Genomic DNA, 141,694 nt, shown 5'->3' with positions numbered 1-141,694 from the left:
ATATTCTAGATCAGAAGATTGTTGTAGATAAATAAGTACAATAATTTATACTTTCAGAAAGGATTTCAGAAAGGTCTCTCATGGATGACATGTCAGTACTGACAGTTCATAGGTGTTACATCCCAAGAGAATTTTAATTTACTTTCTGCCTTCTGAATTCCTTTGGATCAGGAAATTCAAAAGGGAAACAAGGAGAAGCAGATTCTGGTACCTTTCTAGCAAAAGGAGACAATTTTAGGATTATATTAATTCCTCACATCAAAGGGCATTAAAAAGAGGAAAAAAGAATGCCTATAATTTGTAGACTTCTTGGAACTAATACTTTTTGTGAAAGGAAAAAGATATAGAAAAATATCTTAAGCAGAATCAAGTGAAAGCCTTTTTAAGGATGAAGGAGAGAAAGATGGGATCAAGAGCATAAATGAAGGAGTTAATTTCAAGAAGTCTCACCTCTCTATAAAAAACTAGAGCAAAGGAAAAGAATATAAAGGATGTTGATGTTGAAAAAATTTGAGGTAGAACATTTAGAGTAAAATAGAGAATTCCTGATGGATTGCTTCAATTTTCTTTGTATGTTGGCAGGATAGCCTAACAAATCATGTGATTTCTGAGACATAGCTGCCGTCAAGAAACAGTTCAACCGAAAAAGATGTGAAAGATTTTAATGTACTAATAGTTAAATATGAGATAACAGTATGACAAAAAAGTGAAATGCAATCTGAGGCTACATTATGGGAAGTCAGGGATTGTCTCTAGTTATTTGTCCTGTTATTCTGTCCTAATGAAAAATTTTGCTATTTGATTTATGTTTCCTGGTTTGTGGGTAAATAATGCAAAAGATGGATACTCAAGGAGTATTTGCTTCTACTATAGAGAGCACAACTTTGATGGGCAATCCATGCTGTTCAACCAAAAGTACATTTGCCTAAAAAATTATTTTATGGAGAACTCACACAAGCCAAGCACTCACAAAGCAGGAAACACTATATAGACTATTCTTCAGCCCTTTCTGAAGCCACAGTGGCTCACAGTGGTAGATGACCTTCCTTCAGGTGAAGATCAGTCTATGAAGGAAGAATCTGGCAAGAATCTTGCCAGCAATGACAAAGAAAGAGACAGCCTCCTTCTCCCTGCCCTGCAACCTCTGATTATCACAAGACATTCCCTTTCCTTTAACTTTATTGAGATGCACAATGGAAGCACCCTTGAGCTCCTATTTTGACATATAACCCAGAAGATGTCAGTCAGCTTCTGTATGAACAATGAATCCCTTGTCTTGTATATCTCATTTAGAATAGAATCAGTACTAGGCACTTTGTCACTTAAGAGGAATCTAATGGCATTCAAAACCTCTTCATTAGTTAGAAATTTAAATAGAGAGGGATTGATTTCAACCTGAGTGGTTGAAATGGCTTCAGAACTGTTGATGACAGTCTGTTGAGAACATTATGGGAATGTTTAGCTCATTTCTCCAGAAGGATGGCCTATTCTACCCAGAAACTCTGCACAGCCCCTTTAACTCATCAATGGGCCTGAGAGTCCTAGGTTACCCCCAACCTGGGTTTAGCTTCTCTGCTGAAAGTTTACAGGATGTGGCTGCTCTGCAAGCTACAGCATCTTGGAGCCACAAGTGAGAGTTGGGTGGCAGATAAACATCAAAGGTAGAGAAATAGCTCTGAAAAGGAGCTGTCAGGCTATCACACCAGAGGGGCTAGTCTTTCCTGAATGTTCATGTACTTAGGCTTCCATCAATAGCTTTGATTGGTTCCATGATGGGAAGTGACATGAGTATTAGTCACTCTGGGCAGGAAGGAGCTCAGCCTGTGGATGGGCAGAGTTCTACCAGAATGGAATCTGGAACTCTAGCAGGATATAATAGAAAGAGCGAAGAATATAAAGATCCAAACATAAAGCCCTGATTTTAGATGTGTTATCTAGGTTTTTATTTGTTTGTTTTTTTCTTATCTTGTATAGACATCAATCTATGTCATTGTGTGTTAGTAATAAAATTACATTTTTATGGATATTAGAAATGTATTGGCTTAATATTTGTAACTGACCTATTTGGTCAAGTAATAATATGTAATAGTTTTTTCAAAAAGAGAGAACATCTAATTTTTTTAAAATGTATAATATCCCTAAAGTTTTGGCACTATATTTTGTGCCATTGAATTTCCAAAGTATACCTACCACTTAAGGGAGGAAGCAAATCTAGAGTGAGACTTCTGGCAGCAGAGAAAGGAGCTAGCTATGGACTCAAGAGGTAATCAACTTTAGCTATACAGAGTCAAGCTAAGAGCAGACCTAGGAATCCTAGCTGAGCCTAGAGACACAGCACCCAAGGTAAAACAAAAAAAGGAAATCAGAGCCTACATTTCCATACCTGTGAATATCTTGGCCACATATTTCCTACATGAGTGCTCCAAACATGGTGCTCATTCTTCTCAAGGACACTGTGTACATTGGTGGGACATATCCCAGTTTACAGAGGGAATATTTTATAGCTATCATTCTTATGTTGTTATTCATCCTTCATTTTCAATGAGAGCCAATGATATCAGGAAAGTGAAATCTTGGCTTTTGAGTGAATTGGATTTAAATGCATCAGAATGTGCAAGTTCATCAGCCTCACTCTTCCTTCATAGTCAACAAAGGCCACTGACCAGATAAAGGTCAAAATGACTGGCAATGACCAAGGAAGCAGTGGGTCTCAGTTTGTCTGAAGCCATACTATTCAGTGGCAGAGGACTAGATAAGAGTTGAAGCAAAACATGTGTTTGTTTATTGGCTGATTGTTAATGGGAAACACACCTAAGTAACCTCTAAGAACCTAAATTTGAGTTCCTGTATGAGGTAGAAGAGTACCCCAGAGGGGGCTGCTATACTACAGAATATATGCATTCAGAAGCAATACAACAGGATAACATAGACACAAATTTGGTCAGTCTCAGACTGGATGGCATCTAAGTTTTCCAACATTTTGTTTGAATCTGGATCTATGATCTAATTTGGTGAGTTGTCTGTAACTTTGTAGTTATAGATATCATTATGGATCATCAAACTAAAATATTCAAACATACAAAGAATAAAATAAAAGATTATATGTGAAGTTATAGATTTTCTATTGTTGTTTTTCAAAAGTGAATGTTGTTTTAGATATGGCCAATTAAGAAAACTTGTTTTCAAGATTTTGCAAGGGCCAATGTTGAAAAATTATCCATGAATATATTTTGAAAATGAAAAGCTTTAATAAAGTTAAAAAAAAAAAACTTGTTTTACTGATTAGGTATATTTGTTACAAGTATTTTGTTTTTCTTTCTTTTTCCATGAGGAAGGTGGGAGAGTTGGATTTTTGATAATTGAAAAGAAATTTTTAAAAATATATACATTAAAGCATGTGGCTCTTTTCAACAAGGAGGTGATTCAGGCCAATTCCAATAGAATTGTGATGGATAAAGCCATCTGCATCCAGAAAGAGGACTGTGGGGAATGAATATGGATCTCAGCATTTTCACCTTTTTTGTTGTTGTTTGCTTGCTTTTTGTTTTCTTTCTCATTTTTTTCTTTTTGATCTGATTTTTTTTTGTGCATGATAATTGTGGAAATATGTATAGAAAAATTGCACATGTTCAACATATAGAAAACAGAAAGCAGGGTTGGTCACAGAATAATGCCTTTCATAATAATATATGGTTTTAAGATATATAAGCAGGATGATTTTTCTAAATAAACAGATCTATTGAATTATTAGCAACTCCATCTCTTTATTTTCAATTGCCACTAGCCCATTTGTATTGTACTGGTCACAACAGTTTCTTTGCCCTTTTATCAATTTATTTTCTTCTGTATATTTTATGTTATGATGCCCTTTAAAGCTGAATTTGTCAAAAGCAGAACTTGAACCCAGTCTTTCCTAATCCCAAACCTGGCCTTTTAATCATCATATCCCACTCCACTGCTTTTCTTTTCAAATGTCATCCTTTGAAGTGCACCAAGTAGAACTTGGTCCATCCTGATCAGGTGGATAATATACATTTTTAACCCCTTCAGACTTCCGAAAAATAATGGCATCTGGGCTTTCAAAACTTCATTTGAATAGCATCTTCTTCTCCATTCATCATTAAAACGGAAAAGAAGGATCCCATTCATTTGAAAGGGATAGGGCAAGATAGTTTACAATCAAAAAGCATGTATCACTTAATAAACTGATGAAAGACTATTGGGAATAACAGGCTATGTCCATGAGACAGATCAGATTCCAATCTGATAACCAGTCAGTCAGCGAAACAAATACAAATGAATGAACAGTACTGTAGTTGGATCCAGAAGGAGACATAAGACTTAAAAAATAATAACAATAAAAACAAAAACTCTTGCTACATAGTCTAGAAATGATCTTCCCCCCCCAAAAATACATTAAAACATTTTTATGATTTTAAAAAATAAAAGATTTGGTTTATCCATTTCCAGCCTGTTGACCAGAGTTCATTGCTTCTATTCCCTCCAAGCTTTAGAAAATCATAACAAAAGCAAACCCTTAGAGAACTATTCTTTCCCACTCCAAACTCAGATCATAGAACATCACAGCTTAAAGAGATCCTAGAAATTATTTGATGCAACCACCTTATATTATAAACAAGGAAACTAAGGACCATCAAAAAAGAAATTTGGTCTTTATGAAAAGGGTTATTATCATTGGGAGGGTAGGAATAGGAGGGCAGATCAATACCTATATAAATATCCTTTTGAAGCTTTCCTAGCTATTAAGCTTCCCCTTGCAAGACCTTAAAGTCAAAATAGCATGTGGAGCTGGCCTGCAGGGTAAAATTTTTCCTGAATCTGCTGCAGTCTGAAGTCAAACTTGCAAGAGAAAGTTTTCCATCTGCTTTTTTTCATTCTCACTAAATGACCAATGCACCTCATTTTCAGTTTTACATTTCTTCAGTGATGGCTTTTATATTTTCCTTGGTTTGACTTTTGCATCAAGGAAAATACAATTCATGATCTAAGAAAAGTGTCTGTTTAATGTCACAGGATAATACTGTATTATTAGAGGAGAATAGTTATAATTAAATTCACAATAGAATATCTTTAGCCCAAAACTCCAGGCAGACTAAAACCCTTCCTTTGATATTCTCTAACTTTGAAGTCAGTACAAATAAATTCCTTCTTTTAACTTGGGCACTTTCACAGAAATGTGATCTAAGCCAATCAAGTTTATCTATCTTAGTAAATCTATCATGTACAAAGACACTATGTTAAGTGCTGAGAGTAGGATTTTTTTTTTTTTAATTAAGTAGTCCCTGCCCTAAAGGAACTTTTTGTTAGAGGATACAACATGTAAATGTATGAGTGTAAGAGGATGACTGATGTATTTTATTGCTCATATAGGTTATGTATGTCAATACAAATTTGTCTAGATGTGTATAGCAGAACAATGTGAATAGATCCCTAGAATCTCCTCTACCCTTTTTTCTCCAAGGGAGATTCCTGCCAGGAAAGGAAGAAGGAGATTGAGACCAAAGAAAGAGTATCAGGTTATTGTTTTATCTATCTACCCCCTAATATTGGTAATGCAAGAAAAATAATGTTTAGGTTCAAGCTGAGTTTCTGTTTGCAATGTTCCCTTTAACAGGGAAAGACTGTATAGTTTAGCAGATTATTTGACTGGTAATTTATTTTATTTTTTAAAAAAGAATAGGGGGAAAAAAAGGAATATAAAACAAAATAGAACATTGTCATGTGCCCAGCAAAACATCAGGGAGGAGTCAAAATACATAAAAATAAATGATCAGTTCAAGAAAGAATATATAATAGTAGAAGAAATTATATTCATGAGTGTCCATCTTTACTTCCTTGTAGGTTGTTCTTTTGTTCTCTGCTGCATACCTTTTTTTACTTTATTCTTTTTTTTCCCCTTTCATTTACTCCCATCCCACTTCTCCCAAGCAGGATTTAGTTAAGCAAGAAAATATACATATATAGATATCACACACATCTATTTTTTCTATCCCTGATAATTCTTTGCTTTAATTCTACTCCTTAACTTGCGTTTGTATTACTTCTCTCTTCACCCGTGGGTACCTCCCTTGCCTTTTCCCCAACCCGTTGCTTCCCCCTCCGCCTATCAGAACCCCCTTATTTTTTTTGGCATCTTTTGGAAGATGCTATACCTTTGATGGTTTATAGGTAGTGTTGCCTATATAACCCATTCCAGATGTTAGTAGGCTAATTAACAATTCTTGAAGATTATATATGTGTATATATATATATATATATTAATATGCATGTATATGTTTATATCTCTCCATCCATCCATCTATCTATTTATATCTGTCTGTCTGTCTACTAGACATTGAGCAAAATAATTGACCTCTCCCATTGAGAACAATATCTCAGCTGAACCAAGACAAATAGAGAACAGGGACACGATTGATGGGGTCACTCCTCTTCACATCAGGCTTTCTCTCCCAGAGGAACAGGACCTTTCCTTAAGCTCTCATCAGCTCTGTCCTTCAATCTCCATCAATAGTGCTTCCCTTGGCTATAGCATTAGAGAAGATGGCCCACCAACAAGAGAATGAACCCCAAAATTGATGTCCAGGACACCTGAATTTTGAGGAGACAATGCAGAGCTGAGATGTAATGAAACTACCTAGTTAGTGCTCCCCCCAAATATTTTATGTACTGATAAGGTTTAAGCTTCAACCATCTGGAAGAATATAACAATATTAAATTGAAAAGTCCTTTTTAAAATCTTTCTGTGAATTTGTGCTTGTGAGCATTTCATGTTAAGCATTTCTTTTGGGTATTAATCATATAAGTACCTGTCCAATATCTGATTGGTATTTTACATCTCTTTTTCCCACTTGGGGAAATATTAGACATGATCCAAAACTTAGCTCTTTTATTTTTCTTTAGTTTTCAAGATTTATAAGATTTTTATTTCCATTTTTTCTCCTTCTCTCCCTTCCCTCCTCTTCCCCCAAGACAGCAAGCAATCTAATGTAGGTTATACATGAGCAATCATATTAGATATTTTTACTTTAGTCATATTATGAAAGAAGAATCCAAACAAAAGGGAAAAACTATAGGAAAGAAAAAAAACAAAAAGATGGAAATGGTATTTTTTGATCTGCATTCAGACTCCATAATTCTTTCCCTGGATATGAATAGCATTATCCATCATGAGTCTTTTGGAATTGTCTTAGATCATTATATTGCTGAGAAGAGCTAAGACTATCAAAGCTTATCATCACACAATCCTTAAGCAATTTTTTTCCAGGATAGTAGGTTCAGGATTTATTGAACTTTACAGTGTGGGAGGAGAAAAAAAGGGCCTGATCCATTCAGGCTTCCTGCAGCACCACATCCAGCTGCTGTGCACGCCTGACGGGAGCAGACAGGCCCCTTGATAGAGAAGATATATTTGGGCTTGCCTTTTAGTTCTAGCAAGCAGTTGCTGATTATGAGAACAATTACTGACTATTTGGAGAAAGAGTGATTCTAAGAAATGGATATGAAGAAGGAGGACTTCTAGACATGAGAAATCTGTGCAAACAGAATTAGGAAATGTGTGAAAAACAATCAGAAAGCCAATTTGGCTGAGCTATACCCATATGTACTGAATATAGGGTAAAAGTCCACAATAAGGCTGGAAAGGGAAATTCGAATCAGGTTTCAAATGCCAAACAAGGACTTTATATTTGATCCAAGAAGCAGTAGGGTTTACTGAACAGAAGAGGGATAGGGTCAGATCTGATTTGAGGATTAATTACTTTGGCAGCTTTAGGGAGAATAGAATGGAAGCAGAGGTAAAGTGAGGAAACCATTTAAGAGGTTAGCAGAAGAGACTATGCAAGAAGTGACAAGGACCTCTGTGTGAACAAAGGGGACAGTGTTAATACTGATGCAATTGTTCCTACAACAGTATAGACTACAAACTGTCTTACATTCATGCAACTCTTACCACATCTTCCCATCAATCCTCCACAGGGCTTCCACACAAGATGCTAGGGACTTTCCATTAGATCTTTTGACATTGGATAGAAACAAATGGAGCACATAGGCAGTTTTCCAGTTTTCCCTGTCTTATTCACAGGCTCACTCCCTTTTCCAGTGACATCGTCCCAATAACATTTTCACATCAGTTCTCCTGTGTGATTTTTCATTCCTAATATGGTGCAATCTGCTCACCACACACTATGTGTCTCTCTATAATTCTCTGACCTTTTTTTTTATTATTATTAAAGCTTTTTATCTTTACAACATATACATAATTTGTAACATTCACTCTTGCAAAACCTTGTGTTCAAATTTTTCTTCTTCCCTCCTTTTTTCCTATTCCCTCCTTTACACAGCAAGTAATCTAATATATGTTAAACATGTGCAATTCCACAATTTTTTTCCACAATAATCATGCTGCACAAGAAACACTCAAAACTTATTCAGCCATTCCCCAACTGTTGAGCATCTACTCATTTTCCAATTCTTTGCCACCACAAAAAGAGAACAGCTCCTATTTCCATAGCATTTTAAAGTTTGCAAACCTGTCATGTGACTCATCTCACAATATTGTAAGGATTATAGCGTAGATCAAAAAGGAAAAAAACGAAAAAGAAAACAAAATGCAAGCAAACTACAACTAAAAAAAGCGAAAATACTATGTTGTGTTCCACACTCAGTTCCCACAGTCCTCTCTCTGGGTTCAGATGACTCTTTTCATCATAAGATCCTGGAACTGGCCTGAATTCTCTCCCTGTTGAAAAGAGCCACATCTGTCTGATCTTCATTTTTTATGAGGTTTATGGTACTCTATGATTACTAGGCCACAGAATCCATGGAAGAATATTGATACTTTAAAAAATTAACTTTTAAACGGGACCTCTCCAAATAAGAAGAAAATCAGATAAGTGTTCTTCCCTTCAGAATTCAGTTTTTGATGCCAAAAAAAAAAAATTTACTATTAGTAACTGAATACTCTTCTCAGTAAGGATTTTTATTACTTTCTTAGTTTCCTTCTTTGCATCTAAAACTATAGAGCTGAATTATTTCTGTAAAAAAGCTGTAAAAACTTGTAATTTACAAGAAACATCTTACTGTAAGAGACTTAGAGGAACTGATACTAAATGAAATGAGCAGAACCAAGAGATGATTGTATACAGTAACAGCAAGATTACATGACTGATGATCAACTGTGATAGACTTGGTTCTTTTCAACAATGAAGTGATTCAAGCCAATTCCAATAGATTTGTGATGGGAGAGCCATCTGCATCCAGAGAGAGGACTATGGGGAACGAATATGGATCACAACATGGTATTTTCATCTTTTTTGTTACTATTCTACGCTTGCTTGTTTTTTTCTTTCTCAATTTTTCCCCCTTTTGATCTGATTTTTCTTGTACAGCATGATAAATGTGAAAATATGTTTAGAAGAATTACACATGTTTAACCTATATTGGATTACTTACTGTCTTGGGGGGGAGGAGAAAAATTTGGAACACAAAATTTTGCAAAGGTAAATGTTAAAAACTATCTTTGCGTGTATTTTGAAAAATAAAAAGTTATTATTATTTTAAAAAAAGAAATGATAAGCAGGATGATATTTTTTTCAAAGAGAAATTAAGAAATTTATTCAAATGCGATTTATATGGAAATTATTTTGCATAACTTCACATGTAATTTCTTTTTTTTTTTTATTTAATAGCCTTTTATTTACAGGATATATGCATGGGTAACTTTACAGCATTAACAATTGCCAAACCTCTTGTTCCAATTTTTCACCTCTTACCCCCCCCCACCCCCTCCCCTAGATGGCAGGATGACCAGTAGATGTTAAATATATTAAAATATAAATTAGATACACAATAAGTATACCTGACCAAAACGTTATTTTGCTGTAGAAAAAGAATCAGACTCTGAAATATTGTACAATTAGCTTGTGAAGGAAATCAAAAATGCAGGTGAAGCAGGATGATATTAGAAAAATCTGGAAAGTCCTTAATGAGTTCATATAAAATGAAATGTACTATACACATAGTAATAGCAATGTTCTGGTATTATCAGCTGTGAATGACATTGTTATTCTTAACAATACAATGATCTAAGACTACTCTGAAGGACTTGTGATGAATAATGCTATCCATACCCAGAGAAAGAACTGATTTGTTTCTAAATACAAACTGAAGCATACTCCTTTTTCTCCTTTTTTAAAAATTTGTTTTTTTCTTGAGGATTTTTTTTGGAGGGGGAGATCTATGTTTTCTTTTGCAACATGACTTTTATGGAAATGTTTTGCACAACTTCACATGGTTGTTTTCAATGGGAGGCTAAGGAAAGGAAGGGGGAAAACCTGGAACTCAAAATTTTAAAATAATGTAAAAAATTTTACATGTAACTGGGAAAAATAATTTAAAAAAAAAAAAAAAGCCTTTTCCTTGGGGCAGCTAGGTGGTCCTGAAGTTAGGAGGACCTGAGTTCAAATTTGATCTCAGACACTGAACACTTCCTAGCTGTGTGACCCTGGGCAAGTCATTTAACCCCAATTGCCTCACATACACCCCCCCCCCAAAAAAAAAGCCTTTCCCTTACTCAACAGCAAGCTCAAGGCACTGTCCCATTATTCTCCTTTTCTTTACTGCTAGTCTTATATACTCTTAGTTTCTGTTTCCTCACTACTGACTGATTCCTTAAATCCTTCCAATCTGATTTGGTTCCTCAACACTTCCTGAAAAACAGCTGTCTCCAAAAATATTAATGACCTCTTTATAACTAAATACAATGTTGTATTTATGCATGTATATTATATATACATACATACATGCATATGTGTATCTCTGTGAGTGTATATATATATATATATATATATATATATATGTATGTATTTCATCTGCCTCTTTTCAATATAGATAGCTCTTGCTTTATTTGAGTGGACCTTTTCAGTAGACCTCTACTCTAAGTTTTACATAATATGAATTTGCTTGAATGCGTGGGGAAGGGATGGGAGAAAGGGGGCCAGGAAGGGGGCGAACCCCATGGAGGGAGGTGGCAAATGGTGTGATCTGGGCAAGGGAAGACAGAGGAGAAAGCAAGAGAAACACATAGGTCAGGACCAGTGAGTGTGGCCTGGCCAGGACCAAGAGGAAGAAGAGAAGAGATGTGAGAAGGACGCGGGATGTGGTATCCAAGCTCAGGAGGACAGAAAAGACCCACTGAGGGATAGGTACCCTAGGTGAATAGAGTGAGGTAAAGCTTCCTCTCTTGGAGCCTGAGGTCTCATACCAGGCCTGATTCTGAGGGAGCAGCACTGGAGACAGAAACAGAAGTACTTCCATTCTTCAGCTTTCGTTTAGAGGAAGGTTTTTGGGGGTAGGATGGGATGGGATGGGGTAGGAGGCCGAAAAGCACCAAACTAAGGGGCAGATACAGACAGACAGACAGACAGAGAGGGAAGAAGAGAAGGAAGAGAGAGACACACACACACACACACACACACACACAGATAAAGCTCATAGTATTATACAGTAAAGTTAACATAGGTGTTTATTTGGAATGCTGATGAATTCTCTCTATAAAATCAAACTTGCATAATGCAAATGTACATAAATTGAGAACTGCCTAAATACCCTCAGGGAACTCATCCATTCCCATGGCTTTATTTATCGCCTCCATGCAGATGATTTCTAAATCTGTATCTTCACTCCAACCTTTCTCTGTATCTGTATTAAATGCTGAATATTTCTAACTGAATGTCCCATTGGCCCCCAAAATTCATAGTGTTTCCAGTATTTTTATACCCATTCCCCAGCCCAAGCTCCTTGGCCCAGCGACACTGGCCTCCTGGCTGTTCTACAAACAAGATGCTCCATCTTTCTGTTCCAGGCAATTTCTCTGACTGTCCTGAATGCCTGGAATGCCTCCCTCCTCCACTCCCAACTAAAATCCTACCTCCTACAGGAAGCCTTCCCCAAATACTCTTAATTCTAGTGCTTTCCCACTATTAATTATTTCTTAGTTGTTCTCTATATAGCTTACTGGGTATATATTTGTTTGCATGTTGTTCCCCACCATTAGATTGTAAGCTTCTTGTGGCCAAGATATATTTTCCCTCCTTTTTTGGCTCCAATTTTTAGCACAGGGCCTGGTACATAGTGAGTGATTAACAAATATTTATTGAATAAAACTGTCTAAAATACCATTCTCACACTCATAACCTGAATCATTTTTTTTTCCTCCCTCAACTCCCACATCCCATTTTTTGATGAATTTTCTTTGTTCTAACCTTGATAACATTTTTAATCTCTCTGGACCTTTCCATTCATAGGACCAACACCTTAACTCAGGTCTTCATCATCCCTAACCTAGGCTATTGTAATAACTTCCTAACTGGTGTTTCTGCTACCAATTTATGCTCTCCCCTAAAACAAGGCTTCTTAAATTTTTTCCACACTTCATGCCTTTTTGCCAGAGAAATTTTTACATGACCCTAGGACATAGGTACATAGAAATAGGCATACAAATAAAATCTTTACTGATAATAAATCTTAATTTTGAGACCCCCTCATTTAGTTACAAGACCCTGTTTGGGATCATGATGCACAGTTTAAAAAGCTGGGCCCTAAAGATTCCTCTGTACCAAAAGTATCCCAACTGTAGTTCAACATGGATTAAAATGTAATTGGTACCCCAAAGAGATACTAAAAAAGGGAAAGGGACCTGTATGTACCAAAATATTTGTGGCAGCCCTGTTTGTAGTGGCTAGAAACTGGAAAATGAATGGATGCCCATCAACTGGAGAATGGTTGAGTAAATTGTGGTATATGAATGTTATGGAATATTATTGTTCTGTAAGAAATGACCAGCAGGACGAATACAGAGAGGATTGGCGAGACTTGCATGAACTGATGCTGAGCGAAATGAGCAGAGCCAGGAAATCATTATATACCTCAACAGCTATACTGTATGAGCATGTATTCTGATGGAAGTGGATTTCTTCAACAAAGACAAGATCCAACTGAGTTTCAATTGATCAAGGATGGACAGAAGCAGCTACACCCAAAGAAAGAACACTAGGAAATGAATGTAAACTGCTTGCATTTTTGTTCTTCTTCCCAGGTTGTTTATACCTTCTAAATCCAATTCTCCTTGAGCAACAAGAAAACTGTTCGGTTCTGCGCACATATATTATATCCAAGATCCACTGCAATCTATTTAACATGTATAGGACTGCTTGCCATTTTTGGGGAGAGGGCAGAGGGAGGGAGGGAAAAAATCGGAACAGAAGTGAGTGCAAGGGATAATGTTGTAAAAAATTACCCTGGCATGGGTTCTGTCAATAAAAAGTTATATAAAAAATAAATAAATAAATAAAAATATTGAAAAGGGAAAAAAAAAAAAGAAAGTTAAGACAAAAAAAAATAAAATATAATTGGTAAATATTTAATAAAATAAAAAGATAATATAACAAAGATAATATTACATTTTAAAACCAAGTCAATAAGCAAGTCACAGGAATCCTTATGTGTGGTTTGTGGCCTCTGTTCCTATTTGAGTTGGATGTGAATTTGATACCATTGCTCTATACCATTTCTCAATCTTTCTAATGCACAGCTCTGATCTCATTATGAAAAAAAATCTTCATTGGTTCAACATTGTCATCTAACTAAAGTATAAACTGCTTCTGACAGTTCATTCCCTTCCCAATCTAGTTCTAGCCTACATTTCCATTCTTATTTCAGCCAACTTTGATTACTCTGTCTTCCTTTTTAACTTACCTTTACAAGGTCAGGAACAGAAACCTGTATAATTCTCCCAAAGACTGTCTTCCTTCTCCCACCTGAACCAGCTCCATGGAACAAGATAAGCCCTACTCATGGGGCTAGCTTTTGTAATGACTTTTCCAGGAGAGGAAGGGGCTATTTTCACCATGTACCAAGCACTAAGGAAAAGGAAAGCAAAGATTCAACGATCTTATCCTCACAGAGATTATATTTACTTGAGGGAAAACGAGAAATGTATGTTTGTATGTATATGTGTGTGTATATGCACATATATATACACACACACATATACCTATGGCCCATGTACAGAGCTCTTAAGATACCATCTCCATCAGGAGGTCGGGGAGAATATTTCCAGGGAGATTAGTGTGGTAAAGAGACCTTGGAGCATTTATGGACAGATAGTCTTGCACTATGACATCTGCCTCCACGCTGATGTTCTCAGGATCAAGGAATGACTTTTAAAACACAGCCTTTGATGGCTGAAAGAAGGGCTCATCGCATATTGAGGAATCAATGTCATTAATTAATTAATTAATATTGTATGGGAATGGAGCTAAGAATGACCCTATTCTTCACAGAGTATCATATAAGTGGAGCGCTCCACTGAGGTATTGGTCGGAAAAATATTTTTGTTGTTTTATATTCAAAGTAGAGTTTCCTTTTTTTCAAAACTAATTAGGGTTAGGGTTAGGATCAAGGAATGACTTTTAAAACACAGCCTTTGATGGCTGAGAGAAGGGCTCATTGCATATTGATGAATCAATGTCATTAATTAATTAATTAATATTATACAGGAATGGAGCTAAGAATGACCCTATTCTTCACAGAGTATCATATAAGTGGAGCGCTCCCCTGAGGTATTGGTCGGAAAAATATTTTTGTTGTTTTATATTCAAAGTAGAGTTTCCTTTTGTTCAAAACTAATTAATGTTAAATGGTACTAGGATCCTAGTCAGTGACATAATAGAGAAGACATAACCAACGGGGGCTCAGGCCAGTAACATTGGAGAAGATAGTCAAAGCCCTCAGGACACCCCTAGAATCTTGAAGGGCAGATACCGCGAGCTTGGTTCTGGGAGAGTGAGCCAGAAAGTAAATTATCCCGTCAGCATAAAATCAGGGTGCGGCGGATAGAGGGCTAGTGTGCAATCAGGAAGACCTGAGTTCAAATGTGGTCTGGGACCCTTAAAAGCAATGTGATGCTGGGCAATACAATCACCTCCGCTTCCACAAGAATGAAATGACCTGGAGAAGGAACTGGCAATCCGCCCCAGCATCTCTGCCAGGAAAGCCCCAAACGGGGCACTGGGGACGCAAACATGACTCAACAACGACTGATCGGCAATCTGGACAGTGTGGTTTTCTGAGCCACTGTGAGCCCCACGGACACCCTACAAGTCACCTCGGGGCCTTTTCCCAATTTGAGCTGGACATCACCGATCTAGGCCCGTTTCCTCATTTTGCTGCAGGGGTTTCATCTGTGCAAACCGTGACATCCGGGAAGTGTCCTTGGCAAAGCTGCCGAGTGGTTTGTGTTTCCTTCCACAGTGATTATGGCAAACGTAGAGATTAAGTGCCTTGCAAGTGTCTGAGGCTGCATTTGAACTCGGGACTTCCTGACTGCAAGCCCAGCGCTCTAACCACTGGTTGCCTGGCTACGCTTTGCTTCATAGATGAGAAAACTGAGGTTCAGAGAAGAGAGGGACTCTTCCCGGGGCTGGGGTTTCAGTTGAGGTCCAGTGTTCTCGCAGGGCGAAACTGCTGGCAGTGGTGTCTGGGAGAAAGGGGCGCCGAGCCCTTGAGGCCCGCTCCCGGGTACCTCGAAACCCGGCGTCCTCAGTCCCCTCCCGCCCTTCCCCACAAGGAGCCGAAGCGGAGCCTCGGAGACCAGCCGGTTTATTGCCTCACCCCCCGCCCCGCCCGGCCCTGGACGTCGCGATCACTGCGGGGGCGTCCGGGCCTCGCCCCCCGCGGAGAGCTTGAGGGAGAAGTCCACCGCAGCGGCGGCCTGCGTCAGGGCCCCCAGGGAGATGACGTCCACGTGCGGCCCGCAGAAGTGCGCCAGGTTGGCCAGCGTGACGCCCCCGCTGGCCTCCACGCCGACGCCCGGGAACTTGGCCTTCACCGTGGCTGCGGCGGCGTGCAGCGCCTGTCGGAGAGACACGCGGTGAGAGCGGCCCGCCGGCCCTGCCTGGCCCTGCCTGGCCCTGCCTGGCCCTGCCTGGCCCTGCCCTGGCCCCTGGCTCGCCTCGGCCCTCGCCCGGCTCTGCCCGGCCCTGCCTGGCCCTGCCCGGCCCTGCCTGGCCCTGCCCGGCCCTGCCTGGCCCCGCCCGGCCCCGCCCCCCACCTCCGGGGAGAAGTTGTCCAGCAGGACCAGGTCCGCGCCCGCCTGGGCCGCCTTCAGCGCCTCCTGTAAGCTCCCGCACTCCACCTCCAGCTTCAGGGCAAAGTCTGCGGCCCGCCGAGCTCCTCGGACGGCCTGGGGCCCAGGGTGGGGCGGGGGGACAAGAGCGCCGAGAGGGGCTTAGTTAGCGCCGGGCGGGACTTGGGAGAAGCACACTCATTAATATAACTCTCAATTCTGTAGCAGGGCAAGTCTCAGAAGGCACCCAGCTCTCCCTTGCTGCCTCAGTTTCCCCTACTTGGATCCCATCCTTCTGACCGCGCCGGGGACTTCCGGGGGTACCTTCAGGAGCAAATTTAACTTCCTTGTTTGGCCTTAGATAGCCTCTTCCTACTTCCCCGTCTCCCTCCGTGTGCTCCGCAATCTGCACATCATCAAACGTGGGACAAACACTCCCCGCCTCTCCTCACTGCCGCCTCACCTCGGGAGGCCCTTCCAGGACCCCGACCTTCCGTCTATTCTCCGCATACATACCCCCCCCACTACTTACTGCTCCCCTCCAACACCCCCCCCCCCATCCGAAAGGATGCTCCTGAGCGCGGAGCATTTTCGCTCTTTTTATTGTTGTCTGCTTGCGGTTTGTTCTCTTTCCTTTTTCATCCGATTTTTCTTGTGCAGCGTTTATATGTTTGCATATACTGGATTTTAACATTTTAACATGTATAGTACATATTGGATTACTTGCCATTTAGGGGAGGGGGTGGGGGAAGAGGGGGACATTTTGAAACACAAGATTTTACAGGGGTCAATGTTGAAAAATTATCCATGCATATGTTTTTGAAAATAAAAAAAACTTTAATTAAAAATTAAATTAAAATTTAATTAAAAAAAAAAAGAAAAGAAAGTATGCTCCTTGAGGGAAAAGGCTGGTTTTGCCTATCTTTGTATGGATTGAGTTTAGTATTTTGTTTAGTCATGATCAATTTTTCTATGATCCCCGCGGACCATACTATCTGTGCGTTTTTCTTAGCAAAGACACATTTCCTTTTCCAACAGATTAAGGCAAACAGGTTAAGTAGTTTGGCCAGTTAGACCCTCACAGCTAGTGAAGGTCTAAGGAAGGATATGATCTCTAAGCAAAAACTGTATCCACTGAATCATCTAGCTGCCTTCTGGCACATAGTAATAACAATAACATAATAAATGTTAATTGGTGGGTTGATTAACTCCTATACTTATAATAATGTGCCATCCCATTGCACAGTCACAGTTTGGGGTGGAAAAGAGGCTTTGGAGATACTCCAATCTTTTTCATTTTAAAGAGAGGAACGAGATGCCAAAGTGCCCTACATAGCAAGTGCTTACTAAATGCTTGATGATTAAATGACTTTAGAATGTTATAAGGGGAAAGTAATGAGCATTTATATAGTGCCTATTAGGCGTCAAGCAAGCACTGTGCTAAGTGCTTTTACAAATATTATCTCATTTTATCCTCAAAACAACTCTGGCAGGCAGGACTATTATTATCTCCATTTTACAGTTAAGGAAACTTAAGCAAATACAGGTAACATTGGAACTAAATCCAGGCCCAGCACCCTATCCATTAAGCCACCAGTTTAAATATTGCCTCTAGTTTAAATATTATTATTTATTATTATATTAATATTATAAACATAAATATTATAAGCTGCCTCTAGTATTTAAATAGTATTACCTGAATTTTACAAACTTAATTAAGTTCATTCAATATTTATTAAGCGCTGGGTAGATAACCAGGCACTGTGTTAAGTGCTGGGGATACAAAAACAGGCAAAAGGCCCTCAAGAAACTTATACGTGAGAAAACAGTCTCATAGAAGTAAAATAACTTTCCCAGAATCACTCAGCTTGAAAATCTCAAAGCCTAAATTTGAAGCCATTTGGGATGTGATTATAGTTGTCATTGGGTTTCAGATTGAAATTAGTCTGGGATTTTCTCTTGAGTTAGCAGTTAGGGTTAGGGTTTGGATGGAGTCAGTCAGAGCAAGGCCTGACCCAGTTGGAGATGGATCAGGATAAGGTCTATACCTCTTCCACACCACCAGCCGCCAGGACGTGGTTGTCTTTCACCATCACGAGTCCCCCCAGGTCGTAGCGGTGTGCCACTGCCCCCCCCACCAGCAGCCCGTACTTCTCTGCCAGTCGGAAGCCAGGAGTGGTCTTCCTGGTCCCTGCCACGTGCCCGGTCCAGCCCGCGGCCCGGGCTGCTTTCACAGCAGCTGCAGCAGCACTGGCCACCCCGCTGCAGCGGGCCAGGGCGTTGAGGGCTACCCGCTCCCCCAGCAGCAGGCGGTGCGCAGGGCCCCGGACTTCAGCCACCCGGGCCACTGGTACCAGGTGGGAACCCTCAGGGAAGAACCAGGTCACCTGGCAGTCTAGCCGGGAAAAAACAGCATCAAAGAACGGCCTCCCCGCCAACACCCCAGGGGACTTGGCCCAGAGGACAGCTTGGGAAGGGGCGGCTTTGGCCACCAGGGCTGCATAGTCAAAGCCAGGGCAGTCTTCCTGCAACCAGGAGTCTGCCAGGGCCTCCAGGGTCCTGGGGGGCAGAAGCAGGGCAAGATCTAAGAGAGGGGAAGAGAAAATGGGAGAGAAAAAGCATTAGAACAGAGTTGTTGAGTTGATATAATATTGCCATCTGCTGGACAGAGAAAAGAATAAGAACACCAGTGAACCCCATTCCTAGCACAAACCTGGAAGGTTCTGAAGAGAACCACTGGCCCTCAAACATTTTGGTTGTGAGACTCCATTTGTTCTCTTAAAAATTCTTGAGGTCCTTCTCCCAAGAAGTTTTTGTTTAGGTGGATCCTATTTATCTTATTAAAAAATAAATTTTCTATATGCTAATTGGTTTGGCTGATTTTTTTTCCTTTACAGAAAATTATTTTGCCATAGCAGATGAGTCTCTCTAGGAGAGATAAAGATAATAGAGAAATTCTGGTAATAAAAAAAAAATCAATAAAATTTTATTTTAAAAATAAAATAAAAATGAGGAAAAAATTTATTTCATTCCTTTAAAAACAATAAATGTATTATACATTAATATAACATTTTAATTAAAATAAATGTTTTCTAAAACAAAAAATCTATTTTTATTATTAAAGCTCTTTATTTTCAAAACATATGCATGGATAATTTTCAATATTCACTCTTGAGAACACTCTTGTGTTCCACATTTCTTCCCATCCCTTCATCTAGACAGCAAGTAATCTATGTAAAACATGTGCAATTTTTCTATACCTATTTCTACAATTATCATGTAGAAAATCAAATCAGAAAGAAAATAAAAAGCAAGCAAACAACAACAAAAAGAGTAAAAATACTATGTTGTGATCCACACTCAGTCCTCTCTCTGGGTGCAGATGACTCTCTTCATCACAAGATTATTGGAACTGCCCTGAATCACCTCACTGTTGAAAAGAATCACATCCATCAGAATCAATCATCATAATCTTACTGTTGCCATGTACAATGATCTGCTCACTTCACTTAGCAACAGTTCATGTAAGTCTCTCCAGGCCTCTTTGAAATCATCCTGCTGAAAAATAACTGTATGGACACATATACATATATTGTATTTAATATACTTTAACATATTTAACATGTATTGATCTACCTGCCATCTGGGGAAGGGGATGGAGGAAGGAGGGGAAAAATTGGAACAAAAGGTTTTGCCATTGTCAATACTGAAAAATTACCCATGCATATATCTTGTAAATAAAAAGCCATAATAAAAAAAAAGAAATAAAAATAACAATAAAGAAATCATCCTGCTGATCATTTCTTATAGAACAATAATATTCCATAACATTCATATACCACAATTTATCCAACCATTCTCCAATTAATGGGCATCCACTCAGTTTCCAGTTTCTTGCCATTACAAATAGGGCTGCTACAAACACCTTTGCATATGTGGGTCCCTTACCCTCCTTTAAGATCTCTTTGGGATATAAGCCCAGTAGTAACACTGCTGGATCAAAAGGTATGCAGTTTGATAACTTTTTGAGCATAGTTCCAAATTGCTCTCCAGAATGGTTGGATCCGTTCACAATTCCACTAACAATGTAACAGTGACCCAGTTTTTCCACATCCCAACATTTATCATTATCTTTTCTTGTCATCTTAGCTAATCTGAGAGGTATGTGATAATACCTCAGAGGAGTCTTAATGTGCATTTCTCTGATCAATAGTGATTTAGAGCATTTTTTCATATATGACTAGAAATGGTTCCAATTTTTTCATCTGAAAATTGACTCTTCATATCCTTTGACCATTTATCAATTGAGGAATGGCTTGAATTCTTATAAATTTGAGTCTAGTCTCTATATATTTTACAAATGAGGCCTTTATCAGAACTCTTGAATGTAAAATTTTTTCCCAGTTTATTGCTTCCCTTCTAATCTTGTCTGCAATGATTTTGTAAAACAAAAAAAGTTGTTTTTCATGTTTTTGGAAATCTCTTTTTTTTGTCTGGTTTAATAGAAGACAGAAAAATTCTCAAATTCCTTTGGATTTGATCTGTTATATGTTGTTCTAGAAAAAGTCCATGGAGAAAATCTGGCCTCACAGAAATACAATTGGAAAGGGGAAGAGCATTTTAATGGAAAAAAAAAAATGTCTTAGTGATATTGTGGGGGCAGCTAGGTGGCAAAGTGGATAGCTAAAGTCAGGAGGAACTGAGTTCAAATATAGCCTTACACACTTAATACTTACTAGCTATGTGACCCTGGGCAAGTCACTTAATCCCAATTGCCTCACCAAAAATAAATAAAATCTAATATTTACTGTGAAAATAGTTTTAACCTCATGGACCTCCTTAAAAGATTCCTGAGGACCAGACTTTGAGAACCTTTCTATAGCAGGATCTTAAGGCCTCGCTGAAAAATTGGAACCTTTTGTATTTTCTGCTTGGAGAAAGAGTCCAGAGACCCAGAACATTGCTCTAAACCTAGCTCTTCCTAGTAGTTTCCCACCTTGATGAAATCCAAAATCACCTCCCACTCCCACCCCAACTCCCAGATCTCTTTCCAAGGAACCAAATATCTCTTCAGAACTGATAGGGCCCTTGGGAGATCATCTAATCCAACCATTTCCTTTTTACATATGGTACAAAAAAAAGGCAATATTAGGGTCCAAATTTGAACCCAGGTATTCTAATTCACAGACCAATTCTCTAGACCTCTGTCTTCAAACTCCTGGCATTTAAATCAACTAATTAATCCATCAATGTGCATTTATTAAGCACTACTGTTTATCAGGCACTGTGCTTAGAATACAAAAATAAAAAGCACCTACTATTGTACTGTGGTAGGAAATACAAAAAAAAATTTTTTAATTCTTCCCCTCCCCTCCACTTAATAGTATTTTTTTTCACTTAATAGTATTTTATTGTTTCCAATTACATATAAAGATAGTTTTCAACATTCACTTTTAGATTTTGAGTTCCAAATTTTTTTTCTCCCTTCCTCCTTCCCTCCCCTGTTCCCAAGACAGCACACAATCTGATATAGTATATACATGTACAAAGGGAGTATACATTCTATACAAGATGACAATATATACACATATAAATAAATACAAAATATGCACAGTGGGGCCAGAATTTGGGGGCTAGTTGAAGTAACAAGGTTTTAATATATTAATAAAGTACAAAGGCCTCCCACCCCAGTCTTCTCAATCCTTTGCAAGGTATAAAAAGATGCTAGAAGGGCAGGAATGGGAAGTTTTGTGGGCTGTGACCCCTGAACTTATACAAGATGATTGCAGGGATAGAGGAAGAGATTTTCTCTCCTCTCACGCTGATATTCCACAACAGATGATAATTGGCAGTACAGCTCCTTACCAAATAGGAGACATCCCATCTGGAAGGGAAAAATTCGGAATATCAAGCAGTTTGTGGGAGAGAATAGGGATACTTTCCAGAAAGATTCAGGGAGAAAAAGGCAGCATTTCAAAAAGACCAAGAGAACTGATTATGGATTCAGAAGATAATTAACAAATGGCTGAATAAGTTACAGTATATGAAAGTAACAGAATATTATTATTCTATTTAAAAAATTACAAACAAGCTGATTTTAGAAAGACCTGAAAGGATATACATAAACTGATACTGAGAGAAACAAACAGAACCAGGAATATAGTATATACAGTAACAGCAAGATTAAGCCATGATCAATTATGAAAGATTTGTTTCTTCTCAGAGTGTCAGTGACCCAAGGCAATCCCAATAAATTTTGGATAGAAAATGCCATCTGCATTTTCCAGAGAATTAATGTAAATCAACACATGCTATGTTCACTTTTTTTTTCCTTTTTCTTTGTTTTTTTTCCCCCCTTGTGATTTTTCTCTCCCAACATGATTCATAAAGACATATGTATTTTTAAAAATTAATGTAAAAAAATAAAAGAAAATACTGTAAAAAGAAAAAGAAAAAAAGATGATTTTACACGGCAGCTGAAGACTCAAGCTAAGGAGAAGGAAGATCCCAGGGAGTTCTCCTGAGTGAATAGCTCAGAGAAAATGCTATAGGGATTCTCCTGAAAAGGATGCTAGGACTGTACTATTCCAGAAGTGTGAGTTGCCTTGCACATATATTCACTAGATGAGTACCTCACTACAATTGTATTCTAAGTCTGAGTCCATTCTTCCTACCAATCCTATATATTCTTATGAGAGAGTGTGTCTCAAGTTTATGGAAATAATATTTTATAGTTACTGTTCTTTCTAAGCCCTTTTAGCCTTTATTTTGAGCTAATTGTGTCTACAAGCTGATAGTAAAGGTAATCTCACAGAGAAAAGGTTCATGAGTCATAGTTTTAGGAATGGGTGCCCACAAGATATACTTGGAACTCAAGGTAATAATCATTTCCATGGAAACCCAGTGCATCAGAATGAGGAAGTAAATTCAGATTAAGTGATATATTTTAAAATAAATATTAGGTAATTTGTCAGGGATGGGATGACATTTGTTATTAGGAAGAACTAGGAGGTATTAGCTAATAGGAATACACCCAAGCATGAGAGGCAATTTGTTCAAAAGCATATAGTTAAGTTTGACGAGTGCTGGGAAAGTCAGTATAGCTACACCATCATGTAAGAAGGGGAAGGATGTATAATAAACCTGGAAAGGGAGACTGAAACTGGATTGTAAAACTCTCAAGCAGGAGAGTCCTGGATTAGACAATGCAATCCTTTCTCCAACTGAACTGCCAACCTTCAAACTCTACTGCAGGGAGCTCCAACAGGGGCTGGCCTTGTTATCTGAATGCCAAATGAATATTTGCCTCAAAGAGTAAGCCCTCATGTGTCCCGAGGTCTGAAGAAGCAATACAAGAATATTTTCAAAATTTCTCTGAAGAACTTTGGGATGACACTGGCACAGGACTGTCAAAAATGATGTGCCCCCATAAAAAAGGACCCTATGAGCAAAGCAGAAATGCAGATGCTCAAATGAAACATAAGATGGACAAATTCAGAGACTCCTCCACATCAGATGTTCCCATGAACTGTTTGGGCCTGACCTGTTGTAGAACTTTCCAAGTTAGTCATGGTCTGCTCACCTGGAACAGACTATACCTTGACCCCGGTACAATGGTACTATTTGGACCCTTTCAAGAACAAAGGATGACAACCAACTAACCATTTGAGCCTCTCAAAGACTAGAGAGTCACTGAGGTTTATTGAGCAGGGGAGGGATATGTTCAGACCTGTGCTTTAGGAATTGCACTTTGACAGCTGTATGGAAGGTGGATGGGAGAGGAGAGAGATTAGAGACAAGAAGACCAAGTAGGAAACTGTGACAAAAGGAAAAAAAAGTGATGAAAGTCTGTACCAAAGTGATGGCCACATAAATGGAGGGAAGAGGATGGATCCTTAAAGCCCAAACTCCTTATTTTATACGTAAGGATGTATGACTTCCCCAAAGCCACACAAATAGCAGTAGCAGAACTAAGATTCAGTCAGGTACTTGGGCTCCAAATTTTCCACTGTGCTAGGGAAGGGACCCAAGAGATGCTTTAAGGTCAGAATAAAAACTTGTCAACTGATTAACTATTCAAAACCTCACTCTCACACTTCCTATCTAACCTCTCCCCCAAATCCCCAGTGCAAACCTACCCAGACTAGCCTCCTCATTCTCCCTGTGCCAACAAATAATAAAAAGAAAAAAAGATAAAGGGTGAAGGTAAAGGAAATGATGAAAGAAAGGGATGACTTTAGAAAAACCTGGGAAGACTTATATGAACAGATGCAGTGAAGTGAGCAGAACCAGGAGAACATTGTACATAGTATTAGCAAAGAAAAATGCTATTCCCATCCAGAGAGAGAACTGATTAGCTCTGAATGCAGATTGAAACTTTTTTCCTTATCTTATTTTTCTTCTTTTTTCCTTGCAAAATTACTAATATAGAAATAATTTTTATATGACTACATAAGAATACTGGTTTTATATTGCTTGTATTCTCAATGGGTTCTAGAGGGGCTTGAGGGAGAAAATTAGAACCCCCCAAAAGGATTAAAAGAATGTTAAAATAAACAATTTTTTTAAATATAAAGAAAAGCAACTTGATAAAACTAATAAACATATCAGCTGAATCAGACAGTATATACAATGCTCTGCATCCATAGTCTGTCCTTTCTGCAATATCCCCTTTTCTTAAATCTTCAAACTCTCCTCCATATAAATTCAATTCATTATTATACATTCACTAATATGAAGCATTATGCAAGGTACTAGAGATGAAAATACAAAAAAATATGAAATACTCCTCATCCTCAAGGAGTTTACATTTTACTGAAGGATATAATGTAGACAATAAAATTAATACAGAGAAATATATCTGCCCCTCCCATCAGCCTGTAAATATGCTCAGGCTCAATCCTTTAAAAGAAAAACAAAAACAAAAACTCATCCTCTGACCCTTCTGCTTAATCCTGCCATTTCCCCACTTCCCCACTGTCAAAACTGTAAATTATCTATTCTCACTGATTCAACTTCCCCATTACACCATGACGTCAAAGCTTTACACTCTGACTTGTGCCCACTCTGTCAAAGTTACTTCCTCTGATGACCACCCTCCAAACACCAATTCCAATTGTCTTTTCTTAACTTTCATGCTCCTTGACCTTTTGGCAGATTGTGACACTGTTAATCACACCCTTCTCTGCTTGAATCCTCTCTTTTCCCCCTGGTTGCAAAGACAAAACTCTTCTAGTTTTCCTTCCACCCCTGACCATTTCTTCTCCATCACTGATTTGGTATTCCCTTTCCAAGTGTTTAGGGTAACTATTCCTTAAGGTTCTAAGCTCAGTGCTCTTCTCTCAATAAATTCTTTTGTTTAACAATCTCATTCTATCTTCAATTTCAACAATGCAAATGATTTCCATATCTAACCTCTTTTCTGAGATCTTAACCTATATCTAGAGAGAAACCACATAGTAATCAATAAATCAGTAAGCATTTATTAGAGGGAAAACAAAAACAAAAATGATATCTCTGCTCTTGAGGTGCTTATAGGCTTATAGGAGAGAACAGTACATATATATATATATATATATATATGTATGTATATGTAACTCAGGTTTTCACATTTTGCACAAATTCTCCTAACTGAAGAGAATGATATCTGAGTGTGTATTGAGGTGATGGGATTAGTTCTCTGTTCTTTGTTCCTGCTTCAAGAAAGAAAGATAAACTAGGTTATAGATTCTCTTGGAGATCAACTCCAATATGTGGAAGGACAAAGAGAGAGAGAGAGAGAGAGAGAGAGAGAGAGAGACACTTTGGAAAGCAAAAACACTGCAGAAAGATGCTAACATATCCCTTATTTTCTTCCCTAGACACTGGGGAATTTCCGTTTGCATTTCCCATTTACAGAGTTCATCAGCCTACTCAAAAGCTGAAAATCCCACATGAGGATCTCTCTCTTGGTTGAACCAAGATATTTTACTCAGAAAAGAAAAAGGAACGGAGAAAGAAGAGTTCTAGATTTGAATTTTAAATTAGAGCTACAATTTGGCTGGAACATAAAATACATAATGGATATGTTGGGAATAATATGAAATAAGTATGGAAATGGTTTGCTAAATTAGGCAGGGCTTTACATACCAGGCAAAAGAGTTTGAATTATATTTGATGAGTGATAGAATAGGGAGCCACTGAAGTTTCTTGAGAAAAGACCTAAAGTAGTAAAATGAAAGAAAGATTGGAAATAGAAGAGCATGGAGGTAGGAATACCTTTTTAGGAGACTATCACAACAATCCAGGCAGATGACAATTTGACTCTATGTGAGAGTAGTGGCAAGGGTTATAGAGAGAGGAAGTTATCAGAGATAATGTGGATGCAGCATCAAAAAATAATATATCATATTGATGGGGTATAGCTTCTAGAAAAAAACAGCAGCAAGGAGGTCCCCTTAGGACTAAAGGTGAATTTGAATCTTTCTCTCCTTCACTCTGAGAGCTTAACTCCTGCTTCTAGTTCTCTAGCTCTGTCTCAGACTAAACCTGGCTGAGACTCCCAGCTTATATGCTCTACACTGACAATAAACCAATCATTATATCATTAGGAAACCATTATTTGTTATAAATTAAATCAATCTTACTGAACTAGAGAACTATTAATCACAGAAAACCATTGTCTCATCAATTCCACTTAGTTAGCACCTTGTAAGATCCTTGTTTCAGAGTTCTGGCCCATAACATAATCCCATACAACTTGAGGTGCAGTAATCAATCCTTTTAAATTCTGATTGTCCAGGCTTAATTATAACACCACAGAGAAGTCAGAACAAGATTTTTTTAATTTTTTTTTTGGAGGGGGTCTTTAGGTAGGGACCAAAGGTGGGGAGAAAAATATGATGATTTCAGTTTTGAACATGTTGAATTCACTCAACAAAAATTTGTGAACCCAAAACCTAGGGCAACACCTTGCACATGATGACAAGAAGGCATAAGTCACTATTTTAGGTGTTTGGGATCTAAAGACAAAAAATAAATAGGAACTTAAACTTGATTGAATTTGAAGTGCATACAGGACAATTAAGGGCCCTGGAACTTGAAAGAGATGATGGGCTATTGCTAGGTTTGGGAGCACTTAGAAATGTGATGGATTCACAATAGACATGGGCTATAATAAGCAACATATCACACATTCATATTTCATTATTATCATTGTATTTATATGATTGGGGAGGAATATAGGGCCAGGTAGGGCTTTCCCTATCAATTGATAAGAAGTGTGCCATAAAGCACTCAGTCATACAAATCAGAAGATAAGCAGAGCCAAAATCTTTACTGAGCACACAGATAGAAAAAATAATGTGGCCACAATCAGGAAGAAATACATTTGTTCAATCCAAAAATGGCAGCCTCACCTGAAGAGACTAGGCCTTTCCTGGATGTCACTCAAAAAACTTACCTTAATTTACTTTAATTAATTAATTATTGATTTAAGTAATTATTAATTAAAGATTAATGTTACTGATTTCTTAACATGTTGTAGAGAACAATTTAAAAAAAAAAAAAGATGTATAAGCAAGAGCACCTGGGTAGGATGAATAGAACTCAAATCTGGCTTCAGACATTTGCTAGCTACATGATCCTAAGCAAGTCATTTCGCCTCTCCTGCCTCAGTTTCCTTAACTGCAAAATGGGAATAATAATAGCACTTACCTCCTAGGGTTGATTGCCTCAAAAAAAAAAGTTTTATAAACAAAGAGCTCCACCTACATTAGTGCTTACAAAACCTAAGATTAGCAAAGGAAACATCAGGTTAATAAGGATGAATCTGTTATTTTAAGAAAAGAGATTGTGAGAAGAGATAAGAGCTCTATTTCCATCAGTGCTGCCAGTTAGTACTTTTGTCACCTTAGAAAATGTATATCCCCCACCCATTTTGAAGAGCAATTTGGAGCTCAGCCCAAAGGGCTATCAAACTATGCATACCCTTTGATCCAGTAGTGTTTCTAACTATGATCCCAGAGAGAACACAGAGGAGGGAAAGGGCCCCACATGTGCAAGAATGTTTGTGGCAGCCCTCTTTGTAGTGGCCAGAAACTGGAAACTGAGTGGATGCCCATCAATTGGAGAATGGCTGAATAAGTTAATTATATGATATGATATATGGTGTGTGTGTGTGTGTGTGTGTGTGTGTATATATATATGAATGTTATAGAATATTATTGTTCCATAAAAAATGATCAGCAGGATGATTTCAGAGAGGCCTGGAGAGACTTACATGAACTGATGCTAAGTGAAAGGAGTAGAACCGAGAGAACATTGTATACAGCAACAAAATTAAAGAATGATCAATTCTGATGGATGGGGCTCTTTTCAACAGCAAAGTGATTCAGGCCAGTTCCAATGGTCTTGTGATGGAGAGAGCCATCTGCACCCAGAGAGAAGACTGTGGGGATTAAGTGTAAATCAAACATATTATTTTCACCTTTTTTTGTTGTTTGCTTGCTTTTTGTTTTCTTTCTCATTTTTCCCCCTTTTTGACAATTTTTTTTTTTGGTGCATCATGATAAATGTGGAAATTTGTATAGAAGAATTGCTTATATTTAACATAAATTGGATTACTTGCTGTCTAGGGGAGGAAGAGCAATGAGGGAGAAAAAAATTGTAACACAAGGTTTTGCAAGGATAAATGTTGAAAACGATCTACCTATATTTTGAAAATAAAAAGTTGTTATTTAAAAAAAAAAAGAAAATGTATATCCCTTCTTTGAACCTCAGTTTCCTTCTCTAACATATGAGGAGGATTTGGATTAAAGGCTATTGCTCTCAACTTTAAAAAATATAAAAATTATGCCCTTCAATGCTGGCAAACTAGTTTCTATCTCTTAGAATCTCTAGTTTCTTTCCAAATTTAGCTAAAATGCCCCTCTCTGTGTGATCCTTTCTTGATTTCCCTAACTGCTTGGTCTCCTTGACAAGTAAAATAAAATAAATCTAGTTTCTACTTTTCAGTTAATGAGGACTGGTCAATAAGGTCAGTCCTTATGAACCTGCAACAGAGTTTCATCATCTTACTCAAAAGCTGAAAATCTCACATGAAAGAAGTTTGGGGGGAGGGGAAGGAGAGAGGGGGCAGGTCACTGCCTCCAGTAGGGCAGTGATAATGCATACTTGGACAGACTTTGGAATATTTGTAGACATTTTGTAACTAGTTCTAGACTGCTAAGTGCACGTTTCATGGTGGCCTCTTTGGTTACTGTTTTAGTCTCAGTCTCTCTTCTGGAGGGATTTGTTTTCTTGGTTTGATTCTTTTCCCGATGACATGCAGGAAGAGACAGCATTAGAAAGGAAGTGGCCCTCTTTCTTTCTTTCAGAATCCAACATGTGACCCCGAGAAAACAGGTTTCTGTCTTTCTCCCTCAGCATTTGTTTTTGTTTTTTTTTTTTTCCTTTTGGGTAGAAGAATTGGAGGCTTTCAAAAGATCAGGAAAATGAGCTTTCTATATACCCAGGAATTTGGAGAGCCTCAGGCTTTGGAAATCAGATCCATTCTGGATTTTATAACCAGCCCGGAATTGATGCCCTAAGTCTGCAGGGGTCCTCAAACTACAGCCCGCGGGACAGATGCAGCAGCTGAGGACAATTATCCTCCTCACCCAGGACTATGAAGTTTCTTTATTTAAAGGCCCACAAAACAAAGTTTTTGTTTTTACTATAGTTCTGCCTTCCAACAGTCTGAGGGACAGTGAACTGCCCCCTATTTAAAAAATTTGAGGACCCCTGAGAAGTAACCCACATTTAGGGCCCAGGCAGCAATAGTCCAAATGAAAATTATCCAGCATTGGTATTGCATTTGAACTTGGTAGGACCAAAATATAGAGAAATTTTGCTAAGTCCGAACCCATTCTATCCAGAGATTGAGGTAATATAGGAGAAAATAAAGGTTCTTGCTACATCTTTGAAATAAATATCCTTTGTAAAAGTTAAGTGATAATAACGGGTTAAACAGAACTGGGGGCCTAGTCACTGGCACCTACCAGGGAAAAAGCACAGCCAGTGGAGGCTTGAATGGCCAATGTTTAGGGAAGAAATACTCCAAACGCCATTGGTACTCCTAGATCCCTGAGGAGAAGATGTAGTCAGATTGACTCTGAGATAGTTAGTCAACAGATATGCTCACTAGACTTAAATCCATGCTGTTTCCCCTTGTTTTCCTTGAGAACAGCTATCACTTTTGTCTGTGTATCCAACATGGCCCGATGGATGGAGTTAATCTTTTTTTTTGGGGGGGGGGAACCCAACCTTTTTTATTTTCAGTCTCCTTACCTATAAAATGGGGAACAATGACAGTAATCACCTTACAGGACAATTGTGAGGATCAAATGAGGATAGAGTTAATCTTAAAGCCAAGAATACTTGAGCCCAAGTCTGGCTTCTGTCACATTCTGACTGTGACCCTGAACAAATCCTTTAATTTCCCCCTGTTCTGGGTAAATCTCTAAGACTAAATTGCAAGGATAGCAGTATTGACCTTCCTTATCTGGGAGTTTCCTATCTCAGTGGATCATGGGTCCTCTCTATTCCCAGAGCCTAGCACATAGCTGGCCCTTAATAAATGCTTGTTGATCACCTGAGGGTGTTTAAGGTCCCTTTCAGCTCTGAGATCTGATCTTTCCCCATCCTTTGTAAGAGCAATATAATATGTACCCGTCAAACGTTCAGAATGGCCAACCAAGTCATAGAAATTAGAACTAGAAGGGGTCTTAGAAATCACCTGCCCCAACCTTTTCATTTGACATAAGGAGAAACTGAGGCTTAGAGAGGAGACACATACAAAACATAGCCTATTCCTAGTTTTTGTTTCTAGGAAAAGTGCTCTTTCCACTTGCAGAAATGAAATGAGCTGTCCCCCTCCTACAGTGTCATATCTGTGCAAATATTATACCCAATCACGCTGACTTCCCACCTCAGGGGAAGACAGCAATCACCCAGTTAGACAGGATCCCTTCCCCCCCATTCCTATACAGCCTCATCAGAACTTTGCCCCTTCCCCTCTTGGGTTGATGGCTGGAAGGCAAAGTTCAGAGACAGCTCTGCAAATACCAGCTTTGTCCTCTTTCCTCACTCCCTTCCCAGGAAACAAACACCTTCCTTATTGCTTCCTCCTCCATTTCCTGGGGTCCCAGAGACTTTTTTCTCCTCTATACTTCCTTTTGGGAAGTAAGAAGAAGAAAAGGGAGGAGGCTGTAGATCCTTCAGAGAATCTTCCAGAGGGGAGAAAATATAACTGGTATTTGGGAAGAAGAGATGAAAGGTGAAAAGAAGTAAGATATTGGCAGTTATGGGTGAGAGGAATATTCTTTACCTTTCTTGTCCATGAGTTGACTGGGTTTCGTGCAGTTAGTTCCCTTCAGTCCGCAAAAACCAGGTGAAGACAAAAAAATGGGGGTGGTGAGTGGGATGGGGGAATGGTTAAGGACAGCCCCTAGTCTTCCCTTTCCTGGGATTCTCCTCCTTCCCTCCTCCCCCTTATTCCCCAATCCCCGCCCAGAATCCAGGCTCTTGGGCTCCCTGGGCGCTGGAGGAGAACCAGCTCCTGCTATACTGTCTGTGTCTCCTTTCTACCTCCAAATGAAGGCTCCAGGCCCTTCTTTCCTTAGCTTTTCCCTGGTCCATGTCTCCCTTCTCTCCACATAAGGGATTATGATAGTGCTTCAGTGTGTACATGAAAGGGCTCTGGGCAATTTTACGTGCGTGTCTTCCAAGTATGTATATGTCAGAAAATGAGTTCTCTTGTAAATTTTGAGCAGTATTTGTACTTGGAGTTGAATTATTCTGATTTTTGAAGTGAGGGGAAGCCATTATTTATAGGTCTATTGTCTCTCAGATGGAACCTAACAAGTCACCTAGCCCACTTGGATTAGATCTAAGCAGAAAACACCAGCATGTGGTTCACCCCATCCAAAAGCAGCTCATCCCATTTTTAAACAGTTTTAATTATTAAAAGTTTCTTCTTATTTTTTTGTGCAGTGTGATAAATGTAGAAATATGTATAGAAGAATTGCACATGTTTAACCCATATTGGAATACTTGCCTTCTAGGGGAGGGAGGTGGAGAGAAGAGAAGAAAGATTTGGAACACAAAGTTTTGCAAGGATGAATGTTGAAAATTTTCTTTGCATATATTTTGAAAATAAAAAGTTATTTAAAAAAAAGTTTCTTCTCATATCAAGATCAAATTCTACCCATTACTCCTTTTTTCTGCCCTCAGAAAGCAAAAAAAAAAAAAAAAAAATTATCTTCCTTCTACTTGACAACCTTCCAAAATATTTGAAGACAACCATCAAGCCCTGTCCTATTCCTTACCCCTAAGCCTTCTCTTCTCCAGATCAAGATATTTTTACTTATTTCAAAGATCCATAGAACCTTGTGTGACATTCTTTTTTTAATTAACCCAAGCCCTCCTTACTGATCTCCCCTTTTCTCTCTCTTCCTTCTACTTGACAACCTTTCAAAATACTTGAAGACAATCACCAAAGCCCTGTCCTGTGCCATACCCCGAAACCTTCTCTTCTCCAAATTAAAATATGTCTAGTTATTTCAAAAATCCATAGATCCATTTATTATTTTTTTTTGTTCAAAAACCTCCTTACTGTTCTCCCCCCTTTCTTTCTCTTCCTTCCCCACCAATTGAAAACAGAAAGAAAAACAAATACACATAATCAATTCTTGTGCTGACCATGTCCAATCCAAGTGCACTCCACTAGAGATTCCCCTTCAAATTGCATCCCCTTGATTGTGGAAAGGAAGGAGGGAAAAATGGGTTTTTTATTTTATTTATTTGTTTATTTGATCATGGACTCATTTGGCAGTCTGGTGAAAAATATAAACTCTTTGCAAAATATTTTTAAATACATAAAATAAAATACAAAAGATTACAAAAGAAACCAATATATCAAAAAAGTTATCGAGATTAAAAAAAAAACACCTAGACCAGGTTAAGGACCCTTGCTCTAGGGCAGACTCAGAAGTCACCTGTCAACTGCTCCCATTTTACAACTAAGAAAACTGGGTCCCAAGGAACAGGCAGTTTTCAAATTGGCTAAAAGTGAGCTTAGGATTGGAATGTAATCAGAGATTTAAAGTACATTTTTTAATGAAAGTCTCCTCATTGATGGAGATCGATTAACCATTGTTCAATCCTAAATATGAGGGTGAGAACTTACGAGGAAAAAAAGAGTGGAAAGAAGAGAGAAGAAAGAAGGAGGGGGTGGGAAAAGAGAGAGAGGAGAAATAGAGAGGTAGAGAAGAAGAAAGGAAGAATGGGGAGGGAAAGAGGGAGGAGAAAGAAACAGAGAGAGAGAGAGAGAGAGAGAGAGAGAGATTCTCATTGAATTCTCACTACTTATTGACTGAATGATCCCCTATGATGTTATTTTATTTTTAAAAAGTTAGAAAACAACAACTTAAGTGCACTGATATAGGGGGGAGAGAGACAGAGACAGAGACAGAGAGACACACATACAAAAGAGAGATAGAGAGAGACAGAGAGAGACAGAGAGAGAGACAGAGAGACAGAGACAGAGAGAAAGAGAGACAGAGACACACAGAGAGAAACATAGACAAATACAGAGACACAGAGACAGGGAGAGATTCAGCCACACAGAGAGACAGAGAGAGGGAAAGAGATACACACAGAAACAGAACTACACACAGATTCAGAGAGCGAAAGGGACAGAGAGACAAAGAGACAGAGAAAGGGAGGGAGGAAAATAAGAAAGAAACAGAGATAGACGGGGGGTGGGGGGGTGGGGAATAAGGGAGGGAAGAGGAATGAATTGGGGAAGGAAAAGAGGAGAAGAAGAGAGATTCATGCAAAGAATTTGAGAGTCTGATTACCAGAAGAACCAATCAATTAGAGAAAACCCAAATCAGAGAATCCCAAAATGGCTTAGAGAAAGCACTGAAACGATCCTTTCTGGGCCATGGAGGAACCAACAAGTTGGCATGAACCTGGAAATACTTGTGTGAACTGACACAAAGTGAAGTGAGTAGAGCTTAGAGAACAAATAATATAAGAACCATATTTTTGGACGTGGTTAACCTAGGGATTTATTACTTGACTATGCATGTATGTTATAAGAATTTTACTTTTCTTTTTTTTTAACACATGAGCGATAGGAGAAAGGAAGAAATAGTTCCCCCTCTCCTGCCAAAAAGAGAAATGAGCAGAAGACCAGAAGGATTCTCAGATAAGGAGGGCAACATTGTGAAATGCTATTGTGCTTATCAGTTGTGTCTGAGTCTCTTGTCAAGAGACCCTAGGGTCTCTTGGCAAAAATGTTGGAGTGGTTTGCCATCTGAGTGGCTTGTCCAGGATCACACAGCTAGGAAACATCTGAGATCACATTTGATCCTATTTCTAGACACAGCAATCTATCCACTGAATCACCTACTTGCCCCTTTTGAAAAGTTATACATTGAATTTATTACATATTTAAGTAAAGAAGCTCTACATAGTAGAAATTCAAAATTTCATGTATAATCTCCTGTTCTACATTTTATGTGTAAGTGCTCATTTTATTTGAAATTCAAATTCAAAATAAAAAATAAAGTGGAATTTTTTTTTTTTTAATCTGCTGTAGCTTCAGAAGGACAGTGGGAAAGAATAGAGAGTGGTAATTAGGGATAAAGTGCAATAGATCTTAGAAACCAGGGGTCAGGAGGGAACCAGGACGGTCAGTGCCTCAAGTTGATGTTCAATTGATGCAAACTGTGTCCCCTGGGAGGGCCCTGATATAAATTGTGTCCTCTTTAATCTTTGGGGGAAAGGTGCTCCTGACTCTCAAACCCTCCCAGCCTCTGGGAGGGGCTCACCCAGGAGGGGACCACCCAGAAGGGGACCACCCAGGAGGGGACCACCCATTCATGAGGGAAACTCCCAGATAAGTAATCTCATTCAATTGGAGATCTTGGCCAGGGACATAATCACCACCCTCTATTGGATTGAAGATTAATCTCCCAAACTACTCCCCAGCTCTGGGCCAGGACAAACCCGATAAAACCCAAGGCCTGTCAATCCATCTCCGCTAATTCCTAATCAGGAATGCCCACTGAGGAAGATATTTTCTTCTCAGAGTAAACCCATCTTTGCACTAGCCCTAACAGTATCTTGCCCGCTAAGAAAGCTGTTTTCTCCGTGTAAATAAACCCATTCTTGCCACAAACCTCAAGCCTGTATTCATTGGGGTTTGTGAATTCTTTTGCAAAAACTGTGACCGCCCAAGGGAGACCCAATTGCTGTCAGGGTATCTCTCAACCCTTAATTCTCACACCTCAACGTAATGATCAGTAAAGCTGTGAAGGTGCTGCAGACATTTGTCTTGGGTCTACTGGGAAAGGTCCTTAGCCTGATTCTGAATAGAGATAAGTGTGGATAGCCTGATTTCTTGAAACTCCTTCATTACTGAAGGGGTGGTTGTCTCAGTCATCCTGAAACCTGGTAAAGACCTTCACTTAAAAGAGACAAGATCTCCCACTGCATCCGGAGCCATCTCCAGTCGTCCTGATCTGTTTCTGGCCACCAGACCCAGATGGCTCTGGAGGGGGGAAAGGGAGACAGGGGACCTTGCCCAACCCTCCCTTACTCAAATCTCATTTGCAAGTCATTGTATAGCTTCCATGATGTCATGGCCATCTTTGAGAACAAAGGACAAACAACTTGATTTAGTTCAGGGGCTGAGTCTTTCAGTTATGTAAGCTAGAAAGCAAGTCTTTTTCTGCTTCTTCCTCCTCATCTAGACCCGATGTCCAATCGTTCTTCACAATCAGCACCCAAACCCGCCTCCCAGCAGACCAGAACCATTTTCTGGACAGGGATGGTTTACAGTGATTCTCAGTGTTTCCCTCCCCAATCTGATTTCATCCCCTACCCCCCCCCCCCCGCCCTCCATCATCGTAACTGTCCCTGCCTATTTCTCTTTCCTACAAGGTCACAGACCACACACACCGGCTCTGAGTCAATAGTTTCCTTTTCTTTACAAATTTCCTCTTTGCATGTCAACACTACCCCCAGACAGTTTCTTGTGTACACACCCATCACCACAGACTGAGCTGGGCTGGGTGAGCCTGGGCCCGAGTCTCTCAGGATGGGCTTTGCACTTTGGACTGAGCTGGATTGGACCGGACTGAGTTTAGCTAGGGTTAAAATGGGGAGACCAACCTAAAGGGCCAGAGCCCATTAAAAAAAAATGTATTATCTCCCTGCCAGTCGCCTGTGCCGAGGAAGGAAGTTCCAGGTTCCCCAAACCTAGTCCAACTTCCCTATTGTGGTTGTAGTTTACTCTCCTGGGCTAGGAGAGTCAGTCAGGAACACAGACATGCTTGACTATGAATAGGAGGCTCAGGGGAGACAGACTCATGGAGTACACAGTCCAAGTGGCTACTATAGGGTTTAGAGATGGGACCGGGTCATTAGGCAAGAAGGTCCAAAGCCTGCCTGCAGAACCTGCAAGTACCCAGAATGAGGTTGCGTTCTTTCAACCATCAGGCTCTTCCTGACCCCACCAGGGATTTGCAGAGATACTGGAGGGGTTTGCCATTCTCTTCTCCAGTTCATTTTATAGATGAGGGAACTGGGCAAACAGGGTTAAGTGACTTGCTTAGGCTCACACAACTAATGTGTGTTCTGTGAAACTCATGAGGATGAGTCTGGTTCCAAAGTCAGTGATCTCTCTACTGTGTCCCCTATGTCCTTCCAGATGGAATAGGGATCTGAAATAATAGAAATAAATTCCTCTGGAAAAGTGATCAAAGTAACTTCTGGAATGAAAAAATGTAACACACACGCCACACATTTTGCCTAATAAACTCTTGAATTCTTTATTGGATCACAAAGAAGAGATACCCATTCTTCTCTCTCCTCTCTACAGTTGTAAGAGGTAATGCTCACCTCATTCCTAATCCATTCCATCCAGATACTTTATAAACATTCTCCATGTACTACCCCACTTCACCATCTTCCCAGACTTGTTCTTGGTGCCCAATCCTGTCCTATTATATCCCTGGGAGCTCTTGGGAAGAAATCCTTCAGTCCAGAGACAGTATGATTTGGATTTCCACATCCCTGAATCCCTTAGGGAATACTCAGCAAGGCCCAAGGTCTCTTTATTGCCGTGGTTCCTATAAATATCAATTAAGCATTTTTTAAAAAATAGAGTAAGGGAGCAGCCAGGTTGTACAATGGGTAGAGCACCAGCCCTGAAGTCAGGAGGACCTGAGTTCAAATCTGACCTCAAACATGTAACACTTCCTAGCTGTGTGACTCTGGATAAGTCCCTTAACCCCAATTGCCTCAGGAAAAAAAAAAAAAAAAAGATTAAGGAACTACTGAGAGGCAGCAAAGTACAGCACATTTGAAAGACAGCTGCTCTCAGAGCCAGGAATATTTGGGTTTAAATCCTACCCATGACACATATACCTGTGTGATTCAGGCAAGTCATTCAACATCCAGGCAATTGTGTAAGGTAATACTTTGTAGAGAAAGTACTGACCTGCTTTGCAGAGGCAATAGCCTCTCTCAGAATTTCTGAACCAATGAAATCATTGGTCTGGTCAATATTCCCTTCTCTATCCCTACTATTTGTCTGGCCCAAAGGTTACACAGATAAAAATAAAATAGTTCCTGCTTTCAATGAGCTTGCATTCTAACGAAGGAGACAATGGATACACATGTGAGCAAATACAAAATATGTATACAAATACAAGGGGATTTGGCTCTAGTCAAGGAAGCACTGATAGCTTTGAGGATCAGAAAAAGCTTCACATAGGAAGTGGCATATGACTTAAGCCTTTCAAGAAACCATGGATTTGAAAAGTCAGTGTTGAAGAAGGCCATTACAGGCAGGAGGGACAAACGTGGAGATGAGGAACAAGGCAGTCAGTCTGGCTGACACAGAGAGCATGAAGTGTAGTAATATGAACTATCTGAAGAGGTAGGCTGGAACCTGGTTATGAAGCTTGGGCTAAACCCGGGGTCAGCCTCATTAGAAATAAAATCATCAATTAGGTCATTAATTAGGCTGTTGAATGAGTGAATAGAGAAGCTATGGAGGCATTCTATCAGAGATGTGTCGGTGCCCCCGTGGGAATGAGTGTCCTAAACTGAAGCACAGCCGGTGGCTCCTGTGGTAGAACTTGAATGAGTGGGGCAAATCCATGAAGTGAGCTTGTCAAAATATCTATTTCTTAAAAATGAGGCACTCCGGAAATTTCACTGCATCAGGATTTTACTGGCGAGACCACGTGTTTCCCAGGCAGTACTCAGTGACCATTATAAAGAGGAAGATGATGGCCATGGAGAAGACACAGGTAGAGGAGATGGAAATAATGATGAAAAAAAAAAAAAGATTAAGATGATTAAGAGTCTATGAAGAATGAGAAAGTTAAATTCCTTGAGGGAAGGTTCCATCTCATACTACCTGGAATGCCTTCAAAAATGCTCACTGATGGATGATCCTGGTCCTTTCATACATTGGTCACGGGGCTCGATGGCAAATTCCCATCTCCCACTACTGACTCATCAGCACTTAAGCCGTCAGCTTCAGGGGGCTTTACAGCCTCATCCACTTTTTCCACAAGGGGTTCGCTCTCGACTTTGAGGTCGCTGGTGGCTGCCCCGGCCTCCAGGTCCTCCAGCATCACAGAATCCTGTCTAGACTTCCGCTTGCCAAAGAAGGTGGTGAGTGTGGGCCTACGACCAGTCCCCTCACCTTCAGGGTTCATTGTGTCCCCTTCACCTGCTGCTGACCCAGATGCAGCCTGCTCTTCTACACCCTGAACTGGTCCAGCCCAAGCATCCCCAGCTCCTTTATGTTTCCCATTTCCCACAAGCATCAGAGCCCCTGTCCTCCTCCTCTGCCGCCGACGCCACAGAAAGAACAGGACTACGAAGAGAGTTGCCACCACAATCACCACAACCAGAATCACCAGCGCGGAGTTACTGCCATCCTGCAATTTTTTTGCAGGAGAGACACTGGTCAATGAGAGGGAAGATGTGGAAGTGGTCTGGGACCCTGGGTAACTTGTGGAGGTGGTCTTACCCGTTGAAATCTCATGGGAGGGGGTTGTTTCTTTAGTGACTAGGGTGGTATTCCCTTCCTGCCCTCCAGTGGCATTAAAGGGAGGGGGTATGGAGGGAGTCGTTACCGCAGCAACTACAGCCTTGACACTAGTAGACAGAATAGCCACATGTGTAGTCAGTTCCTGGGTGCTACTAAGGTCTTTCTTATCCACCGAGGTCAGCCCAGAATCAAAAGTGGTAGAGGATGCCACCTCAGCAGTAGGAGTGCTATCCCTGGCCTCTGTCATCAAGGACGTCAAAAGTGTGGCATCCAGGGCTGTAGAGGACATGAGGGTCGTATCTGAGTCTGAGCCTGGCAAGGATACAGCTTCCAGGGGCGGCTGAGAAGTCAAGGAGTGCTGATCCAAGAAAGAGCTTGACACAGTCACCATATCCGCGACCTGGGAGTCAGTAGTGGCTATTGAGATCCAGAAGCACTCAGAGAGGATGAGAAGCAACAAGAGAGACAGAGGGAACACCATCTCCATGACAACACGTAGGATCTCCCCCAGACCAAGAAAGGTTCAGGGGTGTCTGTGAGTCAAGACCTGTGAGGAGAGACAAAAGGAGGAGTCTACAGAGGCCGGAACATCCTCCCCATCCTGCCCACATCCCTACCAGCTGCCTGGCTGGGCTTGTGGTTCAACGGCTTTTTCCATCCTCAGAAATAATCAGGGTGGGGATGCCCAGAATGAATGCCCTTCTACTCACTGAGTATTTCTGGATCTGACTCTTCCTAGAAACCCCCTTTCCAATGACCAACCAAGCCCTCAACCCCCAATCCCCACCCTCCTATCACACTCTTGGATAGGAAATCTTCATCTACTTCTACTCCAATTTGCCCTGCTTCCTAGTCTTTTCTTAAAGGATGTTGTTCTTTAGCCTCACCCTTGCCATGGGCCGCCCCAGCTCTAGTCACAGCCCTGGCATATGTTCATTCTTACCTGCAATTATAGTTGGGAGATCCTGAGGGGAGCCTGTTTGTCTGTCTGAGTTCAGAACCCTTCTCAAACTAAAACAGGCGGGGACTTAGACTGAGGGCCCATAACAGGGAAGGAAGTGGCCCTAGCTCCACCCCCTTCTGTGAGGGGGCCACCATCTCTCCATTCTCAAATCCTACACTCTTAACCTGCCCATCTCTCAATAGTGAAAGTTTAAGGAACACAATGCCACAATATAATTTCTCCTTCCCATCTGCAAATATAGCTGAAGATGGGTATTCCTGGGTCCAAGATGACAAGATAGCTAGATATCAGCTAAGATTAGTGTGCCTAGGTCTGAACTGGTGGGAAGTCTAGTTCCATGCTGGGAAATGGGATTCGAACTGGAATACAAAATGTCTACTTCTGAGCCAAAGAACAGGATGCTCATTGGAGACAGGACAGGATCATTAATCTAGAATTGGAAGAGACCTCAGAGGCCATCCAGTCTAACATCCTTTTTTATAGATGGGGGGAACCAGAGCCCAATGAAGCTAAGTGACTTAATAGGATACACATGAAAGAAGCTCAGTGACCTACCAAGGATACACATGGAGCAGGACCCAAACCAGGTCCTCTAATGAGGGCAGTACTCTTTCCATTCTATCAGGGCATTCTGGATCTGAGCTGATGTGCCTCTGCTGAGGACTAGAGTGATGATTTCAGCATCTGCCTGCATGGGGGTCCAGGCCCACTCGGGTCCAACTGGGATACAGAGAGAACAGAAGCAGGGAGGGCCATTTCCTATGTTTATGGTCCTTGCCCTACTCCTTAAATCTCACTGTTGATGAGCCACATCCTGTACCAGAGCTTTGCTCAGCCCCTGACCCCAGATCATAAGAGAAAAGAGGGGATAAGTTAGCTCCTTCACCAGGACCCGTTCCTTTGAAAGAACAATCTGGGGTTGGGGTAGGGCTGGAGAGGAACACAAGCTGAATCCCAGGTACCCATGCACTCGAGTTGAGCTGGATTTGGATTCAAAGGTCTTGGGTTAAAGTCTTGATTCTGCCACATCATTTGTGTGCCATTGGGCAAGTCACTTAATCTTCAATCTCTTCATCTATAAAATAAGGGCATTGGCCTAGATGATCTTGGAAGGCACTTCTGGCTATATCCTGTGAGAGCAGGAGGAGCTAATGGATCCAGATGTGAGTCCTGCAATGAGTAGCCTGAGGCAACCAGGCCCCAGTTGGGAAGAGGTAACTGAAGGTGTAGCCCAACTTTATGCCTAACTTACTGTGTGACCCAAAGAAAAGTAATGACCCCTCTGAGCTTCAGTTTCCTATAAAAAGGAGGCGATAATACTTATACTACCTACCTCACAGAGAAACCAGTTTGCAAAATCTTAAAACTATATAAATATTATGGTCTGTTATCACTACTAACCTTCTCCATCTCCATATAGGATGAAACTGATTAATCAAAACTGCTTCAGATAAGTAGGAAGGAGACTAAAGAATCCATGTAGGTACACAGAGGGCAGATGGGTTGGTAGCATCCTAGTACATACAATCAAGGGACACAGTACAAACTGCTCAGGCCAGGCTGAGGCTGCTTTCTTTTGCAATTGTATCTGAGCAAACTTCATTCAATGTAATTCAAGAACCCCAGGATGTGATGTAGTTACTGCATTCCTTATGTTGGGAGTTCATGGACTAAGTGGAGACATGAGACATACGTCACCATCTGAAGAAAATATTCCTCAGTCCCTGAACATTAGAACGTCAGAACCAATCTCACCATATTTAAGTAAGGGGGAAAAGTGGGACCCAGAGAAGGGAAGGAATTTATCCAATATCATACATTGAAGTGAGTGAGAAGCAAACTGGGGAGTATTGTAGGACACTGGTCTCAACATGTGGACCTTTGGGAATGAAAAGGAGAAAGGGAAAGATCGATTACTGGTATCCATCTCACCAGATGACTCAGTATAACAAACTAAGCAGTTGATTAAATATATATTCTAATATTACTATTTTTTGAATCTATGCTGAGGTTATTGTAATAAAATACAATTTCATTTTAAAGCCTAGCTGAATTTAAAGCAGTATCTTTTGTCTTTATGTGTTCTCTCAATCAAGAAGTATTAATGGGGCAGATATTATCATCTGAGTGACTCTGGGAGGGTGGGCATATCCCAGAAATATTGATGTCAAAAACATGTCTCTATAACCATTTTCTTATGTTTAAAAGGTCAGGAAAATAACTGTAGAGATGCAGAACCAAAGATAAAAGCATAGTTTGTTCATGAGTTGATAGCCGTTTCTCAGCAAGGAAGTGTTAGATTATGATTAGGCAATAATGTGGGCAGAGCTCCTGACATCCATTAAGGAGGCTTCCTGATTGTCTGAGGCAAAGCCTAGAATTTTTAGTGTGAAGCAATTAGTTCAATTCCTAGAGCCTAAATGGGAGTCTTCTAGGATAGAAAATCACTATCTTAGGAGCCCATGGCCAAGAAAGCACAAACTAGAAATGGATACCTTATAATTACTCAATCTGAGATTGGGCAGATTTTTTCTTGTAATACCCAATGCCTTTGCTCTAGTGTACTATTTCTTAACTTCTGCTCTTCTTCCTTGTTAAGTAAATCCTTAAAAACCACTTCTTATAAGTAGTGTAAGAGTAAGAGGTGAAGGGAGAAAGAGCGAGCAGAAACTAGGCCATCCATTTTCAGTGGACAATCTCTGAATCCAGGGCCCAAGTCATTTCAGAAACTGGGAAGGTCTAAGGCACTCAAAGAGTTTACCTGGAAGGTAAGCTTCCCTGTTGTGTATGATTCAATATTACTATTTTTGAAAACCATTTTTATACAATGCAAATAAAGTGACTAAAATGTCCATGCCCTTTAACCCAGAGATTCTATTATTAGCTATACTTGAAGAACTTAATTGGATTAACTATTTATAAGAACTTTTTGTGAGAGCAAAGAACTGGAAACAAAGTAGATGCCTATTGAGAAAGGATTAAACAAATTGTGGTACATGACTGTAATGGAATATTACTATGCTATAAGAAATTATAAATTGTGAAAGGATGCAAATACCTACATGAATTGATGAAGAATGAAGTAAGCAGAGCCAAGACGCACATGACTATAACTAACTGGAAAGAAGAGCTACACACAAAAAAAGCATATACTACCTAAGAACAAACATGATTCAAAAGAAGAAATTTCAAAAGAAACTTTTGCAAAGGTAGGAGGTCCAGAAAAGTGTAATGCATATATTTTCTGATATGTACTAATTCGTTATGCTGATTCCCCCACACACACACCCTTTTTGTCTTTTTAAAAAATGTTATATAATATCCATAAGTTGTGGCATATGAATGTTATGGAATATTATTGTTCTGTAAGAAATGACCAACAGGATGAATACAGAGAGGCTTAGAGAGAATTACATGAACTGATGCTGAGTGAAATGAGCAGAACCAGATTATTAACAAGACTATATGATGATCAATTCTGATGGCCGTGGTTGTCTTCACAATGAGTTGATCCAAACTGGTTCCAATTGTTCAGTAATGAAGAGAGCCAACTACACCCAGAGAGAGGACTATGGGAACTGAGTGTGGACCACAACACAGCATTTTCACTCTATGTTGTTTGCTTGCATTTTTGTTTTCCTTCTCAAGTTTTTTTTTTTTTCTTTCTAGATCCGATTGTTCTTGTGCACAAGATAATTTGTATACATATATTGGATTTAACATATTTAACATGCATTGGACTAACTGCCATGGGGGGGGGGAGGAAGGGAAAATATGAAACAGGTTTTGCAAAGGTCAATGTTGAAAAATTAAAACTACTCATGAATATATTTCATAAATAAAAAGCTCTAATAACATTTTTAAAATTAATTTTACTTTCTTATTTTAAAAAAATGTTATATAACATAGCTTACTGAAAAGGAGAATACTTCATAAAATTATGGTGTTATAGAAAACAAAAGACATCGTTAAAAAAAACATTTTTTAAAGTTAACTTAGCAAGGATAGGCTTTTTTTTCTTGCAGGCAATTGGGGTTAAATGATTTGTCCAGGGTCTCACAGCTGGTGTTAAGTGTCTGAAGCCAATTTGAACTCAGGTCCTCCTGACTTCTGGGCTGGTGCTTTATCCACTAGGCCATCTAACTGCCCCAACTCATTTTTTAAAATCTTTGTATTTCTAATACTTAGCATAGGGTAGGCCTGTTGGTTACCTGAAGATTTCAATGTTGGGAAAATACAGCTATAAAAAATAGCAAAAACTCTGAAAGCACAATTCCAAAGGAGTTGTGAAAAGCTAAGGTTAGCTAGGTTTTTAACAGCCTCATACATCTTGCCCAATAAACAATATTTTGTTTAAATATTTTCTCTAGTGTACTATTAAATAAATAAAAACAATGCCTCCTCAACTCTTACCATTATCCCTATCCCAAACCTTCATTTTTTTTCCCCATCAGAACACTGTGTTTAAGTCCAAAGTCTGAACCTGAGGCCCTAAGGTACTTATTGTTGTTTGTCCTTCATTCTTGAAGATGATCATAAAATCAGGGAGATGCCATGACATGAAATGAACTGAATTTTTAAATGAGGGCTACACAAAATCACCAGCTTCATTTTTTCCTCCAGAGCCATTCTGAGTCTGGTGGCAAGATATAAATCAGGATAACTAGAAATGTCCCTGGATAGTGAGACACTCTGGTGTTTTTAAGTTAAAGTCTTTAACAGATTTCAGTTTGATTGAAGCAACACCTAATCAGTAATTACAATTAAATAAGAAAGACATAAAAAAAGAGAAAAGAAGGAAAAGAGCTGTACTGCCAATTGCCAGTGCCAGTTAGGTCATCAGTGGAGCCATTCCTACTCCTACTCACAAAGGTTTTTTTTGTCTTTAGTTCTTGAAGAGGACCATGGGAGTCCAATGGGAGCAGAACACTTATAACAACTTTATATATGGAGGTGAATGTGAGGAAATACTGCAAAGAGGTCCTTTAAAAAGTGGAATAAATGAAACAAAAATAAATAAAAAATAGAGGAAAGTACCAACAATGGTGAAATTTCAGGCATCATCAGAGATGATCAGAAACTTTTTTTTTGGAGGGGTAAATACAGAGTAGTGTTGATGATAACCTTTCCAGCTTATCAATCTTGGAATCATCATGTACCACTTGCCACTCACTCTCCACCCCAACATTCAATTGATTTTAAGGTTTTGTCAGCCTTTCCACATTGATCCATATTTCTAGCTCAGGCTTCCATGCCCTTTCACCTTTATAGAAATAGCCTCCAAATTGGTTTCCTTGCTTCCGGATCTCTCCCCTCACCAATTAACACCCTTCTACTCCCATAGAGCTATCAAAGTAATCTTCCTAAAGACATCGTAGATTATGTTTTTCATTCCTGTTTGTGATGCTACAATGGTTCTCTATTCTTTATTAGATAAAGCAAACCCCTCTATCCAACATTTTGGCCCCAGACTAACCTTCCATACTCACTATTCCTATTTGCCATTCCCCAAACATAATCCGTCTTACACTTGCACACCTAGGACATTCTCGTGCTTGCTTCTAACTTCTGGAACCCTACTGTTTATGGCTGAGCTCAGGTACCAACTCCTCATCCTTCCCAATTACACTGTATAGAAAGTGTATTTATTTGTGTAATGTTGTATCCCCCAGAAGAATGTAAGCTCTTTTAAGGCAAAGACTGCTTGCTTCACTTCATGTTAGCTGACTGAATGCAACCTACTGGGCTAGCTCAGGACTTCTTAAACTTTTTTCCATTCATAACTTGAGAAATTCATTTATTTGCCTCAGAAATTTTTATAAAACCCCAGGTATATAGGTATATAAAATAGACATACAAATTAAACATTTACTAATAATAAATTATAATTTCATGACTCCCACGTTCCATTAAACTACCCCATATGGGGTTTAAGAAGTTTTGGGCTAGCTGACCGGCGATATAATTGAGGCTTTATTACAGTTGGAGGTGAAAACGAAGAGGAGGCAGGAGTTTGCACCCCACCATTTTCAGAAAGCAGGAGGCCCTTAATCAGAAGGGGACCACCATTTTCTGGCCAAGGGAGGAGGAGGATGAGGTAGACTGACTGGAAGCATTAAGTCCAACTCTGGAAGACTTACAAGAATAACCCTCAGGCAAACCCTTTCCCTGCTCCGCATGCTTTTTTAAAAATTTATAAAAGGAGGAAACTGGACTGGTTTAGGTCATTGAAGTCTCTTTCAATCTAACATTCAATATCCTAAGGTTCTTCCCTCCCCGTTTTCCCCTTCCATCTGCCCCAATCTTCCATATCTGACCCAAATTAGAAAATGGAAAAAAAAAAATTTCCTTGACAAAGCATCTTAAAGTGTTACAATAAGTCACATTTCTCAAGCACTTTAAGGTTTACAAAGTGCATTCCTCACAACAACCCTGTGAGGTAGGTAGTATGATTATCCCCATTTTATGATTAAAAAAAAAAAAATGAGGCTCAGGGAAGAAACTTGATAGAATTAGGCAGATCTATAGCTGACAGTTTAAGATTCAAACCCCAAGTATCCTGACTCAAGCTCAGGACTCTCATGGGATCCTTTAACATGGTACTAAATCCAGGTTCACAATGTGGACACAGACCCAGAGAAGAGGAAGTTGTCATATACATATATATATATATATGCTCATGATCACACACTGGTCAGTAGCAAAGTCAGAATAGAAGTCCAGGGATTTTTCTGAATGGAGAGCCCTTGTAAGGATCATTCCTTTGATCTTATGGGAAGCCTGATCTGGGGTAGTAAGGAAGTGAGAAGGGAAAAGGGGAAGGAAGGCCTAGCACAGACCAGGATATTGTAATTTAGGAACAGAAGTCCATCCTGAACAATTTGAGGCAGCAATACCTCTCGAGGATGAAGAGCAAAGGGGAATCAGGCTCTTGGTGCAACTACGTCCACTCCCTTCCCTCCACATTGGACAGCCCTTTTACACAACTAGAGATTTTTATTGAGACAGGATATGGCCCCCCAACTCTGGTGCCATCCTCCCCACCCCATTTAAGGTCCATAGAATCTCCAGACTAAACCCAGGGCCTCCTCCTGAAGGCATAGCCTGGAAAATGCTTTCCCCAGCCCTCTTCCCCTACCCCAAAAATAAAAACAGGTTCAGAAATAAAGACCAAAATCTATACGTTTGGAGTTGTAGAATTGGCCTTCAGGGGGATCCAACTTCCGACAATAAACACCATCTGGAAAATAGCCTTCATCTGCCCAGGTCTAGGGAGAAAGGAAAGAAGAGAGCTGAGTAGGGATATTGGTGGTCAATATCTCTAATACAGGGAAGAGGAATTAGGGGGAGAGGTGGGTAAAGTCTGGGTGGGGAGAGAATTCTTACCTGCATCTGGGCACTGGTGAAGGGCCCATAGAGCTCTGCATCATTTGTGTTTTCCCATTTGTATTCCCACATCACATCAGCCAAGCCATCTCCCATGGCAGCTGCTTCTAGAAAGACAACCAGAGAAAGCCTTCTCAGGTACATTGCCCCGTTCCCTGAGCCCAAGTACATTCTACCCCACCTGTTTTCTCCCTACACATAATCTATCCCTGTCTCCCCTTATAATTCCCATCACACTTCATCCCCCCATACAAACTCAAATCCCATCTATCCACAGGTCCCACACTTTTTCCATTTAGCTCTGCCTCACACACCCCCACACACATGGTTCCCACATCATTAGAGTTTTCAGTCTTTTTCTGATATCTTGTCAGATTCTATAACCTTCCAACTCCATTTCCCTGAAAGCAATCTACAATTCCAAGTCTTCAACCCTCACCTCCTCCTTGGGCTGGGGTTGGGGTCTCTAGCTCCCCCTCCCCAACCTCTTCAGCAAACATGTCCAGAACAGGACGAGGTGCTGTGTCTGGAAGCCCGGGTGTGGGGCCCCCCAGCGCTTTCAGCCTCACAGCTAGCCGTTCCCTGGTTTCCTGGTACACTCCGTGGTTACCCCGGGCAACCATCTGGTCAGCCAACCCTGAGAGCCGGTCTAATCGTTGTGGGGAATTTGGCCGCTGGGGTCCATTACCACCCTTCCTGGCACCTAGCCGCCTGAGTGCCCCAGCAACTGTCTCCCCTGGCAACAACATCTCCAAGAGACCCTCTAAGAGGGCTTGAGGGCCCAGTGGTGTCTGGCCAGGACTGTCTTCCTCCGATTCTGAGGCAGGGGGCTGGCCTGGAGGGCGCTCCCGGATCTTCACCTAAGATAAGATAGGACAGGTCATTATACTGCTCCCTAGCCCCAGTCCCCACTCCAGGCACCCCCGTCTCTCTGTTGGTCCCTAACTCATTTCACAAATGAAGCATATATATATAGCACTCAGCCAGGACCTAAGTCTTCTGGCCTAGGGGCTCTAACCCAGTCTATGTTGTCCAGCCAGCTGTCCCGGATCTGGGCATCCCGGTGCAGAAAGTAGTTGCCATCTGAATCAAAGTGGCCCTCTTCCATTTCTTCCTGTAAGTTGAAGGGTGTGATGCGCACACCACCCTCACTTGGGAGTGTGGCCGCCTCCTGACCTGGATGAACAGATACCCAGAATTGGGCAAGAAAAAGGGAAGCAACACTTAGATCCTACTTAATATATTATCCTCCAGCCTTCCCCCACTACATCTTGACACAATACTAGGCACCGGCCAAAACTTAATAAATGTTTATTGAAAATATCCTCTGGGAAGACTCTACCTTGGGCTTTCAAGAGTCAAGCCTGAGGCTGAGAAGGATGTGAGGAGAAGAGTATAGAGCCCTTAGGCGCCATGGCCTCACCTTCCACATCTTCTGAAGCTAGGATGACATACTTGCTAGAACCATCCTCATCCTCATCTTCTTCATCACTGTCCAAAGAATGCTTGCCTTTAAACCGGCTCCCAGGACCCCCTGCTCCTGTCACAGGATCCACCAGCTACAGGCAGAAAACAGGGTTAGATGCAGCAGCCCCAAATGCAATTTAGTCCAGTGCAGTTCGGTCCCTTCCAAGCCCGCTCCCTTGGGAACTCGGGCATTGCAGCCCTGCCCCACCTTCTTTTTGGAGGGATCCTCTCCATCCTGTGTCCTGGAAACCCGCGCCTCTGACGCCCTCACCTTCTTTTTGGGGAGATCCTCTCCGTCCTCGTCAGCTCCCACATCCCGGAAGGTCACTCTCCGCTTGGGCATGGTGGGCCTTGCAGGGCAGGATCAGGTCCTTGCCAGGAGCTGACCAAAAAGGAGCCCCAGGGTCAGGGAGCCCTAAAACAGCGGGATGGGCTGAATGGGGCTGGGGAGCTCAGAATCCACTTTCCCACTTCCAGGGCACTATTCCTCAGACCCGGGGAGAGTTAGTCTCTGTGAGCAAATAAGGAAAGGGAGAGGAGGAGGTCAGAGCGCGCATCCGAGTGCTGGGAGCTAGCTGCCCTGGCTCTGGCGGGGGCGGGGAGAGGAAGGGGCCGGGACCGGAGCTCCTTTGACTTGGGAGATGGGGGAGGGGAGAGGGCGCCAGTAAGGCCCCACCGCCGCTGCTCGGCGGGGAGTCCCTGCCCCGACATCGGGGGCCCGCATCCTTCCCCAGAAGATGTGCGTCTTCTTCCGCTGGGGGCGACAGAGGGCAGCGGTCTCGAGCCGGCGAGCCCCCTAGGCCGCGCACACTCGCCACCCTGCCACCCCACTTCCAACCCGAGGGCCCTTCCAGGATTCGGGGCCCAGTGTCGGGAGCCCCGCTCCTCAATACACCTCTACCCCAAACCCGCCTCAACTCCCCGTCCATCCCGTACAAGCGCCCCCGCCCCTTCTTCCTCCCCTTAATATGGAAATGCGCAGGGAGTCGATGGAACCCCGCGGAATTCGGGGCTCACTCCGCGTGCGCGCCCTCACCTGGGGCTCCGGGGAGGGGAGAGGAGGTGAGGGGAGGAGGGGGCGGGGAGGGGGGAAAAGAACGCTATCGCCGAGGCTACATCCAGGGAGTCAACCGGAAGAGATTCAGAAACTACCCGGAAGTACTTCTCTCGCTTCGGAAGACTGTCGGGAAAGAGGGCGGAAATAAGCACCTAGAAACCATGTGGTTGACATCATTCTCCGTGGGCGAAGGGACAGACTGTAGTGAGGGCGGAAGTTGCGACAAACTGGTCGGAAGTAGCTTCTCTTCCTTCTAAATACATTGGGCTGGAGAAGGATTGAGGGCGGATATCTTGTGTGCCGCGAAGGGACGCAACAAAAGGAATGGGGCACAAATGGGAATGCCAGCGAGAAAAGCGCATACCCCATTGCCCTTGCCTAAGCTTGAATCAGAAAGCAAAGGGGTCTCAGGGTTCCGCTCTTCCTTCTGCAAAACCACCAGCCTCTCTCCCTTTCCAGCTTTCTTGTGAGGAAAGGAACATTTTTCAACTTTGTCACTTTAAGGAAAACCTAGGGGAAATCCCATTCTCTAACCACTTCCAGTTTCCCCTGAAAATCTAGCGCCCTCTAGGACCCAGGAGGAAGTCTTTTTGTACTTGGGCCTGGCCTGGGGCCGGTCCCCGGGAGGATTTCCTGGTTTCTGGGGTGGGGCGTGAGCCACCAAGAGATAGGGAAACGGCCGCCCCGCCCCTGCACCTGTTCCCACCGTCCCAGCCTGGAGGGATCCTCCAGCCCCCTGCTCTCAGGTAGGCCCAGACGTCCTAGGCCAGGTCGCACCGGCTTCCTTTGCAGCTGCATCCCATAACACTGCAGCCTCGGGTGCCCAGTGCTCCCCCGCCGAAGTGCCCTGCCAGGGCTCGGTTTTCCACTGACTACCTTGTTCCCTCACACCTCAAGCACTGGGGGTACCAAAAACAAGTCGGGACCTTCAGAGAGTTACTATGACGTTAAAACTAAACTGTCGTGTAATTGGGATATATTTCCATGAAGGCAGGGACAGCCTTCTTCCCCAGAGTAACCCCGGGCAGTACCGTACACAGCCGGCACTCAAATCTGTATCCCTGCTTCACCAACCCCACGATTCCTCCCTCCCCCCACACCTTCCTTGAACCCATGGTCCCTTCTCAGGTTTAGCTACCATGAAACTGCACCGGAAACCTGTGCTCAGCTACCTTCGGGGAACAGGGGACCGGGCCCCAGATCAGGAAGGAATTTTGCTGAAGAAGGGGACCCGCAATCCCAGCTACCAACGCCGCTGGTTTATCCTGCGTGGAAATCTCCTCTACTACCTGGAGCACCAAGGGGATCGGAGTCCCCTGGGCCTCATTTTGTTGGACAACTGCCGGGTGGAGCCCCGAGCCAGTACCAGTGGGCTCTACGCTTTTACCATCCTGGCCTCCGCAGAAGGTGGCCGGTGCTACAAACTGGCAGCAGAGACCAAGAAGGATTTCGATAATTGGCTTCAAGCCTTGGTTTGGGCAGGATGGAGCCAGCTGTGGGAGCTCCTGCAGCCCTTACAGGAGCAGTATCAAAGAGCGTGCCGAGAGGCTGGAGTGGAGCCCCGATCCCCACCACAGGAAGAGCTATTTCTGAGCCTCCCCTGCTCTCCAGCTCCCTCTGGCTTCCCGGAGTTGCACCAACGCTTTGGGGAAGAGATTCAGGCACTTGCCAGGTCCAGGGCCGCCAGGAGGCAAGTGGACCTCACAGAATTTGGGTGAAGGAGGAACCAGAATCCTGGGTTTGGGAGAGAGAATGATATGGCAGGTGTAGAGCTCTCTTAAGGGACATCTGGGACTGACAGTTGTTTTGGGACAAAACAAAGGGGGTTCACACAGCCTGGAAACACACTTCAATAAAAGTCCCAAAGCTAAGCACTTGTCTGATCAGTGTCTATTGTACACCCATCCCATTCCATCCTTGTGTCCCAATCTCCAAAAAAAAAAAAAAAAATAACCAAGCGAGAGTCAAGTATAGGGCAGGACAGTAGATTTGTTCTTTCCTGGTTCCACAAAGCTCTGTACAGTTGTGGGGGAAGGGGGACAATACAATAGGGAAAGTGAGGGGGCAGAAAGAGAATGTAAACATGAGGGCCCCCCCACCCCCTTAGAGAACAGAGAGGATGCCCAACCCAAAGGGGAGCAAGAGGTTCAAGGAACAAAAGAGGGGGAGAGAATGGGGAAGACTTGATCATGGAAAAAATTAGAAAGGGCCCGAGAAGGATGAGACAGGTGTGTGAGACTGGTAGATGTAGTGGAAAAGAGTACATGAGGAAAAGCAGCTAGAAATGGGACTGAAAGGCAAGCAGTCTAGCTGAGGGATCCTTCCTGCTGCAGGTCAACTCCCCTTAAATTAACCAACCAGTGAACAGAGCAAGAGAGGAAGTGGAGATAGAACCCCCCCAGGGTCCTGTGTACATAATTACAATGCAGAGACATCAGATATATATATTATATATATATTCATATATATATATAATATAGAGAGGCCCCTCCGCTTCCTAGTCTGGCACAGAGGGGAGATGTAGGGAGATGGTTAAGGCTTAAGGGAAGAGGAGAGGCTCACACAGCTTTCTCCTTGTGGAAGTGGGAAGCTGAACCACCAAAAGTGAAAATTTAAAAATAGCTAAGGCCCATCTTCAAAAATCCACTCATGCTGGAAGATATGAAGAGGTTAGTTCAGCAAGAGGGGGGAAAGGAGAAATCAATTGTTCCTGGGGAAAGAACAACTTTAGTTAGGTAAAGGAGAAACTTGTGGAGTCAGGAAAAGAAGAACACTGGTTGAGTAGAATAGGGAAAGGGGGAGAGGGACTTGGGGCTCACTCCACATTGTCTCATGAAATGCTGCTAATATTTGGGGTTTCAAGCCCACTAGAAAGGGCTGGCTTGGGGAAAGGGCCCAGCAACAGCTGAGGAAATTATCGGGCCAGCTCCAGTTCATGGAACAAGGCCCGCCGAGAGATCTGGGAAAACAGCACTAGCTCCTTCTGCTCCTGTTGAGATGTGGCCGCTTATAGCAAGATGGGGAGAAATACAGCCTTCTCTAGGAGAGAATATCACTGACCAAGTAGAATGAAAGGAGACTTATGGCTGGCTCCCTGGGTCTGAAAGGTCAAGGGAGTGAAGAGGGCAGGTAATGAAGTTCATCTCGGTGAAGGGAAGCCAGTACCCCTACCAGCCCCAGCATGGAAGGGAGAGAAGGTTAGAAGTAAGCGTCCTGTCGTGCCCCGGCTGCTGAGTTCCCATCTCCTCCATCTTGTGGGGGTGGAGAACCATCAGCCTTCCGTCGAAGGGACATCTTTCGTCCTTGAGCCTTCTTCTCTTGTTTCTGCCTCTCCTTTTCCCTTTCCTTTTCCTGTTTCTGTCTCTCCTTCTCCTGTTTCTGTCTCTCCTTTTCCTGCTTCTGAAGCTCCTTCTCCTGCTTCTGCCTCTCCTTCTCTTGTCGCTTGCTCTCCTTTATCGGTCCCAGAGGTGTGCTGTTTCCAGTTGGTGAGGGCAGAGAGGGATGAAGCCCTTCAGCTGTGACCACAGGGCCTGGGGCAGGGCCAGCACTGGCTCTTCGAACAGGAGGTGGTGGGGAGGAAGAAGCTCCACCCCTGGAGGCACGACTTTTGAGGCCTGGAAGGCTGAGGAGGCTAGATGATGGGCCAAGGGGGGGCTGCTGTCGTCTTCGCTCCTCGTGGATTGCCCTTGAGCCATGGAGTCTCCTGGATGGTCGGTACTGCAGCTCTCCCCGGGTCTCTCTCCACTTCTTTAGCTGAGCTGCATTTTCACGCTCTATCAGGGCTTCTGTCACAGGGAGGTTTGTTACCTAAAAGAAGAAGAGTAGGGCATGAGACACAAGAGTCTCAGGAAGAGTGGACTCAGGCAGCTGACTCCAGGAAATAAAGAGAGCGCTGGGAAAATAGAGCAAGAGATGCCCACCTCATGCACGAGGAATTCTTCCTGCATGCACTGCTGAGGCAAGTTCCTCAGTTGCTCCATGGTTTCATACATTCCCTGGCAGGATCGAAGCTTCTCTACAGAACCCAGCGTGTGCCGAAGAAGCACCAGAGCCACCCTGAAGATGATCTTGACTCCTGAGGAAAGATTAGATGTTGGAGGTTAGGAGAGGATAGAGGAGGCTGGTGAAGACCTAGCTGATTCAAAAGCTCTTACTCCTTTTAAAATAGCAAGGCCTAGGTGACACTCTCCAAATATGGGAAGATGATGGCCTTGTTAGCAATGGAAACTACTGTGCTCTGAAGGGAACTGTTCAACTTAACCCAGGGACAGTCTGTAGTTCTCTCAGTGGTAGCTGGGCCAAGGGCATCTATCAAATGATCAGGATTATGAAGGGAGTGGTACCAATATCAGCCAACTAACAGGAAGAGGAAACTAAGAGAAACCTATTCAATATGGAGGTGTACCCACTCTCAAGGTTCACCCTATCTTTTAGAGCTGGTATGCTATGATGAGATTAGAAAACTCTTGAAACCACTTTGATAAAAGGAATCAGTGATGACAGTACATGACATTAAGTAGCTGGCTCCTCTGTGAGAGAGTTTTGCCTTCTGACAGGAGCAGATGGAACAGTAATAAGACAGAAGTCCCAAAAAGGAAACTTGAGTAAGAATTATATGGCTAAAAGTGCTACCTTCACAGAAGAACATGTCCCAGACACGGAGAACTGAGGCCCAAGGCAAAGTACGAGCAAAGATACACATGAACCACTCAGTCATGTAAAGTACAGGATCAATGCGCTGGCGCCGAAGGTGTCGGTGAGCTAGAGGGGAAGCTCTCCGAAGAAGCGCAAAGAAGATCTCCCCATCCAGCTGGATGGCCTCCTAAATAGTGAGCAGAAACAGCAAAGTGAACATCCCTCTGACCTCTTCTCTCCTCACTTCTCCCTTCCAGCTGGCCTTGCTTCCACACCCTTTCTGAAGCCAAAATGTCACTTACCAGCCCAGCACTGTAGTAGCCAGGAAGGTATTTGTCACAAATCTGTACCAAGCACCAAAAGGCTTGCTGCAAAGGAAAACAGGAATGAATGTGTGAGTAATGAAGAGCACAACTGAACACTCCCCATTCCCATTTGATTGAGAGCCCTGTGGTCACTCCCATTCTTTCCACCCAGGGTTTCTGGAGAGGTCCAGTCAGCTCTCTGAACCCAAGCAAAGTATTATAGGAGACTGTAGCTCCCCCCATTGTCCAACCCTAGATCCCTTATCCCTGCTCTCTGACCTCAGCAGGCATATGCATAAGCAGCACAGCTGCCACAGGGGCCTGGGCTTGGCAGTAACCCTCATCAGGCCGATAGATGGTGTAGGCCTTCAAGATTCGATAGAGGTCTTGCTGCCTGCAGGCATGGGAAAGGGAAGAAGGTTACCATGGTAACTGGAATTCAATGGTTCTGGAGGACATCTGTTCAGACTGCCCCAAACCTCCTAAGAAATTGCCTACAGCACGTGCCACTCTAGCCCTTCTTCTCAGCTCAAATCTGTGCCACACATCCACAGCTACCAGATTAATCTTCTAACATGTAGCTATAATTGTGTCATTCCCACCCACCCACCTACTCAAAAACCTTCAATGACTTCTTCCCACTGCTCACAAAATAAAAAAAAAGTCCAAATTCCTCTGTCTGGTTCTCAAGCCACAACCTATCTTCCAGCTTTGTGTGCTTTCCCCCTCCTTCAGGTACTTCAACCAAACTAAACTTTGTACAACATATCAAAACGTCTAGTTTTTTCCTTTCTGCTCTTTGGCTTGAATTGTTCCTACTATAGATAAAAGGAATTTAAATTTATAAAAGAAACCAAATCCCTACTACAAGGAATGCCTTCCCCCTTCTCTACCAATCAGAATTCTGCCTATTTTTTGGCGCTCAACTCAAATGCTCTTCTAAGATTTTTTTTCTTAATTTTCTAGCCAGAAGTTCGTCAGCAGTCTGTATCTTTCTTGTGGCACTTAATCACACTCTAATCTTTAATTTGTTTGTCTTTCCTCCATACTAGACTATGTGCAGAAACCAATCATATTTTCCATCTTTGCCTTCTGCATAACACTGAACAAAAGAGCTCTTGAGCTATGTCATAATTTTTGCTGAATGTACTCTGTCCAAGATCTTTTTTGACTGTCATCCACCCCTAAATCTTACCCATGACCCCCTCGGGCAGCAAACATCTCATGAAAGGGGAATTGTCGATGCAAGTCCTTCTCAATGACATCCAGCCATTTAGGGTCTCCAGGGGCCCGCTCCAGCTCCTTCAATGAAATGGAAGAAGTTATATCTCTATGCAGCAATCCCCGCCACCCAACGCACATTCAAGGGAAAGCTCTCTATATTCTTCTTCCAACCCTTGGTAGTAGAAGAGTCTTGACTTGATCAGAACATTTCAAAATAAATATTCTCCTGACAACTAGCTGCCATCCATACCTCAAATTTACCAGGGTTCTGATCTAGGAGTTCCTTGCTGTTGGACAGGAACTGCCAGGCTTTGGCTCTAAGAGATGAGGGGATGCCCTTCCGGCATCGAAGCTTCACCTGGCAGAAAGGAGACATGGGTGGGAAAGATGACATACATGAGAACAGACTTTTATTCAGCCTAAATAAACCCAGATGCTCCATCATCAGATTGATCATCCCCTCAGGACTCATCAAAAAATCTAGTTTCCAGCTCTCAGCAGGGCTGGCCCTCAGGTTATCCCAATGTCAGGTAAAATAAAAGCATTTGTGCCTCAGGTTTATATATTTAAGATATGTCATTTTCATTCCCCCAACACACAGCACAATATATTATCCAATCTGCTAGGCTAATCCTATTCTTGTACATAATTTTCCCTCAAAGATTTCTAGATGTTTTTTATTTTCTCCCACCCTCCTTATTACTAGGAAGGTTTAAGGGCAGAGAAATGGGAAGGAATAGGAAGGTTGTAGGCCTATAGAGGAGAAGGGGGTATCAAACTTTGACCTTGCTCTCCCCATTTAAAGTACCTTCTGAAATCGACGAGATAACCACTTATCCCAGTTACTGAACATGTCCAGCCATTTTAGTTCCCGCTGACGGGCCACATCAACAGGGACAGAACTTTCCCTGGGGGAGAAAGGAAAAGGAGTTCAACTGATGTCACACCAACCATAAGTTTCTCCATCCTTTCTTCAGTAAACCCTCAAACTTCTCCCTTTCAAATCTCCTCAGATTCCACAACTTCCCATTTTTAAACCCTAATCTTTAGGTGTTAGACCATTATATCCATGATGACCTAGCCCAGGGGAATGGAGGCATCAGGGGTCATTCCATTATGTGGTAGGAAGGGGAACAAGGATGACCAGGATCCAGAGAGAGGGAAGGAAGGAGTCATAGCAGTCACACCCCACACCTTGGGAGGGAGTGACTCAGGCCATAAGAGGCAAGGGAACTAGGAAAAAGGGCAGGGCCTGGAGAGATGAGGAAATGGAGAGGCACTCTTACCCCTTTCTCCTGTGAAAACCTAGAAGTCCCTGCTCCCTCACTCAAAAAAGTTTCATTCAACGTTCACCTTCTCCTAAATCACATTCCATCCCTTTATACTTCTTATGCCATCCCACTTCAAGACAGGAAGGAAGTAAAGAACATGGAATTGGTTCCATCAAGCCTGGCCCCACCCTTCAGGTTAAAATCAGGAATCCCTGGTCACCTAAATTACACTAAAGGCATTGTGACTTCCTTGCCTGAATAAAAATAATCTCCATCACAGCTTGTAATCCAACTAAATTTCTAATACTAGTCTTAACTGGCTATTTAACCCTTGGACCAATAAGAACTGGTTCCCTACCTGTGGCCAGATTTCAATATTAGAGAATCATAGACTATCAGAACTGGAAGAGGCCTTAGAAACCTATTGCAATCCCTCTTTTTACAGATGAGACAAAACTCAAAGACTACTGAATGCCTTGTCAAGTTAGGAGCAGAAATGAAACTAGAATTCAGATGATCCAATTTGGAGACCCAGTACTTTCTACCCCACCATGCTTCACCACACACTACTGATCAATGATCAGTCTAATTGAACTAAACTTCCTTTTGAAGTTGTTTTGAATTAAACTTAATACTGTCTAAGACTGAATTCCAAATAGGCGGAACTATGGAAAGGACAGGATTTATAAATGTCATCTCTTCTGAAGGGCCCTTTCTCCCCATACCATACTCCCGCGGGGTCCCCAGTACTCACAGGCTTCCAGAGTACTGGCTGCCCCCCAGGAATCCGTATTTGTCTGTCTTGCGAAGGGCAAGCCCATTGATTTCCGAGTCTGAGCCCATGGAGCTCACATCATCTGCCAAGGACTCCAAGGTCCCTGACATGAGGCTCACAGAGTCCAGGTAGCTCAGGCTGTCTGGGGCCTGTCCCCGAGGTCCTTGAATTCCAGGACCTAAGCTAGACATGGAGCCCAGGTCCTGGGAACCTTCAGCTGGCTCAGGGGCTGGGGTCACAGTTACCATGGCGACTGGAGTCTCACAGACCGCAAGAGACTCTGTTCCTGTCCCCAGTGGCACCTCAGCGTCTGGGCCTGCCACTGCCACTGTTTCACCTGTTGCCACTGTCCCTGTAGCAGCTAGCCCATCTGTCGTCAGTCCTGCCGTTACAATAGTAGCTGGTCCAGTTGTTCCTGAAGCTACCACCACTCCTGGTTTGGGTGCAACAGGCGGTTTGGCCGTCACCGCACCAGAAGCTGCTACAACAGGCACAGGAGCTGCATCCTCTGCTGTCCCGGACACAGGTGCTCCTGAGAGGGCCGAGTCGGCTAATCCAGTGTCCTGGTCCAGTCTCGATGCTGCCAGCACTTCCGATGTAGTCACTCTCGCTGAGCTGGGGACCAGGGAGCCGCCTCCGAGGGCTGTCTGCGAGTGCGCCGAGGTTGCTGTTGCTGCCTCCCTCCCCATCTCGGGGGTCGCAGCACTGATGGGCAACGCTGTTCCTCCTGCCATCACCGTTCCTGGGGCCGCCGGCCTGCCATGAGGTTCAGAGGCTGCCCCCGGCCCAGGCTCTGTCCTTGGGATTCCAGTGGTGCTGGGGCCGTCTGTCCTCATCTCCCTGGTGGGTTTGGGGTCAGGATCCGGCCCCAAGGCCGGAGCTGCAGCCACAGCTTCCAGAGTCAGCACCACCACCGTGCTGCCACCGGTCCCTGGGCCACCAGCCGGCCCCGGTGACCCTGCAGGGGCTGGGGGAGGCGGCGGCCGGCTCCCGGGGATGCCAGGCGGGGGCCTGGGGCTGCCGGACACCCAGGCCGGCCGGGCCTCCCCGGGGGCCACCAGAGTGACTGGAGAGGAGGTGGCTGTGGTCACTGGGGGCCCCGGTGCCACCACCAGCACAGGCCCAGCCCGGGAGCCCCGAGGTGGTGGGGAGGGGGCCACTGAGGCGCCATGGCGGCGTGGGGGGGCCACCAAGGGCGCCGGGCCTGTCTCCATGGTGACGGCCCCGCTCCGAGGTGCTCCTCACATCCCCCTCCCCGGAGGCTGGGCCTGGGGGAGGAGCCACCCCACCCACCGGGAGGGAAAGAGGGAGGGAGGGAGGGAGGGAGGGGGCAGAGGGTGAAGGGCGCGGCCTAGCCAGATGGCGGGCGCCCGAGCAGGAGTGAGAGGGAGGGGGAGGGAGGGAGGGGAGGGGGAGGAGGGGGCCACACAGGGCTGGCGCCTCGCTGGGGTCCGGCTCGCGCCCGCTCACCCTTGCTCGCGCGCTCACTCTCTCCCCCCTTTAGGCTGGCGGCCGTCTTCACGCCTGCGCACAATATCGTGAGCTGGGCGGAGCGCTCTCCACCCCCCCCCAACTAGTGCTCCAGTCAAACTACTAGCGCCTGCGTGAAGTGTAATCCCGCCCACCTCACCTTCCCTAAGTCTGCCTTCAAGGGGATCCTAACCAATCCATTGAAGACGGAGAGTGTTACTTCTACCAATCAGGGGAAAGTAGGTGGGATCCCGGGGAAGAGGAAGAGGAGGCTGTGAAGCCAAAGCTTTAGAAACCAACCAAAATGGGAGACAAAGCGGAAGAAGGCGGGTTGAAGAAAGTAGCCAATTAAAAAAAAGGGTGTTGGCAACGGTTGGCCAATAAAAAAAGTTAGCGAGAGTTTGACCGCGGAAGGATAAAGGAAGGGGTGGAGTTTGAAGGGGAAAAGGTAGGTGCCAGAGTTTCCGAGCTATCAGGGAGAAAAGGAGCCGGGTGAACCAATGAGAAAGGAATAGTAGGACCGAAATTGACAGATGTGACGTCATGTGTGGGCGGTGACTGACGGCAAGTATAATCAATAGAAAGCTTTAAAGATACGAGGTCCTCCCGAGAAGCCGACCAGAGAATGACCGCTAGTGGGCGGGCTAAGTGTAGGAGGGATTTCCCTTTTTCAGCCAATGAATGCGTGCTCTGAAGCCAGGGGCAGAGGAGAGAAACTGACAACTGTGACAACCAATGGCTCTTTCCGGCAGGTCCCGCGGCCGCCAGCGGGAGTGGTGGCCGAGGGGGCGGGCGGTGACAGTCCGTGGCGGGTGGCGTGAGGCGTGAGGCGAGAGCGCCCGGCCGGTGACAGTCGGGGACGGCTCAGGAGAACGTCCCGCCGCCTCCTTTCGCCCTCCTCCCTTCCCTCGGCCATCCCTGCCTCCCTCTGCGCCCTTCGTCCCCTGGGAACGCTCTGCACACAGTGGGAGCTTCAAACGTGTCCCCTGAGGGAATGAATCTCTAGCCCGGAACATTCCCCCTCTAGAAATCCAAGTCCGTCCCTCCTGGCCGTGTGGGTCGTCTCCGGCGCTCAGCGCGGTTCCAGGCCGCTTAATAAGCGATCTTTGTCTCGATTTGATCCTCACCTCCCCCGGGCCCTTCTCCCTAATCGCAATCACTCTGCTTCGAGCCCCTTCTCCCTGAGTCCCGCTTATCCAAGGCGGTCGGCTTTCCAGTCCTCTCAGCATTTCTTACCTTCCCCACCCGACTTTCCCGGACCCCTCACACTTCCCCCCCCAGTAATCCCGTTCTCCCAGCCCTCAAACCCCATTCTGAGATCCTCCGGAGCGACTCAATGCCTTGAGCTTTCTCTAAAGTATCTCATTTTTTTATCCAGGACCCAGAGCATCAAGCGCCCCTAGATTTCAGGTCCTCCTGGAGTTCCTCCATGAGCACTCTGGGAGCCCGTTTTGCACCTAGAACGCCAGTGTCCGCAATTGGCACGCTACCCAGAACTCAAGCGTCCAGTTCCCTGTCTGTTCAGTCTCCTCGCCTTTCCTTGCAGTTCCCCCTAATCTCTCCCTGAGATGAGCTCCTTTTTTCTGGAACTCGCGTCCAACCTGGGAAATTCAATGTTCCTTTGATTTCTTTCTGAGTCTCCATTCTGCCAGAAGCCCGGAGCCCTGCTTTTTAGATACCATAAAGACAGAACTATAGACCCCAGGAATGATTTGTCTCTGCTCTCCCCACCCATGGGCTAAGTACCCTCTCCCCATCTCTCTGGGTCCCACTTGACCATATAAGGTTCTTCAGCAGTGGGGCCCTGGGGTCAGGGGATAGGGTGGGAGGGGAGGGTTAGTTAGGAGGCCAGCAGGGGGGCAGCTGGTGCTAAGTTTAGGTAGCTCCTTCCCCCCCTCCCATCAGAGACAACAGGTGGACTATCCCCAGTGCCCAGAAAGGAAAATGTCTTGGAGGCACTTGGCGTGGTACAGGGGGAGGGGCATTCTCAGAGGCAAGGAGCATTCCCCAGAATGGCAAGTTCTTGCAGAAGAGACAAGCTTTTTAGGGTCCCCTAAACTGCTGGGCCCTCATTATGTTCTCAGGTTCTGTGTCATCCCCCTAAATGTTCTCTTTCATTAGCCATTCATCTTTTTGGTCCTTGGCCACACAGTGTCTGATTTTTTTTCTTGGGGGTGGGAGTGGGGTCACTATATCCTTGCTTTCAGGTCTCCTTTCCCCTACCTAAGAGAGAACAACTTTTTCAAATTATTTGTCAGAACAGCTTTGAACATTCTCTTGCTCACAAACTTTCAGAAAATCCCTGTGACCCATAGGATCAAGTCTGAACCAGCCTATTACTCAAGGCCCTCTAGGCCTAACTTCCTTTCCTAGCCTAACTATTCACAATTTCCTGAAGAAAGGGAAGGGATTAAGCATTTATTAATTACCTACCATGTGTCAAATGCTTTACAAATGTCTTCCCATTTGTTCCTCAAAAAACACCCTGAGAGGTAGATAACTATTATTATCCCTACTTTACATATGAGGAAAACTGAAGTTCAGAGAGGTTAAGTGATTTGTCCTGAGTTACACAGCTAGTGTCCAAGGCCAAATTTGAACTCAGTTCTTCCTGCCCCCAAATCCCGGGACTATCCACTATGGCACTAGGAATCTTCACATGTTCAGATTTGGCATGTTTCCTAATATTGGTCTCCCAGTTTGCAATGCTTTTTCCTGACCCTTCTAATTTTTATCTATCTGTCAAAGCCCAGATTAAATCCCATTTCCTCTATGGAGAATTCTTAGATTACCCAGTCCTGCAATGATTTTTTTTCTTCCTTTATATTTCAACTTCGTTTATTGTTGGGAACACACATGTGGTACCTAGCATAACATCCTGGTATTGTTAGCTCATCCTTATTATGAAAATGTTTTACTTCCCGGTGGACTCCTTAAGAAAGGGACTGTATCTTATTCCTTTTCATATCTCCTTTACCTCCCAGGAAGCCAATGACCTCCCTGATTTCTCATTCCTTCCTCAGTCTAGTCCCCCAGAACCTTTATGCTTCTGGGGGAGAAAAAAACATCCCATCCTAACTTTATCTGCCACACCCCCTATTCTGCCTCTCCCCCCCCCCCACCCCTACAACTGGTACACTCGTCTTTCACGAAGACCCATGCCTGAGTTAGAACCAACCCTAAGATCTCCCTCCATCTCCAGTTGCTTCCCTCCCCCTCACTTCTCCAAGAAAGGAGAAGCCTGTGAGCTGGAGCTATTTCGGTATCTTGGGTAGCCATCTGTTCCCCCCCCCTTCATCCCTCCCCCACATTGGCCCCTGGCTCCTTTTCTATCCAGCCCCTCCCTTTCCCAACTCTAAGACTCGGCTAAGGTTACCCTGGTATGTTAAAGGCTCCCCAGGGTGGGGTATATAACCCCAGAGGAATTGTCCAAACCTTGTCACTCTGCTCCGATTCCTTCCAGCGTCCCACCAGAGCCGTCACCCAACCCCATAGAGAGAAGATATGGTAAGTGACATCTCTTACCCCTTCCCCACCCTAAGACCTCCAGACACAGCTCCCCAACTCTATTAAATTAAGGACAACTTCTCTGTGGAAGAACAGGAACATTTTTTGAAGAAGTGAGAGCTAAAAAGATGGTTCTGTGGAGATCAAGGGAGAAAAGTTTAACCTCCTAGAAAAAGATGTAACAAAGAGAGGAATGTCCCTAACATGATGAAGTATCAAACAGTTAAAGGTAGAAAAAACCTTTAAGATCACCTAATCCAACCCTTTCACTTTACTGATAGAGAAACTGATGCTCAGAGAGTCATAGTGTGACTTGCTTAAAGTTGAATAGTGAGTGAACAACAGAGCAGGCAATTAAAATTGATAAAACATCCCCTACTAATCTACTCCCACTTCCATCCTCACCCACCCCATCCAAAAAGACAAAGAAATCTACTCAAATAATATTACATTGAAAATATATTCTAGTAAAACTCTCAGTGTTCCCTCAAGAATAGATGTATTTAAAGGTATTCCAGTAACTGTCTTCGTAACATTTAGAAGAAATTCCTACCTCACTCCCCCCCTCTAATATTACCTTAAGATTGGAGGATCATAGAGCTATAAATAGCAGGATAGTGTTTGCTTTAAGACATCAGAATCTGCCAACTTGACCTGCCAACGTTGAGTCAGAGAAGTTGACCTCTTCCAAGTCTAACTTCTAAGATCAGAAAAAAACCCCATCAGCATTACTGCAAGATAGGGATACCAGATGTGATTGGCAATTCCCTCTCATCTCCACCTCCACCTTCACTTTTGTAAGAAAATCCAGTTCCTTCAGAGTTATTCTAGGAACAAAGACCTTAGTCAAACGTTACTCCAGGCGACTGTCATGAAATCTTCACTACACTTCCCCTACCCACAGACACACACACAAAACCAGAAGAATCCACAGCCTAGGTAGTGAAATAATAGGGTTTAAGGGATTCTAAATAGACCATCTAGTCTCAGTGTCTGTTATTTTCCCCAGGGAAAATAATTTGCTCGAGGTCATAAAGCTAGTGGAAGAGGTCCCTGAAGTACAGCTCTAATCCTATTCTCTTCCTCCTCTCAAATCTTCAGAATACAGTCTTGTATTAGAGCATACTGGAATGGCAGAAACATTCTTATGATACCTTGATAACAAAGAATTAGGCTAATAACCATGGTCTGAGTTTTTTGGAGATAACTGAGCCTTTCTCCCCATCATCTATCTTGATCTGGTCCTACACCAGCCAGATTCACAGAGTCAGCTTTTAGTCAAGAACAGATAATTGATCACTCTTTCTGTCCAACTAAAGGGAAAGAGTTCTGTCTCTATGAGAAAAGAAAAGTTAGAAAGAGAAAGGAACAAAAAAGAGACAAAGAAGAGAGAGAGAGAGAGAGAGAGAGAGAGAGAATGAGAGAGAGAGAGAGAAAGGGGGGAGGAGGGAGAGACAGAGACAGAGATAGAGAGAAGAGGAGAGTGAGGAAATTTGTCCCAGGCACAGGTTTGAGTAACCCTATTTTCCTGCCAGTAATATGTTCCTTACAGATCTCCTGGCCCCATCACCACCACCATCTTTACTACTATCACGCTATCACTTTGGGGGTACAATAGAGGCCATAAATAATCAAGGGGTGAGGCACTCAGTCATTCTGCTCAGATCCCCACAAGCTCACTCCTGCACCGAGGACTTTAGCTTTCTTCCCTTCCCTTCTACTCTATAGTCACTGATTCTCCAGTGATTTTTCACTAAGCTTGCTAGCCTGCAGGTCCCAGGCATCTAACCTTTTTGTCTTCCCATCTCCTCTCCCCTCAGGCACCCAAAAAGGCCAAGAGAAGGGCAGCAGAGGGTGGCAGCTCCAATGTCTTCTCCATGTTTGACCAAACACAAATCCAAGAGTTTAAGGAGGTAAGGAGGAGGGGAGTGGGCACTGAGAATAAGGGGGATGAGGGGAAGTGATAAAACAGTGAGACGGCCTGGTGGCAGGCTACCTCATGAAGCCAGGTGTCCTGGGCCCCCAGCTGTCAATCAACATGATTTCCTCCAACTCTGAGTTCTTCTCCCCCCTTTCTTCCCCCCCCCCCGCCCCTCCCTGGAATGTGCACCTGTCCCAGAATAGGGATAGAGATGAAGGAAAGGAAAGGGAGATGGAGAATTCCTTGGTCCCCAGGGGCTAACTTAGCAGGGGGACAGCTGGGCTGAGGTGGGGGGAGGAAGGGAACAGAGAATGAAGCGGGGAGCTGCTGAGTCCTAGGAATGAAGGAAAATGGTAGAACCCCCCAGATTCTCTTTTCCTCTTCTTCAACAATCTCCTTGCTTCCTAGGCCTTCACTGTCATTGACCAAAACCGAGATGGCATCATTGACAAGGAAGACCTAAGGGACACCTTTGCAGCTATGGGTAAGACTGCTTCTGTCCCTTGGTCCTTGAGTCCTGATCATATAAACACAAAAAAACCAAGCCTCTTAGCCTTCTCTATCTTAGTCTCTGGTAGCCACTGTTGTCTGTCAGACTTGACTTAGCTCCTCTGTCTCAGCTTCTCATAGAGTCCAAGTTAGTAGGAATATTAGTTAAAGTTGGAAGGAACATTATCACAGAGTCCAATCTCCCCATTTTCCAGAGAAGACAAAGGCGCAGAAAGGTGATTTGCCCAACATTACACAACCATTTCTTGGCAATGGTGGGACCCATGCCTGGGTCATTGTATTCATTCCTGGACCTTCCCAGAATCCTATTGTCTAGCTTATTTGTCCTACCAGCTTCCTCCCTACACACCCTATTAGCCAGCCTTTCTCAGGAGCACAATTTGAAAACCATCCCCTTCCCCATCTCCCCCATAGGCCGACTGAATGTGAAGAATGAGGAACTGGATGCCATGATGAAGGAGGCCAGTGGACCCATCAACTTCACTGTCTTTTTGACCATGTTTGGAGAGAAATTAAAAGGTGGGTTTAATTGTCTTGGGTAAACATACTACCCCTTTTACCTAATTCTCTTTGGGGCTCCAGGACTCTCCCCCGAGAAATACACTCTTGTCCCCAAAACATGGGAACTTAGCTTCCAGCTTTCCCTGTCTCCAGGTGCTGATCCAGAAGATGTGATCACTGGAGCCTTCAAAGTTCTGGACCCAGAGGGCAAGGGATCCATCAAGAAGCAGTTGTGAGTAGAGGCTTATTGGTCTGTTCATGGGCAGCTTTCTCCCTATCTCTAAGGTCCCATGCTCTCCTTCATTCCCTGCTCCATGTTTCTAGGCCCAGATTTTTCCATCTATAATTTTTTTTTATTTTTTGGGTAAGGAGATAGCCACTGTTATCCAAAATAAACTGATTTGTTCCCTATAACTTGTCTTTTCTCTCCAGTCTGGAAGAACTGCTCACCACCCAGTGTGACCGATTCTCTCAGGAGGAGGTAAGTTTTTTGGAAGAAGAAAATTGAGGAAAAGAAAGAGGGAAAGCTTTTCCATTTAGATGAGGAGAGAGAAGAAGGAGGTTCCTATGGAAGATGACTTCCTCAATCACTTGTTTTGTCCCTATCCCAGATCAAGAACATGTGGGCAGCCTTCCCCCCAGATGTAGGTGGCAACGTGGACTACAAGAATATCTGCTATGTCATCACTCATGGAGATGCCAAGGACCAGGAGTAGAGACCTCCAGAGCCTCAATCTCCCTTCTTTGGTCCCCTGGAATGGGGAGCATTGAGCTCCTCTGGATCTGAATCCTTTTATCCCCCAAATAAAGATAAACTTGTGTTTCTTATTAATGGCCCCCAATATATTTCTGTGTAGGGGGTTCAGGGGAAGAGAGGGAATCTTTGTTTTTACCTGAAATTAGGGAATCTGGTGAACAGGGGATTAGGACTGAAAAAGTTCCTCTGGAAAGCTGCTAATGCAGGAAAATCTGGGTAAAAAGTTTTTTGTGTGAAGCCTCTAGTTGGATTCCATGAGAGGGCAGATCTGGAACCTAGGGTGATAAGAAGGAGAACTCAAATCAAGTCAAAGACTCCTGACTCCTCTTCCATATTTTCATACCTTGGGGTACTTTTAATTTTGATCAAATGAAGAACATTTTGGAACAAAAAGGAATGCAAAGGGCAGTGAGTAGGAAAGGAGGGAAGATTTGCCGGCATTCATAAGATGATAAGATGGAAGGAACCTTAGAAATTTAAAAGTACAACCTCTCTCATTTAATAGGGAAACTGAGGCACAGAGAAGTTAATGACTTGCTCAGAGTCACAAACAAGTGTCCAGTTTCTGATTCACCATACAAAGCCACTACCAATGATTTAAGACCATACAAAGAAAGTCTCTTTCCATTTCTGGATCTCAATGGTTTCATTGCTAGAATGAGAGAGCTGGACTTGAGGACTTTTATTATATTGTCCTACTCTAAGATCCTACAACCTTATGAGCATATCTAAAAAGTTATATTTGTGGGAGAAGTATATGTATAGGGGCATTTTGCAGGGGAATGTGTATGGTGTATATCTTTCAAATATCTGGGAGGAGTCCATCTGCACACACACATACACACATGAGAGATGGAGAGTACAGAATGTGAGAAGGGGAGTGATATGTTTATGAGGAAGAAGGAGGGCATATTGATGGGAAGGATGGGTAGCATGGGGAGGGGGAGGATCTGCAGGATGTTGCATCAGGGACAATCTGCTGCTAGCGCAGGCTAACCCAGGGATGGATTGATACCAGGATTCAGTCTGGTTTGGGGGTGGGGCCCAGTACTGCCTTTCCCAGCTCCTCCCTCTCCAGCCTTTTAGTCTGATGGCTGCTGAAGACTGTAACTCCATCAGGCTCCTTAAGGGACCTGGCTAGTGTGTTTCCCCAGTCCCAGGCACTCCCTTTGTCCTCTCAGCCTGCCAGAGACAGGGTCTCCACCCCCTCCCTATTCCAGTCTGGCATGCAGCAGGGTTGGGCCCCTCTGGAACTAAAGGGAAGCATTTGGTCTGACTGTTCCTATTCTTTCCCAGCTCAAACATTAAGCAGGTATTTCCCAAGCCACAGATCACCTTCTTCTTCTCCTATCCCGCCCCAACACCAGACTATTTTCCCCACCCCTCTCAGCAATATGCAGAGCAAGGACCCTGAGGGAAATAAATTTTATTTCAAGGAATTGGGGTACATAGTAAGTGCTAAATAAATGTTTGTTATGAAGAACAAGATCAACTCCATCTTGGAGTAGCCTTGACAATTAGACAGCTGACTCAACAGGGAGCAGGGAAGCAAATGGAGAAGGGTGTTCCTGTTGCACAAGATCAGATGGAATGAAAGACGTCTGGGAATGAGAGATGGGGGATGAGGGGTTACAAGGAGGTCCGTAGGATTCCCAAATATCCATGGAGAAGGAGAGGAGTCTCAATGGGATGGGAGAAGCTAGGAGTTAAGAGTTCAGCCAGCTATGTTCCAGAGGGAGCCAAGGAGAAGAGGGCAGAGTGATTTGCCTGGGGGCTGAAGGAGCAGGGGACAAGGGGCAGGACTGGAGGCAGGTCCCCAGGGTGTAAAAAAGCAGTGAGTAAGAGGAAGACAGTAGTTTCACAGGACATCAGACTGCTCTCCCTGGCTCTGCTGCATCTGGGCCTGCATCTTCTGCAGCATCTCCTGCATCCGGCGCAGCTGCAGGAGGAAGATGTTGGGAGAAATTCAGCTGGATGTGAGGTGGGCCCCTCCCTAACAGCGGAGGGATGGGGTGGGATGCCCAGCTCCTCCCTGGGACTGGGGAGGCAGCCCAAGGAACTCACCTCCTCATCCTTTTCTCTGATAAGTTTCTCAGTCTCTGCCAGGGGCAGCATAGGGAGAGGGATTTCAGTGGCACTCTGTCGGGACAACTTGCTGGAAGCAGGGAGGAGAAAGAAAGAGATTTGGAAGGGTTCAGAACTGATCAGTAGATAATTCTCCTCTCACCCTCCCCCAGCCACTCAGATACCACCTTCCTTGGCCCCACCTAGGAGCCAGGATTGGGGAAGGGTTTGTGAGGCAGAGGGCCAATCTTCACCTTCGACTGGCCCGTTCCCGGGCCCCAGGACGAGCCAGGCTCTGAAGGCAACGGGCACGGTAGCCCTCATAGAGCAGGTCATGGGTCACCTCCTTCAGGTCCTGTAAATGGGTCTGTACCAGCATCCGTCGCAGGTTGACAAAGTCACAGTGATGAGGATTTTCCACTGGTAGGATATGAAGGAGAAGATGAAAGGGAGCAGAAACAGCAGGGAGGTCATGAAAACATTTGAGAATATGGGAATCAATAGAAAACTGTTTAGAATCATAGAATGTCAGAGGTGGAAGGGACCCGAGAGATCATTTGGCCAAACTCTGATCGTGTTCTATATAGGTGAAGAAAAATTCTATAATCAATTAAACATCTCTTTAATAATATGATTCCATTCTTTTCAATTTCTGTATCTGTGCTGCAAGAAACAAAAAATCTTACCAAGAACTCCACTGACTCACTGATGAAAGCAGGAAAGATTTATTTTACTTACATTCTTGCAAGAATGGGTGCTCAGCCAGTTCCAACGGCTTTATGATGGAGAGAGCCATCTGCACCCAGAGAGAGGACTATGGGGCCTGAGTATGAATCACAACATAGTATTTTCAATTTTTTGTTGTTGTTTGCTTGCATTTTGTTTTCTTTCTCATTTTTTCCTTTTTTGACCTGATTTTTCTTATGCAGCATGATAATTGTGGAAATGTGTACAGAATAATTACACATGTTTAACACACATACACATATTGGATTACTTTCCGTCTAGGAGAGGGAATGGGGGGAAGGAAGGGAAAAATAATTTGGAACACAAGGTTTTGCAAAGGTGAATGTTAAAAATTATGTATATGTTTTTAAAATAAACAGTTTTGAGTGAAATGAGCAGAATCGGGAGATCATTATATACTTCAACAACAATACTTATATGATGATCAATTCTGATGGACCTGGCCATCCTCAGCAATGAGATGAACCAAATCATTTCCAATGGAGTAGTAATGAACTGAACCAGCTACGCCCAGAGAAAGAACTCTGGGAGATGACTATGAACCACCACATAGAATTCCCAATCCCTCTGTTTTTGTCCGCCTGCATTTTTGATCTCCTTCACAGGCTAATTGTACATGATTTCAAAGTCCGATTCTTTTTGTACAGCAAAATAACTGTATGGACATGTATACATATATTGTATTTAACTTATACTTTAACAAATTTAACATGTATTGGTCAACCTGCCATCTGGGAGAAGGAATGGGGGAAAGGAGGGAAAAATTGGAACAAAAGGTTTTACAACTGTCAATGCTGAAAAATTACCCACACATATAACTTGTAAATAAAACGCTATAATAAAAAAAAGAGATGGTTAAGCTAAATAATTTCTGAAAAAAAAATATAAACAGCTTTAATCAAAACAAAAGAATGGGTGCTTAGGTTAGTAAACACACTTTTTAAACTGCAGAGGCAGAATTTTATTTCCTAACCAGAAGCACAAGCCCCTCCCCTGACTCCCTATTAATAAGATGTTATAGAAGTTATACAGTGTCAATCTCCACTCCTCCATACACAGCCAGTCCCAGTCCCCAAGGAGCTAACATTCTTAAGGGGGGGAGATAACCAAGGAGGGCTGAGGGGCAAAGAACAAAGGTTTCTTTTCAAATCTCAGACCAGCACTCCTGATTACAAAAAGCAGTTCCTGCCCCCAAGGAGCTTACCTTCTTATGCAGGGAAAATTCAGAGGGCTCAGTTCAAATCTAAAACCTCCACCCCTCCAAGTCTGGTGATTCTTTGATGTCTTGGTGGGTTTCAATTTTCTAATTTAAGTTTCACTTCTCCAATTTAATTTTCATAACTGTGGAAACCAACCGCCCATCCATTTCTCACAGTATCAATTATGACGGGCAAAGGGGACCACTTCCCTTACATATAGATAAGAAAGCTGAGGCTTAGGAAGATGAAGTGATGTCCAATGTCATAGCATATAAGTGTTAATAAATGCTTTTTCATTCTCCCAATGACGCATTCAGTCCATGAAGAATACGGGACTTGTCCCTGGAAGATTTTTGCTTTGGGCCATCCTCCCACCAGTGGAGGTTCTCCCTCTATTTGCCCTGCCTAAACCACAGGTTACCGGCCATGGTCAGTACTACTCCCCCACAGAGAGTGTACCGGGCCAGCCTAGAAAGCCCTCCCCTCCTCGGCCCCCTCAGCCTTTCCCTCCAGCCCCCTACCTACCTTCTGCTGTACCCCAGGGATAGAGTCGGCCCCTCACCGGCCGGGCACCATCCCTCACCACAGTAGTGGAACCAATCACAGCGAAGGGGATGCTGTCCTGAGGGAGGGCAAGGGTCAGATGGCTCATCCAGGACCCCCCAGCTCTCCGCTCCCCTTCTCCTCCCTCCTTCCTCTTCTCCACATCGGTCCTCTGACTCTTCGCCCCTCCCCCTCGGGGCCCTCACCTTCATCTCAGCATCCTGTTTCTTGAAGTCTTCGTCCTCATCTGAATCACAGTCTGGAAATTGGTAGATGTTGATCTCCTGTTCCTCCAGCTGCTCCCGGATCTGGCAGCGGAGAGGAGAGAGACTGAGGAAGGCCAGGAGAACGTCATCATAACAAAGCTTCCCTTTCTGCAGTGCTTTCCTCCTCCCCATCCAGGTTTTAGGTCCTAAATGTGTATTTGCCCCAAAAAACGCAGCCAAGTGCCAGGGGCAGACACCCAGACTCAGTCTAATGGTTTTCTTTATGGCTACCCTTCAGCCAGCTTGTAGAGGAATCACCCCAGAATGGGATGTTTTCAATTCTGTTTTTAAAACCTTCTGGGCAGAAAGAGCTCTGCCAGGTCCTTCGAGAAATCTTTTCAGAGTCTAAACACCTACCGGGAAATTCACTGTTAAGCAAAAGTACTTTCTTGAAAAAAAGAATATCAGTCCAAGTGAAGATGGAAGGCAGTATTAGAGTTTAAACTTTGGCTAAAGGAAAGCAGGCAGAGGTTAGCATGCCCTGGGCACACACCTCCCTCCCCAAATATACCTTCTGCTTGAGGATCTGGGTTTCCTTAGGAGTCAGGGCATCAGCTTTCCCAATGACGGGCACGATGTTGACCTTCTCATGCACAGCCCGGAGGAATGCTATATCTAAGGGACGGAGCCTGAGCAACATCGGCAGTTAGGGTCTACACTTCCACCCCTCTGAACCCCACCGAGGGCCTTATTCCCCTTCCCTTAGCTTTTCTACCCTATTCCCTCCCCAGGCAAAACAAAAACTTTCTCCTCTTCCATCCCTAAGGCACATCTCTGCCTAAGGGGAGAATCAGATCATAGTAACTTTTTTTCTTTTTATTTTTTATAGTAGCTTTTTTATTTTTTTACAGATATGCAAAGATGGTTTTCAATATTCACCTTTGCAAAATTTTGAGTTCCAAATTTTTCTCCTCCCTCTCCCCCTCTCCTTCCCCGCTAGACACCATATGCAATTCTTCTAAAGGTATTTCCACATGTGTCATGCTGCACAGAAAAATCACGTCAAAAGGGAAAAAAAGAGAAAGAAAAAAACAAGCACACAACAAAAACAATAAAAGGTGAAAATACTATATTGTAATCCACATTCAGTCCCCATAATCCTCTCTCTGCATGCAGTTGGCTCTCTCCATCACAAGTCTATTGGAATTGGTCTGAATAGATCATAGAAACTTAAAGGTGAGGAGAGATCTTAGAAGATGTCTAATCCACCATACCCAGTAGAGAAATTCCCTCAGTATCCCTGATTGAATGCCACTAAACTTCCTAGTTGAGTTGGAGTTAGGGTCAGATAAAGTCCAGCCTCCTCATTTTACATGGAAGGAAACTGAGTCCCAGAGAGGAGCCATGGCTTGACTAAGGTCATATAGCAAAATAATGACAGAATCAGAACAAAAACTCAATTCTCCTGTTTCCTAATGGGTTAAGTTAGAAGGTTAGACTAGGTGATCTCTAAGGTTCCACTCTAACATCCTATGTTCCTAAGTTCTTTCCACTATACTATATTGCCCAACATCCAGTGGTATGTAGGAGTCAGCTTGTTCCTCTGTTGTGAAATTTTCGGACAAATAAATTTGAGTATTTATATCTCAGAAATCAGCCACAGATATTTTATTGTTAGAGGTTGACTTCTTATTTTATTAATTTTTCAACTTTAGAAAATGATGGAGAAATATTAACACAAATTAAACCTAAAAGTATATCTCATTCCCTTTATTTTTTGGAGAGAGAGAGAAAGAGATTTTGAGACACAGAGAGACAGAAACAGAGACAGAGAGAGGGAAGAGAGGAAAAGGAAGGTGTGTGTGTGTGGGGGGTGAGATCAGTTATTAAACATTTACCAGCCTCCCTCCTTAGTCTGGGTGGGAAAACATTCTGGCCAGAAACTTCCTACACTTAGGGCTTACCCTCGACCAAAGGGAGAAATGAAGTAGAGACAGCAATGGACTCTGGAATCCTGTATATTCTTCCTGTTAAGTCCACTCTCATCTCTCAGATACTGTTCGAATTGCTCCTCGATGAATCGCACCACGGGCATCCAGCTAGAAAGGATTGATAGATAGGGGAGAAGAACCTCAGGTTCTGGAGCAGAGGTAAGGAAGAAGGGAATCTGGTGATCTCCCTCACCCCAAACTGAGCCTGCCAGACCTGCAAGGGACATCAAGCCCTGCACATACATGTCAAACTCAGGCCTGTGGTGGAGGGGAGAGGAGGCCGGAGGAAGAAAACTAGAAAATAGGGGAAACTCACAGCTCAGCTCAGGATCAGGATCCTGAAGATAACAGCTAGCTCATATTGGCTGCTTTAGGGTTTGCAAAGTGAGCTACCAAGATTATGTCATTTGATCCTCACAACAAGCCCCGGAGATTGGAGCTATTATCCCCATTCTATACATGAAGCAACTGAGCTGACAGAAGTTAAGTGACTTGCTCAGACATATAGTTAATAAGTATATGCAGCAGGATTCAAATTCATTCTTCTCTTTTTCTGTGGAGTTCTGAAAGAGTTAGGCAAAAATAGAAACAAGGTTTGCCAGCAGCCAGTATTTCTGACCCTAGAACAGGAGATGACCAGAACCTGTCACTGGAGAGCCTTGGAAATATAAACAAGGCCCCCAAAGTAAGGTCTGGACAGACTGAGTTTGTCTTTGATGTTCCTTTCAGTAAACTTTCAGCATTGGAAGTGATATGTGCACATGCATGTGTGAATGTGTGGATCAAAGGAACTGAGCTCACTCTGAGTCACTCAGCTTAACAGAGGACTGATCTCTAATCCCCTTCCCAACCACTCAACCAGGAGATCCAAAGTAATGACACAGCCCCTGGTGGTCTGGACCCAGGAGTCAGATTTCTTTCATAGTTGAACATGGGGGATCCTCTTCTGCCATCCCCATGTTCCCAAATCAGCTTGTACCCAGATTAGATCAACCAACTCCTGTTTGATAATTCTATCTTCCATTTAGGGATTCCAGGTCAGGAACCACCTAGGGGATTCAATGATAAAGGGAAAAAGCCTGATCCAAGCTCCCACATTTCCTCTCCATGGCTTTGGCCCAGCTCCAGGCTTACCTTCTTACCCTTCATTCTCCTTTTTGTCATGTTTCCCTGATCACCCTAAGTCTTAAACTTTTTTTGTGTGTCTCCTACACCCTTGACATTTTGGTGAAACTCATGAACCTCTTCTCAGAATAGCATTTTTAAATGAAAAAATAAAACATATATGCTTATAAGGGAAACCAATTATGTTAAAATGAAGATAAAGATAAAATGAAGAAATCAATTATATTAAAATGAAGATTTTCCCTCCCATCCAAGTTCATAGACCAACCTGTCAGGATCTGTGGTTAACAAGGACTGGAAAACTTACTTTTATTTAGCTTCCTCTTCCTTTGCAATATTTTCATTCCCTGACAACATTTACTTGAAGCCCATTCTCTTTCTCAGGCTGTCAAATCAAATTATCCTAATTGACTTAACTATTATTAATCACCTTCAATATTTATGGTATCTGCTAGGGGCCAGAGCCTTCTGCCCGTGACCCATGCAGTCTGTCCCTCAGCCTCACCAGTCTCCATTGTCCACTGCATCACCAAAACCTGGGGTGTCCACCAAGGTGAGTTTCACTTTGATTCCTTCCTCTTCGATCTCCACACCCCTGCGTTCAATGGTCAGGGTCTGGCTCAGGCGAGCTATACCAGAGCAAGACAAGGGTCAAAGGAATGTCCCAGAAAGGAGTGGGTGTCAGGAGAAAAAGGAGACAGCAGCAGGAAGATCTGAAGATAGGAAAGCGACAGGGACTTGGAAGGGTGAAAGATTCCCTAATCTAGGAGAGAAGAGGACTGGGGACTTCCAGTGCCTCCAGCCTGAAGGATGACTGGATTTCTCAGGACAGCCAGAGAGAAGGAGAGCTTGATAAGGCGGGCTGGAGGATCAAGGAAGGAACCAGTCTGAGAAGCCAGAGAGGAAGAATATCCCATCCCAGCCAGGGGCCCTTCACTCACCACTGGCATCAGGTATCAGTCGGTCCTTGTAGACTTCGGTGAGAAAGAGGCTGTTGATAAGTGTTGACTTCCCCAGGCCTGACTCCCCTAATGAGATCAACCAGGAGGAACAAAGACAGAGAAAAATGAACTGTCTCCCTAACCCATTCCCTTTGGACCTTACATTTATTTATTGATAATAGCTTTTTATTTTTCTAAATATATTGTGTATTGTGTTCTGTTAACATTATGTTCATATTTTTTCCCTCTTCCCTCCCCCAGACAGCAAGTAATCCAATGTGGGTTAAACAGGTGAGATTCTTCTAAAGATGTTTTCACAATTATCATGAGACACAAGAAAAATCAGATCAAAAATATGAGAGAAAAAAAAAAAAGCAAGAAAGCAAACAACAAAAAGGTGAAAATCCTATGTTGTGATCCACATTTCAGTCCCCATAGCCCTCTCTGTGTCTGCAGATGGCTCTCTCCATCACAAGTCTTTTGGAATTAGACCTTACATTTCTAAAGAGAGCAGTTTCTCATCCCCACACCCAGACTTCTCACCTGCCACCATGAGGGTGAAATCAAATCCTTTCTTCACCGACTTTCTGTGCAGCTGACTGGGCAGGGCTGCAAAGCCCACATATTCTTTGTCCTGCTGTGGGAAGAGGATATGGGAGGGAGGAGGCTAGGGTTTGAGGGGAAAGAGCGAGGACAGAGCAAAGCCTGGGTGGAGAGCACTTGTATCAGTAAGGGAGAAAAAAGTCTGTTGGGGAGACCTGGATTGGCAATGTTAGAAAGAGAGGCAAGTGGGAAGGTGGATGAAGGCTGGAGCCTGAGATTTGGGAGGGAGTCGTGTCATAGAACGTAAGGTATGGGGCTTGGATCCAAGCGGCCTGAGGAAGGATGCTCGGCTTCCCAAGAAGGGCTCACCATCGTCCTGGTGTCTTCTGGCTGCACCTGGTTCAGCTCCCCACTTCCTCTGCAAGGGAAGGAAGTTGACAGTGGCTTTAGCCAGGCTGCGCAGGAAGTGGTGTGCCTATGGGGGGGCTGGGGTGGAGAGGGGGTTGTGTATGTGTGTGGGGAGAAAGAGAGTAAGGGAAGAGTTCATATCTATTCTTGAGAAGAGGGTAAAGGGAAAGTGGACTGAGCCTCCTCAGGGACTCCTGAGGGCTCTCAGAGATCAAAGAGGGGACCCTGAGTCCCTCCCCTCAGGATTCAAGGACAAAAACGGGGAATTCACACCCTTTACAAACTTTCCTTGATTTTTATCCATTTTCTCTTCCCTTATATACTTAAATTTCTCCATCTTCCTCATTCCCATCACTTTTTGGGAATGTGATGAAGAGACACACTTCTTATGAAGTGGAAAAAGCAGAGAAAAGCTGGGGAAATCTATCCACTCTCTTGAGTGGAACCAAAGCTATCCATGGATAATAACTAAATGGAGCCTTCAGTGATAGATAGAATCAAGTACTAGAATTAGAACTAGGTGGACTCCGAAGAGCTTTTCTATTCTGAAACTATGAGTCTATGGGCATAAAACTGTAGTCCAGAGCTGGAAGGAGGAGGTGTGAATCCCTAGGACGCTCATTTTATGTTGACCCACTCACTAGCTTATCTGGAGTAAGGAGCAGGAAGTATGGCATCCTTTTACGGATATCCCTTGTGGATAAGTCACGGATATAGGCTGCAGCCTCTGAGAATAGTCATCATAGAGAGGTATAGGAAAAAAGCAAAAGGCTTGGAGTTCAGAGATATGGGCTGTAGTTCTGGGTTTCTTGCCTAACTCCCAGTATGGCTTCAGGCAACTAATTTACCTCTCCTATTTAAATCTCACTTTCTTCTCCATCAAGTGGGGATAGAAAAAACTCACTGGAGTCTTGTAAGAGTGAAAAGAGATAGTAGATTTGAAAGTGCTTTTCAATGCTAAAAAAACACCCTAGGAATATGGGAAATTGTTGTAACCCTTATGTCTGAGACCCTCAGAACATAAATGCTTGGATCTTGTTTTACTTTCTTATGGTTGCATTGTGTTACTACTGGGATTATATCCCAAAGAGATTATAAAGAAGGGAAAGGGACCTGTATGTGCACAAATGTTTGTGGCAGCTCTGTTTGTAGTGGCTAGAAACTGGAAACTGAATGGATGACCATCAGTTGGAGAATGGCTGAATAAATTGTGGTATATGAATACTATGGAATATTACTGTTCTGTAAGAAATGACCAACAGGATGATTTCAGAAAGGCCTGGAGAGACTTACTCGAACTGATGCTGAGTGAAATGAGCAGGGCCAGGAGATCATTATATACTTCAACAACAATATTATATGATGACCAGTTCTGATGGACCTGGCCATCCTCAGCAACGAGATCAACCAAATCATTTTCAGTGGAGCAGTAATGAACTGAACCAGCTACGCCCAGAGAAAGAACTCTGGGAGATGACTAAAAACCATTACATTGAATTCCCAATCCCTATATTTATGCCCACCTGCATTTTTGATTTCCTTCACAAGTTAATTGTACAATATTTCAGAGTCTGATTCTTTTTGTACAGCAAAATAACGGTTTGGTCATGTATACTTATTGTGTATCTAATTTATATTTTAATGTACTTAACATCTAAGGGTCATCCTGCCATCTGGGGGAGGGGATGGGGGGGTAAGAGGTGAAAAATTGGAACAAGAGGTTTGGCAATTGTTAATGATGTAAAGTTACCCATGCATATATCCTGTAAATAAAAGGCTATTAAATAAAATAAATAAATAAATAAAAAAGAAATGGTTGCATAGTACCCATCTCCACTTATTCCATATGCAGTAATAATGCCATAAAAGAGCATTGTTATTTTTATATTTTAAAAAAATTTTCCAATTAAATCTAAAAATAGACTTTAACATTCACTTTTTTTTTTTTTTTTAATTTTTAGTTCCTATGCCCAATGGGCTATCAAACTGTGCATAACCTTTGATCCAGCAGTGTCTCTACTGAGCTTACATCCCAAAGAGATCTTAAAGGAGGGAAAGGGGCCCACATGTGCAAAAATATTTGGGGCAGACCTTTTTGTAGTGGCAAAAAAAACTGGAAACTGGGTGGATGCCCATCAGTTGGAGAATGGCTGAATAATAATTATGGTATATGAATGTAATGGAATATTATTGTTATATAAGAAACATTCAGATTTCAGAGATACCTGGAGAAACTTACATGAACTGATGCTAAGTGAAATGAAGAACCAGAAAATCATTGTACACAACAGCAAGATTATACAATAATCAATTCTGATGGACATGGCTCTCATCAACAATGAGGTGATTCAGACCAATTCCAATGATCTTGCCATCTACATCCAGAGAAAGGACTGCGGAAACTGAGTGTGGATCACAACATAACATTTTTACTCTTTTTGTGGTTGTTTGCTTGCATTTTATTTTCTTATTTTTTCCTTTTTGGTCTGATTTTTCTTGCGCAGCAAGACAATTGTACAAATATGTATACATCTATTGGATTTAACACATATTTTTACCATGTTTAACATACTGGATTACTTACCATCAAGAGGAAGGGATGCAGGAAAGGAAGGGAAAATTAGAACATAAGGTTTTGTAAGGGCTAATGTTAAAAAATTATCCATATATATGTTTTGAAAATAAAAGTTTTAATAAAAAATAAATAAATAGAAAAAAATATATAATTTTGAATTCCAAATTCCCTCCTTCCCTTATTAAGAAGGCAAGCAATTAGATGTAGATTATACATGTATAGTCATGCAAAACACATTTCCATATTAGTCTTTTGTGGAAGAAAACACAAATCAAGAAAAATCTCCCCACTCCTCTTCCCCCCCAAAAAAATTAGTTTTTAAAAAATATACTTTGATCTTCATTCAGACTCTATCAATTCTTTTTCTAGAGGTAGATAACTTTTTCATAAGTCTTTCAGAAATGCAAATTAAGACAACTCTGAGGTACCACTTCACACCTCTCAGATTGGCTAAAATGACAGCAAAAGATTATGATAAATGTTGGAGGAGATGAGGGAAAACTGGGACACTAATACATAGTTGGTGGAGTTGTGAACTGATCTAACCATTGTGGAGAGCAATTTGGAATTATGCCCAAAGGGCTATTAAACCCTTTGTTCCAGCACTGTCTGTGTCTGTGTCTGTATTCCAAAGAGATCATAAAAAAGGGGAAAGGATACATCTGTGGAAAAATATTTATAGTAGCCCTTTTTGTAGTGGCAAGGAACTGAAAACTGAGTGGATGCCCATCAGCTGAAGAATGGTTGAATAAGTTATGGTATATAAATGTTATGGAATATTATTGTTCTGTAAGAAATAATCAGCATAATGATTTCAGAAAGGCCTGGAGAGACTTACAAGAATGAATGCTAAGTGAAGTGATTAGATCTAAGAGAACATTGTATGCAGCAACAAGATTATGTGATGATCAACTGTAATGGACTTTGCTCTTTTCAACAATGAGATGATAGAGACATTTGCATAAAGGGGGGACTATGGGGATGGAATGTGGACCACAACATAGTATTTTCACCTTTGTTGTTGTTAGTATGCTCGTTTTTTTTTTTTCTTCTTTTTTTTCCCTTTTTGATCTGATTTTTCTTGTGCAGCTTGATAAATGTGGAAATATGTTTAGAAGAATTGCACATGTTTAATCTGTATTAAATTACTTGCAGTCTAGGAGAGAGGAGAAGGAAGAAAAATCTAGAACACAAGGTTTTGCAAGGATGAACATTGGAAACTATCTTTGTATATATTTTGAAAAATAAAAAGTTGTTCTAAAAATGTCTTTCAGAACTTTTAGATCATTGTATTTAAGAAAGTAACTAAGTCATTCATAGTTGATCATCATACAATAGCGTTATTACTATGTACAATATTCTCCTGGTTCTGCTTATGTCAATTTGCATCAGTTCATGTAAGTCTTTCCAGGTTTTTCTGAAACCAATCTGCTACTCGTTTCTTATAACACAATTGTATTTCATAATAACCATATACCACAACTTGTTCAGTCATTTCCAATTGGAAGGCATCCCCTCAATTTCCATTTCTTTGGCACCACAAAAAAAAAAAAAAAAAAAGTTGCTATAAATATTTTTGTTTGGATAAGTCTTTTTACTTTTTAAAAATATCTTTGGAATATAGACCGAGTAGTGATATTGCTGTGTCAAGGAGAATGCCTAGTTTTATAGCCTTTTGGGCATGGTTCCAAATTGCCCTTCAGAATTCTTGGATCAATTCACAACACTGTGCCCTTGGTGTCCCAATTTTTCCACATCCTCTCCAACATTAGTCATTTTCCTTTTCTATCATAATGGTCCATTTTATAGCTATAAAGTGATACCTCAGAGTTATTTTCATTTATATTTCTCCAATCAATAGTGATCAATAGCATTTTTTTCATATGACTATAGAGAGCTTTAATTTCTTCATCTGAAAACTTCTTGTTTGTATTTTTTTACTATTTGTCAATCAGGGAATGAATTATATTCTTATAAACTTGACTCAGTTCTCTCTGTATTTGAGAAATAAGGCCTTTACCTGAAAATTAGCACCCCTACTCCCACCTTTCCATTCTCCTACCCCACAGTTTTTGGGTTTACTTCTAATCTTGACTTCATTGGCTTTGTATAAAAACTTTTTTAATATAAGGTAATCAAAATTTTTCATTTTACATTCTATAATGCTCTCTATTTCTTGTTTAGTCATAAATTCTTCCCTTATCCACAAGTAAACTATTCCATGCTTCCTTAATTTACTTATGCTATCATTCCTTATGTCTGAATCATGTACTTATTTTGACCTTATCTTAGTATACAGTGTGAGATGTTGGTTGTTTATATCTGGTTTTTGCCAAACTCCTGTTTTCCCAGCAGTTTTTGTCAGATAATGAGTTCTTGTCTCAAAAGCTCAGCTCTTTGAGCTTACCAAACATTTGATTACTATAGTCAATTAATATTATGTATTATGAAGCAAATCTATTCTACTGATCCATCACTCTATTTCTTAGTCAGCATCAGATAGTTTTGATTACTGCTTTATAATAAATAAAGTTTGAGATTAGATATGGGTAAACTCCTTTCCTTCTTTCACTTTTTTCCCCCATTGATTTCCTTGATATTTAAGTTGGCCACTTTTATAAAAGAAAGTCAATTAATTACTCTTATCATGTGCTAAGCACTGGGAATATGCAATATGTTCCCAAAATCTTAGTGCAGTTTTAAGTCTTAATAAATCAAAATATAAATGCTATAAACACAAAAGCTGAAAGGGTAAATAGGTAAAATTTTAAAATATTGATATATTTCTTATTAAAGTTCAAAATAACTAGTGTCTTGTGCTATACATTGTTCTACTCAATTTCAGAATTCTGTAAAAATTTTCATCTGTTGCTGTTCAGTGACTGAAAGGGTTTCATTTGAAATATTAACCTTTGGATAATATCAAAGAAAAAGTTTTGTAGTTTTGACTGTACTTTTATACATAACTCCAAGAAAAAAATCTAATAAAGGTTAAATTATTGAATTGGTTAGATTTGGTCAAGCAAGACAACCTCCTCTATTTTACCAGTCTGAGAAAGTATCATCCATAAACTGTTACACTCAAAAAACAGAATGACAGGAAACCCTAGTCAAAATTAAAATAAAAAGTGTTATAGTTCAATATTCATAAAACTAAGTAAGTTTAAGAGAGACTGAAATAATTAAATTTCCAAATGACATTTTTGTAAGTGTGTGGCATTTATACTGCAGAAGTTACTAAAAATTTAAATTGCACTAAGATTTTTGAGATAACCTATGTAAAAAAAAATGAAATGGTTCTTATGTTTAAATAATTTATATTCTAATGGGGGAGAAAATAAGACAGACTCTTAGAGAAGCAACTCTGAGTCCCAAAGATGTATGCAAATCCCAGAAATTGAGAAAAGTCCTATACATAAGGACTCCTCTAACAAACAACAGGCTCCAAGTGTTGAATTTTCCCATTGGTCTCTCTTTATGATTCTAAGCAGAAAAAGGAGGCAGAGCAGCTTCTCTCTGTCTTTCCTTTCCTCCCTTCCTCTCCCTCTCCCTTTTCCTCTTCCCCCTTTCCCTCTCCTTTTCCCTCTCCCCCTCTCTTTCTCTCTGTCCCTCTCCATCAACTCTCCCTCTTTTGAATAGGGATCCTGGCATCAATCAATCAATTGATGTCAACAACTATTTTGTTAGGCAGTGGAGAAACAAATACAAAATTAAATACATCCTGCCCTGAAGAATTTTAAATATGAGGAAAACAAGTATATTTATGTCTAGTAATAAGAGACCACTCAGCTGAGCCCACAGGGAACACTCTCTGATCTGTACCCAATTATTGTTAACCCTTACCCTGACATCACAGGGACAATGCTAACTATGGCTTACAAGTATAGGGGTTCATTATATGTACCCTTTGATCTATTACCCCAAAGATATGGAAGAAAGAGGAAAAGAACTGATAAGTACTTTTTCTTAATATAAGGTGTGGCAAAGAAATAGAAATTTAGAGGAATGGCTAAACAAATTATGGTATATGAACATAATAGGATATTATTTTGTTCTAAATGATGAAAGGAAAGTGTCAGAGAAACTGGGAAAAACTTCCACAATAACAACAGATTTTTGTTAATTGAAAACAAATTTAAAACCAAATCTAGAAATTTAAAGTAACAAAGACACTTATGTACAGTATGAATTTAGTATGATAGAGGTAATTAATTTCTACTCACAAAAATGAATGCTAAGCATACAAGAACAGTGCACAATAACAGAATGATTAAAACAGAATTCAGTAACTTATCTGATAGCTAGTTATAGGTAAGTCAATATTTTAAAATGCCTTATTGAGACATTAAACAATTTTGTAACACTACTAGCAAATTACATTTCAACTTGACTGATGAAAATTCAAACAGCTAAGCTTGGGTCAATCTTCTTTTTGGTGGGTATATTCTGATACAGAAGTTCCTCTTGGGACCAGCCCACTGACAAATCTTTAGATCTTTTGAATTCATAAAATCATCTCTTCAAGGAAAGGAAACACTAAAGAGGCAAGGACTTCCAAGGTCCTAGGTGTAAGTTATTTTAATTGCAGCCTTTAGCTGCCTGGTTGATAAAACACCATAACAGAGACCCTTTCTTTTCCTATCTCTCGTTGTAATTATACCTTGCCCACCTGAAGAGTCACAGCGAAAAACACCCAACCTGAACTGATTTTTTTCTTTTAATAGATCCACTCTGTCACTATGAGGTAGAGGAAAAATCAAAAGACTTTCCAAATTACTCTAAAATGCCAGCTTCATTCAGCAGTTAGTGGGTCACCACCACATGGACAGACACAGCCCCAAAATTTCAATATGGTTGTCCAGAAGTAAGCAAATAATATTTATGTATGTTCTGAACAATCACATTATATAATAAGCATATACAAAATATATACAAAGTGAAGGGATAGAAAGGAGGCACAGAAAAGTCTTACATAGAAGATGGTACAGCTTTGAAAGAAACTAGGAATTATACTTTATGAGAAAATTAGGTTTTTTTGTTGAGTGCGGTGGGAGGAGTAGTAGGAAACAGTACGGAAGAGGATTCTCCTGGCAGTTTTGAAATTGAAACCTCCTACAATACTTATTAAAAAAAAAAAAACAAACAATAATTAAACACCTATTAGGTTCAAAGCACTAAAGTAGGTACTTCTAGATAAAATCAAACACAGGGTCCTTTATGGGCAAATCTACTTTATGTAAAATGTGACTATTTAGTGCTCATATTTGCATTGATATCTTTTTTTTCCCCCCAGTGGCCAAAACCCAGGGGAAGAAAGGTGCTGAGAGGGAGGGCATTCTGGACAGGTAGGAAGATGGAGACATACTTAGAGCAGTTGAAGGGTAAATTCTCCATCCTAGAACACCCACCCCCCTCCCTCATCTCAGCCTCCTGGCTTCCTTTAAGACTCAGCTCAACTTCTTTTTTCTGTAGGAGGCCTTTCCTTGTCTTCTCCACCCAATCTCACTCCTCTGAGATTATCTTCCATTTATACTGCACATATTTTGTATGTACATAGTTATTTACATGTACACTTCTTGGGGACAGGAACTGGGGTTTTGTCTTTTTTTGATTAGCATAGTGCTTGGTATATGGTAAGCAATAGTAAGACCTAAATACTTGACTGACCTCCTATTACCTCTAAAAATCATCCCATTTATGAGTTTGTGTCTCTTACACACATAATTGGATACGTAGATCTAACTCCATTATTTCTTTCTCCCATTAGTACATATCAAAATTATTGCATGCCTTCTCATATGGTATGATTCTCTTTCTTGCATGTTTGTTTTTCTGGGATGCTCCAATTTACCTGTAGGCTCATTTCCTCTTTAGCAGATGTTCCCTGTCTTTCGGAAACTCTGAATAAAAGAACTTGTACTCCAAATCTATATTGCCTTTGATAGTCATGTCTCATTTTTAAAAATTTTTCAATTGTATGTTTTATCAAATATATGTAAAGATAGTTATCAACATTCATTTTTGTAAGACTTTTGTGTTCCAAAATTTTCTAACTCCTTCCCTTATTCCCTCCCCCCCAAGAAAGCAAATAATCTAATATAGGTTAAATATGTGCATTTCTTTTAAACATATTTCCATATTTTCCATGTATGTCTCTTCTTATCAAGGGGATCTAGGAATTAGTTGGACTTTCTTGGTTCTTCTGTTTCTTTATAGTAGTAACTTTTGCATCCAATAAACATTTTAAGAAACAGAACTAATCAAACTGTCTTTGCTTTTATCCATTCTCCATTTTTCAGAGTTGGAAGTTTATTTTTAAGACATGAGGTTAAATTCAATATAATTATATACACGATCTCTTCATCATTAACTTTCCATTTAATTTAATATTTTACTTTGTTCTAGCCAACTTGTGGTCTGACTGTAGAACGATTTCTGAAAAGATTCATGCACTCATAACCAATCATTTCCTTTCTGTTACGGTAGTCATTTTGATGAGGTATAAATGATGAGGTTAGTGGTAATGAAGAGGTGCAAGAACTGAGGTGGGGAATTCCACTGGTCTGTCTGGTCAGTGCAGGTCCAATGAGAAGGAATTCACAAACGGAATCTGTATGGCAAAAGAGGAATTTTATTGTTCATTAAGAAGGAAGTTTTCTTATCAAGCAAAACTCCTCATTAGAAATTTGGCAATGAGAAGTCAGCTTTGCTAGGAAGACAGACTTCTTAATTGCAAAGTCCTGTCAGGAAAGCAACAAAGGTTAACACTGAGAAGAGAATATCCCCACAGTGGACAAAAGTCCTGGCAGGCAGCTTTGTCAAGGCATCATCTTTGGCAAGCATAATCCTGTTTAGGACTTCTGCACATATTCGGGGTTCAGCATTGTCTCTTAGTTTATTGGGCTTCAATGCTCCAGGCCTAGATTTCCAGTTAAAAAGAGATTACTTATCTTGGAGTTTGGAGCCACTCAACAGGATTATCAGGCCCAGATCTCCAGCTGAATGAGACCACTTAACTTGGGGAGGGTGTTGTCTGGGAAAAACAGCTTGAGACCCCAAATTCTCCTTCTGCAGATTAAAGGGGACACAGTTTCAGGGTTCACCTCCATCAAATTCATTCAAGATGGTGTTATTCTGTGCTTGTCTGATTTTGTTTTTCAAAAAGTATTCCTATTATGAGGTTACATACTCAGCAATAAATAAATATTTGGTCTTTATCAGCACTAACCCAAATTTACCACCATATTTTACATTGTTCTCTTCTATGCTTTATTTTATATTGAGCTAATCAAGGTATCTGTTAACAGGCATATAAATATAATGAAAATGCTAAGAGTTTAGACAAGAATTTTCTTACTGTGGGAGTTGATGCAATGAAAAGGACTCTCAAATTTGTTTGCCAGTGTGGTATAGAAAGACAGGTATTGAAAGCTATCATTCAATAACTGGCTTTGTGTCCTCAAGCAGATCATTTGATCTCTCTGGGTCACCATTTATCCATCTTCAAAGTGGGAACAATAATACCCATACTATTATCCTGTGAGGTAGCTCAAAGATCAAATGAAATGTTTGAGAAGAAAATGAGATATTTCTAAAGCACTTTTCAAGCCTTAAAGTGCTATACAAATGGTATTGCTTTTAAGCTACTATTCAAATTCAAATATTAAAAATGCCTTCTATATGAACCTTTTGCTGATGCCTCCAGTTGCCAGTACTAGCTATTCAGTTCTTTCACTTTTTTCTGACCTGATTTTGAAGTTTTCTTGCTAAAAATAATAGTTTGCTACTTCCTTCTCAAGTTTATTTTAAGAAGAGATTGGGGTAAAAAGAATTAAGTGATTTACCCAGGGACACAGAGCTAGTGTCTGAGACCAGATTTGAACTCAGCAAGAAAAGATCTTCTAATCCCAAACCTAGTACTCAATCTATTGTGCTACCTAGAAGCCATACTGGATATCTCTGCAAAAACATTCCCTTATAATTATACTGTGATGTATGAGTTCAATTTCTGGGTAATCATTTTGTTAATCATGACTATAACAAATAATAAAGATGGCTATTTTGTAAACCAAAAATGTTATCATGGAAGTCTCTAGACAAGTTTATATGATTTAGGAAGAGTCGATGCTCCTGAGGGAGGCAGTCAACTCTTGATTAATTAACAATATTAAGAGAGGTAGACCTATTCTAAAGAGAGTTGGGGGATAGGAGGAGGTTGTGACTTTGATTACATCACTCTTACTCCTAGACAGCCAGGGAAATTTAGACAAAGGATCTACTCCCTCCCCCAATCCCACCCTGTCTAAGCCTGAATAGAACACAATGGGTCTGGAATTCAACTAGATTAAATTCTTTTTACTCCTTAATCAGAACTAATCTTCCCTGCTGTATGGGGTCTGAACTAGATCAGGAGAATGTTAAAATCCAGCCTCATCATCAGCCCCATTCTTCAGTCTAATTTGATCTAGTAGAGAATCCGGAAACGGGATAAGAAAATAATCTTCCCAATATTAATTGGTTATTAATGTGAAATACTCATTTTTTACACTTTTAAAATAGCTTTTAATTTTCAAAATATATGCAAAGATAGTTTTCAACATTCACCCTTACAAAACCTTGTGTTCCAAATTTTTCCTTTTCTCCCACCCCCTTCCCTAGACGGCAAGTAATCTAATATAGGTTAAACATGTGTAATTCTTCTATACATATTTCCACATTTATCATGCTGCACAAGAAAAATCAGATCAAAAAGGGAAAAAAGTGAAAAAAACAAGCAAACAACAAAAAAAGATGTATTTATTATGATCCCCTCACTTTACTTAGCATCAGTTCATGTAAGTCTCTCCAGGTTTCTCTGAAATCATCCCACTGATCATTTCTTACAGAACAACAATATTCCATAACATTCATATACCATAACTTATTCAGCCATTCTCCAATTGATGGGCAGCCACTCAGTTTCCAGTTCCCTGCCACCACAAAAAGCTGCTACACATATTTTTGTACATATGGATCCTTTTCCCTTTTTATGATCTTTTGGGAACACAGGCCCAATAGACTCACTGCTGGATCAAAGGGTATGCTGAGTCTGATAGCCTTTGGGGATAGTTCCAAAGTTCTCTCCGGAATGGTTGGATCAGTTCACAACTCCCCCAACATTGATTAGTGTCCCAGTTTTCTCACATCGCCTCCAATATTTACATATATCTTTTCCTGTCATTTTAATCAATCTGAGAGTTGTATAGTGGTACCTCAGATTTGTCTTAATTTGCATCTCTCTGATCAATAGTGATTTAGAGCATTTTTTCATATTTCTAGAAATGGTTTTAATTTCTTCAACTGAAAATTGTTCTTATCCGTAAGACCATTTATCACTTGGAGAATGGCATGGGAAATACTCATTTTTTCCCCAATATATTTGTAGCATATGCTATTGACCCCCACTTTAATTGACAGGTTGAGTTTCCTCAAAGCTTTATGGATAACCTTGAGGGATTCAGGGCAGCATGTCCCAGTGCTCAGTGTTTCCCACATTCTTTGCCTCAGCTTCTACCTAGCCTTAATCACTGAATGGATACAGTCTCTGTCAAATGGAGATCTGTTGAAGACCTTAACTTTAAAAAGGCCAAGGTCTCCCACTGCATCCAGGGCCAACTACAATCATTGATCTGTCCATTGGACCTTGATGGCTCTGATAAAGTGAGGCACAGACCTTTCCTCACTTAAATCCAATTCACTTGCACATCACAAAACCACTTCTCCAAAGTCTGACATTCTCCCACAAATACATTGGGAGTCCAAAAGGACTTCAGAACTCAGGCTAAGAGAACATATAAGAGGGTAACTCACACCTCCTAGAAGTCTTTTTGTTACAATCTTTAAGATGTTCCCTTTAGGTAGGCAAAACTTTTGCTGGTGTTCCTATAGAGCCTCAAAGATGCTTTTCCTCATCTTGGTCAGTTTGCTCAATCTTCCCAATGCAGACAATAAGCATTTAGGGCGCTGTCCTTGATTCCTCTCTCTCACACACACCTCACACTGTTCAATCTGTTCTTTTGGACACTTTTACCTATGTTGCTGGTATATGTCCTCTTCTCTCTACTACCACCTTGATCAGGTCCTCATCACCTAATGCCTGAACTATTACAATAAGACTGCTAGTTGGTTTCCTTTCCAGTCTCTCCCCACTTCACTTTATTCTCCTTGCAGCTGTCAAATTGAACTTCCTACAAAGTACAGGTCTGCCCATGTTACTCCCCTTTTCAATAATCTCAAGGGACTTTCTATTCCACGATTAAATACAAAATCTTTTATTTGGCTTTTAGAGCCTTCCATAATCTGATTCCTTCCTACCTTTGCAGTTTTTACATACTTTATTCCCTTTCATACAATTTGTGATCCCAGTTCACTGGGATTCTTGCAAAACTATTCTGTCTCCTGATTGTAAGCATTTTTTTTTTAATACCTGGAAAGCTCTATCTCATCTCTGTAGCTTGATTTCCCTGGATTCCTTCAAGTCTCTGTTAAAATCTCACCATTTCCAAGCCCAGTCATTCTCAATTTTAGTGTCTTACCACTGTTTCTAATTTATCCTCTACATATCTTTTTGCACATGGTTGATTGCATGTCTCATCCCTACCAGAACATGAGCTCCTTTAGAACAGGGACTGTCTTTTGCCTTTCTTTGGATTCCTATTACTTAGCACAATGTTTGGCACATAGTAAAAATGTAATAAATGCTTATCGACTAATTGCTTACTATGTGTCAAGCACTAAAGATGAAAATGAGAGCTGAGAACAGACCAAGACTGACAACCATGTCTAGAACCTCAACCTTCAACGTCTAGAATAAGTACAGTTTAGTGCTGTGGAAGTGACCAGATAGGAAGCAAAAAGTTGGAAGTGGAGCAGGATGTTCCCAAGTACTGATGATTGTCAAATAATTATGAATTTTGATGAAATGGCAAGCCAGGGGGCAGAAAAAAACTAGAATTTCTACCCAGGCTTCTCTGGCTTACTAGTTCAAACTCTTCAATGTTACCATAGCATTTCTATGTTACTGAGTGTTTAGGACCTTTTTTTAAGTACCCCAAAGACAGAAACCTAGTAAAGAGTTTGGAGAGGCAGTGGGTATTAGACTTCATATGGGGAACACAACCGTTTTCACTGTGCTTAAGAAACTATTTAACCACAACATGTTGGTTGCCTAAATCTAGTAATTATGGAATGACATTCGGCAGAGAGGAAAGCCTAGAAGTGTAGAGAGAACCAGAGTTTTTCTCCTATTTTTAAGAAGTATTTTATCATCCTCTCAGAGATTGTTAACTATTTGTACTGTGGGCTCCTTTTGGCAGTCTGGTGAAGCCTGTGCACCCATCATCAAAAAAAGTCTTTTCAAATAAATGAAGTGTTAAATTTAGTTGGTGAATGGAAATAAAATTGCAAACCCCCACTCCCATCCACATTCCTCTGACAGAAGTCAGATAGAAATCCATGGACATCCCCCTCCCAACTCAGGTTAAAAACCCTTGCTTCTCCTCTAAATTTAGAACTGGGACAGCTAATCTGAGCTCAGTGGCTCCTTCGTGCGCGAGAGCCTTGGAATCAACCATTTGGCTGTGGTTTGAATACAATGCCACCTGGTGTACAACTGAAACATTATGTCAGTTCACCGGACAAAATACAGAGGCACATAACCAACTTCTATGAAGCCAGCACTAGAACTGCTTGCAAGGATCTCTAGTATCATTCATGCAGCCCAATGTGACACACAGTCTATGTTAAGCCCCAAATAAAAGGTCCAGTGTTTCCACTAGGCAAGGAAAATCAGTGAGGGCTTCATGGAGGAGGAAACTGGACTTGAGTTGGTTCCTGAATGAGAGAATCCAAATGGGCAGAAAGGAGAAAGAAAGCCATTGTTGGGTGGTGGAGAGATGGGAACAGGGCAAGCAAACCTTGCTTGGGAAGCCAGGTGTCCTAATGCAGGAAAAGTTCCTGAACTACTGGCAGTCCAGGCTTTTCTTGCAAAAACTGTCTTGATTCCAGAGTTGGGCAGTGCTAATTTTTATACTTCCCCATTCCCTTCCAGTTCATATTTCCTTGTCTACATACTGTATCTCTCAGTAAAATGTATTCTCTTTGAAGACACATTGTTTTGCATTTGTCTTTGAATGCTTAGGCTTACCAATAAGGTTACCCACGCTAGGCACTTAAAATAAGTTTTTTGTTTTTTAAAATTGCCTTCACCCTAGACATTTTAAGGATTTGAAAACCATTTTAGCCTATCTGTATTGATCGAAGGAAATTTTACCCTCAATAATGGGGGCTGGTAAAAAGTAGGTTGAGGTTGGAAGTATGCCAGAGTCTCGATTTCTACAGGGTGCAAGGGATGGGGGGATGGCCATGTTAAAATGGCTACAAGATGAAAGCCCCCAAGTTCCCTGGGAAGGGGCCATGGAGAAACCGCCACTGAAGGTCTGGAGCAGCCTCAGGGGGAAAGAAAAGATTAGTTCCATCCTCTCTTACCCAGAACCTCATACTATCTACTCTGGCTCTAGCCTGGTGCATTATGGGCTGGTTCACACTGTTCTAGTATTACCAGCAGCCTCACCACCCTCCCCCACACATAACAACTTGTTCACCCAGAGAACAACCCTAACCATAAATATCAGGCACTGGAATACATCTCAAAACTTATTCTATCTTAAGTTCCTCCCATCTATTATCTCCTGTTCTTAATGATATTTGTCTCAAGCAGCCACCCACTACTCCCCCCCCCAAAAAAAAAAAATTAGACAAGGCAGGACTGACTGACGTTCCCGCTTCCCTCCCCCCTTAGTTTCAAGGAGCCAACTGCTCAGGGGACTAAAGCCAGTCTCCCCGGGCGTCCGTCTCCAGCACTTCCTTTGTCTCTTGGTTTCCTTCTCTGCCTCTTTTTCTGGGGATCCTTGTCTCTCTATCTGTGACTCAGTGTCTGCTTTCGGATTGGTTCCTTCTCAGTCCTCTCGTAGCCTTTCCCGGGCGCTATCTGTCTTCTTATCTCTTTTGTCTGCCGCGTCTCGGGGGCGGACAGTCTCCGTCTCGGTTTCCTGTCTCCCTTTGTCTCTCGTCTCTGCCCTCCCCTGCCAGTTTCTCTGTCTCTAGCTCTCATCTCCCTCGCCCTTTGTCTCTGTCTCTGAGCTCCACCCCCTTCCTCTTGCCCCATGTCTCGTCTCCCTTTCCCCGTCTCTGTCTCCTCCCTTTGTCTGTCTCTGCCCAGCCTCTCCTTCCCCTGGATCTCTAGTTCTCCCCACTACCTCTCGGCCTCCGTCTGGACCCTGCCTCATCCCTGCTAGGGTCCGTCCGTCCTTCTCCCTCAAAGCCCCTCCCCCTCCCTCTAGTCCCGGGTCTCCGGCTCCGTCTGGTCTCCTTTGTCTCTGCCTCCCTCCCCTTCCCCGGGATCTCCCGCGCCCCATCCTTATCTCCCTCGATTCTTCTCCTCCTTCCTCCCCCACACTGCCCATCTCTCCGCCTCCGTCTCCTTTTGTCTCTTTCCTCTCAGTTTCCCCCCTTGTCTCCCAGTCCGTCTCCCTCTCCCTTGGGCTCCCTCGCTCTTCCCTGTCTCTGCTTCTTTCCCTTTCTCTCTTTCTCTGGGTCAGGGTCTCTTGGCCCCGGCCTGCCTGCCTGCCGGTGCTCCTGGAGGGGCAGAGCCAGACGGAGAGACCTTAGGAGAGGTCCCTTCTCTACCCTACCCTACCCTACCCTACCCTACCCTACCCTACCCTACCCTACCCTACCCTACCCCTCACCCCTCCGAGGCCGGCCGAGGCTGAGCTCCTCCCCACCCCCTCCCCGTCCAGCTCCTCTTTCCGTGGCGCAGCTTCGAGAGTGAATCGGTTAATACCACCGAGTTCGGGCCACCACTCGGCGCCTAGAAGGGCCTCTCGACTGGCGGAAGGCCATTTCCGGACCCCTCCCTCCACTGGGCCTGAGCGCATCCTTAGCCACTCAACTCAGCTTCTGGCCGGGCTAACGCCATCGAGACAGCCCGCCTCGTCCTTCTAGAGCGGCCCCATCGCAGAGAGGAGGCCGCTTCCGCTTCCCGTCCCCGCCCCCACACCTGGCTCTCAGCCTCCCGGACGCCTGGGTCCCTAGTTCCGCCCGCTCCGTCCAGACCTCGGGGCCCCTGAGCCCAACAGGGCGGCCCGTTCTCCGACTCCTGCTAGCTCCCCGCCAAGCCGGGGGCGGGGACTCGAAGAAGGACAACCCCCGTGGGGGGGGCGGGGGGACCGAGGCGGCGGGATTGCCGGGGTCCGAGGGAGGACGCGAGGGAGCGCCCGAAGGCCAAGCCGAGGTGAGGGGGTCCTGGGGGCAGGGCTGGGGGGGGGGGGGCGCGGGGCGGGGCTGGGCGGGGCGCGCCTCGCGGACTCGCCGCCCTCCCCGGCCAATACAGGATAAGCTTTCTGAAGTCACTGGGAGGATCGCGGGAGGACCCCGCATCTCTGCCCTCGTGCGGGTGGCAGCCGACCGGCTACCTGCGGTTAAACAGGAAGCGGCCGAGGGTCGGAGGGGGCTCCGGACGAGCGACCGCCCCTGGGGCGGAACTTTGGGCGACGAGAGAGTGAGGGCTCGTCCTGGACCCTGTGCTCTGGCCCAGGGGGTGGGGGGGCACTAGAGCCCTGCACAATGTAGGCGCTCCCTGTGACTTGAGGTTAGACTAGACCCAGGACTGGTCGCCTTTTGTTTTTTTTTTTTGTTGCCAGCGTTTAGCGCTGCCTGGTATATAGTAGGTACTTAATAAATGCTTTTTATCAGACGAGATTAAACTAGATTCAGGGGCTCTTTATCTTTTTTTTTCCTTTTGTGTCACCGCTTATACAGTGCCTATTAGGTAGCAGTGCTTTAATAAATGCTTGTTGACTTGGAGTTGAAGGGGACCTGAAGGCTTTTAATCATTTTTTTTTTTAAAGGCGGGAGGGGTGCCGAAATAACACGGTGCCTGGCACATGTTTGGCCCTCAATAAATGTTTGTTGACTTGAGATTGGACTAGATCCAGGGTTTTTTGATCTTTTTCGTGTGTGTGCTGCCAGCACTTAACACAGTACTTGGCATACATAGGTAACTCCTGGCTTTTTTATTTTTTTGTTTCCAAATATAGAGAGCTAAGAAAAAAAAAAAAACTCACTTTTAATCTATTAAGCAAAATTGAAAACTGTTTAGTTTCTAAATTTGTATGCCAGAACTAGTCATTGAAATTCTTGATTGGTTAGGAGCTCGAGAAATGTCCAAGATATTATTTTATTAGTGGTCACTACTTCAGTCCGTATGAAGTCACTTTGTTTTATTACTACAAAATTTGAGAGAACTTTAAAAAAATTTAAGTTGGTGGTTTTTGAGGGGAATTTCTAATTCCAGAATTTACATTTTAAAATTTTGAGTGAACAGAATCTTGGCAATCTTTTAGTTCAACTTGTCTATTTTTTAAACAGTGAAATTGAAGATTACAGAACCAACAGCCAAGTCCAGATAGGAATAAAAATAACAGCTCACATTTCAAGAGAGCTTTCACGGGGTCTTTCCTCACAACTACTCTGAGCTTGATGTTATTATGAATTATTATGTAAGGATTCTGCATGAAACCCTTTCCATTCTTTATGGTTGATAGCTAATCTCTTAAGATTATATCCAAATTATTCTCTGTCTTGTTTGTATTTTGACCAGACTCCATCAGAGCTAGAGCTCCTTAAGGCCTGAAACTGTTTTTCTTTTCTTTGCATTCCCATCATTAACATGGTATCTGTCACACAGTAGGTGTTTAATAAATGTTTATTGACTCGTCTCCATTTCACAAATGAAGGCAGAGTGAGGCTCAGAGTTAAAAATGATTGTCCAAGGTCACACAGTAAAAGAGAATGATTTTAAATGCATAAAATAAAATGCATAGGATTTCAAAGAAAAATTTTAATGAGTTTTCAAAATATATATATTTTAAAGTTCACAGAACTTCTGGATTAGATCTTTTTTAACTCCAAATTCTCTCATCCTAAATAACTTAAACCCTCTGAGTCTCCATTTCTGATCTTTAAAATGTAGGTCAATAATATGTGTACAAACCACCTCATGCTACGGTTTCGAGGAAAATGCTTCATAATTCTTAAAGTACAATATAAAAATGAGTCAGGCATCTTAAAATACTTGGTAAACACAATTGTTACTGTGGAAGAAAAACTTGATGCCTAATCAGGGTAAAATTATTTGTTTAAATTTAATAGAAAGTAGCAGAAGAAATTAGTGGAGTTGTATGGCCCTTAAGGGGTGCTTTTTTTTTTCCCTTAACTTTCCAGGATATCCTCCCTGGGATGGAGCAAGGGGCTGAGCCATGGGATCCAGTTCTTCAAGGCTCAGAGGAGAGGGAGCTCCTCAGAAGCACCCAAACAGGTGAAGGTAACATGGCATCTAATGACTTTGTCAGACATTGAATTCAAAAAGATATATGATTAGGCCCCTCCCTTAAATAACTTACAGTCTACTTGAGAAGGTGGAATATACCGGAAAAAAAATTAACCCCTGACAATTTCTCATGCTGAAAATGTAATGTGATGCCTCATTATATCACAAGGGTTTTGGAAAACAATGCTGGTATAGCATCAGCTCTGACAGGTCCTTAGAAGCCAGAAATCTTTCACTAGCTATATGTAAGAGCTGCAAGGAAATTGTCTTAGAGATCTTAAGATCCTAAATATACCTATAATAATAGGTTAGTTGTATATTATAGACCTGGTGACATGGATAGCTGCTATCAGAAAATCATACAAGAAAAACTTGTCAGAGATTGACTACCAGATGATGGATTTTTTTCAGCTATTCCAACAGATGTTTAAGTGAAGGATAGAGAAGGAGATTGTGATCTGCCTTATTGGAGGGTGTGTGCGCATACACACAGACACACACACACACTCACACACATTTAGAATGTGTGCCAAGTGAACCAAGTGTTTAATGTCAAGTGAGTAGCTTTTAGCTCTGGCAGGTCAGAGAAAGGAAAGATCACTCATGTTTGTCTGGACAAGGAATCTTTCTAGAGGAGATGAATATATAGCAGAGAGGCTGGAGGCTAAGGGGCAGCGTCTGCAATTCCCCCTTTTTCTTGACAGGTATGGGAAATGAGAATGAAGATCACCCTCAGCACCATGGTCTGGATTTTGAGGATGACCCTCAACAGGTATCTGGCCTGGATTTCAAGGAAACTCGAGATGTGGCTTCAGGTCGGGATGCCGGAGATAGCACCATCAAATTAGAACCAGAAGAGACCTGGGAAGATATATGGGCAAGTGCAGACCAAGGGAAACCCCGTTCTCGAGTTCCCAGACCTCTTTCAGAAACACGGAGGGCACAAGTTGGGGAGAGGGCACCCGTGTGTGGTGAGTGTGGGAAAAGCTTTCGGCAAATGTCAGATCTGGTGAAACACCAGCGCACACATACTGGGGAGAAACCCTACAAGTGTGGGGTATGTGGTAAAGGTTTTGGGGACAGTTCAGCACGCATCAAGCACCAGCGAACACATAGTGGTGAGAAGCCATACCGGCCCCGACCACCAGCTCCTGGCCCCCCTCGGACTCCAAGACCTCGAATTCCTGCTGGTGAGCGCCCCACCATTTGTGGTGAATGTGGCAAGAGCTTTCGGCAGAGCTCGGACCTTGTGAAACATCAACGCACACATACAGGTGAGAAGCCATACAAATGTGCCGTCTGTGGCAAGGGCTTTGGGGACAGTTCAGCACGTATTAAGCATCAGCGGACGCATAGGGGTGAACGACCTCCACGCACAGTTGCATCCCGGCGAGTGGCCCGGGCTGCTTCCGCCATCCCCCAGGGTTCAGCAGCTGGACCCAGGGATAAACCCCACATGTGTCCAGAATGTGGGAAGCGCTTTGTGTTGAGCTGCAGCCTCCTGAGCCATCAACGCAGCCACTTGGGGCCAAAACCATTTGGATGTGATGTGTGTGGAAAGGAGTTTGCTCGTGGATCAGACCTTGTAAAGCATCTACGTGTGCACACGGGTGAAAAGCCCTACCTATGTCCAGAGTGTGGCAAGGGTTTTGCTGATAGCTCAGCCCGTGTCAAGCACCTTCGCACACACAGTGGAGAGCGGCCCCACGGATGCCCAGAGTGTGGCCGAACCTTTAGCCTTGGCTCTACGCTCTTGCGACATCGCCTCACCCATCTGGAACCACAGGCCTTTGGAGTTCATGGGTATCCTTTGGCTCCCCACAGCCCCAGCCCACCCCCCAGCTCAAGTCCTCCACTAGTTCCTCATGGCCCTAGTCCCCCACTTGTCCCACGTAGTCCTCCCCATCCTGGGGAGGGCCCCTTTGGCCTTCCTAGTCTGGAGCCAGAGCCAGAGGGCCCCCAGGTTGGAGAGCCACCCCCTCCAGCAGTTGACAAGCCCCACAAGTGTCCCGAGTGCGGGAAAGGATTTCGTCGAGGTTCAGACCTGGTAAAGCACCACCGTGTGCACACAGGTGAAAAACCATACCTGTGCCCTGAGTGTGGGAAAGGCTTTGCTGACAGCTCAGCCCGCGTTAAGCACCTGCGCACCCACCGAGGTGAGCGGGCCCGCCCAACTCCAACACCCCCAGCAGCCCTCCTTCGGCCCCACAACCCTCCTGGCACAGCAGCTCCCACTCCCCGGCCTCGGGGCAGGCCACCTGGCACAAGCAGGACTCATACCTGTGGGTACTGTGGGAAAGAATTCCCCCGAAGCTCAGACCTGGTGAAGCATCGGCGTACTCACACAGGGGAGAAACCCTACAAGTGTGCAGAATGTGGCAAGGGCTTTGGGGACAGCTCAGCCCGCATCAAGCACCAACGTGGGCACCTAGCACTACGGCCCTATGGAACAGGGCCCACCAGAGCTCGGCCCCCCAAGCCAGAGCTGGGGACTGGATTAGAGTGATGGAGCCAGAGAGAAGGATCTAAAGGGGGATGGGAGGGAATTTGCTGCCTGAGGTGGGGAGTAAGGGAAGTGATAATTACAGAGTGGAAAAGGAAAGTCAGGAGGCAGAGAGCCAGAGTTTGGGGGGGGGGGGAGGTTCAGGGAATGTGTGGGCCCCAGATGTAGGGGTTCTTAAACCCCAAGATTCCCCAGTTCCCTGCTGGGGACATCAGAGTTCCTATTATACTGCCAGTGTGTTTCTGTCTTCTATACCAAGTAGGGCTTTGACTTCTATTTCAGGGCTTTTCTCTGAACCAATTAGCTGGGGGTAGAATTAGAATAGTATTCCAGTGAAGCCAGACAAATTCTTGAGTGGGCCAGAATGTTTGGCTCGCCCACCCCAACCAGCCACTTTGCAACTTCTTGACCTTAGATGAAAGGGGATTTGCAAAATCTACCAAATGTGTCCTGCTGCTGCTGGGTCTGTGGAGCCATTTTCATGTACGTCATGGAGCAGAGCAGTGTTCAGTCCTCAGTTCCCCAGGACAGAAGAAAGGGCCAAGTGGTTATGGGTGGAGAAAGCATACTGACACCAAGGGAGAGGCTTAGCAATGTGAATGAACCTTAAAGGAGTATTCTTCCCCTCCCCCCCAAAAAGAGGCTAGGTAGGCAATAAGGGATTTATCTCTGGGATCTCTGCTGACACTGTCTATTTCCAATAAACTGTCTCTTGTCTTGAAACTGTGTGGGTTTTTGTGCTAGGATTGAAGGGGTGGAGGAAGAGACAGGAAATAGGCAACAGTATGAAGCATCTATGGCTTGTCATCTTTGGAATTGTAGGTGCAAAGACAGTGAATCTGTCCCTGGTCTCCAATAGCATCCATTCTTTAGGAGATGCATGTAGACAGTGCAAACACATTCAGGCCTCAAGGACATAAATGCTGGCTCTTTTCAAGATAAGGTGCAGGGGATTCAAAAACTATCTGAAAACCTTTGCCTTTGGAGACCATACATTCTACTGGAAGTTACATTTACCCAGACGAGTATGGAGGCAAGCTTGAATGTAGTGGACCAAAAAATGTTAAGACTTGGACTCAACTACTAACTCCATCATCCTAGCTATGGTTAGGGGTAAGTCACTTAGCTGCTCTGAGCTCCGATTATCTCCATAAAAAGCTAAGACTTGGGGAGATGAAGTTTCCCAGGCTTCCTTTAAGTACCCAATAACACTTCCATCTTATACAGGAAACCTATCCCAACCCTTGCCTCTAATTCTAATGCCCTTCAATGCTAATTCAACTTGTATATAGCTTGCGCTTGCTTGCAGCTGCTCCCGTTTGATTTAGACACATTGAGGTCAAGAACTGTTTTTAGCTTCTTTTTGTACCCACAGCTTAGCTTATTGGTTGGGAGATTGCCGGCTTTGCCATCGTAGCGTCTGCCCGTCTTTAGAACCCCTCTGGAGTTCGTTGGTATTTGAGGTGAGACCATTGTAACTGTCTGGGCAAAAAAATCCACTGGGAAGCCCCCTCCTCTTCCCCAGGCACGCAGCTGCGGGCAGGAACAAAATGGAACAATCAGTTCTCTGCTGGGCTCGCCTCCTTTCCACGCCCTGGCAACGAAGAGAACGGGGCCGAGTCTCAAGTCTGTCCCCCAAATTAAATATGCCAGGAGCAAAAACCGAGTAGCTCCAAAGTCTTGGGAGCCATGTTTTTGGTTCCAAGTCCGTACAAGGAAACCTGACCACCTCCTAAAGAGGGGAGCCTGCTCAGAATCGCACACAGCACAGGAGAAGCAACATAACCTGCTCACTTTTGTGGTGATCGTGGGTCGTTCGGGAAAGAAGGAAATTTATTGGATTAAAAGGGAAAAGCCCCAACCAATGAGGTCCGAACTCGGGCTGTTTGGCAGGCTGTGGACCACTTAGTCATCGGGACAGAAAAATGGTTCTTTGTCCCGCCTCTATCGAGCTTCCAACCAGTCACTGTGCTTAGATTGCTCTTCTTCCTCTTACCTTCTACCCCTTTGGTTGGGGCTGCTGTCTTCTGCTCAGAGTCTCTCCGGCAGTCAGAAGGTCGGTGGGACTGGATTGGTCAATCGCATCCTACGAAGAGACCAATCAGATCCAACGTATGAGCAAAGGTGCTCGGCCAAGGAAAAAGCACAGACTACGTTTCCCACAATTCCCAAACACCTAACCCGCTTCCGACATCTGGCTCGGGTTAGCCTGGGAATGACAAAGGGCCAGTCTCCAGGTTTTGGGTGACTACGTTCCCTTTAAATAGTGGGGGTTATTTGGGTTTCCTGCTCTTTGAAAGTCAAAAAACAGAGCAAAGTGGTGTAGTGGAAAGTGAATCAGAAGTCGATTCTCATCCCAGCCCCAATAAACTAAATGAGCTGAGCCTCATTGTAATAATAGGTAACATTTATATGGCACCTACTATGTACCTGCCACTGTGTTGAGCAATTTACAACTATGATCTCATTTTACGTTTTATCCTCACAATAACTCTGGGAGGTAGGTGCTATTATTATCCTTATTTTACAGAAGAAGAAATGGAGAGAAACAGGAACTCCAACACTTCTTATCCCCATACTAATTATTATTGAGACTATTAGCCTTTTTATTCAACCAAAGTGTTAAGTGACTTGCCCAAGGTCAAACAGGTAATACGTGTCTGAGGTCAAATTTGAACTCTGATTTTCCTGTTTCTAGGCTGAAGACTATTCGTTGTACAGGTTTGTTTTTTCCCCAAAGTGAGAAAATTGGACTAGAATGCAGTTGTAGTTTTGAGATTTTATGATGCTGTGATTGTGAGGATCAAGTGAAATAAGATTTGTGCATAATATATTCGTTAGTTGGTTGATTGTTACTCTTTGTTCTCTGGGAGGACCCAAATAACATCACTATGTTAAAGCCCAATTAAAGTGGGTCCAACTGTGACTGATCAAACCAGTATGAGCTTGGAATATTTTGCCACAGGTTGGACACAAATAGTTTCTATGAACTTTTGGGTGGCTTCTCTAAGCCACCCAGTTTCTTCTGAACAAATTCAATTCTGCTTTGCTCATAGAATACAACGCCTTCCATGATGAGGGCATGTCATACTGGTTGGTCCTGTGCCAGTCTCTCACATCATACAATCAATTCTAAAGTTCTTAGGAGAGACCTTGAGAGTATCCTTTTTTAAAGCTTTTTAACTTTCAAAATATATGCATGGATAATTTTTCAACATTAACCCTTGCAAAACTTTGTGTTCTGATTTTTTCCCACCTTCCCCACCCCCTTTCCTAGATGGCAAGTAATTCAATATATGTTAAACATGATAAAAATATATGTTAAATCCAATGTATAAGTACATATTTATACAGTTATGTTGCTGCACAAGAAAAATAAAATCAAAAAGGAAAAAAAATTGAGAAACAAATAAAATGCAAGCAAACAACAAAAAAGTGAAAATGCGATGTTGTGATCCACACTCACTTCCCACAGCCCTCTCTCTGGGTGTAGATGGCTCTCTTCATCACAAAATCATTAGAACTGGCCCAAATCATCAATAATTGTTGAAAAGAGCCATGTCCATCAGAACTGTATAATGATCCCATTGTTGTTCCCATGTACAATGATCTCCTGGTTCTGCTCATTTCACCTAGCATCAGACGGTCATGTAAGTCTCTCCAGGCCTTTCTGAAATCATCCTGCTGATAATTTCTTATAAAATAATAATATTCCATAACATTCATATACCACAATTTATTCAGCCATTCTCCAACTGATGGGCATCCACTCAGTTTTCAGTTTTTTGCCACTACAAAGAGGGCTGCCACAAGCATTTTTGCACATGTGGGTCTTTTTCCCTCCTTTAAGAGCTCTTTGGATCCCAGTGGAAACTCTACTGATCAAAGGGTATGCACATTTTGATAGCCCTTTGGGTATAGTTTCAAATTGCTATCCAGAATGGCTGGATTGTTCACAGTTCCACCAACAATGTATCAGTGTCCCAGTTTTCCCATATTCCCGCCAACATTTGTCATTATCTTTTCCTGTCATCTTAGCCAATCTGAGAGGTGTGTATTGGTTTTTCTGACCATCTTGTGAGCACTTACTCTGTCTGAGTTCTTCATAAAATCTTTTTGGCAAGTGTACATTTGGCATTTGAACATTATGGCTAGCCCAAAAGAGTTGTGCTCTCTGAAATAGTTATTTGAATGCTTGGCAGTTTATTCAAGACAGGACTAGTATCTTATCCTGCCAGATGATCTTCAAAATTTTCCTAAGACAATTCAAATGGAAATGATTCAGTTCCTGGCAGGGCACTAATATATTGTCCAGGTTTCATAGGCATACAACCATGAGGTCAGCACAGCTGCTCTGTAGACATTCAATTTGGTTGTCAATCTAATACCTCTCCTCTCCCACACTTTCCTTTGGAGCCTCCCAAACATTGAGCTAGCTCTGAATAGCTCACTATCAATGTGGACATCCCTGAAAGTATACTGCCAGAACAAGTGAACTTATCCACAGTATTCAAAACTTCATTTGCTGTAACCATATAGATGGTGTGGTGCTTGCTGATGGAGTTCTTCTGTTTTCTTGGTATTAATTAAGCCAAAACTAGCACAAGCAGCAGAGAATTCATCCACATTTTGTACCATCTCAGCTTCAGAGGCTGCATTGAATGCATAATCATCTAAAACCAAAAAAGCATGCATTAACCTTCACTCTATATGTAGCTTTTCAAGTTGAAAACTTTTACCATCAGAGAGGTACCTGACTTTGATTCTACATTTGTCCTCATTGAAAGCCTTTGATAGCATATAGTAAACTCTTGTTTCCTGTCCTTTAATCTCCAAGACTACAAATGGAGGAACTGGGACATAAAGTCTCTGCTAGCAGCAAGCTTGGCCATATTTCCACCTTGTAACAGAGCACCCACTAGCCCAGTACATTGGCCTCTGCCATAGTCCTTAAGAAGTTCCCAGCCTTGAATTTGAAAAATGTCAGTGGGGCCCCTAAGGTAATAAGTTTGACTAAATTATTTTTAATTTTCCTTTTTGCTTAATTCAATTAAATTTTACAAATATTTTTTAAAGTGCAGATTTTGTTTAAGGTCCTTTGTTGCTATGGAAGAAAAAACAGATAATTAGATTTACTCTCCTGGTGTTTAATATCTTAGTTGACCTGGAAGAGAGGAAGTTCAAATCTATTATTCAATCCATAATACCTTCATGAAAGAAATCTTCACATCTAAACTATTTGTTGCAGAGGAAAAGGAAAGATAGTTATAGGAGACATATTTCTGCCCAGTGGATCCCTGAGTCATTTCTTATGTACCAGTTACCCCAGTACTTGGGAGAGGGTAAGATGGAGGAACATGAAACAAATTCATTTTCCCAAAAAGGTTCTAGGTGAAAGTTTTTTTGTTTTTGTTTTTGTTTTTTTTAAATTAGAGTTAGGGTTAGAGATATCTGCCTCCTTCATCAGTAGAAACCCTGACCACATATCTTGACAACTCCAAGCCCAAGCTTTGAGATTTCTGTGGATCCTTCTGTGATCCTATGGCTTTTGAATTTGAGATCAGGTCCTAGTTATCTCATGCTGCTTAGACCTGACCTTGAATTGGGACATCACTGAATTGAGGAAAGTTTCCAGCTTTAAAAAAAAATTGTTTTAGTTAACCAAAACTCATTTTCCTTCCCTCCCACTTTCTTCTCCCCCCATGCCCTCATGCTCCAAAAAGAAAAAGAAAACCCTTGTGACAAATATTCATGATCAAGCAAAACAAATCCTCTCCACATCCAAAAATATGTCATAGCCAGTACCCTGAATCCATCACTTCTGAGTCAGGAAATAGGTTTCGGGCTTCATTATTGATCCTCTGGGATCTTAGTTTGTTATTACCATTGATGGTTAGGTTTTTCAAAGTTGTTTGTCTTATAACAGTTATATAAGTTGTTCTATTTCAGCCCACTTCACTTTATATCAGTTCATATAAGGTTTCTGGGTTTCTCTGAATCTTTTTGTCATTTCCTATAGCATAACAATATTCTATTACAATCATACCATAATTAAGTTTGGCCATTCCCCCAATTGTTGAGCAACCCTTTAGTTTCCAGTTCTTTGATGGAAAAAGAGGTATTATAGATGTTTTGGGGTTTTTATTTGATCACTTTGGGGTATCCCTGCTAGTGGTTTTGCTATGTCAAAGGTCTATGGTTTTTTGAAACCAATTCTGGGGACCTTTTCATTTGAATACAAAGCTTTCATCTTCTGTTAACTTTATTGATTACTGAATCTTACTCTAACCCTAATCTTCACAGCCTCTGAGCTAGACCTGGCCCTCTGGGTTCAGAGATCTTTCCTACTTTCTGTTCCCACCACAGTTCCCATGCATGGCACCTACTAACTCATTCCTTTCTATTCCATCTTAACACACAGTAAACTGCAGAGTACATGTGCCCAGATTTGTTTTGTTTTGTTTCTTAAAATTTCTTTTTTTTTTTTTTTTTTTTTTGCTGAGGCAATTGGGGTTAAGTGACTTGCCCAAAGTCACAAAACGAGGTGGTGTTAAGTGTCTGAGGCTGAATTTGAATTCAGGTCCTCTTGACTTTAGGGCTGATGCTCTCTCTATCCATTTTTACCATCTAGCTGCCCTTAAATGTATTTTTAAAGATTTCCAGGTAACCTTTGTTGTTGTTATTTTAATGCCACAATAATTTCCTATGATCACCAGTTACCTTTAGGAGGAAATATAAACTACTCTACTTAGCATTTTAAAGGCCTTCACAAACTGGCTCCCACTTGCCTTTTCCCCCTCCAGATTATTTTTTCCTTTCTAACTTCTTGCTATTTCTCACTGAAATTATTCTACTGCCTTCTCTGAGACTTTACATAGGTTCCCCCCAACCCTAGATTACATTTGTTCTTCAGCTTTGCCTCTTAGAATCCTTATTATCCCTCAAAACTCAGCATAAGTACCACTTTCCATATTCTATTTTTCCATTCCCATAGACTAATGCTTTCTTTCTACCAAATTACCTTTCAGCATTGTTAGAAATATACTCTTAACATTGAAAATCAGATATCGAGGAAAATTTATTAAAGAAGAATCTTCAGGAATTGTCTTAACATTTTGTCTGAAGTGGGTCCTGCTCCTCTTTAGGAAGGAGTGCTGAGCACAGAAGTAGGAGAAACTTTATATTTGCTAGTTTGATATAATCCCTCCCTTCAGAGAATGGATTGATCCATTCCTTTTCGGGTTACAATCTTTCTTATACACCCACTATATGTTTCCCCTAAATATGTTTAAACATATTTCCCTCTCCCTTGTGATACATCCCATATTTTAAAATGGTGGAACACTCCTATAAGGTGTGTTGTTTAATATTTAAGCAGTAGTAATTTGGTCAAGTCAGGTCATTGACCCCAACAAGTTTGGGATGAATTGGCTATTATCTTAAATTTGAGGTTTTCTCAAACACACAAGACTCTTGATTGGCTGAGTCCACCTGTGCCTTCCTAGCTCTCCAATTCCTCCTTTGCTCTAGGCTTCTATCCATCACTTAATTGTTCTGTGGAATCTTAAACTTTCTTAACCTCTCACATTCTGAAAACCTCTTGGTCATTGATATCAACTATCCCACACTACCTCAAAGTTTGCAACACTGTACAGAAGCCCAACTTTTCAGCATCTCTCACGTTATGGAACTGGTGAGTTGTGCTAATGAAGCAAAATCCCCATTGATCAATCCCCTTTACATAAACAAAACTGACTTCATTTAGAGTTAGAAGGAAATTTCAGAGATTATCTAGTCTAAAGACTCTTATTTTACAGATGAGGAAACGAAATCCTGAAAGATGAATTATTTTGCATTTGCTTTTATTTCTGTATTTTCAGCAATTCCCACAGTGCCTGGCACATAGTGAAAGTGGTGTAGCCCTTGGAAAGAATGTAGCAATAATCCTAAAGCCACCTGACCTTGGGAGTGATGGAGTTAGAAATGATTTATTTCTTCCCCTAGGCTGTGCTACCCTAGTTTATTCTATATGTTTGTTGGTCAGTGATAACAGTTTCTGAAACTAATGAGCAACAATAACAAAGTACTTAAAATTAACTCAGGACCACAAAATTGAACACAAAAGTTAACTCAGAACAAAACTGACTCTCCACCAGTTTGACTTAGTGACACTTCAGACCTAAAAACACTGGAAGGTTCCTACCCCACCCCCCACTAATTCTGACATGGCTGCTGCATCTGTTCACTAGTCAGAACCAGACCACTCCTAAACTCCACCTCTAAGCCATCTAGTCCTCTCACTTTTCCCCATAAATTTATTTTATTGCTCCTGGTTCTTTGCTAGCTTCTTTTGGAATTTAGTCCATTTGCCATTAGGATTATGATAAATTTTGCTCCTTCATTTGGAGATGGGTCTGAGCTTGCAAATACTTTTGAGATACCGTCATACTGGTCTGGAATCCCAATTTTGGGGGTTCCTCTTGAATCCCAATAATATTAGGCCTTAATAAATGCTCTTCCAAATGGGATTGAAGGAGCACTACCTGGATTTAGAATCAATATGTATTTCATTATACTACAGAGAAAGAAATCCACCAAATCTTTGAGTGAGTGACACTTCAGAGGTATCAATTACCCTGTTTAGTTGTAGATCTTCAGACCTACTTTGGTTCCTGACCTCCCCAGTCTTCCCCAAAAGATGGTAACTCCTATGTCTTCTTATTTTGGATTCACCTATTTGGACAATTGGTCCAATTCACCATTGGACAATGGGGCTTAGGCCCCATTGATTAAGAGGCCCCAGGCCTCAAGTCTCAAACTATCTGACCATGTTTCCTTCACATTCCACCCAAACCATCTTGTTATCCATTCAGTCCTCTGGCCCATTTTCCACAACTGGGAACAGCCCTTCAGGTCCTGACCCATTTGAGACTACAAACATACCCCTCCTCCTTCCAGTTTCTGGAGGAATTAATGCACTCTGTTTTGGGGGCAGGGAAGGTCTGAGCTTCCAGATTAGAGTAACCTTACTAGACCCAAACCAGACTGTTAAACCTTGCATTATCTTGCCACCTACTATGCAGCCTGCAGTATATATACCCACTCTCAATCCATCCAATACCTAATCTGAAATTTGCCTCTTGCCCTTGGCATAGCGATTTAATCAACATTACTATTGTTTCTGGAAAAAGAGTGTTACCTGCCTCCTGCTTCAACTCAAATCAAGGCAAAGCTTGGAGGACAGTCTCAGCCTCAAAGCAATATGAGCCTGAGCAAGTCAATTTAATCTCTTAGAATTCAAAACATGTCTCAAAAATAAAGGTTACATAGCAAGACTTACATGAACTGATATAAAATGAAGTGAGAAGAACCAGGAGAACATTGTACACAGTAAAAGCAACATTGTCTGATGATCAGCTATGAATGATTTAGCTATTCTTAGGAATATAAGGAACCAAGCCAATCCACTCTTTCCCTGTGTTCCCCTTCCCCCCCGCCCCCAAGTTTTGGTCTGTTTCTTCTTTCACAACAAAACACATTTTTCATGATTGAGTATATATCAGGGATTCTTAAACTTTTCCACTTATGTGGAACGGAGACTCTTGAGTTAAAAAGCAAAAAAAAAAAAAAAAAAGATTTATTATGATCTCTTTAGAAAGGGCAACTTCCAACAGACAAGGTATCAGTGTAGGAGTGCAAAGCAAAAACGGTAAAACACAAGATTAAATATACCCTAAATACAGAAGCCTCCCAGTTTTGTACTCTGAATATAGAAATCTGTCCCAGAAACAAGAGAATAAATAACAAACTTTTTTTTCCCCCTGAGGCAATTGGGATTAAGTGGCTTGCCCAAGGTCACACAGTTAGGAAGTGTTAAGTGTTTGAGGCCATATTTGTACTCAGGTCCTCCTGACTTCAGGGCTGGTGCTCTATCCACTGTGTCACCTAGCTGCCCCCAATAACAAGCTCTTAATTAAAATTTCCTAGAGAACTGCAATACCAGCAGATATTCTTGGATGAGAAAATTCTGTTACCTGAATTTCCAAAGCCATTATCACCTTTAAAAGAAGTACTTAAATGCTAATTAAGAGGTGTGTGGGGTGGGGAGGGGAACAGAGCAGGAGGAGAAATGTTCATCCAAGACAAATGAACACCTGCAGCTTTTTAGCTATAGCTCAACTTGTTAGTTCAAGATCACATTCCCAGAGAGGTCTTCATTCAATTTACCCTCAGTTTATCCCATTCACACTTGGGAATTTTTTTTCACCTGAGAAATTTTTACATGACCCCAAGAATATATGCAAATAAATATATACAATTGATTCAACTCAGTTCCAATTGTCCGGTAATGAAGAGAGACATCTACACCCAGAGAGAGGACTATGGGATCTGACTGTGGACCACAACATAGCATTTTCACTCTGTTACTATTTGCTTGCATTTTTGTTTTCCTTCTCAGGTTTTTTCTTTCTAGATCCGATTTTTCTTTTGCAGCAAGATAATGTAATGCTGGAGCAACTGAGAAAAAATAGAGATTAGAGAGTTTTTAATATTTTATTTGAGTGGGAGAGATTGTGCTGGGGGCAACATGCAGGAGGGGTGGAGTCCAAACTCTGGTGAGTGGGAATCTCTAAGAAGGGACTATCAATCTGCTTCTGACAGGTTGGGGAGTAGGACCATAAATTCTAACAAATTGTGAGGATTTAGGAGGTGTCCAACTACAGCCAGGAAGTCTGAAACTTAAAGATACCAATTAGGTAACTGAGATAAGACATCTGGAGTTTTGCCTTTTGGAATACCAGATCTCCACAGCCCAATTATCTCAGTTCTAATGAGCAGAAAAAAGGGGTTGCAACCAGGGGGATAGAGAGAGAACAATTCAAGGAAACTGAGGCAGAACAATAAAAGGGAATTGTGGCACAACAATAACTGTATAAATATTTATACATATATTGGATTTAACATATTTAACATGTATTGGAATACCTGCCGTCTAGGGGAGGGGGTGGGGGAAAGGAGGGGAAAATTTGGAACAAAAGGTTTTGCAAGAATCAATGTTGAAAAAATTACCTATGCATATGTTTTATAATAAGACGCTATAATAAAAATAAGTAGACAATTAAACATTTGATAATAAATCATAATTTCATGACCCCTAAATTCAGTTAGGAGACTCCATTTGGGAATTGGAACCACAGTTTAAGAAGCTGGGATACATATAATTTGCAAATTACTGTCTTAGAAAGAAAGTAGGTGAGGGAGGTAGACAATTTGGAACTCAAACTTTAAAAAAAAAGAATGTTAAAATTTATCTATGTGTAATTGGAAAAAATGAAATACTATTATAAAAATAAAATTAAAGATTGCAGAGGCAATGCTTGATGAGGTGTGAGAATGTAGCAGTTCAAAGTACTTAATTTTAAATACTTGGAAGCCGTTATATGTTCCTTAAATCCTCCATTCTCCAAGATGAATTACCTTAGTTCTGTTAGCTGTTTATCATTGTTCCCAACATCTGGAAAACATCCATTGGATTTGTTCTGCTTGTAAACTGTTGTGAGGATCAAATGAAATAATATTTATTAGACATTTAGCACAATGTCTGGCATATATTAAGTGAATAATAAATACTTATTTCTTACTTCTCTTCCTTTGGGAAAAAAAAAAGAAAAAAGAGAGAGAATGTAGCAGTTCCTGAGAAACCCTAAGGATACCTGACCTTGGGAGTGCCACAGACAATGCTGGCTGTCAAGAGAATTATCTGTTGGTCACTATGCCATAGGAGTCAATGTTGGGAACTATCCCACCCTTAGCACTCCTGAATTGTACTTCTAAGCCATAAAATTAGCATATAGTGACTTCTTTCCTGTAAAATTAACTTCTTGTTTCTGGCTCTTTGCTAAATTCCCTTGGAACTTTAGCCTGCTTCAATTGCATTACAGTTATAATAAATCTTTGTCCCTTAACTTGGAGACTGAGTTTGCGAAGTCTTTTGTCCATACTAGAGATACCAATTTGGGGACTAATATTATTGGGATATCTTCTGCCTCAATGAGCTAATCTATAAAGGGGTCATAGGTGTAAAAGGAATTCCTATTAACAAGAAAATCAGGTATTCCCTTTCTTAATTATTGTTCCTCAATTTTTATTTTCTCCCCCAATTAAAATGCAAACTCCCCAAGGGCCAGCAACTACTTCCCTTTGGTTCTAAATTTTGTAACTCCAAATCTTAGCCTAATAGTTGGTCTGTATTAGTACTTATTAAGTGTTTTATTTGTTTTTGTTTATTCATTTACCATGTAGGCTTTCTGGGAGGTTTTATAGTGAAAAAAAAAAAAAAAAGAACTAGATTGGGAGTCAGAAACTTTGTTCCCAGCTCTGACATAAACTGTGTGACATTGTATTAAGTTATTTTATTGCATCTTAGTTTTACCAGTGAGAATGATAATGATGAGGGTAAGAATTGAGGGTAAGAAATCCCCTTTGGTCAGTGTTGCAGATTCTTTGTGAAAGCATTCATAAAATTTCAGGTTTGTGGCAAAAAGGGATTTATTTACACTAAGAAGACAACTTTCTTAGTGGGCAAAGAATCCGTTAGGATTTTTAGCAAAGATGGGTTGACAAACCCTTGGTTATATTGAGTTAGTTTTGGTCTGGGACTGGGGAGCAGTTTGAGCAATTTAATAGAGAATATTGATTATGCCCCAGGCAGGAGGGTTTGAGAGTCAGGAGCACCCTTCCCCCAAAAGGGGACACAGTTTACATCAGGGCCTCCCCAAAGATTAAAGGGGACACAATTTACATCAATAGTAATTAAATATATATTTAATTGAATCATACAATCTACTTCACAAAGCTTTTGAACCAAGAGCTTTATACTTCTTTTGTATCCTAAATGGAACTCCTGAAGGAAGAAACTCTCAAAATCAATACAGATCTACACTTCCTCTTCAATCTAAAACTTTAACTAGAGCAATGAGAGGTCATGACTTGCCTTGATCCACAGAGTTAACTTGTGTAAGAAATTGGATATGAACCAGGCTCTTTTTGGTTTCAAAGCCAGTTCTCTAGTTACATTGTATACCTTTATATACAAGCCTCTTACAGACTTTAAATCAATGCTTATGTGTTATAATCATACTTATTTCTTGGTGCTGCTACAGTTCCACACTAATTCTCAAATAATCAAGAAGCCAACTAATCATCTTTGGTAAGTTTTTATTATTTCATTTGTAATGCCGGAGAAGCTGAGGCAAGATAGAAGTTAGAGAGTTATAATAATTTAATTTATTGGAGAGTAAATCAATTGACTGGATTGGACTCTCGTTTCCAATTATCCAGTCTCAAATGTGGGGTATAGAGATTCTTTACAGGGTGACAGACACAATGACATAATAGGGAGCATATGGGGATGACATAATGGGGAGGCACAGAGATGGGAAAGTTATCTGATATTCTAATGGGGTAAAATATCTGATATTCTAATAGATTGGGGTAGGGAGCAGCATCTGATATTCTAAAATATAAGATCTTTTATCCTTATCAATTATTCTGATGATCAAGAGGGAAGGATGGTATGCTAGCCTGAGGTTTGGGGCAGAATAACTGAAGTAGGGCAGTTCAAGGAGACTGTGGCATTACACATCTACATTTCTAGTAAATCATTCAGCTACCAAAATATATTTTTCCTTTGCCTAGGGAATGAATAAAAAATGTTACATGTATTATTAGAGATTTTTCATCGCCTCAAAAATAAAAGACACCACACTCATATTAGACAAGATTCCCTGCTGACCTCAGCCTGGATGGACTTGATCTCAAAATTGACTGGAGTCCAGGATACTGCTTTGTGGGGAAGTGATTTTATATGTGTCTTTCAGTCTGAGACAGGAATCTACATCATTTACAAAGTTATCGAGTGCCCAATTGCTGAGGTGTATGACTCCCCAACAATGTCCCCAGATACACCCCAACGTATCCCCAGATTTGTGTCACAGGTATGATGAAAAAATTCACAAACTCAGTTTGACTCCAAGTTAAAGGCAAAGATTTTTAAAAATTGTATTGTCATTTGAAGTGGGCTAAAGTTCCAAGGGGATCTAGCAGAGTCAGAAACAAGAAGATAATTTTATTGGAAAAAGAAACAAAGATTAGGTTGATATGCTAATTTTATGTCTTAGAGGTAGAATAGAGGAGTAGTCTTAGAGGTGCCCTCATTATTGAATTCCATGGGTTAGATTATCTCAAGAAACTTTGTTATTATTGACCAACAGGTTGTTGTTATCTGACTGCTGGCATCATTTGTGGCACTCTCAAAGCCTGGTAGCTTTAGGGTTATTGCTACATCCTTCCTAGGAGCTACATTACATCACAATCTGATCTGAACTTGAGGGTCTATTGTGGCCTAGAAACCCCTACAATATAGTTAGAGAAATATCACAATTCTAGTTTTCAAAGATCTATGAAACTGAAATTTATACTTAAATTCAAAGAGTATTTTTTAAAAAATAAATTTGTATGGAAATGTTTTATTTTTATACAACTTAAATTTGGCCTGAAGTCAGGAAAACTAATCTAAGCAAATTCAAATATGGCCTCAGACACCCACTGTGTGATCCTGGGCAAGTCACTTAACCCTGGTTGCTTCAGATCCCCATCTGTAAAATGAGCTGGAGAAGAACGTGGTAAACCATTCCAGTATGTTTGCCAAGAAAACCCCAAATGAAGTCATAAAGAATCAGATTGGACTAAATGAATGAATAAGTTTTCCCTTAAATACCTTCCCTTCTCTACTTCCAGAGAATCATTCCATATAACAATTTTTTTTTCCAAAAGAAAAAGAGGAAGAGAAAAAAAGTAGCAAAAATGATTAATATAGTGAAAAAAATCTGACAATATATGCGATGTTTTACACCCATGGGCCAACTCCTTCCCCCAGGTAATGAGGGGAGGTCTTGTTAGTATAACTCCTAGGGAGCACGTAGCAATAACCTCAAGGCTACCTGGCCTTGGTAGTGCCACAAGCAATGATGGCTGTCAGATAACAATCAAATGATCAGTAATAACAGTTTCTGAGACTTCAATAGTGGGCTGTAACTCCACTTCTAAACTCTAGAATTCAATACTTCTTAACTTCACCTCTAAGACCACTCCTCAATTTACTTCTAAGCCATATTTATTTGTTTATTTTAATACACATTGTTTTATGAATCATGTTGGGAGAGAAAAAAAAAAAAAAAGAAGTGAACATAGCATGTGTTGATTTACAGTCAATCTCCATAGTTCTTTTTCTGGATGCAAATGGCTTTTTCTATCCAAAGTTTATTGAGATTGCCTTGGATCACTGAACCTTTGAGAAGAACCAAGTTTTTCATAGATGTTCATCACACATTCTTGCTGTTACTGTGTACAATGTATTCCTGGTTCTGCTTGTTTCACTCAGTATTAGTTCATGTAAATTTTAACAGGCCTTTCTAAGATGTCTGTTCAACTTATTCAGCCATTCCCCTATTGATGGACATTTACTCATTTTCCGATTTTTTGCTATTACAAAAAGAGCTACTATAAACATTTTTGCATATGTGGGTCTTTTCCCCTCTTTTATAATTTCCTTGGGATATAGACACAGTAGTAGCATTGCTGGGGCAAAGGATATGATCAGTTTCATAGTCCTTTGGGCCTATGCCCAAACTAAACTGCTCTCCAGAAAGGTTGAATCATTTCACAATTTCACCAACAATGACTAAGTCTTAGTGTTCCAGTGTTCCCACATCCTTTCCAACATTTATCTTTATCTTTTCCTGTCATTTTAGCCAATCTGAGAATATATCTCTTATCATTTCTCTAATCAGTAATGATTGAGCATTTTTTTCACATTTCTCTAAATGGCATTAATTTCATCATCTGAAACCTCTTAAATCATTAGAATTCAATAATGTGTGCAACACGCTATTCCTTAATTTTACCTCTGAGTCATAAAATTAGCATGTCAGTGACTTGAAGAACTTGATCTTTGTTTGTTTTTCCTATAAAATTTTTTTGCTCCTGATTCTTAGCTAAATTCCTTTGGAATTTAGCCAACTTTTAGCAGCATAATAAATTTTTGACCCTTAATATAGAAACAGATTGAGTCTGTGAATTCTTTGGCCTTACTAGAAAGAGACACCAACTTGGGGACCCTAATATTTTGGGGTGTCTTCTGCCTCAACATTCTCATACCTCCTACTCTTTGGAAATAAACTTTTTTTTTCATTTATTTTTTTTTCCAAACTTATGCTTTGTAATTTTGCAATATTTATTTTTCAGTAAGTATTTATTAAGTACCTATTGGATATAAAGGACCGTGCTAAGCATCTGGTAAGATACAAGATTTGATCAGATATAGTAAGCTACAAGGCTAGGTTAAGATATACTACTTGCCAACCCTCATAGACTTAAGGATTATAGGTATTTGACATATAGAGACAACTATGATATACAATAATACAAGGTAACTGTACAAACCTGTTTGCTCTATATAAGACAAAGCAAAAACAATTATCTGCATTTTACAGATGGTAAACTAAAAGACCTGAAAGGATGAGTTCAAGGTTCAAGGTCACACCGTACACAGTCAATTTTCAGACATATTCAGGATTGAAACTCAGGTCTTCCTGGCTCTAAACCCATGATATCACAGGATATAATGTTGCAGTGACTCTGCCTGGTGATAGAGTCAGAGAAAAGAGAGAATACAAGCTCTAAGAGAAGAGGTGGAACCTTGAAGGAGAAGTAGAGGTTAGATAAGGAAGAGGGAGGGAGGAGGGGAAAGAAGGAATGGAGGTAGAGAATGGAGAGATAAAATAGAGAGAGGAAGGAGAAAGGAAGGTTGGAAGAGGGGAAAGGAGGGATGAAGCTGGGAAAAAGTGGGATGGAGGAAGGGAAAAGAGATTGTCTTTGTGGGGGTCAGTAGCACAGTCACGAAATGTCAGAGCCAGAAGAGGCCGTTAAAGGCCACATGTCTAATTCCACATCCTCGTTTTTCACAGAGTGGCAAGTGACTTGCCCAAGGTCACAGGGTGGTGAGGGGCAGGGCTAGGCTTCTAAGCCAAGCGTGCCAGTCCGGCTTTTTCCGGGGGCACGTCTCCCCGTGGGTTGCGGCGGGAGGACGGCTTTGCCCGGGTAGAAGTCCCTTTAGGAGGGACACGGTGCAGGGGTAGCCTCCGTGGGGAGCCGCTGAGGGATCCCACGCCCCGGAGAGTTCGAGGAAGGAGGAGGGAAGAACAGAAGGGGGCGGGGACGCCTGGGTCAGCTCCTAGGCCGGCTCGCGCGCTCCTCCCTCCCTTGCGAAGCGGGGCGGGGCCGTGGGAGGCGGGGCCCTCATGCTGTGGCCAATCGGCGGCGCGCTCCCCCGGCACCGCCCCCAGACCCCGGCCCCAGGCCCCCGGCCCGGAGCGCTCGTAGATCCTGGGCTGCTGCTGCTGCAGCCTCGGCCTCGCGTGCGCCCGGACACCGGGGTCCCCCGCGCAGTAGTAGCAGTGGGCGGCGGCTCGGTGAGTCCCCCACCCCACTGGCCCTTGGCCTTGGCCTCGGCCGCGTCTGGCAGCCCCGCTTCCGGGGGCTTGGGGCGGACCCTTCGCTGGCCGGGAGGAAAGGAGGGAAGCAAGAAGGGAAACAAGGAGGGGGCCGGGAAAAGAAGGGAGAAGGACGGGGGCGGAGGGGGTGTGTGACTCAGTCTTGGGGGAGGAGAGGCCCTGGGAGAGAGGGTCTTCGGAGAGAGGGGAGAAGGGGGAGGGGCCTGGAGTGAGTCCGGAGAGGGGAGCTGGCGGGGAGGGGGGGCCACGGGGAGGAGAATGGGCCGAGGGGAGAGTTCTAGGGGGAGGGGACAGCGAGAGAGGGCCTGAAAGCTGGGGGAGGGGAAGCTTGGTGGGTTCTTGCTTTTGAATGTCGGACTCCCTGTCCTCTGCCACTCAGGTACTGGCCATGCCGGGAGAGCAGGAGGAAGAGGAGGAGGAGGAGGAAGAGGAGGAGGAAGAGAGAGAGATGCAAGAAGAGATGGTACTGCTGGTGAAGGGCGAGGAAGAAGAGGGTGAGGAGAAATATGAAGTGGTCAAGCTGAAGATTCCAATGGATGGCAAAGAGGTAGGTCCTCCGGTATGCACACGCACACATATACACCCTCCCTCCTCCTCACCAGGCTGCAGGCCTGGCCATCCCCTCTTTCCAGGGGTCTTTGTATCTTTCTCCCTCCATATTTCCATGTTTTTTTACTCCCAGCAGGATGGCCAAGAAACTAATGAGATGTTTTCTGTGTACTCCACTGGGCAGAATGATCTGGGGAGGAATGTGGAATTGGCCCAGTTTAACCAGGTTCTTGTTTTCGGGTTAGCCATATCTTTTATAGGCTTTGCCTAACTTGTGCCTGATTTTTAATCTTTGGGCATGCCCCAACTGTCTTGGCTGGTCTCCCCTATAGCATGGGCTTAAACCATTAACTCTGACTCTGGGATCACGTTCTGATGTCTAACCTCAGTCTCTCTTGCTGTAGTCAGCACTAGGACTGTTTCTCATGCTTTGCCCTAAAGGAAGGTCAATCAGCATGTGTTTGAGCTTCTGCCTTTTGTGCCTCTGGTGTCCTTAGTAAGCATTGTGGGAGAGACCAGAAGATGGACTTGGCTACTATAAGGGAGTATGAGATAAGCGATAGGAGTGAGGAGCTACTGATACTTTCTCGGAACTTAACTGGAGCAAAGAAGGAAGAAAGATAAGACAGACATACTAATACCCTGAGTTTGGGGGGCAAGGGCAGGGCTGGGGGAGGGAGAAGGAAGGGGATGCTGTTGCTAATGCTATACTTGAGTTTCAAAACAGACAAATGAAACACTTTGCAACCCTTTGATACACTTACCATGTATTTTTGTACGTCATAGTCATCTCTTACCCCTGCTAGACTAGATGCTACATGAGGGTGGAACTGTGTCTTATCTAAACTCTGTATTCTCTCACTCTTCCCCCCTAACTAGCATAATCATATTCTGCCTCCAGGAGGTTCTTAATTATAATCATTTCTTGAACTGAGATATGAGGTAACTAAAGTACAAACTTCAAAATGCCCAGGGGATGTTGTGAAAAGGCAAATCAGGGTGAAGTTCTTGGAGAAGGTAGACCATGAACTAGGCCTTGAAAAATGGGTATATAAAGTCAGTTCTGAAAGACTTTTTAATCTGATCCTCTCTGGAAGAAATTGAGGTACAGAGCTAGGATAGGATTCATTAATAATTGATTAATAAGCATGTATTAAATACTTACTTTGTGTAAGCACAGTAAGGGGCTTTAAATGCCAAAATAGAGTTTGTATTTTATCCCAGAGGCAATAGGGAGCCGCTGCAGCTTCTTGAGGAGGAATATGAGGAGGAAATACCTGCAGTATTATTTTGGCAGTTGTATGTAGATAGAATTGAAGAGAAAAAAGACTTGAGTCAGGGGTATCAGTAGTTAAGGATGAGGGCCTAAACTAGGGTGATTTGTATGAGTAGAGAGGACACAGATCTGAGAGATGTCAAGGAAATGGAATTGACAAGCTTTGGCAGTTGATTGTGATGAGGTGTGAGGATATATTTCTGATAAACTCTAAGGATGCCCAGCCCTGGGAGTGCCACAAACAATGCCGGCTGCCTGAGAAATCCTATGGCTCAGGCCTGGGCAGTGCCACAAACAATGCTGGCTGTCAGAGAATAATCTGTTGGTCATTGAGCCATAGAATTCAATATTGGGAACTACCTTACCCCTACCACTTCTCAATTGTACTCTAAGCCTGTCAGTGGCTTCCTTCTTGTAAAATTAACTTGTTTCTGGCTCTTTGCTAAATTCCCTTGGAACTTTTACCCAATAAATCTTTGCTCTTTAACTTGGAGACAAACTGAGTCTGTGAATTCTTTCGCTATGCCTGACACTGACTTGAGGATCTTAATATTGTTGGGGTATCTTCCATCTCAACAATTGGATATACAAAATTAGCAAAAGTGCCTCCTCTGCTATAAACCTTTGCAATTATGAGAATGGTGGTATCCTAAACTGAATCAGGGAAATAAGGAAGAGAGGTGAATTTAGGAGGCGAAATAATGAGTTCTGTTCTGTACATAAGTTTGAAATGCTTATGGTATACTCAGATCAAGGTGATAAGGGCTAAGCATAAAGTCAAGCAGGCAGTTGGAGATGCAGGACTGGAGCTCACCAGCAAGATGAGGGCTAAATATATAGGAAAGAAGGAAGGCAGAAAGAAAGCCTTTATATAGTACCTACCATGTGCTAGGCACTGTGCTAAATATTTTGCAAATATTATCTCATTTGATCTTTAGAATAACCCTGAGTATTCGGTTCTGTTATCTTTATTTTACAGTTGAGAAAACTGAGGTAGATGGAATCTAAGTGACTTGACCCAGTCATACAGTGTCTGTAACTGGATTTGAACTCAGGTCTTCCTATTCTAGGCCTAGCACCACATCTACTATAACATCTAGCTCCCTAGATATGATCATATTCCATCTCCTGAATGGACATTTGTAGTGAATGATCTCAAGCCAAGAATACCCTCTTCCTCACCCCTGCCACCTTGATTCTCTGGCTTATTTTAAAACTCAAATCCCGCTTTCTGCAGTAGGCCTTTTTTGGTCCTCCCTCTCCTTACTAATTCCTTCCCTCTGAGATTACCTTCCATTTGCATTGTATGTATTCTATATGTGACGCCACTAGTAGAGCAACCAATACACCTGTAGTCAGGAGAACTCATCTTCCTGAGTTCAAATCCAGCCTCAGACACTCACAGCCTGTTTGACGGTAGGCAAGTCATTTTACCCTGTTTGCCTCAGTTTCCTCATCTGTAAAGTGAGCTGTAGAAGGAAGTAGCAAACCACTTTACTATCTTTGCTTAGACAATACTAAATGGGGTCAGAAAGACTTGACTGAAACAACCAAGCAAATCTCATATGTACAAAGTTATTTGCAAAGTCTTCTGCTTACAATGTGAGTTCCTTGAGGACAGGGAATGCAGTTTGATCTTTTTTTTTTTTTTTTTCACACTGCCTAATACCTAGTAAGTGCTTAATAAATATTTCTTGATTAAGAGCCTTCTGCCTAATAATATGCTTGACTCTATGAGAATGAGAATAACAATGAGATGACCAAGGAAAAGAATATAAAAAATAGGAGATAGCCAGGGTAAATCTTTGGTGTACACTCTCAGGGAGAGAGGAAGAGTTGGAAGATTGTTAGACTTATAAAGAAGACAGAGAAGGAATGGGCTGATAGGTAGGAGAACCCTAACATAAAAGTGGATCAAAACTTAGAGGGGAGAGAATATGCAGAAGGAGGGTGCTCTTCATAGTGTCACAAGAGGTGCAGAAAGATGAGGGTTGAAGAAAGTACACTGGATTCAGCAGTCGAGATCATGGGTAACCTTGGAGAAAGCAGCTTTAGTCAAAGGGTAGAGAAAGAAGCCAAATTTAAGTAATAAATGGGAAGTAAGAAAGGAGAATCAATGAATATTGGCAGCTTCCTCCCCCCCACCCCCCCGCCCAAGTTTAGCTGTGAATGTGTGGAGAGTTATTAGAATAGTATTTTGAGGGTATGTAGGGTCATCAAGTTACAGCTAACTAGCAAATTGGATAGAGCACTAGGTATGTAGTCCAGAAGACCTGAGTTCAAATGTGGCTTTAGACACTGGCTGTGTTACCCTGGGCAAGTCACTTAACCCTGTCTGCCTCGGTTTCCCCATCTGTAAAATGAACTGGAAAAGGAAATGATAAACCACCCCAGGATCTTTAATCCTAAATGGAGTCACAAAGAGTCATATTGGACTGGAATGACTGAACAATGAGTCACAGAGTCAGTGTGGTAGAGCAAGAACTGGGACCCAGTTCATGTATCTCTGGATTGATTGTTCTTTTTCCAAGTTCCATCGACCAGGGAAGAGGTCAACACATTCTTTGTACAAACAAGAATTCAAATTTGACAAACATTTATTAAGCACCTCCTGTGTGGAAAGAAAGCATGGTGATGGTTGGGATAAACAATTTAGATTAAACACAGTCCTTTGCTTCATGGAGATCACAGCCAGGTAGTGGTCCCCTAGACTAACCCATTGCCAAAATAAAGTTCTCCTTACAACACATAACTTCTTCCACTATACATCACTGTTCCTTATTTTTATTCCTCTAGGCTAAAGAATCTGTATTTATAGACTCTTACTTAGAGTCCACTTCAACCTTAGAGGTCTTCTTGTTCAGTGGTGTCAGACTCAAAATAGAAAAGAAACCTTGCCATTTTATATTGACTTAGAAAACCACAACTTAACATTATCTGTTTTGTATTATATTTTTATTTTTATCTGGTTTAAGCTTTTCCCTAGAGTTGTCATCTCTTAACTAGTCCAATCTTCTGCTCATATAGGAGTTTCCTTTATAGGATCCTTCACACATGGATATCCGGTTTCAACTTAAACATCTCCTCTGATAAGGAGCTCACTGCTGCACAAAGTAGTCTGTCCCATTGTTTGACAGCTTTGACTACTAGAAATGTCTGCCCATATGAAATTGAAATCTGCCTCCTGATAATTTCCCCTCATTGGCCCTGGTTCTGCTTCTGGTACCAGCAAAAACAGTTCTATTCTTCTTTTCCATAAAATGGCCCTTAAGATCCTATAAATAACTATCATTCAATTTAACAAACTATTTTTTTAAGGCTGCAGTATTAGTTTATCCTGGTTATGTGCTATCTATCATTATTTTAAAGAAATTTTACGTCATTTTATTGATAACCCTCTTTGTTATTGCAGTACTCTCATTTCACTAATATATTTCATTCTTTTGCCCTACCCATTGATCTCCCTTCCTTGTAGCAAAGATTTTTGTTTTTTGTTTTTTTTTTTAATGTAGCAAAACTAACCAGTATATCAGTTGTATTTGTTGACTTTTGCAACATTTGTAGTCCTTCACCTCCATCTCTTCTTATGAAAGTATTGAGACTGGAGATACTCAACAATCCAACAATATTAGGATCCCCAGGTCAGTGTTATGGGTAAGGTGAAAGAATTTGCAAATTTAGTTTGTCTTTATGTTAAGGGGCAAAGGTTTATTAAAATTGTAATACCAATTGAAGTGGGCTGAAATTCCAAGGGAGTTTAACAAAATAGAAGACACAAGAAGACAGTTTTATAGAAAAGAGAAACAAAAATCAGGTAGAGGTACAATTGAGGAGTGGGGTAGGATGGAACAGTTCCCATCATTGAATTCTATGGCTTACTGACAAGCAGATTGTTCTCTGACAGCCAGCATTGTTTGTGGCACTCCCAAGGCCAGGTAGTCTTAGGGTTCTCAGAAATTGCTACATTCTCACACCTCATCAAAAAGGGAAAAAATGCATTTTCTCAATTTTCTTAGGCCAAGCATCATTATAATTATACAGCATTCAGTTTCACTGTTTTATTCTTTCCATTTACATTATTGTAGTCATGTACTTTTTCTACCTCATTTTCCTAGTTCATTTTATATCAGTTCATATAGTTTTCCCATGTTTCTCTGAATTCTTCATATTTGTTGTTTTTTACAGCATGAAAATATTTCAGTACATTTATCTTTGCTAATATGTTTTAACTGTTTCTCATCAATATTTCTAAGTATTTATTGTCTGTGTGCAAGGCACTGTCCCTCTGTCTCTAAACTACAAATCACTTTTAAAAATGTGGCTTCTAGATCTGAATGTAATACTTCAGATGGAGGATTCCATCAATTTTTTTTTTAAACCAAGTTAAGGGGCAAAGTTTATTATAATTGTAATGCCAATTGGAATTGAGTATTGAATTCTAGGACTTAGAGATGGAGTTGGTCCTATTATTGAATTCTGTAGCTTAGATTATCTCAAAAAACTTTGTTATTACTGACCACAGATTGTTTTCTGATAGCAAGCATTGTTTGTGAGACTCCTGAGGCCAGGTGGCCTTAGGGTTATTGCTACATCCTCCCTGGAAGTTATTTTACATTATTCTCTCCTTAAGCAATTGGGCCCCAAATTCATTTGGGGTGAAGGGAAGAAGATCTCATCTTCTGGAGCTGCTTCAGGCTAATATTTTGTTATTATATTCAATATATGATATATGGGAACATAATGCTGTAAAACATGATGATTATGAAGAATTAAGAAAAGCACGGTGTACTTATGGAAGTTCTGAAAAGTGAAGTAAGCAGAAACATGAAACATACATAATAACCACAATGATATAGAGAACAACAACAAAAAAAAGAGTACTACTGCCTAACTTCCCAGCTGGGAAGATTCCATCTTTCAAGGCCCAGTTCATGGAAATCCCTCTAAGAAGCATTCCCTGAATGAGTCCTGTTTCTATCCGTCTTATCCCTTTTGTCTTGATCATACTCAGATATAGGCTGACCAACTCAAGAGTACAGTGGGATTCTCATTTCATTTCATACAGACATTATATTAACATAGCCTAAAATCTCATCACCCTTTTTTGCAGCTTTTTCATGTTTTTTTCTAATACTAACTTTATGGTCAACTCACATACTCAGATTTTTTTATAGGAATGTCTCTTGCTCTCACTTCATACTTAAATGATTTATTTCTTGAACTTAAGAAGAATAAGGTTTTACTATTAGATCTATTAAATTTTATTTCATTAATTTTAACTTAGCAAACCTGTCAAGGTATTTTGAAGCCTGGTTCTGTTATCCATTGTCTCAAGTCTTTTTCCCACTTCCTTATTATTTAAGATTTGCTTATAGGGTAATTGTACCATCACTGAACATTGTGCCATTTCTAAGGTTGTGAACTATAAAATTCCTTCTTTTTAACAATAAACTCTTATCCTTCTACCTTCTCTACTACCTTTCTTCTCCCATTATTTTTTCTTAATTTTCTACATAATTTAATTCCTCTTCATCTCTATTTTCCTAGTCTTTCAGCTCCTATTTTGGCCTTATATCCTTTCCCCAAAATTTGAATCTTCAACCTCTCCTAATAACTCTCTACTTCCATATGCCTAGTAAACACGTTCATTTGGCTGACCACAATGGAATCTGAAACTCAGCATGGTACAAAATTGATATTTTTTACCAAAATTTATAATTTTTTTCTAATAAGTTTCTTGTTATTATTTATGTATAGGAATGATGTGTGTGTGTGTGCGCGCACACACACACATACACACCACATACTGTTCTCAAGCTCAAAATCTTAAAATTATTTCTGACCTTCACTTCTCCCATCCAGGTTTTATTCAAGTTTAGGTAGAGCCACACCTTTTATCATTAGACCTTCCTTGCTGTTCAAATTGCAACTATTTCAGTTCAGATTCTTTATCACCTCTTGGCCAGATTTGTTGTTGTGGTTGTTGTTTAATCTTGTGGGCAGCTGGATGGTGTAGTAGATAAAACACCAGGCTTGGAGTGAGGAAGAATCCTCTTCCTGAGTCTGAGGCCTCAAATACTTACTAACTGTGTGACCTTGGCATGTCACTTAATGCTGTTTGCCTTAGCTCCTTCTGTAAAATGTGCTACAGAAGGAAATGGCTGACCATTGCAGGATCTGCTAAGAAATCCCTAAAAGTGATCATAGAAAATTGGACATGATTGAAAAAAAAGCAACTAAAAACATCCACTTTTAAAAATCACCTCTTTTCCCAAATATTTCTCTTTTCTATTCAGAAGAGACATGTTTTATAATAAAGAAGACAAAAAAAAATTTTTAAAGCAATTCAGTCAAACTGCTATACACATGAATCAGGACTGACTTTTTAATATATAATGTTCCATACCCATTGTTCCTCATTTTTGGTTTATTTGCGGGAAGTTTGAGGTGAAATGACTTGCCCAGGGTCATATAGCTGGGAAGTGTTAGGTTAGGATCTCCCGACTCCAAGACAAGTGCTCTATCCACTGCAACATCTAGCTGCCCATCCTATTTTCTTTCAACTCAAGTTTAGTCTTTATAATTACATAGCACTTGTCTGTTGTTGTTGTTGTTCTCTATATTGTTGTGGTTATCTTGTTTTCAGCTTACTTCATTTTTCAGAACTTCCATAAGTCCATGCTTTTCTGATTTCTTCCTTAATCATCATGTTTTACAGCATGGAAATATCCTATTATGTTCCCATATCAAACTGTACTATGGTTTGTTTAATTATTTTTCAGTCAATGGACAGCTATCTATTTTATTTCCAGTTTTTTGCTACTACAGAAAATGTTGCCTTGAATAGTTTGTTGTTCATGAGACATTTCTTTAGGTATTTAATCTCTTTGGGATAAGTATGTATCTAGCAGTGGGATGTCTGGGTCTAATAGCCTACACTTATAACAGCTTTCTAACTTGTGTTCCTGCCTCCATTCTCTAGTTTATCAGTGAGTTCTAATGTACCGTTCAGATCATATTACTCTCTTCCTTGTTATTCCCCTCCTTAAACAAAACAAAACACTTCAGTGGCTTCCCATCACCTAGTAAATAAAATATAAACTCCTGATCAAGGTATTTGATGTTCTATTCCTTTATAGGAATTTGATGCTCTTCACAACCAACTTTTCCAGCCTGATCTGTTAATACATTAAATGTTACCCACATCCTAGCTAAATTGTAGAACTTTATTCCAGATCTCTTTTCTCTGTGTACTGGAATGGCCTCCGTTTCTCACTGGTTCTACAAAAGAAAGATCTATCCTTTCTTTCCCTCAAGGTTCACCCTCAGAGGCTGTCTTATCCATTCATCTGTGAAGTTTTCTATAATTCTTCCTCTACCTCTTTCCTTTCTTTAATGAAAACAATCTCTCCTGCTTCAAATTTTTCTTAACATTTTGTCCACTCTTCTCCTTTAATAAGACATATGCTAATATCAGTTACATATTTATTCTTTACTTTCCATAACATGTTATCAGTTCCTGGAGGTCAGGCATTGAATCAGAATTGATTCAATGTATATAATCAGTTTTTATGCTTGATCAGTGTTTATCCATTTGAGTCAAGGAAGTCTCCAATAACATTGTTGGACAAAATATTTTTTGCCGATATCCACTTTCCAATCCACTTTAATTTTCTTCTAGAAAACTTGGGTCATCAGGGGGCAGCTAGGTGGCGCAGTGGGTAGAACACCAGCCCTGAAGTCAGGGGACCCGAGTTCAAATTTGGTCTCAGACATTTACCACTTCCTAGCTGTGTGACTCTGGGCAAATCACTTAATCCCAATTGCCTCAGGAAAAAAGAAAAGAAAAGAAAACTTGGGTCATCTTTTAAAGCTGCAATGATTTTTCTGGAACTTCTTGCTTAATCTCATTTTACAGAGGAGAAAGTTGTTATCCTTTGTAGTTAAAAGGGACCAAAATGACATCACTTTGATGGGGTCACAGTGCAGTGTGTCTACCTATGACTGATCAGACTAGTAAAAGCTCAGAAGGTTCTACCATAGGTCAGGCATCTGTGTTGTATATGAACATTTGGAATGGAGATGTTTCTAAATTTGTACTTCTCGTGTTTCTTTTGAGTTATTGCAATTCTGTTTTGCTTATGGATCACAGTTCCTTCTTTGTTGCAGACATGGCCTGCTGGGCAGTCCTGTGCCATTGTCTCATGTCGCACATGATTACTGCTCTATGCCTTACAATCAATTCCAAAGTTCTTCAGAGAGACCTTGGAAGTGTCCTTGTAACCCTTCTGACCTCCATGTGAGCTCCTGTGAGTTCTTTCTAAAGTAGTCTTTTAGGCAAATTTATGTTTGGCATTTGAACAAGAAGGCCAGCCCATCAGAGTTGAAAGGCTTGCCAGTTCGGCTCTAGAAAAGACCTCAGTGTCCAGTATTTTATCCTGCCAGGGGATCTTCAGAATCTTCCTGTGACAATTAAAATGGAAGCAATTCAGTTTCCTGGCATGGTATTGATATACTGTCCAGATTTCACAGGTACACAACAATGAGGTCAGCACAGGGGCTCCATAGATCTTCAGTTTGGTAAGCAGCCTAATATCACTTCTCTACCACGTTTTCCATCAGAGCTTCTCAAAACACTGAGCAGCTTTGGCAATGCATGTATCAATCTCAGCATGTGTACATGCCTAGAAAGTATGCTTCCAACTAAGAGAGGGACACAGTGAGTTGATGAAAGGAGCTGGACCCCAGGACAAATTAAAAAAAAAAAATTTATCAATATATTTTGTTTTATATCACTTGCATTTTCTTTTTTAAAAATTTGTTCTGAATGTAACAAACACCAAGTAAAATGAATATTACTACATACACAGTAGAATAGAAAGAGGATTGTACATGAAAGCTGTATTATGTGCAGTTTGCTTTTTTTTTAAGTAATCAAAACAAATCCCTTGAAACAAATATAAATTGTCAAGAAAAATGAATTTACACATTGTCTTTGACCCTAAATATATGACTCATTCTGCATTTTGAGTCCATCACTTCTGTGTCAGAGTTATCACCTTCATTTTCTAAGTATGTCACTTCTCAGAGAGTTATTATTTGTAACATAAAATAAAAGTGTGGGTGAGGGAAAAGCAGGTTAGCAAAACTAACTAATACATCAATCAAGCTTGATGAGACATTCCATGGAAACCAGGTCTTCTAACTCCTAGTCCAATGCTTTTTCTAGAATTGGATGTTTAATCCGGAAGACAGGCCTTAGGGACATGGTTGTTGTTGGTTCTCATCCTGAGCTCTGATCAGGGTAAATAGGAGAAGCAGTGGCTTCAGGACTAAGACTGAGAAGCAGCATGATATAGTGACTTGGAGTTAGGGAAATCTGGTTTAAATGCTACCTCTATGACTTAAGGCAAATTTCGTCTCTGAGCACCTGCAAAATGAAGGGAGCAAGAGTCAGTGAACTCTAAGGTACTTTCTAGTTCTAAATCTATGTTCTTATGACTGTGGTGGATGGTGACAAGATAGCCCAGTTTTAAATATGATTTATTTTCTCATCATCCCTCAACATTTTTAATGCTTGGGTGACGATGGCAGAGAGGTTGTCCTAAGGAGAAAGACCAGGTGACTGAGAGATATCCACGTAGGGCATGGTAGGAGCTACTGTTATGTCAGTGTAAATTAAGAGTATTGGAGTCCAGGGAAGTCCCACAATGGCAGAGAGACCTCAGTGGATTTTAGAGATCAGAGCCAGAAGTGAAGTTAAAATAATTGGGCAGTAATGATCTGGCATCTGGGTAGAAAGAAGCCAGGTGGTTAGTGCAAATCTTGTAAAATTCTACTACATTGGAAAGTCCTCAAGAATGGGCCTACTGACAGATTGTCAATCCATGGTATGGAGATTGGCCTGGCTAGCTTGGGAGAGGTTCCAAGGCAGCAGGTTGGTCAAAGGGTCATGAAAACTATGTACTGTGGCATGAAGAAGTTGTAACTGGTATTTTTTTTTAAATTTATTTAATAGCCTTTTATTTACAGGTTATATGTATGGATAACTTTACAGCATTGACAATTGCCAAACCTCTTGTTCCAAATTTTCACCTCTTACCCCCCACCCCCTCTCCCAGATGGCAGGATGACCAGTAGATGTTAAATATATTAAAATATAAATTAGATACACAATAAGTATTCATGACCAAACCGTTATTTTGCTGTACAAATAGAATCAGACTCTGAAATATTGTACAATTAGCTTGTGAAGGAAATAAAAAATGCAGGTGGGCATAAATATAGGGATTGGGAATTCAATGTAATGGATTTTAGTCATCTCCCAGAGTTCTTTTTCTGAGCATACTGGTTCAGTTCATTACTGCTCCATTGGAAATGATTTGGTTGATCTCATTGCTGAGGATGGCCAGATCCATCAGAACTGGTCATCATCTAGTATTATTGTTGAAGTATATAATGATCTCCTGGTCCTGCTCATTTCACTCAGCATCAGTTCATGTAGGTCTCTCCAGGCCTTTCTGAAATCAACCTGTTGGTCATTTCTAACAGAACAATAATATTCCATAATATTCATATACCACAATTTATTCAGTCATTCTCCAACTGATGGGCATCCACTCCGTTTCCAGTTTCTAGCCACTACAAAAAGGGCTGCCACAAACATTCATGCATATACAGGTCCCTTTCCCATCTTTATGATCTCTTTGGGATATAAGCCCAGTAGTAACATTGCTGGATCAAAGGGTATGCACAGTTTGATAACTTTTTGCGCATAGTTCCAAATTGCTCTCCAGAATGGTTGGATGTATTCACAGTTCCACCAACAATGTATTGGTGTCCCTGTTTTCCCACATCCCCTCCAACATTCCGCATTATCTTTCCCTGTCATTCTAGCCAATCTGACAGGTGTGTAGTGGTATCTCAGAGTTGTCTTAATTTGCATTTCTCTAATTAATAATGACTTGGAGCATCTTTTCATATGGTTAGAAATAGTTTCAATTTCTTCATCTGAGAATTGTCTGTTCATATCCTTTGACCATTTATCAATTGGAGAATAGCTTGATTTTTTTATAAATTAAGTCAATTCTCTATATATTTTGAAAATATATAGGCGTTTATCAGAACCTTTGACTGTAAAAATGTTTTCCCAGTTTATTGCTTCCCTTCTAATCTTGTCTGCATTAGTTTTGTTTGTACAAAAACTTTTCAGTTTGATATAGTCAAAATTTTTTATTTTGTGATCAGTAATGATCTCTAGAGTAACTGGTATTGTTAAAAGGATCACCCACAACATCCCCATTTGGGATCTTGTAAAATATTAGTAGTGCTATGGAGTAGTGCAGAAAACGGGCCTCAAAACCAGAAAATCCTGGGTTCAGGCCCTGCCTCTGACAAAAACTGGCTATGTGATCCGGGGTAGGTTACTATCTGTTTCACTCAGTGTTATAGGTAATTATTTCAGATTGTATAGTGAATAAAAGATGCTGACCTGCATTGATTAAGGGAATTTCTTAAACCAGTAAAATTCAGATCTAGTCCCTATCCTTGAAATACTGACCAGTCCCCTAAGAGATTACATGTAGTTATAATTTATAATTTATATTTATATTTACATGTATAGTTTATTTGATATAAGTGTGTGTAGGCCAGTGTTACTTTTAAGTATTTATACTTATAGATATATATATGCATATATGTAATTTATACGATATAAATATGTGTGGACCACTGTTTTAATTATTTCTAGTTATGCATGTGATATATACATATATATGTATATATGTGTGTGTAGACCGTCCCTTTTAAGTATTTATAATTATATATGTAGCTTCTAAATGTGTGTGTGGACCAGTGTTTTAAATATTTATAAATTATATATATGGGGGGGTAGGTCACTGTTATTTTTAAATCTATTTCTATAGATAAATAAATATACACAGAGAGATATGTTTTCTTTTTTTAAAAAAAATCTCATTTTAGGGATATGTTCTATGTTTGGGGACAGCTTATAGTCACTCCCCAGCTACATTCTTCTTCTTTTTTTATTATATAGCTTTTTATTTACAAGATATATGCATGGGTAATTTTTCAGCATTGACAGTTACAAAACTTTTGGTTTTTGTTACAACTTTTCCCTCCTTCCCCCCACCCCCTCCCCCAGATGGCAGGTTGACCAATACATATTAAATATGTTAAAGTATAAATTAAATACAATATATGTGTACATGTCCATACAGTTATTTTGCCCAGCTACATTCTTGGAAATGTTCTACCTTCTTATTAATCTATTTGCTTGATTCTTGCTCTGTCAAAGAATCACAAAATTACATAGTTGGATGTGTCTTTGGCGGCCATTGGATTCAATCTATGCCTGGATATTAATCCTTTCTACAGCCTCCCCAACAAATGGCCCTCCAGTCTTTGCTTAAAGGCCTTCAGTGATGGAGAGAACGCCTTGCTTCCCAGGGTAGCACATTGCACTTTTTTGGGCCAACTCTAATTTTTAGGAAATTGTTTCTTTATTTCATGTTGAAATTTTTCCTTCTGTAGTTTCCATTAGTTGCCCTCCAGGGCCAGGAAAAACAGGTCTTCTACAAAATAGCCCTTCAAATATTTTAAAAGAACTCTTTTATTTTTTTTTTAATTAATTTATTTTTTTTTAAGAATTCTTTAAACTGGACAAAAGAAGACTTCCAGCATGCCAAATATCTTCAGTTCCTCTAAGTTCTCCTAGCCTGGTCATCTACCTCTACTCTGCTTTGGCCAATGAGTGTCCTTCCTAAAGGCTGACTCCCAGAACTGAGTGTGGCCTGCCGGACTAGGGCAGAGGAAGGTGGTGGTGGGAGGCTGCTCAGTAGTTCTTCTTAGGTCTTATGCTTCACTAATGGAGCTGAGATGGCATTGGCTTTTTCTGACTGCCATGTCATGCTGTTGGGTGTGCACATACACATATGTTATTTTGTGTGCTCATCACCGAATTTCATTCTGATTTGTTTTCACATGAATCATTTGTCTAGCTCCTTTTCACCAATCCCATACCTCATCTCATTGAGCTTCAGGGGGTGGGACTTGGCAATTGGAGTTAAGTGACTTGTTTAGGGTCACACCTTCACAGATTTTCCCAAGAATAGCTAACAGTTCAAGGTCTCCTGGCATGAAAGTTGTCAAGACTTGGATGAGACCCTTCATCCCCATTTCCATCTGTTAGATTTTCTTTCCTATTTAATCAACCCTCATTCTTCATTGTCTCCTTCATTTAATGTATTTTTCCAAATACATGTCAAACCCTTAAAATGAGAAAAGAAAAATAGAGAGAGCTTTTAGCAATAATAGACATAGAATAGAGCATTAAATCAGGCATCAGGAAGAGGGGCCTCAAGTCCTGCCTTGACCATTTACTACCTGTGTGATCATTGGCAAATTCCTTAACCTCTCTGAAACTCTGGCTACTCTCTTAGATTGCTTTGTTAATTTTCTTTTTCTTCTGTTTTATGTCAGGTATGGAAAAAATCAAATATCCTTGATTTTTTTTTTTTTTTTAGGGGTTCTTAACTTTTTTTCTGTCATGGACCCATGAACCCTTAGATTGTTAAATCTAAATGTATACTGTTAAATGTATGACTATATTTAAATATAGCTGTCAAAATACATTTTAAAAAACCAACAAATTTGCAGACTACAAATTAAAGAGTCCCTAATTACAATAAGGTATTTACTTAGGTCTCTTCCTCCAGTGTATGTATTCTTTTTTCCAATCCAAACTAGGAAAGACACACTCCTGTGTATTTTGTCTGTGCCTTTCTGTAAATCCTTCATAGAGAATTTGCTGCCAACATACAGAAGATTTTAGGGTTTGTTTGTATTTTTTTCTATGGCTTGCCATTTCAATTCTTCTGATACCATGATACTCCATGATTCCTATATTGGGAAAATATTGGTATTAAAAAAGATAGGATTTTGTAGTAGTGGGCAGCTTCATTTTACTCAGAAGGCTTTTCAACATAGTTCAATTCATCAGAAATTTGTTTTTGTTGATGTGAAAATTCACTCCACCAAGACAGATAACAGCCACTTTTATAACCTGGAAGTTAAAAGTCTTAGAGGATAATCTGAGGCTCAGAAAGTTTAAGTGACTTGTTGACAGTTGCTCTGCTAGGTGTGTCAGAGGCCATTATGGTGGGTGGGCCCTCGGTCTCCTGGTGTCTATGCAGAGAGTTGTCCATCTTGTATATCACAGAAGGGGTTTATTTCTCACCCATTACCTACCACAAATTTTTGGAGTGTCTGGTGAAAATTCATATATTTTTCATGACCTAGGCATAAAGAATGAGATTATAAATAAATTGGAAGAGCATAGGATAGTTTACCTCTCAGACCTGTGGAAGAGGAAGGAAATTATGACCAAAGAAGAACTAGAGGTCATTATTGATTACAAATTAGAAAAGTTTGATTATATCAAATTGAAAAGTTTTTGTACAAACAAAACTAATGCAGACAAGATTAGAAGGGAAGCAATAAACTGGGAAAACATTTCTACAGTCAAAGGTTCTGATAAAGGCCTCATTTCCAAAATATATAGAGAATTGACTCTTAATTTATAAGAAATCAAGCCATTTTCCAATTGACAAATGGTCAAAGATATGAAGACAATTCTCAGACAAAGAAATTGAAACTATTTCTAGCCATATGAAAGGATGCTCCAAATCATTATTAATCAGAGAAATGCAAATTAAGACAACTCTGAGATACTACTACACACCTGTCGGATTGACTAGAATGACAGGGAAAGATAATGTGGAGTTGGAGGGGATGTGAGAAAACAGGGACACTAATACATTGTTGGTGGAATTGTGAATACATCCAGCCACTCTGGAGAGCAATTTGGAACTATCTTCAAAAAGTTATCAAACTGTGCATACCCTTTGATCCAGCAGTGCTACTACTGGGCTTATAAGCCAAAGAGATCTTAAAGGAGGGAAAGGGCCTTGTATGTGCAAGAATGTTTGTGGCAGCCCTCTTTGTAGTGGCCAGAAACTGGAAACTGAATAGATGCCCATCAATTGGAGAATGGCTGAATAAATTGTAGTATATGAATGTTATGGAATATTATTGTTCTGTTAGAAATGACCAACAGGTTGATTTCAGAAAGGCCTGGAGAGATTTACATTAACTGATGCTGAGTGAAATGAGCAGGACCAGGAGATCATTATATACGGCAACAACAAGACTATATGATGATCAATTCTGATGGACGTGGCCATCTCCAGCAATGAGATGAACCAAATCAGTTCCAATAGAGCAGTAATGAATTGAACCAGCTACACCCAGTGAAAGAACTCTGGGAGATGACGATGAACCATTACATAGAATTCCCAATCCCTATATTTTTGTCCACTTGCATTTTTTATTTCCTTCACAGCCTAATTGTACACTATTTCAAATTGTACACCAATTCTTTTTGTACAGCAAAATAACTGTTTGGACATGTATACTTATTTTGTATTTAATTTATACTTTAGCATATTTAACATGTATTGGTCAACCTGCCATCTGGTGGAGGGGATGGGAGGAAGGAGGGGAAAAATTGGAACAAAAGGTTTGGCAATTGTCAGTGCTGTAAAATTATCCATACATATAACTTGTAAATAAAAAGCTATAATTAAAAAAAAGGAAATTCATATATTTCTTGATTGCACATCTGACCATGACAAAACCATTATCTTGCCTTTGACATGAGCTTTTCTAAACTTAGTATAGATATACACAGAAAAATAATTACATAGTATTACCATATTAAAAAAAAAAGCCACTAACTTGAGAGAAACCTGTTACTTGCTTTAAATACATAAATTTCTAATATACAGACATCATAACAAAAACTTTTGTCATTAGAAAGTTAAACTTATGATTTGACCAATGAAATAACAGCTGAAGGGTCTTTCCAGTTCTAAGTTCATGATATTTTAGACAGGGACTGGATCTGGATGATTTCATTGGAATTTCCATTTGAGAAAACTCCCAGAATTCCTTTTACTACTGCAGGTCAGCACTTTTCTCTGAAATTTGCGATTTTAGAGAGTTGCCTAAGGAACTCTGAGGTTAAATGCTCTAAGTTTAACTGGCTTCAGGGCCAACTCCCAAATCAGTCCACCATTTCACACTGCCTCTCATGATACCAAGCTGATTAAATTTCTGCTCCAATTCTTAAATGGATTTATATTTTTATCAAAACAGGTACTCTTCTCAAGGGTGCAGATTGTAATCCAGGTGTAGCTTCTCCCTCTTAATGATTCCTGTCTGTGTACTCCCTGCAGGTGCTAAGAGTCTTCCCTCCAAATCTTTTGACCCTGTCTACATAGTAGGAGTAAAGCATGTGGGATGTCTGTGGGTTATCCTTTGCTCTTGACATATATATGACTGACTCATCTCAGTTTCTGGACATACGTTTCTGTGATGAAATCCTTTATGCTGCTACTTTTGTACAGTTCTTCATTGGTAACATTGATAATAGTTAGATCTCTTCACAAGTCTCTTCATTGTCCCATGACTGACCCACAACTTTAATTTTTTGGATACTGTGGCATGACATGATCCTTGGAAGAATATTGGTGTTAAAAAAAAAATACAGACTTTTGCATCTGGAGTTTGGGGTCCTTGAAAACATTGTGTAATTTCTCAAATTCAGTCCCAGCCTACTGTCGTCCTGATCTGGTTTAAACACAGTATGTGACACATAGTAAATGATTATTGGATGTTTCTTTTCTGGGGGAGAGTATTTTTTTGTTTCTTTGTTTTTTTAAGGCAGTTGAGGTTAAGTGACTCACCCAGGGTCACACAGCTAGTAAGTGTCAAGTACCTGAGGCCACATTTGAATTCAGGTCTTTCTGACTTCACGGCCAGTGCTCTGACCCCTATGCCATCTAGCTGCCCTATTGAATGTTTCTTAATCAATTTGGTTCATCCAAGGCATCTATCCAAGAAACCTGTTCAGAATGACTGGCTTTGTGATCTCTCCATCCAACTGCATGTCTGTGGGCAATAGATACTCTTCATTCACTTGATTTGTTAAGTGTAGATAATTGTACTGAACTCCCTTAATTATGGATCTCTTCCAGGAGGTTCTTAAATGTTCCTCACCTTGATGTAATTTGCATGGTATTGTTGGCAAAGAGAAACATTGGGAGGACTTTGCATCTTTAAGATTCTCTTCCATTTCCGTTGCACCGAGAATCTTCTTTGACAGAGGCAAACACTCTAGCCAAGCCTTTCTCTCCCTGTTCTATGCCTCATTTAATGATCAGAGGATCATGGGGCAAAGTTCTGTATTGTTGTACCTTTCAAGGAATCTTGTATTATTAAGTTTATAATAAGAAAAATAGCTAAAATCTAATTAAATTTGTAATGACAAGTTTTAATTCAGGAAAGTGGAAAAATTTAGAGTATTGAAGTTATGAAAAATTGTGATTTTTTTTTTTTAGCTGAATAGGAAGAGGAAGATAACACCAATAGACTGGCAATTCTCATGGCTTTCCTTATTCTGCTCCTAGGATAACACCTCATTAAGCTGTAGAGCTTGGAAATCCCCACTACCTCATGAGATCCAATTATTTGTTTTGAGAGGAACCCTGGAGATCATCTGTCTATGAGTGGGAGGCAAATGCCAGCTACTTGTTCATTAGAACAAGGCACAGATTCTTTGGGGAGGGCGCTGCCAGGACATCCTCTCCTCTTTCTCCTTCTCTATTGGATTCCTCCAGCCTGGAAAAGCCTAAGAAAGGGAAGTAGAATTTCTAAATTCTGTGTCAGGCTTCTGAATTTCCAAGGAAATGAACGAAGGGATTAACAGTCATTGATCACACCTGCAAAAGGGTGTCTGTTTCCTTGACCTTGTGCCAACAGCATCAGCAAGATTCACCATGGGCCCTTCCAGTGTAGTTATCCTGGGAGGGAGACCATTTCTCGTAGTTGAACTGCCATTGCAAAGATCATCATCACTAATAAAGACCATCAATCATTAACAAAAATGATCATCATTAATAATAATAATATCTAACATTTACATAGCATCTGCAGTATGCCAGGCACTTGCCAAGTGACTTACAAGTGTTATCTCATTTGATCCTCACAACAGTCCTGGAAGATTGATATTGTTATCTCTATTTTACAGGTGAGGAAACCAAGGCAAACAGGGTTAAGTTACTTGTTTAGGGTCACCCAGCTAGCAAGTGTTGGAGGCTGGATTTGAACTCTGGCCTTCCTGCCTCCAGCCCCAGTGGTATATCCAACCATACCCTCTCCTTAAGACCCGAGTTCATATTTTGTCTTCGCTACTTACATGTGTATGACTAAATCAAGTCACCTATTCTCTAGATCTCAGCTTCCTCATCTGTAAAATGAGGAGCTAGGACTTGGTCTCTGGGGCCCTGCCAGCTCAGAATCCATGTGACTTAGTAGCCACATGACCTTGGGTAAGCATTTTCCCTTCTCACCCACAAAATGTGGAAGTTGGACCAGAGAACCCCTAAGTTCTATATTCTAGGAGCTAAATCTGATCCTGGTTGTTGTCCTTTGTTCTTGAAGAGACCAAAATGACATCACTATGTTAGAGTCGAGTTACAGCATGTCCAACTGTGGCTGATCAGAGCAGTAGAGTTTGAAATGCTCCACCACAGGTCGGATACTAAATAGTTCCTATGAACATTTGGGGTGGAGTTTCTAACTTTGTGCATCTCTTGTTTCTTCTGAGCTAATCAATTCTGCCTCTCTTGCCATGCTGGGAGGTCCTGTGCCAGTGTTCCCCATGTCATTTAGAATCAATTCTAAAGTTCTTAAGAGAGATCTTGAGAGTGTCCTTGAATTCCCTTTTCTGACCACCTTCTGAGCGCTTGTCCTGTCTGAGTTCTCCATAAAATAATCTTTTTGGCAAGGGTACATTTGGCATTCGAACACTATGGCCAGTCCAGCGGAGATGTACTCTATGCAGATGGGTTGCAGATGAGATGTGGGAAACAGGAGCAGCTTCTGTGGACCAGTACAGTGATTAAAATGTGTTTGGCTGTAACTTCTCTGCTTCTGGTGAAACTCTGCTCTCTCTGCTTTGGCTTTTCTGCTTGTTTCCCTATGGAGCCTGGAGCCTGTTCTTCCTTCCCATTTTCTTTTTTTTTTTTTTTTTAAATTGGCTCAACTTTCACTTCTTTTGTTCCTCTCATTTGCAATTTCATTCTTTATAGTGAAGGGAGTTCTTGGATTAACAACCTGGTTTTATTTGTTTGGTTGTTTCCTGTTCTGGTGATGCCTGGGAAAACAGCATACTTTTCAGATGCTCTTAAAGGTCTATTTACAGACCATTGAGTGCTTCTGGATGTATGCCTAGCTCTTTAGACCTCTGCTCTATGTGTGAAGATCCCTTTGCCTGTTTTTATTAAGCTTATTGAACACTAAATTTAATTAATTTTCTTTCTTTTACTCATTTTCCTTAATTTAATTAATGTTAACTGTTACAAGTAAATATTTCCTGAGCTTCCTATCTTTGCCTTTATACTTGGAATGCTGTAGCTCAACAGTGCTTTTGCCTTGAGATGCCAAATGCCTTTGAAAGAAGGAAGCAACACGATTTAGAGAAAGAGCACTGGACTGGGAATCACTTTTGGCTCCACCGTTGGCAGGTCATGGGATCTCTGAAAAGAAACAAATAAAAATAGAAGTTTCTTTACCTTTCTATAGCTCTTATTTTTATTTGGTTTTAAAATATAATAAACTAGTTGTGGTGAGTATCCCTGCCTATCATGTAGGAAACCAGGATTCAGTTCCCTGATAGGGAGCCAAAGGTAGCCAAGTGGCTCAACAAATAGAACACTGGTCATGGAGTCAGGAAGATCTGAGTTCAAATCTAACCTTAGACACATACTAGTGATTTGACCCTGGGCAAGTCACTTACATAATGTCTGCATCAGTTTTGTCATCTGTGAAAAGGAGTAATAAGCCCTCCCTCATGGGATTGCTGTGATGACTATTTGAGATAACTGCAAACCGTAAAGCACTACATAAATGCTACTTATTATTATTATTATTAATACTTTTATTTTTTTTTACACCATAAACATATCTCAATATTCTTCTCTCTCCATAGAACTTTTCACAAAGAAAAAACAGTTGAATAAAAAATATTGACATAGTGACCATCTGACAGGATATAGAACATCCAGTATTTATCTATATCTATATATATATATATATATGGAGAGACAAAAATAAAAAGGAAAAGAGAGGGAGTTAGAGATATATGTACATACATATATATTTAGAGACAGGAGAGAGACATATCAATATATGTAACCCCCAGAAGAGGCAGAAAAGAGTTACATATAGATCTGTAGAAAGATAGAATGCCAAACTTCATTGTCAGATGAATATTGATCATTGATCACACACACACTGTTTCACTGATTCTGCTTTTTTTTTCCACCCTACTTTAGCTCAAATGAAGTCATTTGATATTTCTCTAAATTCTTATATTCATTATTTCTTTTGATGGAATAATATTCCTTTACATTAATATACTTGCAATTTTTAAAGTCATTGGCTATTTGATGGGTACCTAGTGTTTTTGTTTGTTTGCTACCATAATAAAAAATGCTGCTGTGGATATTTTGGAATAAATATTACCTTTCTATGGTTAAGCTCCTTGGGGTATATGTCCATTAGCGGAATCACAGAGTCAAAGAGTATGATTGGTGAAGTGATTTCTTTTGAATAATTTTAGATTGTTTCCCAGAACAAACTGGACCAATTTATAACTGCCTAAAAAGACATTAATGTGCCTGCCTCCACATAGTCTCTTCAAATGGACAATTTGTTTTTTATCATCTTTCTAAGTTAACTGAGTATGAGATGAATCCTCAGTTGTTTTTATTTTAATTTCTCTTATTATTAATAATTTGGAGGCAGTTGGTAGCACAGTAGATAGAACAGAAGGCCTGGAGTCAGGAAGACCTGAATTCCAGTTCAGTCCCACACAAGTTGTGTGACTCTAGCCAAGTCATTTAATTTTGTTTGCCTCGATTTTCTCAATTGTAAAATGGGAATAATAAAAGCACTTGTCTCCCAGCATTGCTATTAGGATCAAATGAGATATATAGTTGAAAAGCCCTTAGCACAGTGTCTACTATATGGTAGGTGCTATGTAAGTCCATAATCCCTTTTATTTCCTGGAGCATTTTGTATTGATTTATGGTTTGAAATTATTCTTTTGAATAATTCACATTCTCTGACCATTTATCTGTTAGGGTATGCCAATTCCATATATATATAGGCAATTGGGGTTAAGTGACTTGCCCAGGGTCACACAGCCAGGAAGCATTAAGTGTCTGAGGCTGGATTCGAGCTCAGGATCTTCTGACTCCAGGATCAGTGCTCTTCCACTGCACCATCCTAGTTGCCCCTTTTAAAACTATAAGTCATAGACAAATAGTCAATCTGCATTTGTCAGGAAGCTTCCACTGATCAAATCACAGGTATTGGAGTCCTTCCCCATTGGGGGAAAAAAAAAACCCAACTAAATTAATATCTGAGATGCAAAGTTTTTTCCCTCTCAGCAGTAGCTCTTTTTATTCTAGGAGTACTGATTTTATTGATCCATTGCTTTATTATTTTATTCCATCACAGTTCTCTGCTTTGTGACCAATCCCTTGTTTGTACATGAAGGGGACTGGAGGAGAGACCCTCTTAGGCTTCTCACAGCTCGGACCTCTGGTTCTGGCGTTCCTCCTCCTTGCTAACCCTCTGCTTGTTTTCCTCCGCCAGATCCCAGGCACGGCCCCTGAGCCTCCTGCAGACCCAACCCGGCCTCACGCCTGTCCTGAATGTGGCCGCGCCTTCGCCCGCCGCTCCACCCTGGCCAAGCACGCCCGCACCCACACGGGCGAGCGCCCCTTCCCTTGCCCAGAGTGTGGGCGCCGCTTCTCCCAGAAATCTGCGCTCACCAAGCACGGCCGCACCCACACGGGCGAGCGGCCCTATGCCTGCCCCGAGTGTGAGAAGCGCTTTTCTGCCGCCTCAAACTTGAGGCAGCACCGACGCCGGCACACGGGCGAGAAGCCCTACGCATGCCCCCAGTGTGGGCGCCGGTTTGCCCAGAGCTCCAACTACGCGCAGCATCTCCGCGTGCACACTGGTGAAAAGCCCTACACCTGCCCAGACTGCGGGCGCGGCTTTGGGGGCAGCTCCTGCTTGGCCAGGCACAGGCGCACCCACACTGGTGAGCGACCCTACTCCTGCCCCGAGTGCGGGACCAGGTTTGCCCAGAGCTCAGCCTTGGCCAAGCACCGGCGTGTGCACACTGGGGAGAAGCCCCACCGCTGCCAGGTGTGTGGCCGCGGCTTCGGCCACCGCTCCAACCTGGCAGAGCACGCCCGCACCCACACTGGTGAGCGGCCCTACCCCTGCCCAGAGTGTGGCCGCCGCTTTCGCCTCAGCTCCCACTTCATCCGACACCGGCGGGCCCACTTGCGGAGGCGGCTTTACATCTGTGAGGGCTGTGGCCGTGGCTTCAAGCTAGCCTCTGGTGTGGGCAGAGTTGGGGGCAACGAGAGAACCGACCGGTGCCCTGAATGTGAGGGGAGCTGAGGACGGAGAAACTGGGGCACATGTATCCCTTGGGAAGGGATAGGGGAAGGAGCAGGAGAGAAGGCCCCCACTCCCCAGGGAGGAGGAGCAGTGAGAGAAATTCCTCTCCACCATACGGGAGAACTCTGGGAGGAGACGTTTCTGCATCTGTCACAGGAAGCCAGTGTTAAAAGCAGCACACTGTCTCCAGAAGGCCCCTAGAATATTCTAAAGGAGTGGAGCAGCTCTGAAAAGCCCCTGCCCTTCAACCCTGCCTACCTGGGTCTTTCTTTTCTTCTCAGTGAGTTTCTTACTACTTTTCAAATGTAGAATTGAAGAGAGACAGGTGGGAACCAGCTTGAGGAAAGAACCGGGGACCCATGTGCCCAGGGCTCCCAGGGATGCTTTCAGCCTAGGGGAGGAGGAGGTCAGGGGCTCCTATTGTCTGGAGGAACTAGCCCCCCCTCCTATGTCCTATACACATTGGGGCCTGTGTTCGTGAATAAAGTATTATCCTCCTGTTATGCCTTGTGATGTGTCTGAAGGAGAGAGTGGTGACTCCTTGGGGGAGTCCCCTCTGCCCCTCCATCATCTTGTCTATAGTCATGGAATCACAAAATCCCTAAGCTGAAAGGGACCCTAAAGGTTCAGCCCCTTGTGCAACACATCTGTAAAATGGTTAAAATTATACTTAGAATTCACCCAGCCCTTTGTTTGGACTTTTCCTTTGTTAAGTATCTTGCTCCCTCTCCATTGTAGCTACAGGTATATACTTAGCCTTAACCCTCCATGGAAGCTTCTTGAGAGCCAGATTTGTTGTTTATTTCTGAATCCCCTATACATAATACAGTCTTTTGAATGTTTGATGAATGAGTGATCTTTTAGAAGAGCAGCTATTAGTAAAAATTCGCACTTAGAGCACTTTAAGGTTTGCAAAGTGCTCTACAAACATCTTATTGGATATCTGATGTGATCCTCACAATAACCCTGGCCTTGAGCTGTTATTACTATTCCCATTTTACAAATAAGGAAACTGAAGCAGGCAGAGGCTAAATGACTTACCTGGAGACATAACCTCTAGGTTGTTGCCTGGGGCAGAATCTGAACTTGGGTCTTACAGTACTTATCCACTATACTAGTTGGCAGGGCAGTTCAGTTCTGGTCATTAGATACGCAGCAAGGCCCAGTTTTTAGTACTGGAGAAGTTAAAAGAATTTAGACAGATAAAGAGATAAACCTACCCCTTCTGTTGGAGTCAGGAAAATTCTTCTGCGAGAGTTAAAAAATGACACCAGCTGTGTGACCCTGGGCAGGCTACTTTGCTTCAGTTTTCTCATCTGTAAAGTGAGCTGGAGACGAAAATGATCAACCTCTCTAGCGTTTCTGCCAATACAAACAAACAGTAAGAAGACAGATCTTGTG

At 41.7% G+C, this 141,694-nt stretch overlaps 9 protein-coding genes across 17 annotated transcripts; 4 read left to right on the top strand and 5 right to left on the bottom strand.

The window, feature by feature from the left end:
- Positions 1–15,707: 15,707 nt before the first annotated feature.
- QPRT (quinolinate phosphoribosyltransferase) lies at positions 15,708–31,612 on the bottom strand. The gene is made up of 4 exons (XM_031940253.1): positions 31,491–31,612; positions 18,193–18,728; positions 16,130–16,261; positions 15,708–15,931 (listed from the first exon to the last, which is right to left on the bottom strand). Exons 1-4 carry the CDS (start codon positions 31,501–31,503, stop codon positions 15,722–15,724), a joined length of 891 nt encoding a protein of 296 aa, XP_031796113.1. The 5' UTR covers positions 31,504–31,612; the 3' UTR covers positions 15,708–15,721.
- Positions 31,613–36,979: 5,367 nt separating this feature from the next.
- Positions 36,980–40,282, bottom strand: SPN (sialophorin). Its single transcript, XM_012542868.3, has 2 exons — positions 40,189–40,282; positions 36,980–39,792 (listed from the first exon to the last, which is right to left on the bottom strand). The coding sequence occupies exon 2, from the start codon at positions 39,730–39,732 to the stop codon at positions 38,650–38,652; it is 1,083 nt and encodes a 360-aa protein (XP_012398322.1). The 5' UTR covers positions 39,733–39,792; positions 40,189–40,282; the 3' UTR covers positions 36,980–38,649.
- Positions 40,283–44,663: 4,381 nt separating this feature from the next.
- On the bottom strand, positions 44,664–50,198 carry CD2BP2 (CD2 cytoplasmic tail binding protein 2). Of its 4 annotated transcripts, none has more exons than XM_012542869.3 (7): positions 50,099–50,198; positions 49,271–49,573; positions 49,019–49,154; positions 48,614–48,771; positions 48,035–48,455; positions 47,596–47,702; positions 44,664–47,477 (listed from the first exon to the last, which is right to left on the bottom strand). In XM_012542869.3, exons 2-7 carry the CDS (start codon positions 49,403–49,405, stop codon positions 47,367–47,369), a joined length of 1,068 nt encoding a protein of 355 aa, XP_012398323.1. In that variant the 5' UTR covers positions 49,406–49,573; positions 50,099–50,198; the 3' UTR covers positions 44,664–47,366. The 4 variants fall into 4 exon arrangements, with proteins under 4 accessions (XP_012398323.1, XP_003761631.1, XP_012398324.1 ...); XM_003761583.4 differs by having other exon boundaries at positions 49,334–49,573; XM_012542870.3 differs by having other exon boundaries at positions 49,271–49,444; positions 50,099–50,192.
- Positions 50,199–50,248: 50 nt separating this feature from the next.
- LOC100931818 (sesquipedalian-1) lies at positions 50,249–51,990 on the top strand. Its single transcript, XM_012542871.3, has 2 exons — positions 50,249–50,865; positions 51,248–51,990. Exon 2 carries the CDS (start codon positions 51,259–51,261, stop codon positions 51,835–51,837), a length of 579 nt encoding a protein of 192 aa, XP_012398325.1. The 5' UTR covers positions 50,249–50,865; positions 51,248–51,258; the 3' UTR covers positions 51,838–51,990.
- Positions 51,991–52,090: 100 nt separating this feature from the next.
- TBC1D10B (TBC1 domain family member 10B) lies at positions 52,091–59,740 on the bottom strand. The gene is made up of 9 exons (XM_003761601.4): positions 58,309–59,740; positions 57,092–57,191; positions 56,534–56,641; positions 56,255–56,361; positions 55,339–55,453; positions 55,057–55,122; positions 54,752–54,941; positions 54,040–54,194; positions 52,091–53,926 (listed from the first exon to the last, which is right to left on the bottom strand). The coding sequence occupies exons 1-9, from the start codon at positions 59,541–59,543 to the stop codon at positions 53,318–53,320; spliced, it is 2,685 nt and encodes an 894-aa protein (XP_003761649.3). The 5' UTR covers positions 59,544–59,740; the 3' UTR covers positions 52,091–53,317.
- Positions 59,741–59,945: 205 nt separating this feature from the next.
- On the top strand, positions 59,946–67,066 carry MYLPF (myosin light chain, phosphorylatable, fast skeletal muscle). Of its 4 annotated transcripts, none has more exons than XM_031940312.1 (8): positions 59,946–60,038; positions 63,263–63,306; positions 65,127–65,219; positions 65,636–65,711; positions 66,152–66,256; positions 66,392–66,470; positions 66,671–66,719; positions 66,850–67,066. In XM_031940312.1, exons 2-8 carry the CDS (start codon positions 63,304–63,306, stop codon positions 66,952–66,954), a joined length of 510 nt encoding a protein of 169 aa, XP_031796172.1. In that variant the 5' UTR covers positions 59,946–60,038; positions 63,263–63,303; the 3' UTR covers positions 66,955–67,066. The 4 variants fall into 4 exon arrangements, with proteins under 4 accessions (XP_031796172.1, XP_031796180.1, XP_031796163.1 ...); XM_031940320.1 differs by lacking the exon at positions 59,946–60,038 and adding an exon at positions 60,066–60,247; XM_031940303.1 differs by lacking the exon at positions 59,946–60,038 and adding an exon at positions 60,066–60,363.
- Positions 67,067–68,405: 1,339 nt separating this feature from the next.
- On the bottom strand, positions 68,406–93,489 carry SEPTIN1 (septin 1). Of its 2 annotated transcripts, none has more exons than XM_012542866.3 (12): positions 93,436–93,489; positions 76,724–76,772; positions 76,355–76,448; positions 75,812–75,898; positions 75,376–75,499; positions 73,719–73,853; positions 72,326–72,443; positions 71,755–71,856; positions 71,531–71,627; positions 69,314–69,479; positions 69,060–69,150; positions 68,406–68,934 (listed from the first exon to the last, which is right to left on the bottom strand). In XM_012542866.3, the coding sequence occupies exons 2-12, from the start codon at positions 76,724–76,726 to the stop codon at positions 68,854–68,856; spliced, it is 1,098 nt and encodes a 365-aa protein (XP_012398320.1). In that variant the 5' UTR covers positions 76,727–76,772; positions 93,436–93,489; the 3' UTR covers positions 68,406–68,853. The 2 variants fall into 2 exon arrangements, with proteins under 2 accessions (XP_012398320.1, XP_023353295.1); XM_023497527.2 differs by having other exon boundaries at positions 76,355–76,445.
- Positions 93,490–93,588: 99 nt separating this feature from the next.
- On the top strand, positions 93,589–100,885 carry ZNF48 (zinc finger protein 48). Of its 2 annotated transcripts, none has more exons than XM_031940177.1 (3): positions 93,589–93,669; positions 95,661–95,754; positions 96,471–100,885. In XM_031940177.1, exons 2-3 carry the CDS (start codon positions 95,676–95,678, stop codon positions 98,270–98,272), a joined length of 1,881 nt encoding a protein of 626 aa, XP_031796037.1. In that variant the 5' UTR covers positions 93,589–93,669; positions 95,661–95,675; the 3' UTR covers positions 98,273–100,885. The 2 variants fall into 2 exon arrangements, with proteins under 2 accessions (XP_031796037.1, XP_031796033.1); XM_031940173.1 differs by having other exon boundaries at positions 95,661–95,760.
- A 14,729-nt stretch (positions 100,886–115,614) lies between these two features.
- On the top strand, positions 115,615–141,136 carry ZNF771 (zinc finger protein 771). Its single transcript, XM_031940215.1, has 3 exons — positions 115,615–115,800; positions 116,222–116,389; positions 139,472–141,136. Exons 1-3 carry the CDS (start codon positions 115,630–115,632, stop codon positions 140,291–140,293), a joined length of 1,161 nt encoding a protein of 386 aa, XP_031796075.1. The 5' UTR covers positions 115,615–115,629; the 3' UTR covers positions 140,294–141,136.
- Positions 141,137–141,694: the final 558 nt, after the last annotated feature.

This window comes from Sarcophilus harrisii, chromosome 1 (genome assembly GCF_902635505.1).
Source record: "Sarcophilus harrisii chromosome 1, mSarHar1.11, whole genome shotgun sequence".
NCBI lineage: Eukaryota > Metazoa > Chordata > Mammalia > Dasyuromorphia > Dasyuridae > Sarcophilus > Sarcophilus harrisii.
Note: the sequence above shows the minus strand (reverse complement) of the source record. Positions and strands in the feature narration are given on the sequence as shown.

Bases quoted from the DNA above. Each gene is read 5' to 3' on its own strand.
- QPRT (XM_031940253.1), bottom strand. The intron at 16,262-18,192 runs GTATAGACCTTA...CCTGGGCCCCAG, and splicing joins CGGCTGGTGGTGTGGAAGAG to GCCGTCCGAGGAGCTCGGCG. The intron at 15,932-16,129 runs GTGGGGGGCGGG...TCTCTCCGACAG, and splicing joins TGGACAACTTCTCCCCGGAG to GCGCTGCACGCCGCCGCAGC.
- SPN (XM_012542868.3), bottom strand. From the start codon at position 39,732: ATGGAGATGGTGTTCCCTCTGTCTCTCTTGTTGCTTCTCATCCTCTCT.
- CD2BP2 (XM_012542869.3), bottom strand. From the start codon at position 49,405: ATGCCCAAGCGGAGAGTGACCTTCCGGGATGTGGGAGCTGACGAGGAC. The intron at 48,456-48,613 runs GTTAGAGCCCCT...ATCTTATCTTAG, and splicing joins GGCTGGACAACATAGACTGG to GTGAAGATCCGGGAGCGCCC. The intron at 47,703-48,034 runs GTGAGGGTTGAA...TTGTCTTTCTAG, and splicing joins AACCCCAGCCCAAGGAGGAG to AAGCAGCTGCCATGGGAGAT.
- LOC100931818 (XM_012542871.3), top strand. From the start codon at position 51,259: ATGAAACTGCACCGGAAACCTGTGCTCAGCTACCTTCGGGGAACAGGG.
- TBC1D10B (XM_003761601.4), bottom strand. From the start codon at position 59,543: ATGGAGACAGGCCCGGCGCCCTTGGTGGCCCCCCCACGCCGCCATGGC. The intron at 56,642-57,091 runs GTACTTTAAATG...CCTTTCTGCCAG, and splicing joins TATCTCGTCGATTTCAGAAG to GTGAAGCTTCGATGCCGGAA. The intron at 54,195-54,751 runs GTAGCACTTTTA...ATCTTTCCTCAG, and splicing joins GGACATGTTCTTCTGTGAAG to GAGTCAAGATCATCTTCAGG.
- MYLPF (XM_031940312.1), top strand. The intron at 65,220-65,635 runs GTAAGGAGGAGG...CTTGCTTCCTAG, and splicing joins AAATCCAAGAGTTTAAGGAG to GCCTTCACTGTCATTGACCA. The intron at 66,471-66,670 runs GTGAGTAGAGGC...TTTTCTCTCCAG, and splicing joins GGATCCATCAAGAAGCAGTT to TCTGGAAGAACTGCTCACCA.
- SEPTIN1 (XM_012542866.3), bottom strand. The intron at 71,857-72,325 runs GTATATTTGGGG...CTCCGCTGCCAG, and splicing joins CCCAGATCCTCAAGCAGAAG to ATCCGGGAGCAGCTGGAGGA. The intron at 71,628-71,754 runs GTGAGGGCCCCG...GCCCTCCCTCAG, and splicing joins AACAGGATGCTGAGATGAAG to GACAGCATCCCCTTCGCTGT.
- ZNF48 (XM_031940173.1), top strand. From the start codon at position 95,676: ATGGAGCAAGGGGCTGAGCCATGGGATCCAGTTCTTCAAGGCTCAGAG. The intron at 95,761-96,470 runs GTAACATGGCAT...TTTTCTTGACAG, and splicing joins AAGCACCCAAACAGGTGAAG to GTATGGGAAATGAGAATGAA.
- ZNF771 (XM_031940215.1), top strand. From the start codon at position 115,630: ATGCTGTGGCCAATCGGCGGCGCGCTCCCCCGGCACCGCCCCCAGACC. The intron at 115,801-116,221 runs GTGAGTCCCCCA...TCTGCCACTCAG, and splicing joins TAGCAGTGGGCGGCGGCTCG to GTACTGGCCATGCCGGGAGA. The intron at 116,390-139,471 runs GTAGGTCCTCCG...TTCCTCCGCCAG, and splicing joins TTCCAATGGATGGCAAAGAG to ATCCCAGGCACGGCCCCTGA.